We start from the raw sequence: 142,478 nt of genomic DNA, 5'->3' as shown, positions 1-142,478 counted from the left end.
TTAATTTAAATATATTTATATCCATTTCTAATCTTTACAATGCGAGTGTGACGTAAAATGTGTTGAGTATTTATTTATTTATTTTTATTTTTTTAAAGAAAACATTGGGGATACATAAATATCAGGTGCACATGGTATTGGAAGAGAAATGTGTTCTATGCCGTCCTATTCAGGCCCCTGAAGGATTGATTTGCTTTCTGTAGTGAGCATATTTCCATTTCTACAGACCAAGTTCTCAGGGTTGACTGGTTTACCATGTGTTACTTTCATGTCTTTAGAGAGGGGGAAGTGATTCAGCTGTGAGGAGATTCCTGTCACCACACGACTTGTTCCACATTTGCCTTGACTTGGTTTAGGTAAAGAGCTGAAGATGGAAAATTGTCATTTACATGTTTCAGAGTTTTATGTGGTGAACTCCTTTGGGGTTTCCAAAGAATTTGTGAATTGTTTCCTTCTTAGTCATTTCAAATAACTGCTGGTTTTTCTTTCTTAAGTGTTCCTTTGCTTTTTCAGCCATCCTTTTTTTTTTTTTTTTTTTTTTTTACTGAAAAACGAATCTTATTTGCGTTTAAGAAAAAAAGTTTGCTGCTTCAAATTAGACAGGTAGAGTTGCAGTTAGTAATCACACAAACAACACAACAACAGTGCATCTATTTATTGAAAATGCATGTACGATTACAGACACCATAGTAGCTCGTAATGTATACATATGTTTAAAACGTGCATGTCAAGTTAATTTTATTTTATTTTTTGTAAGCCCTTGCAGTAAGGCGGCTTTACCACAGGCAAAATAGACATTTAATGAAGGAATCAACCTCATAGTTCTCTTTTAAATTAGATTGTTCTCTGAAAAAAAAAAAAAAAAGAAATCCACTTTTATTCCTGCCTTCTCATTGAGTTGCCCTGAATGGAGACTAAATAGCACGTGTTACTGAGATCGAGTTTGCAGCCTCTGCAGTTCAGATCCAGACATCACATAATAACACTCATTAACAGCATTATCATTCCTGCGATGAAAACTTCTTAGTTCTACTCCGACCTGTGAAAAAAGAGAAATATTTCAATTGTATCATACCTTCATGCTGGGCACTGCATTAAACAACATGTGAGATGTGTGAGACGTGTTTGTAAGCAAGCCTCCACATGTACCTACGTGGGTGTGGGTGTATTAGATTATGGTGGTGTTTTTTAAGTGTGCTGTTCTTCTCTGCTGGATAAAACCTTTCACCTTTTTCGGGTTAAGGTGAAGACTCTACCAAAATCAATCAGTCCAGAAGCACCTTAGTCTGAGAATTATTTAAATTGTTGCTGTGCTCTCATGCTTGTGTAGAACACAATTCTTGTAATGTATTTCCTATTTAATTTAAATACATATTACATAAATAAAAACCTGGCTTAAAATTAAGTGACCTGAAATTATTTGTATTTCTAATATTTGTGATCATGATTTAAGGGGGGTTTGTTTGGTGCTGAAAACACCGAGGAGTTTACCTGTACTGTAATATATTAAAATAAATATTTGAGCAATGAAAAAAGAAAGACCTGACTGACTCAGATCTGCAGACATTAGAAGCGTAGTGCTCTGGGAACTTTTGCCCTTTGCTCCTTGTTCCCTGGTGCGACTTCCACCTTCGTTTTTAATAATCATTTAAAAAATGCTATACTTTTTTTTTTAGCTTTAAAGATAAGTGCAGCATTTATTGATATATTACAGTGTGGGTAATTATATCTGGGCAGAGTTGAGGATGGTTGATAACCATGTAGAGTGAAGGTGTTGGGTAAGGCTTTCTCTTTTGCACGATGGTGTAGTGATTCATGTTAAAAGTTAGGTGATTAGGTAATAATGAAACAAACAAACAAACAAAAAACGGTCATGACTTAAAAGAGGAATCATGAAGACAGCCTTCAAATTGCCACAATGTTGAAACTTTTAACTGACAGATTTGTTTCTTAAAATATTACAAACATTAATAGTGTTTTATTTACATCTGATTGGGAATTCTTCCTTCCTCCACTGAATAGGCTTTCTGTCTTTCTGTAGGTGGTGACATTCTAGATTTTTGAATGTAAGAATAAAGGAAAAATGTAAATTGTTATGATGTGAGTCTGATTAAGTTGAACAAATCAGATTCACATCATAACCTAATTAAAATTTTTTCCTTTATTCTCACTTTTTAATCTTTCTATCTTTGGAATTAAGATTTGTATTATTATTATAACGCGCATAAAAAGAACTAGAAGTATCATTTAATGTAATGAGTTGCTAAGTCCAGTGTATTTTGTATAACGTATTGACTCTCTCTTTTTTTTCTTCTGGTTTGCTAGGTTACTGAAAGATGGTGGATCGCTTGGCAAATAGCGAAGCTAACTCCAAGCGCATTGCAGTCGTGGAGGGCTGCTTTGGCACAGCTGGACAACCACTGGCCATCCCAGGCCGTGTGCTTATTGGCGAGGGCGTTCTCACCAAGCTGTGCCGCAAAAAGCCCAAGGCCCGCCAGTTTTTCCTCTTCAATGACATTTTGGTCTATGGCAACATCGTTATCCAGAAGAAGAAGTACAACAAGCAGCACATCATCCCACTGGAGAGCGTCACTATCGACACAGTGGCTGATGAGGGTGAGCTGCGTAATGGCTGGCTCATCAAAACACCAACCAAGTCTTTTGCGGTGTATGCCGCCACTGCCACGGAGAAATCTGAGTGGATGAATCACATCAACAAGTGTGTGTCGGACCTGCTGGAGAAGAGTGGCAAATCGCCCACGGGCGAGCATGCAGCAGTATGGGTGCCTGACTCAGAGGCGTCAGTGTGCATGAGATGCCAAAAGGTGAAGTTTACGCCAGTCAGCCGGCGCCACCACTGCAGAAAGTGCGGCTTTGTCGTATGTGGGCCTTGCTCTGAGAAAAAGTTCCTGTTGCCCAGCCAGTCATCCAAGCCTGTGCGTGTATGCGAGTTCTGCTATGAGCAGCTCTCTACAGGGGCGACTCTGCCACCACGTTCGAACTCGTACAGTCGCACCAGCAACATGTCTGAGGATGAGGATGAAGACGATAGCAGTGACTGAGGGAGGAGAACCTTTGCGTTTGCTATTTTAGGAATATCATCTTCAGTTCAGGTCCCAGTGCTTTAGTGTCTTGCGTTTTTTGAACCATCTGAAATGAGCAAAGATTCAGTGAGGGTTTTTGTTGATTAAATTTTTTTCAGAAAAATATAAAATTGCATAAATAAACTTACCCTGAAAGCATCGACACTATATGCAAATGAGAGAAATCCAGCATGAATCCTATGCTCTTGAATTCACAAAGATTACTTGCAGGATCACTAAGCCTTTTTTAAGATTCCATTTGGCAGAACTGTAGGAATTCTGAGCAATCCCATTTGCAAATAACATATCATTTTATTTTTTTCAGCAGTCCATAATATTTTCTAACGAATTTCCTTGTTAAATCTCCCCCCCAAAAAATATATAAGAAACCATTTAAATCACCCTGACACGGAATGGATGGTTGGCACCTATTTTACACCAGATGTTCCAACCCTCCTTCATCAAAAATGCTTCCAAGTTAATCACAGTCTTTGTTTCTTGAGTTTCATATCAGGTACACAAGAAAATAAAATGGTTCACTACTGTGACTTTTTCCTAAAACACACATCTCTAAATAAGTGTGTAAACATGTTAAGATTATTTGCTAATTTCAAGCTCTATGTACAGCTGAATTTATTTACTTATTTTTTTTCCAAATAATAATTAGTAATTTTTCTTTCTTTTTTTTTTACACAAATTACTATTTTGTTTACCAACGAATCATAGACTGCTATGGCACTGTTTTTTCCACAGTTCACTCAGCTGTTTCGGTGCTGATGATATTACTTTTCTAGCTGTACCCCTACCAGGACCTGTATTTATTACAGTGGGGAAAACAGAAGAAATATAGAAAGGATAAATATTTTTTTTTTTTTTAAGAGTTTATATGTAAAACTTTATCTCCCAGTTAGTTCATCCTTTATAATAATACTCTTTGCTAATGACAAATCAAAATTGTTTGAGTTAAATGTATATATTGTGATTTTATAGATAATAATAAGTCGTCGTCCCAAAATGTAACCCAACAAAGGCCTTTAATGCCACAGTGCCTTCTGAAATATTTTTCTGTGGAAATGATTGAACCTATAAAAGAAATGTTCTGGTCTATTAGCAATTAGACTTTATTCACTTGAAATCTGACTTTGTATTTAAACTCAAGTAAAGCTCAGAAGGAACATAGATGAGTGCAAAAGATACTTTAGACTCCAGTTTATAGTTTGCCAGTGCTGTCTGGAGAGTATTTAACAGAAGATCTTGTTGCCATCTTGTTAAGTTAGTGCTATAGTCCATCAGAACTGGGTGCTGAACTTCAATAGAGGTTGACGTCCTCCTCCCAGAAGTTCTCCCGGTGATTCTAGTTGGGCTACACTTCAATGACCCGTGTGGTCACACCCATGTTTCAAACAGGAATTGAGATGAAGAGCATTATAAGGAACATTGCCTTGCCTTGTTCTACATTTGGAATCACACACATGACTAAAAATGCACTAATACTTTGGGTGTAATGTAATCATTTCTAATATTGTAAGACTGTCATGATCTATCTTATGTGTAATTCAGAGCATGGACTTCAAGTAGAATTGCAGTTAAATATGCAAGATTATTCTGCGTTTGTTCATTTTGTTAGCTTTGTCTCTCAGTAAGGATTTGTCATATGACTTTCACAACTGACATTGAAAAGGGAAATTAAATGTTTTTTTGTTTTTTGGGCTGAGACTGTTTGAGATCTCTACATTTATATGCAATGAGAAAATGAATATCAGAAGGCAAACATTTGTTTCTTAGAAATTAGTTTGTATTATAATTTTACTTTTGAATCACTGCAGACCTGAGGAACTACTGTACAACGTCTGTCTAATCGTCACCTTTCAGTCCAACCTTTTTTGTATGTTGCATGTGTAGATATTTCGTTAATAATTTTCAGCTCCAGCCCAACAACTACCAGCAATTTCTTGTGTCAATTAATCAGACAACGTGCAAGGTCAGCACACACAGGAGTTGCAGTCGAGTAAAGTGAAGTATTGTGACTAATCTTCAAACAAGAGGATATGAACATCTGCTTGCACTAGTTGAATCCTGTACCACGTACCAAGTCAGTATGATGAAGATGGGGTTCTGCTATTGCATGGACCACCTGTCTGGATTTGAACTAACAACAAAACCAGTTCAAACTCATAATTTCATAGTGATGTGAGTTGCTTGGCTGCTTGATCTTTAATTCTTACAATATTTGCAAAAGTATGTGGTTTTGTTTTCAACAAGTGCAAATGGGAAGGAGTTGCAAGAGAATTTTCATTATTTATTTGGTAGTGTATTTTCCTCATTTCTTTCACCAGTCTGTCTCATCATTGAGAACTTTAAAAGGGCTCAGAGTTGAATGTAACCCATCATATAATTGTTAGATACTAATTTTTAGGAACAAATATACATGTATGTATGTATATATATATAAAAAAGAAATTGTTTACAATTTGTTTGGTTTGGTGTTGTGCACTACACACAGATGGATTACTACAGTTCGTGGATATCAACAAACAATCTTTCATGTTTCATTCATAATTGTGATCTGGAGATTAGCACAAACACACGGAACACAACACATGGATACAACCGTGTCATTTTGCATGGCTAGATTTACGACAAACTATATTATTCGGTACTAATCAGTTAGACCGCCATATTTAGAAATAATTATAAAAAAAAAAAAAAAACAGCGGACACTAGCCCAGCTAACAACCTAAATTTTAAATATTTTAAATGTTTACAAAGTTTACCATTATCACTATAGCTAGCTAGCTAGCTCAAATAAAACTAGCTAACAACTGCTAAGATAGTTCATCACTGATTTACTGCACACTTCTACTATTCATGTGATATATATGGTATTGTGCAATGGTTTTAGGCAGTTGTGAAAAAAATGCTGTATAGGGGGAATACTTTCAAAAATAAAAGCGATTTATTATTATCAACTAAAGAAATGAAAAGTAAACGAACAGAATTCCAAATCAATATTGGTGCGACTACCCTTTGGTTAACAAACTAAACCAAGCAGGTGCTAATGATCATCAATTTCATGTAGGCTGAAACACAGTAATGAACTGAAACAGAAACAGCTGTGTAGGAGACTTAAAACTGAATGATCAGCAAAACCTTGCTTCTAAGGTGAAGTGTCGCAGATTATACACTATGGCAAGACTGAGCACACAAAGATAGTTATACTGCATCAGCAAGGTCTCTCCCAGGCAAAGATTTTAAAGCGCACAAGTTGTGTTTAAGCTATTTCGAGAAGCACAAAGAAATGGGCTCTCTAGAGTACCAGTAGACCTTGGTCCACCAAGAAAACTTAATGCAGCGGATGAAAGAGCATCATGCTTATTTCTCATCAACCTCGAACGATGTCCAGCAGTCCAATCAGGCAGAAACCAGTGGGACAAAGGTACACACATGCTCTGTCTAGAGAAATAGACACAACAGAGCCCTTATCGTAACATCATACAGTCTGTCTTGGATTACATCAAGAGACAGATGGATTTGTCTACTGGATTTTCCATCAGTTAGATGTTTCAGAACATGTAAAAAAAAAAAAAAAAAAAAACAGGGCAGTGGTAGTGGAACCCCTGAGTTAGCGCACCTTCACACTAAACAGGTACGTAACCTGGAGACAAAACAATAAATGATAAAAAAAAAAAAAATCATTAAGACCAAATTAGCCATGGATACGCAACACATTTTCAGTGCTGAACTACGATATCTGGAAGAGGCGCCATCTTGGGCTAGAAGGTGAGGGAAATAAAACAGAATAAAGCGCCACCTGCTGTAAGGTTGGTGTTTGATTGTTTAGAACGGAGTTTTATGAACTAGTTTTTTACCCTGTCTGATAGGTCACTTAGATGAAATGGGTTAAATCGAAACGTCAAAAACAAGAGGTTTTTTCAGAGGAGATGTATGTCTCTATGTAACCAGAATAAACTCTACACAATTAGTATAAATACTGGTAAAGTGGGACGTTTAAGATCAAACCTCTGTATCTCTGAACCCTATGAGTTCAGTCCTGGAAAGTAACAACCAAAACCAAAAGGATTGTGAGAATAAATGTTAAATAAAATGGCAGCTATATTAGGCAAAACGTGTCGATGAAAAAAAAGTTTGTAAATGTAATTTACACGAACTTTATTAGGAAAATCTGTACATTCATATACACTTTGTGTGTGTATGTTGAATTTATACAAAAAAAAAGAATTCTTATCACTTTATTTAGTTTAGGGCATAAGGTATTTATGGTTTTCTTTTCTTTCTTTCTTTCTTTCTTTCTTTCTTTCTTTCTTTCTTTCTTTCTTTCTTTCTTTCTTTCTTTCTTTCTTTCTTTCGAAACAGACAGAGGAACCCTGTAATTCATTAAGTACTTTTGTTCTCCAATTGTTGTGATTTAGGATCTGCACTACAAACTACTGGATGGAGTAACTACTGGATGGACACCTGCCATCTGAAACCTTCAGATACATTTGTGCTTTTGTACAAAATACATAAAAATTAAAAATCCAAAAAATTGATTTTGACTGGAGTCAGTTTACTTTGCAATCATCTATTTCAATCATGCTTACTTACCTCAACACAATAATTCAAAGGAAAGTCACTGTATTGTCACTATCACTGTATTTCTTCAGTGCAAGGGAAAGTGAACGGAAACAAAAACTGCTACTGGATCTCATTTATTCTTTTTCTTCCAGCTACATCACAAAAACAACCCATGTTACACCCCTTAGCTTAGAGGTCAAAGGGGGAACATAACAGGACTGTATATCAATTGTGTATCATAAAGGATATGATCTTTTAAAATTGGAAACCTCATATATATATATATATATATATATATATATATATATATATATATATATATATATATATATATATATATATATGCACGTTGTTATTGATTTGTTTAAGACACTATACACATTCTTTAGTTCTAAGATTTTATGTAATTTAAAGATCTTTTTGTGTACAGTAACTAGAGCCAGGGCTCTAACCATGAGCAACAGCATTCATTTGACAGGGTAGAAAGTAGAAAAAGTTAAACAGCTTGGGTAAACTTTCTTAAACTAATACACATGACTTATAATAGCAATATATTTTGAATATATGTACAGTGGTAGACAAAGTAAACAAACCATGTACTTAAGATAAAGTAGAGATGCACTGGGTAAAATATATTTCGGTAGCAGTGCTCCCTTTTAAACTTTCACTTAAGTAAAAATACTAAAGTATGTGCCTTCAAATATACTTAAGTATTCAAAGTACTATGATTCATTTTGGCTATAATGTCCTATTATAATTTATGTCTCATGTCAACTCAGTTTATGTAAAAAAGGCTCTAACTCTTAGCACACCGATCTATTAATAGACTGATATTAATTAGTTAACCACAAATTGATATCTATTATAACGATAATCATGAGCCCAAAATGTTTTTAACTACTTAAAAAAAGAAAGAAAAATCATGCAAATAAAGCAACAGGTGTGTTAATAAAGCAAGAGGTGTTCAGGTTGTATATTTATAATTGTATACAATATGAAACCCTGAGCACTTTCTCTGTCAGGGCATGTGGATAACCCAGTATTTCTGGCTGTCTTTGGAAAGGCTGAATCAGTTTTCTGATTTAAATAAGTGTACATGACTGGCATTTCTCTACAGAAATTATTATTATTTTTCAGTTATATCACATACTATTAACAATTATTATTTAATACAATTAAAGGAATTACAAAAGACTGTCTCAAACAAGAGTGTAAACCATTGGCACTGTTTAGGGGTTTAAAATATATATATATGAATAAACAATCAAGGTATTAACATTGTCTAGGTCATCTGGTTGCAGTATTATTATCATTATTATTATTATTATTATTATTATTATTATTATTAATTAATTAATTAATTAATTAATTAATTTATTTATTTTTTTATTTTTTAAGTAACATGAACCCTACAACCAGACTGTGGTAAAGTCTTTGATGTCTTTGAACAGACAGACGGATAGACAGACAGAAAAACAGATCACCTTTTCATCCCTGAGAGTAAAGATGTAGAAGTTAACAAGAAAAGAAAAAGAGAGATATTTATTATATAATGAAGAATACAAGAATATAAAGAAGAAATAGATAAAGTTTATACAGATACAGTGAGTAACCCTTAGTGGCCCTGCCTATGAATTTCTTACACTTTTGTATGAGCACATATAGAGTGCTCCATTTTGCTCCATTAGAATCTGAAAATTATTTGGTCACCTTTAACAGCCATTTTAACTATTTAACATTTGATCTAACTCAGCATAGAGAAGAACAAGGAGTGCTGGAAGTAAAAGTTTTGGCCCCCACTGAGCCCTGATCTCAGCATCAACAAGTCAAAAGACTTGTTAACATGTAGATCTAGATCTGTGGTTAGTTCTTCAAGATGTTTGGAACAAAATACCTGTCCAGAATTTTTAAAAGTGTGTGCAAGTATACCTAGAAGAATTAATGCTGATTTGCAGAGAAAATGTGGTCACAACAAATGGTGAATTAATTTGGAATTCTCTTTTATTTATTCTCACTTTGCATCTTCTTGTCTTTTGATTGAATATATATAAATGTGTAAATACAGGGCAGTGGTAGTGGAACCCCTCAGATTTAAAGTGAACAGTGACGTTACCTGGAGACAAAACTGTACTCATACTGTTTCGGCATCAATATCAAATGTTGCCATGGATACGTGACTTCTTTTCACTGCTGGACAACGATATCTGGTGCATGCGTTATTTTGGGCAAGAAGGAAATAAAACCGAGAATAAAGCGCCATTTGCTGTAATGTTTCACAAAAAATGTAAGACGCTAAACACTACATAACATCCTTGTTTAAAACGGACTCAATGTCCAGTTCCTGACCGTAATGTTTCTGTCGATGGAAAGTTAAAAAGAAATGTATGCCCCATGTCACCAGAATAAACTCTACCCAATTAGTATAAATACTGGCAAAGTGGGAAACTTCAGTTCAAACCTCTGTATCTTAAAACTCACTGATAGAAATTTATTTCTGAGTTCAGTCTTGGAAAGTAAAAAGTCCAAGGAACCAGAACTAAGATTCTGAAAATAAACTGTAAACAAAATGGCAGCTACATTGGGCAAAACATATCAAGGTAAAAAAAAAAAAAAAGGGTTTGTAAATGTGATGTACACTTAATTTACAAGGAACACCTACATTAATTTACTCTGTGTGTGTGTTTGTGTGTGTTTGTGTTGCTGCATTATTACAACATTGTTTATGCAAAAAAATATAATTCTTATCACTTTCTTTATTTAGTTTTATACATCAACCATCACACTGGATGCTGGAACATAAAGGACAGGGCACATGATCAGCCCAAGTCATCATCTAGGGGCAAAAGGAAATCTGATGACCTGCCCAATGAATATGAGCCTCATCAGAAGAGACAGAAAACACAGATAACAGAAAAGAAAACTAAACTAGGTAAAAAAAAAATACATGCAAACTTGTCCAAGGGTTTGTGAATGTGATGTACCCTCACTGTCCCCTTTATTAGAAACACCTCTGTATTCATATACACTTTGTGTGTGTGTGTGTGTGTGTGTGTGTGTGTGTGTGTGTGTGTGTGTGTGTGTTGCTACATTAGCACTGCATTATAAAAAAAAAAAAAAAATTCTTATCACTTTATTTATTTAGTTTTATACATCAACCAGCACACTGGATGCTGTAAGATAAAAAAGAGGGCATACGATCAGCCCAAGTCATCATCTAGGGGCAAAAGAAATTCAACAAACTTGACAAATAAAAATTAGCCTCATCAGAAGAAACAAAAAACACAGATAATAGAAGAGAAAACTGACGTCTCCAACACAACTAAACTAGGTACAAAAAATCAATGCATCTTTAAGGGTTTGTGAAAGTGATGTACCCTCACTGTCTACTTTATTAGGAAAATCTGTACATTACTTTGTTTGTGTGTGTTGCTGCATTATTTCTACATTATTCATACAGAAAATAATTATTTGTTCTTTCTTTATTTAGTTTTATACATCAACCAGCACACTAGATGCTGGAGTATAAAGAAGAGGGCATACGATCAGCCAACAACAAGTGGCAAAAGGAAATCTACAAACTTGCCAACTGTAAATGAGCCTCAGCAGAAGAGACAGAAAACACAGACTATAGAAGAGAAAACTGAAGTCTCCAACACAACTAAACTACCTCCTAAACGTTTAGGGATTGGTAAGGCAAAAGAAAGGTGAAGTGAATGAACAGCAGTAGGATTGGTTATGTGAATTAGACACTCATCTTTGGATGTTTTTTCACAGCACATTTGTTGGAGGTGTATGAGAAGAGAGAACTGCTGGGCAAAGGAGGATTTGGCTCTGTGTATGCTGGTGTACGTAAAGCAGATGGATTGCCAGTAAGTCTTTTCTCTCTTGTTTTATTCTATTTTTCTGACTTCGTCATATGTCTAAATTTAATATACAAATTAGGGAAGGCCTGTTTTTAGTCATAATGCTGAATATTTAATCATGAGATCAGGAATGGCAGTGTTCACTGATACGTGATTGTGTCTTTTGAAAGAAGCTGATTGTTATAAGCATCATTGCTCAATGTAGGATTTTCAATAAAACTGCAGAAGTAATTACTACACTTTTATGATCAGCTAAAATTATATAACATCTAAGGACAAATAAAAGATAAGATCATTTTTAGATCATTTATGTGAATAATTTCAACTAATTACACAGAACACATTCGTATTTTCTCAGGTTGCAATCAAGTACATCTCCAAACGTAAAGCAACTGAAAAACTGGAAATCGTAAGTTTCTTCTACATGTCTTAATGTGCATAAAACAATAACCTATACCCTTACTATAATAGTAATAATAATAATAATAATAATAATAATAATAATAATAATAATAATAATAATAAAAATAATAATAATAATAATAATAACAATAATCACATTATTCAGAACACTTTTATAAGCAGTTTGGGGTTATAATATGTAGCACTCGTTCTTTTCTACAGCCTGGACATGGTTTCCTGCCCACTGAGGTAGCTTTGATGTCCATCGTAAATACAGAACCATACTGTTTAAACATCCTGCGGATTCTGGAGTGGTAAGAAGAGCCAAAGTGCTACTACATAGTTCTGGAACGACCCGAACCATGTGAAAACCTTCACCAGTTCTGCAGTAGGTATGGCAGCTGCTTGCCTGAGACTGTGGCTCGTTTAGTGATGGTTCAGCTGATAGATGCGCTGAAGCATTGCAAGAGCCGAGGAATTCTGCATCGTGACGTCAAGCCAGAAAACATCATGGTTCAGACGGACACCCTTAACGTTAAGCTGTTTGACTTCGGGTGTGGAGACTTGATCAAGGACACTTACAAAGAATTTACAGGTATATTATCTGAAAGCTCTGAAAACTTATCTGAGTTCTGCATGGCAATGAGATATATTGCTTCTTTTACTAACTGGAATGTCATTAACAGGCACACTCAGCTACGCTCCTCCTGAGTGTTTTGAAAAAAGAAAAAGTATTTGGCAGACCCAGCGACTGTCTTGTCTGTGGGTGTGACACTGTACAGACTGGTGTGTGGCTCTCTGCCGTTCAACACCCGGAAGGAAGTGAAACATGGTCATGTGTGTTTCTCCAGAAGGCATTCTGAAGGTAAGAAACTGCAAAGACTGAAAAGTTAGGGAATAAGTCAAAGCAGGCTGAAGTTTATATTGTACAAATACTTGAACAGAGAAAGAAGCATTTATTCGTTTCATCTTATAACAGCAATAAGTGTGAATAATTTATTATGCAATCAATTTTATTTATTTTAGAGTTTTCTATATTATACATAATTGTCTTTAAAAGGTTAAATATTATACAGCATGTTTTTTATTAGGTGAAGTTTCTGTTCTTTTCTCTATGTTTTACTGATTTCTGTATTTGTGTATTGTTTAACAGAATGCATGCATCTGATCCGTTGGTGTTTGTGCACCAAACCAGCAGGCCGTCCGAGCCTGGAGCAGATAGAGCATCACCCATGGTTTCACTTAAAAGGTATTTGTGCTGTTCTTTCTCTATTTATTTTAAAACAGACAGAGGAACCCTATAATTCATGAAGTACTTTTGTTCTCTAATTGTTTTTTGTGATTTAGGATCTGCACTACAAACTACTGGATAGACACCTGCCATCAAATACATCTGAAACCTACAAATATATTTGTGCTTTTGTACAAAATACATAAAATATTAAAATTAGATTGAAAATTGATTTTGACTGGAGTTAGTTTATATTGCAAACATTTTTTTTCATCATGCTTACTAAATAAAACAAAAAGGAAAAGAGGAGATAATCAGAGTAAAAGATGATTGTTTGGACCAATTCAAAGGAAAGTCACTGTATTGTCACTATCACTATATTTCTTCAGTGCACGGGAAGTAAACGAAACACCCCTTAGCTTAGAGGTCAAAGGGGGAACATAACAGGAATGTACATAAATTGTGCATCATAAAGGATATATTCTTTTTTTTTTTTATAAAATAAAATCACATTTTATTTGTCACATACACATACATACAGAGTACAACATGCAGTGAAATGCTTTGTACGATCGTCCAACATTTAAGCATAAAAAGGAATAGCATTTACCGATAAGTAAAAAAAAGAGTAGATTAATAATAATTATAATAATATTCACACTATTCAGAACACTTTTATAAGCAGTTTGGGGTTATAATATGTAGCACTCGTTCTTTTCTACAGCCTGGACATGGTTTCCTGCCCACTGAGGTAGCTTTGATGTCCATCGTAAATACAGAACCATACTGTTTAAACATCCTGCGGATTCTGGAGTGGTATGAAGAGCCAAGCTGCTACTACATAGTTCTGGAACGACCCGAACCATGTGAAAACCTCCACCAGTTCTGCAGTAGGTATGGCAGCTGCTTGCCTGAGACTGTGGCTCGTTTAGTGATGGTTCAGCTGATAGATGTGCTGAAGCATTGCAAGAGCCGAGGAATTCTGCATCGTGACGTCAAGCCAATAAAAACATCATGGTTCAGACGGACACCCCTTAACGTTAAGCTGATTGACTTTGTGTGTGGAGCCTTGATCAAGGACACTTACAAAGAATTTACAGGTATATTATCTGAAAGCTCTGAAAACTTATAAGTTTGTTATACCTCTGAAAAGAGGGATATAAAAAAAGCATGAACACGCTGAAGTTTCTCCACTGCAAACTTTATGTGAAATAATTTTTATAACAATTGCCATAACAATAAACTTTGCAAAACCTCATCAATTGTCTTCTCTTTTCATTTCACACATTTTTATATAAACGGTTAATTATATACTATTTATAGTTATTTATATATAACATTTAGTTATTTATAATCAATAATACATTAATTCAGCTTTTTAGAAATATCTGATAGACAATTTAAACTAGCATGTATGCTCTTGAAATAACTCGCATCTGAAAATACACATCTTAAATTCTGTAATCCACTTTTTACATTTATCAATATATTCACCTTTTTTCAGCAAATCAACCAATCAACACTAAACTAACAGAATGAAACATTGAATACAATGCAAATGTTAAACTCTCTCTCTCTCTCTCTCTCTCTCTCTCTCTCTCTCTCTCTCTCTCTCTCTCTCATATATATATATATATATATATATATATATATATATATATATATATATATATATATATATATATATATAGCCTTGCGCCATCTCACACCTGAGCTCGTGCATCTCCAAAATAATACACATTTAAACATCCTCAACAAAACACAATCGGCATCATTCTAACATTTACACACTCTTAAACATTGTATCATCATCACATACAAACATTATACCATTTTATCATTCAAACTAATACATGAAAAGAGGGACATTTTCCCCACAGCAAACTTTATGTGAAATGAAGAAACCCGCGAGTTCTCCCTCTAATGATCAAGCAGGCAAAAGCAATCGATCTAATTGTACCAAACTAATAGAACACAGATGAACTGAAATGACAAACAAATTACATTATTTACATTACAGATTTTATAAACAGTTGTAAACATTTACAACATTTATTAAATATTTTTACTGCTTCACAGATTTGTGAATTTTAATACCTATTTCAATCTGTCAAACACTTCCCTACAAAATAAATGTTGTCTCGACATTATCTTTCTCTTTTAACACAAGAGTCTTTTACTCAGTAGTGCAAGAGTTCTTTAAACGTTCTTTTCACAGTCCATGAATTGTCCCAAACTCACTCATTCACTTTCTGGAGCAAATAAATTTTTTTTTATCTGAAAGAACAGTCCCTCAATGTTTTAAAGTGCAAAACTGTAAAGAGGTAAGAAACAACAGTACATGTTTTCTTTGATTTCCAAGAGTTCAACAGCCTCTCAAGACTAGTCTATGAGGCAAACAGTCCAGTGCTTTCTCAAAATTTTAATTTCCCCAACACTGTTAGAGGCAATATTCCTTAGACAAAACAGTCCATACTTTTCAAACTTTAAAAGTTTGAAGAATATTCAAGGCAATATTCCTAAAACAAAACAGTCTATCAGTTCCAGGTGCCAGACTGTAACAGTTCGTAATGCAAATTGTTTAACAGTTCATAGTTTCCATGTAGTGGATTCCATACACAAAAGGCAACTGGTAACAGTAATGCTGAACAGGTGGCAACCATGTCGACAGACCATTAGCAGACACATACAGTAAGTTCTGTTGTTGTGTCTGCAAGATTTAGTTGCCTGACATTATAAGTCAGTGCTCCAAGTTCATCATAGGTAATTACTCTTGGTGGGTATCTTTGCCTTCTAGGTGGCTGGTAGGTTTCCTCTTTTTGACTCTCTTAGTCGCGTTCAGGGGATAACATGGAAACAGGAGCTTGTTCGTCAGCAGGTAAGTTAAACTCTTGATCTGCACTCTTGGTCCCCGCAGGTGGCTCTTGATCCTCTTGGTCACTCTTCACAGACGACATCAAAGCAGAAACTTGTTCCAGGAACCAACTTGGCTGCTCATCAGACTCTGTGGTAGGTAGAGTATCGAGACTTTCAGTTTCAGCAACATGGTTTGGTTGAGGTACTTGCAGTGGTACATATTGGAAATCGAATTCATCTTCACTCTCATCATCAAATTTCACATGGCTGACTTGAGGCTTTTCCAATGTACATTTGGGTCTGATCTTTGAAAGCGGAGCATTTTCAAGGGGTAGGTGATCACAAGGCATTAATAAGTTGAGATAAATGACTCTGGATCGTCCCTTTTCCTTTTCTGGCTTTACTTCATAAACTGGGAGCTCACCACCCATCTGTCTCACAACTACATGAATATTATCTCCCCAGAAATTACGAAGTTTTCCAGGGCCCCCCTAGTGGTGTTAGGTTCTTTACAAGAACACGATCACCTGGTTGCAGTGAGGTACTCCATACCTTACTGTCAAAGATCTTTTTGTTCCTGTCAGCAGATTTTTTCAGCACACACTCTAGCGATTTTATATGCCTCTTACATTCCGCGTTTCCATTTCTCCACATTTTCATATTTTTCATAGCAAGCTGTTCGAACAATTGATTCTGAAACTCTCCACCTTGATCATGATGGATGCGAGAAGGGAGGCCAAACCTCAGGGCAAAGTCATTAAAGATACGATCTGCAGCTGTTTTTCCTGATTTTGAGGTAGTGGCGTATGCTTGGGCAAATCGGGTGAAATGATCTACTACCACAAGAATATACTCAAAACCTCATTTGTAGGTTGTCCGGAGGGCTGGCCGCCCTTGAACGCGGATCGAAAAACCCCTGCAGCCAAGCATCAGGTCGGCCGCTTTAGTTTAGGACCAGAAGGAGCGGGGTTGGGGGGCGTCCTCGCCGCATCTTACCCCAGGGTCTAGCAGGGGGGGAGGAGCAAGCGTTAGGTGACCGCCCAGATGGCGTCTGGTGCTGCGCCGGCTTCCTAGGAAGACACAATTTAAAAGTTTTGTCCCCCTTCTTTTTATCATCGCAACGTTGCTGCATCAGCACCACGGCCGGGCCAAAAAGAGTTTGACCAGGTTCACCCGGCGCTCCTGCGATGCAACGTTTCTCACTATCAGGGAGACCGGATAGACCACTGATAAAGTCATAGAGCGCCCGCTCGCTTGGACAGCTTGACAAGCATTGCGGAGAACAAGGTCATTATCCGGCCTGAGTTTGGCCTGATAAGCGGACAAGAGCGAGGAGACATTGAGAGCTCGAATAGAAAGAGCTTTTATACAATGCCTGATAAATCGACGCGGAGAAGCGATCCATCTTACTCGTAATGACGGGCTTAGGTGGGGCGAGCAGCCCGCCCTGAGATGGGTTAAGGTGTCTGGCGATGGAAGGCTTAATAACGGGGGATTGCCCATGCCGAGACTCGCCTTATCCTTAACTTCAAGCCCTGCAAGACGAGCAAATCTCCCCAGCAATATTTCATGTGTTTCGCACATGCAGGGAGGACAGGAAGAAGCTGCTTTCTCGGGCCAGTAGGAGGTCCCAGAATCTTACCTTCATATACGTCTCTCTCTCCTGATCCGAAGCATTCATTTGATGCTGAGCCGCGTGGCAGCGCATTCACAAAGCTCCAGCAGTACCGATTGAGGTGGGGTGGAGGAAACCTAAGGTACAGCGGAAGACGGGGTGGCTTCCTCGTCATTCGAGCCGTCGAAAAGGTCCACCTCGACCTCATCCCGGGAACCTGTCGGTCCTTCGGGGAAACGGTTGTCTACCGGTAGCAAATCACAAGGGAAGGACACAGGTTGGCCCAGTCAGAGGAAGTTGCACCGCGGGAGGCCCCCGGAGAGCTCGAAATTGACACACTGTGAAGCGGCTGTTTTGAGCCTGCGACGCAGGAGCTTTTTCAGGTGCGCCAGGCAATGGTTACAGTTCTCCGGGAGGTCAATAGCTTCTTGCGCATGCTTGAGACCCACGCAGACAACGCAGAAGGGATGGGAATCCCTCGCGGCGATGAGTGCAACGCACGTGGCCGGGCATGCTCGCGATAAGTTGTCCACCGGTGTAGCCGGTGGCGCTTTAGAAAGCGGCATGAAAAAAAGGTAAAAGAAGCAGGCGTGCAGTCTGTAGAAAAAAAGGAGTGCGAGCGTGGGCGGCTCGCGAAGCTTACCTGGCTGAGGATGAGCACGTCCAGCGGAGGCTGATCAGACGATATGTCCTTCTGAAGACAAAAAAAGTGCAGTCCAAGAACCAGGGAGCTGTGAGGTAGGATAGCAGAGGTCGCGAGAAGCGAATGTTAACTGAGGAAAGGTAGCGTGTGCAGGTGCCTTATGCACTCGGGTAAGGGGCGTTACCCTACCTGCCATTGGGCACGCGCTCCTGTTTGTCAAGCCAGACTTGGTGCAATTGGATGCTTCTGCAGAGGTCAGGTACGGATGCCCTTCCCATAAGTGGATCTCAAACACGAAATTATGAAAGAGAACAGTATATATTGCTATCATTTTTGTAAATCATGCTTACTTAAAACAATAAGCCATAAAAGAGGAGATAATCAGAGTAAACGGAAAGTCGCTGTATTGTCACTATCACTATATTTCTTCAGTGCACGGGAAGTAAACAAAACACCCCTTATCTTAGAGGTCAAAGGGGGAACGTAACAGGAATGTATATAAATTGTGCATCATAAAGGATATACATTCTTTTTTCAAATAAAATAAAATCAAATTGTATTTGTCACATACACATACATACAGAGTACAACATGCAGTGAAATGCTTTGTACGACCGTCCAACATTTAGGCATAAAAAGGAAAAGAATTTATAATAAACTAGATAAATAAAAAGTATAAACTATAGAAAATATATGAAAATATATGTATATACATGAATAAGTATGGAAGATATTGACAGTACAAATTAAATTGAAAAAGTGTCCATGTGAAGTGTGGTGAGATATAAAGTGGCACTGTGCTGTTCAAGTCCAGAGTTAAGGTGTCATAATTGTGCAAAAAACTCTAAATGGTCTGCGGGAATAAGCTTTTTCTCGTTCTCTCTGAGTTTGCTTTCAAGGAGCGGAAGCGCTTCCCTGAACGCAACAAAGAAAATAATTCATTGTTGGGATGGCTGAGGTTCCTGAACACCAAGGTACCGGAAACTGTCCACTCTCTCTACTGGGGTCCCATCGATGTTTAGCGGTTGGTGTGACCGCTCCTGCTTCGTGCTGAAGTCCACTATTAACTCCTTAATCTAGCTGACGTTCAGGAGAAGATTGTTCTCCTGGCACCATCTCTCCGGGTTTTTAATCTCCAGTAGGTAGGCCGTCTTGTTGGAGATCAGGCCCACCACAACAGTGTTGTCAGCGAACTTGATGATGGTGGTGGAATTGGAAGAGGCCACACAGTCATATGTGTACAGTGAGTACAGCAGGGGGCTCAGAACACAACCCTGGGGAGCTCCAGTGCTGAGGGTGAGGGTGGATGAGGTGTATTTGCCCACCCGTATGGCTTGTAAATAAAATACTATGTCCCTTCTACAGAACCTGATTTGCCATAAAATACACCTTACATTGAAGTAGATCCATGTCACCATCCAGGTGACTTTTAACATTTACTGCAGCACTGCTGAATAATTAAAAAAAAAAATTGAAAAGATTTGAAATTATTTTATCTATTTTTTGCACTGTATATAATGTATTAAAGCCTGTGTTGCCTAAGATTGTAAGAAGCTCAAATCCAGTAGATAGTGTTACACCATAATAAACAGCATTCAGCAATTACATTACAATAAGATAAAGTGGATACTTTCTGTGTCCAGGCTCTAACCATGAGCAACAGCATTCATTCGACAGGGTAGAAAGTAGAACAAGTTAAACAGCTTGGGTAAACTTCCTTAATCTAATACACATGACTCATAATAGCAATATATTTTGAATATATGTACAGTGGTCCGATCATACCGATCCGGTATGAGTTTCTGATTCGTGATTTGGTAAACATCCGCATGTTTTATGCTGGATTTTTTTTTTACATCAGGACCGTTGATTAAATAAGCTTGAATTGCTTCATATAAAACAGTGTTTATCATCTGCAGCCTCATTGATCCCCTGCACTCATTAAGGACAATATGTTTGGAACTATGTAGTGTAGTAGTAGGTACTATATAGACTTAAAACCATGGAGCCAAAAAAGTACCATAAAGTACCAGTTGGGAGCTTCAGCGTTTCAGGAAGAAATTTGCTCCAACAGAACCTAAAAGTCAGAACAATGTGTCAGAACTTCACACACTCATGTAAGAGTAATTCCTGTTTGAAGACTAGATTAATAAAGAAATAGAGGCGTTCAGGTTTTTGACACAGTGTGTGACTCTCCATCATTAGTGTCCTAATAGTTGAAAACAAGTTACAACACTGGAAGTAAAGCAACAACAACAAAAAAAGAATAATTATAATTGTATACAATATGAAACCCTGAGCACTTTCTCTGACAGGGCATGTGGATAACTCAGTATTTCTGGCTGTCTTTGGAAAGGCTGAATCAGTTTTCTAATTTAAATAAGTGTACATAACTGGCATTTCTCTACAGAAATTATTGTTTTTCAGCTATATTACATGCTATTAAAAATCATTATGTAATACAATTTAAGGAATTCTATTTATCATATAAAGTAATATAAAATATATAAATAAATATAAATTACAAAAGACTGTCTCAAACAAAATACCTGTCCAGAATTTTTGAAAGTGTGTGCAAGTATACCTAGAAGAATTAATGCTGATATGCAGAGAAAATGTGGTCACACCAAATAGTGAATTAATTTGGAATTCTCTTTTAATTATTCTCACTTTGAAGCATTTTTTACACCTGCCTAAAACTTTTGCAGAGTACTGTATGTGTGTGTGTGTGTGTGTGTATATATATATATATATATATATTATATATATATATATATATATATATATATATATATATATATATATATATCACATTCTTCTTGTTCTTGATTGAATATATATAAATGTGTGGGCAGTGGTAGTGGAACCCCTCAGATTTAAACTGAACAGTGACGTTACTTGGAGACAAAACTGTACACAAACTGTTTCGGCATCAATATCAAATGTTGCCATGGATACGCGACGTCTTTTCACTGCTGGACAACGATATCTGCTGGATGCGTTATTTTGGGCAAGAAGGAAATAAAACCGAGAATAAAGCGCCATCTGCTGTAATGTTTCACAAAAAATGTAAGACGCTAAACACTACATAACATCCTTGTTTAAAACGGACTCAATGTCCAGTTCCTGACCGTAATGTTTCTGTCGATGGAAAGTTAAAAAGAAATGTATGCCCCATGTCACCAGAATAAACTCTACCCAATTAGTATAAATACTGGCAAAGTGGGAAACTTCAGTTCAAACCTCTGTATCTTAAAACTCACTGATATAAATTTATTTCTGAGTTCAGTCTTGGAAAGTAAAAAGGAACCAGATATAAGATTCTGAAAATGAACTGTAAACAAAATGGCAGCTACATTGGGCAAAACATATCAAGGTAAAAAAAAAAAGGGTTTGTAAATGTGATGTACACTTAATTTACTAGGAACACCTACATTAATTTACTGTGTGTGTGTGTGTGTGTGTGTGTGTGTGTGTGTGTGTGTGTGTGTGTGTGTGTGTGTGTGTGTGTGTTTGTGTTGCTGCATTATTACAACATTGTTTATGCAAAAAAAATAATTCTTATCACTTTCTTTATTTAGTTTTATACATCAACCATCACACTGGATGCTGGAACATAAAGGACAGGGCACATGATCAGCCCAAGTCATCATCTAGGGGCAAAAGGAAATCTGATGACCTGCCCAATGAATATGAGCCTCATCAGAAGAGACAGAAAACACAGATAACAGAAAAGAAAACTAAACTAGGTAAAAAAAAATAATAATAATACATGCAAACTTGTCCAAGGGTTTGTGAATGTGATGTACCCTCACTGTCCCCTTTATTAGAAACACCTCTGTATTCATATACACTTTGTGTGTGTGTGTGTGTGTGTGTGTGTGTGTGTGTGTTCATTATTACTGCATTATTTAAAAAAAAAATTAATTCTTATCACTTTTTTATTTAGTTTTATACATCAACCAGCACACTAGATGCTGGAATATAAAGCAGAGGGCATACGATCAGCCAACAACAAGTGGCAAAAGGAAATCTACAAACTTGCCAACTGTAAATGAGCCTCAGCAGAAGAGGCAGAAAACACAGACTATAGAAGAGAAAACTGACGTCTCCAACACAACTAAACTACCTTCTAAACGTTTAGGGATTGGTAAGGCAAAAGAAAGGTGAAGTGAATGAACAGCAGTAGGACTGGTTATGTGAATTAGACACTCATCTTTGGATGTTTTTTCACAGCACATTTGTTGGAGGTTTATGAGAAGAGAGAACTGCTGGGCAAAGGAGGATTTGGCTCTGTGTATGCTGGTGTACGTAAAGCAGATGGATTGCCAGTAAGTCTTTTCTCTCTTGTTTTATTCTATTTCTCTGACTTCATCATATGTCTTAATTTAATATACAAATTAGGGAAGGCCTGTTTTTAGTCATAATGCTGAATATTTAATCATGAGATCAGGAATGGCAGTGTTCACTGATACGTGATTGTGTCTTTTGAAAGAGGCTGATTGTTATAAGCATCATTGCTCAATGTAGGATTTTCAATAAAACTACAGAAGTAATTACTACACTTTTATGATCAGCTAAAATTATATAACATCTAAGGACAAATAAAAGATAAGATCATTTTTAGTACATTTATGTGAATAATTTCATCCAATTTCACAGAACACATTCGTATTTTCTCAGGTTGCAATCAAGTACATCTCCAAACGTAAAGCAACTGAAAAACTGGAAATCGTAAGTTTTTTCTGCATGTCTTAATGTGCATAAAACAATAACCTATAACCTATACTATAATAACAGTAATAAAAAAAATAATAATAATCACATTATTCAGAACACTTTTATAAGCAGTTTGGGGTTATAATATGTAGCACTCGTTCTTTTCTACAGCCTGGACATGGTTTCCTGCCCACTGAGGTAGCTTTGATGTCCATCGTAAATACAGAACCATACTGTTTGAACATCCTGCGGATTCTGGAGTGGTATGAAGAGCCAAGCTGCTACTACATAGTTCTGGAACGACCCGAACCATGTGAAAACCTCCACCAGTTCTGCAGTAGGTATGGCAGCTGCTTGCCTGAGACTGTGGCTCGTTTAGTGATGGTTCAGCTGATAGATGCGCTGAAGCATTGCAAGAGCCGAGGAATTCTGCATCGTGACGTTAAGCCAGAAAACATCATGGTTCAGACGGACACCCTTAACGTTAAGCTGATTGACTTTGGGTGTGGAGCCTTGATCAAGGACACTTACAAAGAATTTACAGGTATATTATCTGAAAGCTCTGAAAACTTATCTGAGTTCTGCATGGCAATGAGATATATTGCTTCTTTTACTAACTGGAATGTCATTAACAGGCACACTCAGCTACGCTCCTCCTGAGTGGTTTAAAAAGAAAAAGTATTTGGCAGACCCAGCGACTGTCTGGTCTGTGGGTGTGACACTGTACAGACTGGTGTGTGGCTCTCTGCCTTTCAACACCCGGAAGGAAGTGAAACATGGTCATGTGTGTTTCTCTAGAAGTCATTCTGAAGGTAAGAAACTGCAAAGACTGATAAGTTATGGAATAAGTCAAAGCAGGCTGAAGTTTATATTGTACATTTACTTTAACAGAGAAAGAAGCATTTATTTGTTTTATTTTATAACAGCTATAAGTGTGAATAATTTATTATGCAATCAATGATATTTATTTTAGAGTTTTCTATATTATACCTAACTGTCTTTAAAAAAAAGTAAAAAATTATACAGCATGATCTTTATTAGGTGAAGTTTTTTTTCTTTTCTTTATGTTTTACTAATTTCTGTATTTGTGTATTGTTTAACAGAATGCATGCATCTGATCCGTTGGTGTTTGTGCACCATACCAGCAGGCCGTCCGAGCCTGGAGCAGATAGAGCATCACCCATGGTTTCATTTAAAAGGTATTTGTACTGGTCTTTTCCTTATTTATTTTAAAACAGACAGAGGACTTTTGTTCTCTAATTGTTTTTTTGTGATTTAGGATCTGCACTACAAACTCCTGGATAGACACCTGCCATCAAATACATCTGAAACCTACAAATATATTTGTGCTTTTGTACAAAATACAATAAAAATTGATTTTGACTGGATTCAGTTTATGTTGCAATCATTTTTGTTAATCATGCTTACTTAATAAAACAATAAGCCATAAAAGCGGAGATAATCAGAGTAAAAGATGATTGTTTGGACCAATTCAAAGGAAAGTCACTGTATTGTCACTACCACTATATTTCTTCAGTGCACGGGAAGTAAACAAAACACCCCTTAGCTTAGAGGTCAAAGGGGGAACATAACAGGAATGTACATACATTGTGCATCATAAAGAATATAAATTCGTTTTTTTTAATTAATTTTTTTTTATAAAATAAAATCACATTTTATTTGTCACATACACACTGTCACGGTGCGAATGAAACGGAGTCTGAAGCTGAAGTACAGCTCGCTCGGGTTTCAATGACAAGAGTGAGGGAGAAAGAGAGCGCGCGCGCACACACACACACACACACACACACACACACACACACACACACGCGGCAGTCCTTGGGTTGTGAGAGTCCGAGGTGGGCTTGTGGAGAAGTGTAGCTCATCCGAGATGCGCTGAAAGAAAACGCGCAGCCAGTACAGGATATTGGAGTCCGGAAGAAACGGACCACATAGAGTCCTGCATGAAGCCATGAATACATACAATAACGAACAAGGGAGTGAGTGTGAGTGAGGGGTTTATGTAGAAGCGGGGTGGAGTGATGATGAGCCCCAGGTGAGCGTGATTAAGCCTGGAGACAGGTCCTGTGCGATGTGAACACCTAGGTACCGGAAACTGTCCTCTCTATATACTAGGGTCCCATTGATGTTAAGCGGTTGGTGTGACCGATCCTGCTTTGTGCTTAAATCCACTATCAACTCCTTAGTCTAGCTGACGTTCAGGAGAAGATTGTTCTCCTAGCACCATTTTTCCAGGTTTTTAATAGACTGTAGGTAGGCCGTCTCATCGTTGTTGGAGATCAGGCCCACCACAACAGTGTTGTCAGCAAACTTGATGGTGGTGGAGTTGGAAGTGTCCACACAGTCATATGTGTACAGTGAGTACAGCAGGGGCTCAGAACCCACCCATACGGCGTGTTATCTGTTTGTCAGGATGTTGGAGATCCATTGACACAGCGGCAATGGAAACCTCATATATATGCATGTTTTATTGATTTTTTTAAGACACTTTACACATAGTATAACTGGTTTTGTTGTGAAGCAAGGCTAATACTAAACTAGCCCAACTAGCTTTTGGTGTTTCCATAAAGATTGATTTTCAACAATGATGATTTTTCAGAAAGATTGGAGTAGGAATTGGCCACCGACCGGAAATAGACTCAACATGACAGGGACAGGACGGCATGCTGCTAACAAATAAAAAAAGGAATAATAGAAAAGTTGGATTCATTGTGTTCTGCACTATATGCTGCCAGGCAGAGGTGGGAGGTAACGAAGTACAAATACTTTGTTACCGTACTTAAGTAGATTTTTTTGGTATCAGTACATTACTCCACTATTTATTTCTCAGACAACTTTTTACTTTTACTCATAAAATTTTTACACAAATATCTGTACTTTTTACTTCTTACATTTTCAAAACAGCCTCGTTACTTTAGTTTTAATCCTTTGATTTGGAGAAATGTCAATATTTTTTATTTTCACTGTGTGCCGATTTCAGCCCAGCAACCAATTTCCTGTCATTGTGCGTCTTTTTCAATCCACTGCTGTATAAAGTCCTGTCTCTCACTCACCACAGACGTAGACTAGTTTACGAAGCTAAGAATTAGCAGGCAGAAAGCAACAAGAAGTAAAGCTAATTGGGGATAAGACAGAGGGAGTCAGTGATGTAAACATGACTGAGAACAGAGACATCCCTGATCCTCATCATTATTATCATCTTTTCTCTGCTTGTGTTCTATATGTGGATGTTCAGCCTGGACACATTCATTAGGTACCAACATTTTTTATTAGTTTTGTATTTATATATATATATATATATATATATATATATATATATATATATATATATATATATATATATATTTATTAACACTATCAATTCAGCACGCATTTCTGTTTATACCATTTTTATAAAAAAAAATATATAAATACATAAATAAATAAATATAAAGAGGCGAAATGAAAACCTTCAGCACAACATACAGTCATTCACAACGTCCTTTCTTTACTTAGATATGAAATAAAAAAAATAAACTCCACCGAAAAATATTTTTAATCAGTAAACATTTGTTTTATTTATGCGCCAAGTCTCAAATCAAACACCAAATACGCCATGATTCACACAATTAATCCTCTAGGTGGCGTTTTGTGAGTTTTTCCCTCATAATGGCGAAACGAACTTAAATTACTGTCTTTATTGATCATACAGATAAAAACAATACATCATTCAAATCTGTAAAATGTCCCTGATTATATATAAAAGCTGCTTAACTTGACTTGAAGAGGTGCAGTTTCTCCGGTATCAACTCATTAACTGTCGGTGCATGGGCATATATTTAATTTAACAGTTAATTTAACATATTAAATTTTTGAAGGGGACACAAATAATAGTCAACTTGTACTGATAAAGACACAGTGTCCCCACAGTGAAAAACTTTGCTTTTATCATTATTATTGTAGCATGGAGACTGCGTCTTATGGTTATTTCCAAAGTTTTTCTCAGGTTCAATGACAAAGCAAAACAAGGAATTAAAAAAAGGTTTAACATTTAATTTAAAATTAATGAAGACACTTAAGAACAGAATAGAAATTAATGATAAATTTTTTTTAAAATACAGTGGGGTCAGTTCAGACGTAGCACAGTGCTCATTTAGTAAATGCACAGATAAACAATATGCTAATTGTGGCTGTTAATGTTAACATTATCCCAAGTCGTCCCAAATAAAACACTACATGGTAAACGGTTTTGGTGTGTTAGTTACAGTCCACTATGCTACAAGCTCTTGTTAACAAGCTAACGTTCACTAGATAAGTCATATTTTAATAGCTAATATTGCAGATTCATGGAAAATTACATCAGTAATCAGCATTTTTGGCGCAACTAATTTATGAATGAGTCTACATCTACTACATTAAAGAGAATGACTTTATTAAAGTGAATAAAATACCCGAATTAATGGAACATAATTGAGTCCCAGCCACACACCTGACTCGTGTGAACACAGTAGGTGAAATGAACTGGGAAAGCAGGAAGTGGGTCAAACCACTGTGAGGAAGGGGAGGGGGAACTCAACTGTTTCTAAATGCATTTTTTGCGGGTTTTTTTCCTACTCACACAATTATTTAGGTACATACATATATTTTTCACAATAGAGAGTGCGATATTTTTTTATTAATTTTTTGGGGGGACAAACCTCGGATGCGGGGGACAACCCTCGGATGGGGGGGGACAACCCTCGGATGCTTGGTCTACTTTCTCGGATTTTCACAGCACATTTGTTGGAGGTGTATGAGAAGAGAGAACTGCTGGGCAAAGGAGGATTTGGGCTCTGTGTATGCTGGTGTACGTAAAGCAGATGGATTGCCAGTAAGTCTTTTCTCTCTTGTTTTATTCTATTTCTCTGACTTCATCATATGTCTTAATTTAATATACAAATTAGGGAAGGCCTGTTTTTAGTCATAATGCTGAATATTTAATCATGAGATCAGGAATGGCAGTGTTCACTGATACGTGATTGTGTCTTTTGAAAGAGGCTGATTGTTATAAGCATCATTGCTCAATGTAGGATTTTCAATAAAACTGCAGAAGTAATTACTACACTTTTATGATCAGCTAAAATAACATCTAAGGACAAATAAAAGATAAGATCATTTTTAGTACATTTATGTGAATAATTTCATCCAATTTCACAGAACACATTCGTATTTTCTCAGGTTGCAATCAAGTACATCTCCAAATGTAAAGCAACTGAAAAACTGGAAATCGTAAGTTTTTTCTGCATGTCTTAATGTGCATAAAACAATAACCTATAACCTATACTATAATAACAGTAATAATAAAAATAATAATAATCACATTATTCAGAACACTTTTATAAGCAGTTTGGGGTTATAATATGTAGCACTCGTTCTTTTCTACAGCCTGGACATGGTTTCCTGCCCACTGAGGTAGCTTTGATGTCCATTGTAAATACAGAACCATACTGTTTGAACATCCTGCAGATTCTGGAGTGGTATGAAGAGCCAAGCTGCTACTACATAGTTCTGGAACGACCCGAACCATGTGAAAACCTTCACCAGTTCTGCAATAGGTATGGCAGCTGCTTGCCTGAGACTGTGGCTCGTTTAGTGATGGTTCAGCTGATAGATGCGCTGAAGCATTGCAAGAGCCGAGGAATTCTGCATCGTGACGTCAAGCCAGAAAACATCATGGTTCAGACGGACACCCTTAACGTTAAGCTGTTTGACTTCAGACTTGATCAAGGACACTTACAAAGAATTTACAGGTATATTATCTGAGAGCTCTGAAAACTTACTTAGTTTGTTATACCTCTGGAAAGAGGGAGATGAAAAAGCACGAACACGCTGAAGTTTCTCCACTGCAAACTTTATGTAAAATAAAGAAACCCACGAGTTCTCCTTCTAATGATCAAGCAGGCAAAAGCAATCGACCTATTTCAATCTGTCACACACTCCCCTACAAAATAAATGTCGTCTCGAGTCTTTTTACTCAAAAAATGTTGTAGTGCAATGTTGTAGAACATAGAGTTCTTTAAACGTTTTTTTTTCCACAGTCCATGGATTGTCCCAAACTCACTTGTTCACTTTCTGGAGCAAATAAAATGTTTCTTTGAAAGAACAGTCCCTCAGTGTTTTAAAGAGTTCAACAGTCCAGTGGTTTCTCAAAATGTCAATTTCCCCAACACTGTTAGAGGCAATATTCCTAAAACAGAACAGTCCATCAGTTCCAGGTGCCAGACTGTAACAGTTCATAATGCAAATTGCAAGTTTACCAGTTCATAGTTCCCATTTAGTGGACTACATACACAAAAGGCAACTGGTAACAGTAATGCTGAACAGGTGGCAACCATGTCGACAGGCCATGAGCAGACACATACAGTAAGTTCTGTTGTGGTGTCTGCAAGATCCCATTTAGTTGCCTGACATTATAAGTCGGTGCTCCAAGTTCATCATAGGTAAGTACTCTTGGTGGGTATCTTTGCCTTCTAGGTGGCTGGTAGGTTTCCTCTTTTTGACTCTCTTAGTCACTTTCAGGGGATGACATGGGAGCAGGAGCTTGTTCGTCAGCAGGTAAGGTAAACTCTTGATCTGCACTCTCGGTAACTGCAGGTGGCTCTTGATCCTCTTGGTCACTCTCCACAGACAACATCGAAGCAGGAACTTGTTCCAGGAACCAACTTAGCTGCTTATCAGACTCTGTGGTAGGTATTGAGACTTTCAGGTTCAACAAGATGGTTTGGTTGAGGTACTTGCAGTGGTACATAATTTAAATCGAATTCATCTTCTCTCTCATCGTCAGATTCCACATGGCTGACTTGAGGCTTTTCCAATGTACTTTTGGGTCTGATCTTTATAAGCGGCGCATTTTCAAGGGTTAGGTGATCACAAGGCATTGCGATGGAGGACTCTGGATCGTCCCTTTCCCTTTTCTGTCTTTACTTTATAAACTGGGAGCTCACCACCCATCTGTCTTACAACTACATGAATATTATCTTCCCAGAAATTACAAAGTTTTCCAGGGCCCCCTCGTGGTGTTAGGTACTTTACAAGAACACGATCACCTGGCTGCAGTGTGGTACTCCTTACCTTACTGTCAAAGATCTTTTTGCTCCTGTCAGATTTTTAATCACACACTCTAGCGATTTAATATGCCTCTTCCATTCCGCGTTTCCATTTCTCCACATATTCTTTCTAATTACAGGTAGGCATTTCTGAATTCAAGCCAAACAACATGTCTACCGGCATGTCTTGGAGACCTTCCATATAATAGGTTAAAAGGAGAAAACCCTGTAAATTCTGAGCGGATACAATTATAAGCATACAGTAGCTTATTCAAGGAGTCTTTCCAGTTAGATGTTTGACTTTCTGTTTGCGTTCATAGCATTTGTAACAACGTCCTGTTAAAACGTTCAGCTTGGCCATTGCCTTGCGGACAATATGGGGTCATTCTGGAGCCTATGACGTTACAGTATTTTTGGAGCTGTTTGAACAATTGATTCTCAAACTCTCCACCTTGTTAATGATGGATGCGAGAAGGGAAGCCAAACTTCAAGGCAAAGTCATTAAAGATACGATCTGCACCTGTTTTACCTGATTTTGAGGTTGTGGCGTATGCTTGGGCGAATCGGTGGAATGATACTAGGGTTAGGGTTAGAATATTATACTCAAAACCTCCTTTGCAGTGGTTTAAGTGTAGAAAGTCAAGTGAGTTCAGTTCAAAGGGTTGAGTCGTAGCAATGTTTGTCAATGGGGCTCTTGTCTCATGATAGGGCTTCAGGCATCTGCATGTTTTTGTGACATGATGCTCAATGTCTGCCTGTATATATGGGCAAAAGAAACGTTTACGGATGAGTGAAAGAGTGCAATCGGTACCTTGGTGGCCCATTTCATCATAAAGTTCCCGCAAGACTGATCCTTTAAATTTTTCAGGGAGGACCAACTCTGTGCGTGTGAACGTGAATCGGCAGAGGATATCATCCTTATTAATGGTGAACTTTCTTCATTCACGAAACAGGCATTTTGTTTTGAGGCTGTATGTTTTGAGACGTTTTACTTGTGGTTTGGTTCCAGACAGTTTGCATTCATATACAGGACTAATATCCTGGTGGTTCATTTGAGCTTCTCTGATCTCATTCACTATAAATGGTGTTATCGTCGGTACTGCTGGACAGGCTTCAATAGATGCACAGTTGGATGAAACGGACCATGTGATGCTAGGACCTTCTTGAGCTTCTACAGCTTGAATTGTTGCACCTATTACATCAGATGACAACTCCTCAGAACACTCTTTCCTCATCATTCCTATGTCAAGGGGAAATCGGGACAGCGTGTCTGCATCAATATTTTCACGGCCTGGTCGATATCTGATTGTGAAGTGGAAAACTGCCAATTCTGCACCGCACCTGCAACCTGCAGCATTCAATTTGTCAGTTGACAGGACACATGTAAGGGGGTTGTTATCACTATATCACAACTTTTCATCACAATGAAAGTTGGCGCATAATACAAGTAATTACAGAATTTTTCGGTGATTGACCACTTTAAAGCGAGAAATTCAAGCTTGCCTGAGTGCAAGTGGTAGTTTTTTCTCAGCAGCTGATAGAGTACGGGATCTATAGGCAATCACACGAAGTTTCTCATTTTGTTTCTGGTATAATACTGCACCTAAGCCTTGACCTGATGCGTCCTTATGCAGTATATAAGGCTGTGAAAAGTCAGGTAAAGCTAATACAGGGGGTTGGAGCAAACAGTCAATTAGTTGATCAAGATTGCTCTGATGTAGTTCAGTCCAGGTAATGGGACTCGATGGGACACCAGTTTTCATGCATTTTGTCTTTGATCGTTTCTGGCTTTTTTCCCGGTGGGGATTATCTTCTGGAGTACTTTTTAACAGGTCATACAAAGGGCTATCAATGTGAGAGAAATCTTTAATGTACTGTCTGTAGTAGCTAAGTAGACCAAGCATTCGCCTCAGCTCACCAACATTCTTCGGATGTTTGTCTTTCATGGATCGGACAGCTTCTGCGTCTGCAGGATCAACTTTACTTTCCTCTGCAGAGACTATTCCACCCAGATAGCGGAATTCAGATTTAAAAAACTCACACTTACTTGGCTTAAGTTTGACGGCATGTTGCCTAAGCCGTTGCAGTACTTTTCTGACATCCTGGACATGGTTCTCAAAAGTCTTACTAAACACCAAGATGTCATCATGGTATGGGATGCAGATCTCATCTCGCAATCCTTCGAAACACTCTTCCATACATTGCTGAAAGGCTGTGGGACCATTCATTACCCCGAAAGGCATACGCACCCATTCATATAGGCCCCAGGGTGTCACGAAAGCCGTTAGGTGTTTACTCTCCTTTGACATGAACTCCTGGTGGTAGGCCTTTCCCTGATCTAATGACGAAAACAAAGAATTACCACCAAGGCTGTCCATAATGTCCTGCACCGTCGGAATTGACTGTCTATCTGGGTGAGTCTTTCTGAACTGTTCTGTACTGTCTTTCTGTACTGAAAAAAGATGGCGGCGCAGCAGTAGCTCGCAGCGGCCTCTCCGGATCCAAAAATGGTGCTTTCACCATATTTAGCACGACCCTTCACAATACATGGACACCAGAGTCAGCTGTGTTCATGTGTACGACCACCAGACACTACTACGGTACAGGCATCATGCAACCAACAATCTGCATGATGATCTTATCAACAACCTTCGCGACCTCGGCTTGCTGCGACCTCGGCCACAAAGACCAGGCCCCCAGACCTCGGTGTTACCTGATGGCCGGCTATCCCGTCCATTTTTCTTTCCAACGTCTGCTCCCTGGAAAATAAACTGGACTACATCCGACTCCAGCAAACCACACGGCGAGAGTTTAGAGACTGTTGCTTCTTTGTTTTCACGGAGACGTGGCTCAGCGACAGAGTTCCGGAAGCCGCCATCCAGCTAGACGGGCTAACCGTGTTTCGAGCTGACAGAAACGCAGCTCTGTGCGGTAAGACTCGCGGTGGTGGCGTGTGTGTTAATATCAACACGGAATGGTGTAAGAACTCTGTGCTCGTTTCATGCTACTGCTCATCGCTAGTGGAGTTTGTGACTGTTAGATGCAGACCATTTTATTTACCACGGGAATTCACCACAGTTCACATCGTCGGAGTGTACATTCCACCTAGTGCTAATGCTAAGGAGGCACTGAGTGAACTCTACGGCGCTATTAGCGACCTGCAGAATGCTCACCCCGACGGATTGTTTATTATCGCCGGAGATTTCAACCATGCGAATCTCAAGACTGTGCTTCCTAAACTCTATCAGCATGTGGACTTTGCAACGAAAGGAGCGAACACGCTGGATCTTGTTTACACAAACATCCCCGGCGCCTATCGTGCGAAGCCCCGCCCCCATCTCGGATACTCAGACCACTGCTCTGTTATGTTAATTCTAGCATACAGACCGCTCATCAGACAATCTAAACCGGTTCTGAAACAGGTGAAAACCTGGCCAGGTTTTGAGTGCACTGGCTGCAACCTACGGCGATTCCATCAACTTGGAGGAGTACACATCATCAGTGACCAGCTACAACAGCAAGTGCGTTGATGATGTGACCATCTCCAAGACCATCACTACACGCTCCAATCAGAAACCGTGGATGACTGCAAATGTGCGTGTGCTGCTGAAACAAAGAGACTCTGCCTTCAGATCAGGTGACAAGGCGGCCTTAAAAACAGCAAGGGCCAAACTGTCTCGTGCCATCAGAGAGGCGAAGCGCGCACACACAAAGAAAATCCACAACCACTTCCAGGACAGTGGAGACACCCGGCGCATGTGGCAGGGCATCCAGGCGATCACGAATTACAAGACCACATCACCTGCTTGTGGTGGCGAGGAAGACCATCCCTCCTCCCACTGACCAGGTGCTCTGTCTAACCACAGCTGAAGTGAGGAAAACTCTATGCAGAGTTAACCCACGGAAGTCTGCTGGACCAGACAACATTCCTGGCAGAGTGCTCAGGGATTGTGCAGAACAGCTAGCAGATGTCCTCACTGACATCTTCAACATCTTGTTCCCACGTGCCTCAAGACAACGACCATTGTTCCCGTGCCGAAGAAGTCTTCTGTCTCCTGCCTTAATGACTATCGTCCCGTCGCGCTCACACCCATCGTGATGAAGTGCTTCGAGAGGCTCGTCATGAGGCACATTAAGACACAGCTTTCACCCTCCCTGGACCCCATGCAGTTTGTGTATCGTCCAAACCGTTCCACGGACGATGCTATCTCCACAACCCTCCATCTGGCCCTCACCCACCTGGATAACAAGGACTCGTATGTACGAATGCTGTTCATTGACTTCAGCTCAGCATTCAACACAATCATTCCTCAGCACCTGATCGAGAAGTTGAACCTTCTGGGCCTGAACACCTCCCTCTGTAACTGGATCCTGGACTTCCTGACTGAGAGACCTCAGTCAGTCAGGATCAGGAACAGTATCTCCAGCACCACCACACTGAGCACTGGGGGCCCCCAGGGCTGTGTGCTCAGCCCACTGCTGTTCACTCTGCTGACTCACGACTGTGTAGCAATGCACAGCTCGAACCACATCATCAAGTTCGCTGATGACACGACCGTGGTGGGTCTAATCAGCAAGAACGACGAGTCAGCATATAGAAAAGAGGTGCAATGGCTAACTGCCTGGTGTGGAGCAAACAACCTGTCTCTGAACGTGGACAAAACGAAAGAGATGGTTGTGGACTTCACGAGAGCACAGAGCGACCAATCTCCACTGATTATTGATGGATCCTCAGTGGAGATCGTCAAGAGCACCAAATTCCTTGGTGTTCATCTGGCAGACAACCTCACCTGGTCACTTAACACCAGCTCCATCACCAAGAAAGCCCAGCAGCGTCTCTACTTTCTGAGAAGGCTGAGGAAAACCCACCTCCCTCCCCCCATCCTGTCCATGTTCTATAAAGGGGCCATTGAGAGCATCCTGAGAAGCTGCATCACTGCCTGGTTTGGGAACTGCACCGTCTCGGACCGCAAGTCCCTACAGAGGATAGTGAGGACAGCTGAGAAGATCATCGGAATCTCTCTCCCCTCTATCATGGACATTTACACTACACGCTGCATCCGCAAAGCACACAGCATTGTGGACGATCTCACACACCCGTCACACACACTTTTTACACTCCTACCATCAGGAAAACGGTTCCGAAGCATTCGGGCCGCCACAACAAGACTATGCAACAGTTTCTTTCCTCAAGCCATCAGGCTACTTAATACACAGAAATGAAACGGAACTCTCACACACACACACACGCGCACTCAAATGTGTGTAACGAACTGTAACATTTTTCCTGGACTTAACACTTAACACACACTCATCACTCATCTCAATCCATTCCACCACCATTCATTTATTTATTATTTATTATTCTCAACTGTACCACACTCATAACTGCTATTTTTTGCACATTTATCATTATCATTGTATTATACTGTTTACATGCTGTTTTTTTGCACCTTCGACTGCTGCTGTATTTTCTGCACTACATTGTACTGTTTATACTCACTTCTGGGATATAGTTTTTAGTTTGTATAGTTTTTACAGTCTTGTACAGTACTGTATAATCAAGTATACAGTAGGTTTACTGGTCGGCGCTATATAGGGTTTTGTGTCTTGTCTTGTGTCGTCTGTCTGCACTGTCTGTCTGCACTGTTTCCACCAGGTTGCACTTGATGCACTTTATGTAACTTGTGTTGTAGCTCTATGTTGTTTTGTTTGTTGTTGTTTAGTGTAGCACCAGGGTTCTGGAGAAACGTTGTCTCGTTTTTACTGTGTACTGTGTACCACTGTGTATAGTAGAAATGACAATAAAAGCCTCTTGACTTGACTTGACTTGTTTAGGTCCCGATAATCGATACATAAATGGAGGCTGCCATTCTTCTTTCTTACGCACACTATTTGTGTACGATCCAGCCTTGTGCAATAAGGTCATGTAAGTATTCTTTCATCTCACGATACAGCGGCTTTGGTTCAGACATGCTAGTACGATTGACTGGTTCATCATCTTTAAGGGAGATTCCCAATTGCAAACTTCTAATGCACCCAATGTCATTGTCTGACTTAGAAAATGAATGGCACTCTTCTCTTAACATTTTCTGTACTACCTGTCTCTGGTGTTTATTCAGGTGGCTGACATAAACGGGCGGAACCCATTCATGAGGACTGTTTTTATCATGACAGTTATCTGCAGTCTGGATGTGACATACCCCAACAGAGATAGGGTTTGCTGGCACCTCCAACATACTAGCAGGGAAAACATTCTTGACAAGCTGTAATGTACCGATCGGGGACTGGCCCATGAGAGTTACATCATGATCCGTGTCATTGTACACCTCAATCATTATATTTGTTGAAGCTCCATTTTTTAGCCTCACTAGACTGTCTGGAATTCAAGCCCATCTGGCCACTGGGGGTTCACATCAGGTTCAAAAATAAGTGTTCTGTCTTCTTTAACTGGCTGCATGTACACTCGGCATGAGAACTGCACAGTACTACGTTTGGGAAAGCTAACATGCACTTTAGTAGTTTTTACTATATATTCACACAAGCTCTCTGCACTCACTAGTTGGATAAATGTCCAACCTTTGCTCCTTTTTAAGCTGGAGAATGCAGTTTTCACAGTTCTCTCCAACATTTTGTTTACCGTGTTTGGTTGTGCTTGCTCAATGTTATGTACAATTTGTATCACATTGAAACCTATGATAGGGTGTGCGAGGTTCTGACCCCTCGCTACGAGCATAGGAATGACAAGTTCAGCTTGGTGCGATGTCTGTGATGATAATCTGAATGTCACTTCAACATATCCGATACAGGGCAGGTCAATGCCATTGGCAGCCACAAGGTTCAATGTATTTGGAGCCTCAAGGATATTGGAAACATCTCTCAATGAGACTTCTGGTAAGTATTCCTCTTTCCACAGTTCAACAATGACACATACCTGAGAGCCTGTGTACCACAGTGCTTGAAATTGTTGGCCGTGGTAACACTCAATGAGACATTGCCTCCCAACTAATGATGTCACAGGGGAATGCTGATTAACTTGGGTTCTGCCAGGGGCATGAACACTCATGGTTATGCAGGAATTTGACACTGAACTCTGAGTTAATACAAGTTCGCTGGTGTTCAGGCCAATGGTGAGTTTGGCAGTTTTTAGAACAATACAGTACCGTTATACATCGTGAACATTGCTTCATTTGGTTCCCTGTTCTTCCACAGGCTGAACATCTTTGGGACTGTTCAGTGGATCTGGTTACTCCCTGTCCCATGGAAGTAACCCCTCTCCATTTAAAGAACTCTCTCTTAAAGGCTTAATGCCACGGATTCTGCATCCTGCTTGGAAGTGCTCACTGCTGCCACATTTAACGCAATGCATGCAATGGTCCTCTGTTCTTTGCTGCTGACAATTAAAGCACTTTCTTGCTTGGGAGCGAGTAGTCGGTATATAATATTGTCGAGGTATATACTGGGGTGTTCAAATTGAGTGTTCACTTTTGTTTGGTTGGCACCCGGTGATGCCCAATATGGTTGCACTGGACACTAAACAATTTCTCGGTCAAAGGCTCTCGGTGTAGGAACTGGGCATTGGGGTGAGGCAAAGGCTGGTTGCTGCAATGATTCCCGAATGTAAGCTATTTCAGCACAGTGTTTTTAGTGATGCTACATCAGTTCTCAGTTCTTTAAGTTCTGACAGCACACTGGAAGATGGTTTTGGTGCACTTGAAGTCACACTGGGTTTCTTATCAGTGCTTTCATCACTAGACTTAACTGAATGGACAACAGTAGTTGTGTGCTGCACATTGGTTTTCTTTTTCCTTTGTCTTTCTGCCTCATTAGCACAAGCAATGTTTAATTTCTCCAACAGAACCTCATCTGTGGTTTTCGTTTCAAGGAGGGACTGCATGTCTACTTTAATGCTGTCACTTTGAAGACCAGTGAGTACAGTATGTAAGAAGATGCTCTGAACTAATGCTGGATCGTATTTGAGGCCTGATTCTGCTTCTTGAGATGCAAACAAGATTTTCTGATGCAGATCCAGAACACGCATTAGAAAACTCTGAGGTGTTTCTCTGTTCCCTTGGCATTCAGAGGAAAAGTTGCTTGTAAAGTTCGGTTGCACTTTTTCTTGGAAGTGAGAAGGCAGAATTAGTCTGAGTTAGGGCTGGGCGATAAATCGATTTTATCGATTAACTCGAATATGTAGTTTACATCGATCTGTTTTATTAAAAATCAGTTTCTCTTTAATGTCCCCCGACGCTCCGGTACACTTCCGGTATGGGTGGTGGGAGCGGGCAAAATACCTGTAAAGACGCTTCAGAATGGCGTTTCCGTTAAGAAACAGAAAAATCAGAGCATTTGAATCACCATATTCAAACACATACATTTTTTTTTTGAGGTTTGCTCAATTTTTCAAATAATTCTTATTTAGAATCTCCCTGTCTATTATATTCTTATTTATATAAAAAGTCATTTTACTGTGGAGTTTTTAAGAAAAGTAAAGGCAAAATCACTCCAAGGTTCACTGCATTTTTAACCATGTTCCACATTCAAACACTCATTAAACATTTTTCTTTATAGGTTTGCTCAATCTTTTAAATATTTCTTATTTACAGTGTCCCTGTCTATTACTCCCTTAATTTTCATGTCATTTTACTGTGGAGTTTTAGAGAAAAGTAAAGGCAAAATCACTCAAAACCTCAGGTGCATTTTCAATCATGTTCCACATTTAAACACTCATAAAACATTATTCTTTGTAGGTTTGTGGGTTATAATCCCAGAAGGGTAAATAAACTTTATTTAATAAAGTTACAACTTTTTTTTAACATTTTTTTCGTCATATGCAGATTGATTTTAAGCAGGGGGGGGAAAAATAAATTTTATTCGCAAATCGGATTTATTTTAAAAAAAATCGGGGAAGGCCATATTGCCCAGCACTAGTCTGAGTGTAGGTAGAGTCAGGTTGGGCTTTCCTTCTAAATAGCTTCGTAACTGTAAGCCAGGGGAAATGGCCTGAATGACTTCATCACAAATCTCACATTCAGGGTAGCCTCTGCTTAGACCGTTCTCAATCTGGTGTGCCAAACCTGAAAAGGTCAATTTCTCTTTTTGACCTGGCTCACCGATTTGTCCAGGAATTTTTTAAATCTTTGCGCCAAGGTGAGCTTGAATGTTGGACATTCACTAAGGGTGCAGCTATTTGTGGTTGAGGCTGGACAATGCTTTGTTTTTGTGCTCAAATTGTCCAACTGTTGCATTTCACTCAATTTTTGTTTCATTGCACACTTTAGTTCATCCAACTCCTTTTGCAATCTACCTTTTTCTGTGGGTTGGCTTTGTTTTGTTGACTCATTTTTAGTGACTGTACTCAGTTCTATTATTTTATCTCTCACGCTTAACAGCACAGACATGCCACCATCTTCTAGCTCTGCTATGTCCTCTTCAAGATGTTGAAGGATGCGAGAGATCAGAGACTTGCGTGATTTAGATGGGACTTTCTCTCGATCTGATATGTTCAGGAACTCACAAACACTGAGAAGTTGGTCTTTGGATAGGGGATTTAACATGCCGATGACCTCAACTTGCATTTCCTCTAGCACTGTTGTCATTTTAACACTAGAGTGGACCTTTTCACTGAGTAGTGGCTTACTTGAGACTGAGTGAACTTGTCTGTTTCACCTGATGATCTCTGTGGCATGAGGTTGATGGTTCTTTATCTCTTTCTTGCCTTTACTGCAGAAACTTTTTCCACTCCACTGTTGATCTGGGTTGTTTTAGGGGATGTACTGCATCAGAAGTTGTCTCCCAGGTAAGCAAAGACCACCCTCCGAAGAGTAAATCCCAGCGGTGCCTCCAAATGTTATACCTCTGAAAAGAGGGAGAGGAAAAAGCATGAACACGCTGAAGTTTCTCCACTGCAAACTTTGTGAAATCATTTTCATAACAATTGCCATAACAAACAATAAACTTTGCAAAACCTCATCAATTGTCTTCTCTTTTTAATTTCACACATTTTTACATAAACTGTTGATTATATACCATTTTTACTTACTTAATTATAAATAACTAAATATTATATATAACATTACATGAATTCATTAATATAGCTTTTTAGAAATATCTGATACATACAATTCAAAAGAACATGTAAATAATCCACTTTTCCCATTTCTCAATATATTCACCTTTTTTCAGCAAATCAACCAATCAACACTAAATTAACAGAATTAAATATTGAATACAATGCAAATGTTAAACTCTCTCTCTTTTTTTTCATATATCGCGCCATTGCACATCCGAGCTCGTGCATCTCCAAAATAATACACATTTAAACATCCTCAACAAAACACAATCGGTATCATTCTAACATTTACACACTCTTAAACATTGTATTATCATCACATACAAACATTATAATATTTTATCATTTAAACTAATACCTGAAAAGAGGGAGATAAAAAAGCATGAACACGCTGAAGTTTCTCCACTGCAAACTTTCAAGAAACCCGCGAGTTCTCCCTCTAATGTTTAAGCAGGCAAAAGCAATCGATCTAATTGTACCAAACTAATAGAACACAGATGAACTGAAATGACAAACAAATTACATTATTTACATTACAGATTTTTATAAACAGTTGTAAACATTTACAACATTTGTTAAATATTTGTACTGCTTCACAGATTTATGACTTTAAATACCATTTTCAATCTGTCACAAGTTCTGCATGGCAATAAAATGTGTGCTTCTTTTACTAACTGGAATGTCATTAACAGGCAGACCCAGCTAGATAGACACCTGCCATCAACTACATCTAAAACCTTCAAATATATTTGTGCTTTTGTACAAATTTAACATTTGATTGAAAATTGATTTTGACTGTAATCAGTTTAAATTTGCAATCATTTCTGTTAATCATGCTTACTTAATAAAACAATAAGTAATAAAAGGGGAGATAATCAGAGTTAAAGATGATTGTTTGGACCAATTCAAAGGAAAGTCAATGTATTGTCACTATCACTATATTTCTTCAGTGCACGGGAATAAAACAAAACACCCCTTAGCTTCAAGGTCAAGCGGCTTTTTATTGTCATTTATACTATACACAGTGGTACACAGTCCACAGTAAAAACGAGACAATGAGAGTCAAAGGTGCAAAAAACAGCATGTAAACAGTTTAATAGAGTCAAAGGTGCAAAAGACAGCATGTAAACAGTGAAGTACGGTAGAGTATAAATAATAATAAATAAATGATGGTGGAATGGGCTGAGATGAGTAATGAGTGTGTGTCAAGTGTTAAGTCCAGGTTATACAGTTCAGTAACACACATTGAATAAGTGTGTGTGTGTGTGTGTGTGTGTGTGTGTGTGTGTGTGTGTGTGTGTGTGTGTGTGTGAGAGAGAGAGAGAGTTTCCTTTCAGTTATGTGTATTGAGTAGCCTGATGGCTTGCGGGAAAAAACTGTTGCACAGTCTGGATGTGGCAGGCCGAATGCTTCGGAACCGTTTAACTGATAGCAGGAGAGTGAAAGTGTGTGTGACGGGTGTGTGTTGTCATCCACAATGCTGTTTGCTTTGCGGATGCAGTGTGTGGTGTAAATGTGCATAACAGAGGGGAGAGAGACTCTGATGATCTTCTCTGCTGTCCTCACTATCCTCTGTAGGGACTTGCGATCCGAGACGGTGCAGTTCCCAAACCAGGCAGTGATGCAGCAGCTCAAGATTGCTCTCAATAGTCCCTCTGTAGAACTTGGTCAGGATGGGGGGAGGGAGATGAGCTTTCCTCAGCCTTCTCAGGAAGTAGAGACGCTGCTGGGCTTTCTTGGTGATGGAGCTGGTGTTAAGTGACCAGGTGAGGTCGTCCGCCAGATGAACACCAAGGAATTTGGTGCTCTTGATGATCTCCACTGAGGATCCATCAATAATCAGTGGAGATTGGTCGCTCTGTGCTCTCCTGAAGTCACCATCTCTTTGGTTTTGTCAACGTTCAGAGACAGGTTGTTTGCTCCACACCAGGCAGTTAACCGTTGCACATCCTCTTTATATGCTGACTCGTCGTTCTTGCTGATTAGACGCACCACGGTCGTGTCATCAGCAAACTTGACGATGTGGTTCGAGCTGTGCATTGCTACACAGTTGTGAGTCAGCAGAGTGAACAGCAGTGGACTAAGCACACAGCCCTGATGTGCTCAGTGTGGTGGTGCTGGAGATACTGTTCCCGATCCGGACTGACTGAGGTCTCCCAGTCAGGAAGTCCAGGATCCAGTTGCAGAGGGAGGTGTTCAGGCCTAGTAGGCTCAACTTCTCGATCAGGTGCTGAGGAATAATTGTGTTGAATGCTTAGCAGAAGTCTATGAACAGCATTCATACATATGAGTCCTTGTTGTCCAAGTGGGTGAGAGCCAGTTGGAGGGTTGTGGAGATGGCATCGTCCGTGGAACTGTTTGGACGATACACAAACTGCATGGGGTCCAGGCAGGGTGGAAGCTGGGTCTTAATGTGCCTCATGACGAGCCTCTCAAAGCACTTCATCACGATGGGTGTGAGTGCGACGGGACGATAGTCATTGAGGCAGGAGACAGTAGATTTCTTCGGCACGGGAACAATGGTCGTTCTTCTGAGGCAGGTGGGAACAAAAACGCTGCTCAGGGAGATGTTGAAGATGTCAGTGAAGACATCTGCTTGAGTTTTCCTCACTTCAGCTGTGGTTAGACAGAGCACCTGGTCAGTGGGAGGAGGGATGGTCTTCCTCGCCTTCACGTTGTTCTGTATCTCAAACCGGGCGTAGAAGTCGTTCAGCACATAAGGGAGGGAGGCATCATGGTCACAAGCAGGTGATGTTGTCTTGTAGTTTAGTTCTCCACTGTCCTGGAAGTGGTCGTGGATTTTCTTTGCATGTGTGTGGGTCGCCTCTCTGATGGCATGGGACAGTTTGGCCCTTGCTGTTTTTAAGGCCGTCTTGTCCCCTGTTCTGAAGGCAGTCTCTTTGTTTCAACAGCACACGCATATTTGCAGTCATCTTCTGGTTTCTGGTTGGAGCGTGTAGTGATGGTCTTGGAGATGGTAACATCACCAACGCACTTGCTGATGTAGCTGGTCACTGTTAATGTGTACTCCTACAAGTTAATGGAATCGTTGGTTGCAGCCTCCCTAAACATGTCCCAGTCAGTGCAGTCCTGAAGAGCAGAAGTAGCTCCTTCTGGCCAGGTTTTCACCTGTTTCAGAACCGGTTTAGATCGTCTGATGAGCGTCTGTTAGCTGGAATTAACATAACAGAGCAATGGTCTGAGTAGCCGAGATGGGGGCGGGGCTCTGCACGATACGCGCCAGGGATGTTTGTGTAAACAAGATCCAGCGTGTTTGCTCCTCTCGTTGCAAAGTCCACATGCTGATGGAGTGGTTCACATGGTTGAAATCTCCGGTGATAAGCTTAGAGGTCAAAGGAGGAACGTAACAGGAATGTTGTAAATTGTGTATCATGAACGATATAAATTCTTTTATTAAAAATAAAATAAAATCAAAACAGTGAAATGCTTTGTACGACCGTCCAACATTTAAGCATAAAAAGCAATAGAATTTAATGATGAAAAAAATAATAAAGTAGATAAATAAAAAGTATAAACTATAAAAAATATATGAAAATATATGTATATACATGAATGAGTATGGAAGATATTTACAGTACAAATTAAATTGAAAAAGTGTCCATGTGCAGTGTGGTGAGATATAAAGTGGCACTGTGCTATTCAAGTCCAGAGTTGAAGTGACAGTCCAGAGTTAAGGTGTCTCAATAGTGCAAAAAAAGTTAAACTGCAAATGATCTGCAGGAAGAAGCTTTTCCTTGTTCTCTCTGAGTTTGCTTTCACGGAGCAGAAGTGCTTCCCTGAATGCAACAAATAAAAATAATTCATTGTTGGGATGGCTGAGGTCCTTCACAATCTTCCTGGCTCTGGTCCGGCACTGCGTGCTGTAGATGTCCTGCAGGTCAGGGAGCTCGGTGCAGATAGTACTTTCAGTTGAACACCACCATCTGAAGGGCTCGCCTGTCCTGCATGGTGCTGTTCCCGAAGTGATGCTACCCATCAGGACGCTCTCAATGTTGCAAATGTAAAAGGTCCTTAGCACCTAAAAGAGAGTAGTTTAAAGTCCCTTGCTGGGCCTTCTTCACCAGGGTGTTGATGTGACAGGACCAAGACAGGTCCTGTGTGATGTGAACACCTAGGTACCAGAAACTGTCCACTCTCTCCACTGGGTTCCCGTTGATTTTTAGCGGTTGGTGTGACCGCTCCTGCTTCGTGCTTAAGTAAACTATCAACTCCTTAGTCTAGCTGATATTCAGGAGAAGATTGTTCTCCTAGCACCATTTTTCCAGGTTTTTAATCGACAGTAGGTAGGCCGTCTCATCATTGTTGGAGATCAGGCCGCCCACAACAGTGTTGTCAGCAATCTTGATGATGGTGGTGGAGTTTAAATTGTCCACACAGTTACAGTGAGTACAGCAGGGGGCTCAGAACCCACCCGTACGTCTTGTGATCTGTTTGTCAGGACTTTGGAGATCCATTGACACAGCGGCAATAGACCTCATATATATGCATGTTTTATTGATTTCTTTATTAGCAAGGCTAATACCTAAATTATCCCAACTAGTTTTTGGTGTTTCCATAAAGATAGATTTTCAACAATGATGATTTTTCAGAAAGATTGGAGTAGGAATTGGCCACCGACCGGAAATAGACTCACCATGACAGGGACAGGACTGCATGCTGCTAACAAATTAAAAAAGGAATAATAGAAAAGTTGGATTCATTGTGTTCTGCACTATATGCTGCCAGGAAGAAGCTCTGTTGAAGTGTGCACCACTCAGGAGACAGAAAAAATACTATGTCTCTTCTACAGCACCTGATTTGCCATAAATAAAAAACACCTTACATGGAAATAGATCTATGTAAGGTAACTTTTAACTTTTACTGCAGCACTGCTGGATAATTAAACAAAAAATCTTAGAAAAAGGTGAAATGATTTTATCTATTTTTTGCACTGTATATAATGTATTAAAGCCTGGGTTGCTTAAGAAGCTCAAATCCAGTAGATGGTGTTACAGAAATATAAACAGCATTCATTATTCACATTACAAAGAGATAAAGTGGATACTTTCTGTGTCCAGGCTCTAACCATGAGCAACAGCATTTATTTGACATTGTAGAAAGTAGAAAAAGTTAAACAGCTTGGGTAAACTTTCTTAAACTAATACACATGACTCATAATAGCAATATATTTTGAATATATGTACAGTGTTAGACAAAGTAAACAAACCATGTACTTGAGATAAAGTAGAGATGCACTGGGTAAACTATATTTCAGTAGAAGTGCTCCCTTTTAAACTTTCACTTAAGTAAAAGTACTAAAGTATGTGCCTTGAAATATACTTAAGTATTCAAAGTACTATGATTTATTTTGTACACATCTACCTTTCTCCTCTTCATCATATCAGCTAACTTTCTTCCTTTACGAGTAATAGTACCAACATTTAAAGTACCCACCATAACCTCCACTCTCCTACACTCCTTTTCCTGCCGTCTCTGTAGACGTGTTCCTCCTCTCCTTCTCCTCTTTTGGCCAACAGCGTTTCTACCGTTACCCTGTGGGCTAACAATACCTGTGGCAGTCATTGGTAACCCGGGCATCGATAGATGAGTTTCTGTTTTACACTGGATTTTTTACATCAGGACCTTTGATTAAATAAGATCGAATTGCTTCATATAAAACAGTATTTATCATCTGCAGCCTCATTGACCCGCTGCACTCATTAAGGACAAGATGTTTGGATCTATGTAGTGTATTAGTAGGTACTATATAGACTTAAAACCATGGGGCCAAAAAGTACCATATTGGAAGCTCCAGAGTTTCAGGAAGAAATGTGCTCCATCAGAACCGAAAAGTCAGAACAATGTGTCAGAACTTCACACACTCATGTAAGAGTAATTCCTGTTTGAAGAATAGATTAATAAAAAAATAGAGGTGTTTAGGTTTTTGATACAGTATGTGACTCTCCATCATTAGTGCCCCAAAGTTACAACACTGGAAGTAAAGCAATAATAATAATAATAAAAACATTTAAAATGTTATACAATATGAAACCCTGAGCACTTTCTCTGACAGGGCATGTGGATAACTCAGTATTTCTGGCTGTCTTTGGAAAGGCTGAATCAGTTTTCTGATTTAAATAATAACTGGCATTTCTCTACAGAAATTATTATTATTTTTCAATTATATTACATGCTATTAACAATTATTATTTAATACAATTAAAGGAATCCTATTTATCATAAAAAGGAATATAAAACATCCTAAATTACAAAAGACTGTCTCAAACAGGAGTCTAAACCAGTGGCACTATCTGTATCTGTTCAGGGGTTAAAAAAAATAAATAAAAAAAATAAAAAAAATCAAGGTATTATCAGGTAATAAAGGTAATTTTTTTAAAAGTAACATGAACCCTACAACCAGACTGTGGTAAAATGAAAGCCACCCCAGTAATGTCTTTTGACAGACAGACGGATAGACAGACAGAAAAACAGATCACTTTATTTATCCCTGAGAGTAAAGATGTAGAAGTTAACAAGAAAAGAAAAAGAGAGATATATATTATATATTTAAAAATACAAGAATATAAAGAAGAACCATTAAGAACTAACTCAGCATAGAGAAGAATAAGAAGTGCTGGAAGTAAAAGTTTTGGCCCCCACAGAGCCCTGATCTCAGCATCATCAAGTCAAAAGACAGATGAATTTGAGGCAGTCTACATGTAGATCTAGATCTGTGGTTAGTTCTTCAAGATGTTTGGAACAAAATACCTGTCCAGAATTTTTAAAAGTGTGTGCAAGTATACCTAGAAGAATTAATGCTGATTTGCAGAGAAAATGTGCTCACAACAAATAGTGAATTCATTTGGACTTCTCTTTTATTTATTCTCACTTTGCAGCATTTTTTACACCTGCCTAAAACTTTTACAGAGTACTGTATATATAACTACATTCTTCTTGTCTCTTGATTGAATATATATAAATGTGTAAATACAGGGCAGTGGTAGTGGAACCCCTCAGATTTAAACTGAACAGTGACGTTACTTGGAGACAAAACTGTACTCATACTGTTTCGTCATCAATATCAAATGTTGCCATGGATACGAGACGTATTTTCACTGCTGTACAAAGATATCTGGTGCATGCGTTATTTTGGGCAAGAAGGAAATAAAACCGAGAATAAAGCGCCATCTGCTGTAATGTTTCAAAAAAAATGTAAGACGCTAAACACTACATAACATCTGTCGATGGAAAGTTAAAAAGAAATGTATGCCCCATGTCACCAGAATAAACTCTACCCAATTAGTATAAATACTGGCAAAGTGGGAAACTTCAGATCAAACCTCTGTATCTTAAAACTCACTGATATAAATTTTTTTCTGAGTTCAGTCTTGGAAAGTAAAAAGTCCAAGGAACCAAAACAAAGATTCTGAAAATAAACTGTAAACAAAATGGCAGCTGCATTGGGCAAAACATATCAAGGTAAAAAAAAAAAAAAAAAAAAAAAGAGTTTGTAAATCTGATGTACACTTAATTTACTAGGAACACCTACATTCATTTACTGTGTGTGTGTGTGTGTGTGTGTGTGTGTGTGTGTGTGTGTGTGTGTGTGTGTGTGTGTGTGTGTGTGTGTGTGTGTTGCTGCATTATTACCACATTATTTATGCAAAAATATAATTCTTATCACTTTCTTTATCTAGTTTTATACATCAACCATCACACTGGATGCTGGAACATAAAGGGCAGGGCAAATGATCAGCCCAAGTCATCATCTAGGGGCAAAAGTAAATCTGATGACCTGCCCAATGAAAATGAGTCTCATCAGAAGAGACAGAAAAAACAGATAATAGAAGAGAAAACGGACGTCTCCAACACAACTAAACTAGGTAAAAAAAAAAATACATGCAAACTTGTCCAAGGGTTTGTGAATGTGATGTACCCTCACTGTCCCCTTCATTAGAAGCAACTCTCTATTCATATACACTTTTTGTGTGTGTGTGTGTGTGTGTGTGTGTGTGTGTGTGTGTGTGTGTGTGTGTGTGTGTACGCTGCATTGTTACGCCATAAAAAAAAAAGAATTATCACTTTCTTTATTCAGTTTTATACATCAACCAGCACACTGGATGCTGGAACATAAAGAAGAGGGCATACGATCAGCCCAAGTCATCATCTAGGGGCAAAAGGAAATCTACAAACTTGACAAATGAAAATGAGCCTCATCAGAAGAGTCAGAAAACACAGATAACAGAAGAGAAAACTGACGTCTCCAACACAACTAAACTAGGTAAAAAAAAAATCTAAGCGTCTTTAAGGGTTTGTGAAAGTAATGTACCCTCACTGTCTACTTTATTAGGAAAATCTGTACATTACAGTGGAACCCAGTTATGTCGCCGGCCTAGGGGGTGCCAAAAAGCGTTGGGATAACCGATGATCGAGATAAACAAAAACCAATATGGCGGCACTATATTAACGTGCTTGAAATTTCTTTATGTACATGATGTGCGTTATTAAATGAGAATGTGCAGTCACGTGTTTTTGAAGGTTTTTTTACACAACAGCGTTGCTGCGATTTGTTTGTTTGGTCATGCGGTTCGAGATAAACTGTAATGCGGATAAGGAGGCGGAAGCCGAAGTAAACGCAAAAAGTTTATTGAGAACACTCAGGAGATAATCCACCAATACTTGTAGTGAAACAGTAATATCCAGTGGTGCGCTCCGGGAGTGCGGTCCACCAAGGTCTGTGAAAGCAGAGACAGTTCGTGTAGAGAATCCACGGATCCGCGCTATGGAAAGCGCAGCGCTGGGCAGCAATGGATAAACGTGGTGCAGACAGCGTGAACATGAAAAACAGCAGGATCGGGGTGCCGTTGAGAGAATGCGGAGTCCGAGAAGAAGGTTACGTAGCGGGATACGTATACGCGATTACACAGACCGCCATGAACCTACACAGACCGCCATGAACCAACACAGACCGCCATGAACCAACACAGACCGCCATGAACCTACACAGACCGCCATGAACCTACACAGACCGCCATGAACCAACACAGACCGCCATGAACCTACACAGACCGCCATGAACCAACACAGACCGCCATGAACCAACACAGACCGCCATGAACCAACACAGACCGCCATGAACCTACACAGACCGCCATGAACCAACACAGACCGCCATGAACCTACACAGACCGCCATGAACCTACACAGACCGCTATGAACCAACACATACGATCATGCACAAACAATAACGGACCGCGAGTGTGTGGAGGTGAGGGGCTTAAATAGGAGTGATTGAATGAGAGTCAGGTGTGTGTGATCAGCATGACTGCGACGAGCTCTGTGTGGGCGGGGCACGCACGGGAGAAGAAGCAGGGTGCTTCGGGGAATGCCGCCGCCGAAAGGGGCGTGGCAGGGGGATTCCTGACATAACCGAAGTGGCAAATTTGCCCCCACTTGTGCTCGAGATATTAGGGTTCGGCGACATAAAAAAAATCTACATAACCGATAAAAAATGCTTAGACAAAGCGAGAATTTGGCGGTTCCACTTCAAAAACGTCGACTTAATAGGGTTGGCGAGTTAACCGAGGTCGAGATAAGTGGGTTCGACTGTACTTTGTGTGTGTTGCTGCATTATTTCTGCATTATTCCTACAGAAAATAATTATGTGTTCTTTCTTTATTTAGTTTTATACATCAACCAGCACACTAGATGCTGGAGTATAAAGAAGAGGGCATACGATCAGCCAACAACAAGTGGCAAAAGGAAATCTACAAACTTGTCAACTGTAAATGAGCCTCAGCAGAAGAGACAGAAAACACAGACTATAGAAGAGAAAACTGACGTCTCCAACACAACTAAACTACCTTCTAAACGTTTGGGCATTGGTAAGGCAAAAGAAAGGTGAAGTGAATGAACAGCAGTAGGATTGGTTATGTGAATTAGACACTCATCTTTGGATGTTTTTTCACAGCACATTTGTTGGAGGTTTATGAGACGAGAGAACTGCTGGGCAAAGGAGGATTTGGCTCTGTGTATGCTGGTGTACGTAAAGCAGATGGATTGCCAGTAAGTCTTTTCTCTCTTGTTTTATTCTATTTCTCTGACTTCATTATATGTCTTAATTTAATATACAAATTAGGGAAGCATGTTTTTAGTCATAATGCTGAATATTTAATCATGAGATCAGGAATGGCAGTGTTTACTGATACGTGATTGTGTCTTTTGAAAGAGGCTGATTGTTATAAGCATCATGGTTTAATGTAGGATTTTCAATAAAACTGCAGAAGTAATTACTACACTTTTATGATCAGCTAAAATTATATAACATCTAAGGACAAATAAAAGATAAGATCCTTTTTAGATCATTTATGGGAATAATGTCATCTAATTTCACAGAACACATTCGTATTTTCTCAGGTTGCAATCAAGTACATCTCCAAACGTAAAGCAACTGAAAAACTGGAAATTGTAAGTTTTTTCTGCATGTTTTAATGTACATAAAACAATAAACTATAACCTATACTATAATAATAATAATAATAATAATAATAATAATAATAATAATAATAATAATAATAATAAAATAAAATAATAATAATAATAAAATAATAAAATAATAAATAATAATAATAATAATAATAATAATAATAATAACAATGATCACACTATTTAGAACACTTTTATAAGCAGTTTGGGGTTATATTATGTAGCACTCGTTCTTTTCTACAGCCTGGACATGGTTTCCTGCCAACTGAGGTAGCTTTGATGTCCATCGTAAATACAGAACCATACTGTTTAAACATCCTGCGGATTCTGGAGTGGTATGAAGAGCCAAGCTGCTACTACATAGTTCTGGAACGACCCGAACCATGTGAAAACCTCCACCAGTTCTGCAGTAGGTATGGCAGCTGCTTGCCTGAGACTGTGGCTCGTTTAGTGATGGTTCAGCTGATAGATGCGCTGAAGCATTGCAAGAGCCGAGGAATTCTGCATCGTGACGTCAAGCCAGAAAACATTATGGTTCAGACGGACACCCTTAACGTAAAGCTGTTTGACTTCGGGTGTGGAGACTTGATCAAGGACACTTACAAAGAATTTACAGGTATATTATCTGAAAGCTCTGAAAACTTTTTTCTGCATGGCAGTGGAGATATATTGCTTTTTTTTACTAACTGGAATGTCATTAACAGGCACACCCAGCTACGCTCCTCCTGAGTGGTTTAAAAAGAAAAAGTATTTGGCAGACCCAGCGACTGTCTGGTCTGTGGGTGTGACACTGTACAGACTGGTGTGTGGCTCTCTGCCTTTCAACACCCGGAAGGAATTAAAACATGGTCATGTGTGTTTCTCCAGAAGTCATTCTAAAGGTAAGAAACCGCAAAGACTGACAAGTTATGGAATAAGTCAAAGCAGGCTGAAGTTTATATTGTACATTTACTTGAATGTAATTGTTGATTTACGTGATATTTATTTCAGAGTTTTCTATATTTATATTATACATAACTGTTTTTAAGAGGTTAAATATTATACGGCATGTTTTTTATTAGGTAAAGTTTCTATTCTTTTTTCTATGTTTTACTAATTTCTGTATTTGTGTATTGTTTAACAGAATGCATGCATCTGATCCGTTGGTGTTTGTGCACCAAACCAGCAGGCCGTCCGAGCCTGGAGCAGATAGAGCATCACCCATGGTTTCACTTAAAAGGTATTTGTGCTGGTCTTTTCCCTATTTATTTTAAAACAGACAGAGGAACCCTATAATTCATTAAGTACTTTTGTTCTCTAATTGTTTTTTGTGATTTAGGATCTGCACTACAAACTACTGGATAGACACCTGCCATCAAATACATCTGAAACCTACAAATATATTTGTGCTTTTGTACAAAATACATAAAATATTACAAATTCGATTAAAAATTGATTTTGACTGAAGTTAGTTTATATTGCAATTATTTTTGTTAATCATGCTTACTTAATAAAACAATAAGCCATTAAAGGGGAGATAATCAGAGTAAAAGATGATTGTTTGGACCAATTAAAAGGAAAGTCACTGTATTGTCACTATCACTATATTACTTCAGTGCACAGAAAGTAAACAAAACAAAACTGCTACTGGATCTCATTTATTCTTTTTCTTCCAGCTACATCACAAAAACAATCCATGTTACACCCCTTAGCTTAGAGGTCAAAAGGGGTACGTAAAAGGACTGTATATTAATTGTGTCTTATAAAGGATATGATTTTTTAGCTTTAAAACCTCATATATATGCACATTTTATTGATTTCTAGACACTATAAATATTCTTTAGATCTAGATTTTATGTTATTTACAGATGTTCTAGTTTTCACTGTTGGCACTTTTTTGTGTTTTGTGTATCTGTCCCACACTGTGTTGTGTTGTCCAGATTCACAGAACACAAAAAAGAGCCGACCAGTAAACCTACTGTATAATATGTTATACAGTACAATGTGCAAAAAAGAACTATAAACAAGAGTGTATTTGTAAACATCAACAAATTTTTGTGCAATAACAGCAATCAAGAGGTGTGTAAAACAGCATGTAAACAGTATAATATGATAAAATATTATATGGGTGGTGCTGAAGACATGGATGTGTATAAAGTAAAGTAAAATCAGTATTGAATGTGTGTTTGAGTTCAGGTTGTGTGTGTGTGTGTGTGTGTGTGTGTGTGTGTGTGTGTGTGTGTGTGTGTGTGTGTGTGTGTGTGTGTGTGTGTGTGTGTGTGTGTGTGTGAGTTTTGTACAGTTCAGTTCTGTGTATTGAGGAACCTGATGGCTTGAGGGGAAAAAACTGTTGCACAGTTGTTTGTATGTGAGTCCTGGATGTTTTGGAACCTCTTTCCTGATGGTAGGAGAGTGAAGTGTGTGTGTGAGGGGTGTGTAGGCTCATCCACAATGCTGTTGGCTTTGCGGATGCAGCATGTCATGTAAATATCTGTGATAGAGGGGAGAGAGACTCTGATGATCTTCTCTGCTGTCATCACAATCCTCTGTAGGGTCTTGCAATCTGAAAGGGCGCAGTTTCCAAATCAGGCAGTGATGCAGCTGCTCAGGATGCTATCAATGCAATCCCTCTGTAGAAAATAATTAGGATGTGGGAGGGATATGAAGTTGAAGTGCAGTGAAAATGTGCAAAAAGCTGAATAGTCAAGTACGCTAAATATACTGTGTGTACATGTATATGTGAAATATTAGTCAGGACGTTCAGTATGTAAGGCATATATAGATACAGAATACATGATGTTCAGTATATAAGGTATATATAGATACAGTACACAGGATGTACAGTATGTAAGGTATATATAGATACAGTATACATGATGTTCAGTATGTGAGGTATGTATAAATACAGTACTCATGATGTTCAGTATGTAAGGGATGTATAAATACAGTACACAGGATGTACAGTGTGTAAGGTATATATAGATACAGTATACATGATATTCGGTATGTAAGGTATATATAGATACAGTACACATGATATTCGGTATGTAAGGTATATATAGATACAGTATACATGATATTCAGTATGTAAGGTATATTTAGATACAGTATACATGATGTTCGGTATGTAAGGTATATATAGATAAGGTACACATGATGTTCGGTATGTAAGGTGTATATAGATACAGTACACAGAATGTACAGTATGTAAGGTATATATAGATACAGTATACATGATATTCGGTATGTAAGGTATATATAGATACAGTATACATGATGTTCAGTATGTAAGGTATATATAAATACAGGATACAGGATGTTCAGTATTTAAGGTATATATAGTTACAGTATACATGATGTTCAGTATGTAAGGTATATATAGATACAGTATACATGATGTTCGGTATGTAAGGTATATATATATATATAGATACAGGATACAGGATGTTCAGTATGTAAGGTATATATAGATACAGTATACATGATGTTCAGTATGTAAGGTATATATAGATACAGGATACAGGATGTTCAGTATTTAAGGTATATATAGATACAGTATACATGATGTTCAGTATGTAAGGTATATATAGATACAGTATACATGATGTTCGGTATGTAAGGTATATATATAGATACAGGATACAGGATGTTCAGTATGTAAGGTATATATAGATACAGTATACAGGATGTTCGGTATGTAAGGTATATATAGATACAGTATACAGGATGTTCGGTATGTAAGGTATATATAGATACAGTATACATGATGTTCAGTATGTAAGGTATATATAGATACAGTATACATTATGTTCAGTATGTAAGGTATATATAGATACAGGATACAGGATGTTCAGTATGTAAGGTATATATAGATACAGTATACATGATGTTCAGTATGTAAGGTATATATAGATACAGGATACAGGATGTTCAGTATGTAAGGTATATATAGATACAGTATACATGATTTTCAGTATGTAAGGTATATATAGATACAGTATACAGGATGTTCAGTATGTAAGGTATATATAGATACAGTATACAGGATTTTCAGTATGTAAGGTATATATAGTATACAGAATGTACATTATGTAAGGTATATATAGATACAGTATACATAATTTTTAGTATGTAAGGTATATATAGATACAGTATACATTATGTTCAGTATGTCAAGACAAGTAAAGTCAAGTTTATTTCTATAGTGTTTTTCACAACAGACATTGTCTCAAAGCAGCTTTACGGAAATCAACAGTCAAGGTGAACGGTGTGCATTTATCCCTGATGAGCAAGCCATGGCGACTGTGGCAAGAAAAAACTCCCTTAGATGTTATGAGGAAGAAACCTTGAGAGGAACCAGACTCAAAAGGGGAACCCATCCTCATTTGGGTCACATCAAGATCATAAATCTTCAACAATACAGAACCCTGGAGAGTGAGAACTAACATGAGTACTGGAGTATGAGATTATAAGTAATGTTCTCTCTACAGTCTTATACAGTTTATATGGTTATAGAACTAGGAGCTACTGAGCTCAACATTTGTGATCATCACATATCCAGCATCAGCTTCTCCATGCCAGAGCCTTTAAACACTCCAGGAGGTCCAATGTCAAACTCCACACATGTAGTGGGATCCAATTAGCACTAGTACCACTCTAGATGGTTTGGGATGTTTGCAAATTCGGCATCTACTTCTTCAAAGGTCCATAATCTTCATTAGGTGGGACGTGACTTGAGCTGGCCAAACCTCAGGATGCCTCGGGATGGGGAGCGAAAGAGAAGCAGTGGAGAGAAATTAGCGTAGCTGCTGTTCATGATATTAACAGCACAAGTTGATAATGTGCATGTGATCAGATGTTCTGGAGCACAAGGTTATGATGTGAGACGTGTTATGTGTAGGCTTTGTAGGCATGTAGGCATATAAAAATATATGTTTTTAATCTGCACTTAAACTGGGAGAGTGTGTCTGAGCCACGAACACTGTCAGGAAGACTATTCCAGAGTTTAGGAGCTAAATGTGAGAATGATCTACCACCTTTAGTGGACTTTGCTATTCTAGGAACTACTAGAAGCCCAGAGTTTTGAGATCCCAGGGAACATGACAGATTGTGGCGAGGTAAATGACTGGAGAGATACATGGGAGCCAAACTATTTAGGGCTTTATAAGTAAGAAGTAATAGTTTTTAGTCTATTCGAAACTTATAGTATGTAAGGTATATATAGATACTGTGTACAGGAAGTTCTGTATGTAAGGTATATATAGATACAGAATACATGATGTTCAGTATGTATGGTGTATATAGATACAGTATACATGATGTTCAGTATGTAAGGTGTATATAGATACAGTATACATGATGTTCAGTATGTAAGGTATATATAGATACAGTATACATTATGTTCAGTATGAAAGGTATATATAGATACAGGATACAGGATGTTCAGTATGTAAGGTATATATAGATACAGTATACATGATGTTCAGTATGTAAGGTATATATAGATACAGCTTACATTATATAAAACAGTAGATCCAAAATGTCGCCAACTTGTTCATTTCATGCCTAGAAGAGTTGGTGCTTTTATTAAAAATAATGGAGGCAATACAAAGTAGTAGATGTAATAGTTTTTGTTGTGCGGTGTACTCATTTTTACATTTACACATCAATTATACTCTAATTTGAGTTAAATAAAAGGTTTTGTTCTTTAAGGTATATTATTAACCTTACTTTCATTTTATAACTTAACCAGATGTTATAGAAAACTTAGTCTTGTCAACATTTTGGAGACTGTTTTTCTGTTCATTGAGATACTTCTTAAAATTTGTACTTTTCAAACAGGGTATAGATAGATAGATAGATAGATAGATAGATAGATAGATAGATAGATAGATAGATAGATAGATAGATAGATAGATAGATAGATAGATAGATAGATAGATAGATAGATAGATAGATAGATAGATAGATAGATAGATAGATAGATAGATAGATGTCAGTTTCTAATAAATACAAGCTCAGCATTGATATATATTACTCAATAATCTAATGATTGGAAACATCAAGATTCATTACCTAAAATTCATCCATAGTGTCAGGATGTGACCATAATCTTTGATAAAATAATTGATTCATGAAAAACACTATTTATTATCTTCAGCCTCACTAACCCCTTGCATCAATTAAAGACAATATGTTGGGTACTGTGAAGCGTAGTAGGTGTTATATAACCTCAAGAACATAGGACCAAAAGTCCCACAATGGGATCTTCAGGGGGACAAGAGGAAATGTGTTTCAGCAGTACCTAAACCAGTGCTGTCACGCGGCGAACACGGAGGCGGAGGCAGAGGCAGAAGTAGAAGCCGGCGTCTTTATTAAATGAAGAAGGCAGAGCCAAAACAAAACACCCGCAGAGCGGGATAAAACCGGCAAAAGGCAGTTCCTTGTGTAATATTCGCGGTGAGGCATGGAGGAAGCGCAACGCGGAGGCAGCGACGGAGAGGCGTCGGAAATCCGAGGTGCGCTGGGGAAGAAAGCCGTCACCGTGGGCAAAGCGGGGAATCCGGGAACAGAAGGTGCGTAGCGGGAAAGGCTGACGCGGACAAACACCACCGGGAACCTGCACAGACACACACACGAGCATAACCACATACATGTACACATGTACACGTACATGTACAAACCGACAACCAGTGTGTGTGTGTGAGGGACTTTTATAGGTGGTGTGGAATTGATCCCAGGTGTTCGGGATGAGCCCGATTGCACTGAGCCTCGTGCGGGCGGGGCATGCACGAGAACCGGAGCGAGGTGCGGCCGGGAATCCCGGGTTATGACAGCCTCCGAAGGGGGCGTGGCAGGGGGATTCCTGACACCCCCCCCCCCCCCCCGAAGGGGCGGCACCGGACGCCCACAACCCATGGAATGCCCGGAGGGCCGGGGCACTCGGAGGAGGGCCTTCCCGATCGTCCAGGGCCTGAAGGGACCCGGCTGGAACCGCTCTGGAGCCGGGGAAAGCCGGGAAGGACCCGAGGCGGAGCACCCACCCCTGAGGAGAGCCGGAAGGGGAACACGGACACAGCAGGACCCAGGACCGGCGCAAAGACCAACGCGGTGATTGGGAATGGAGTGTAGCCCTTGGTGTCGACCGAAAGTGGGGAGACGTCACCCACGGATGCCAGGAGCCCAACTGAGCCCACGACGGAAGTCAGGAGCGGGACGAAGCCCTCAGTGGAGACCGGAGGCGGAGAGACCTCCTCAATGGAGACCGGAGGCGGAGTGACACTCTCAGCAGAGGCCGGAGGCGGAGCGATGCCTTCCGCGGAGACCGGATGGGGGAGGACGTCCACCACGGAGACCTTAGGCGGGCCGAAGACACCCAGGACGGCCGGGAACGGAGCCTTGTCCACCACGGAGACCTGGATGACGACCTCGGGGAGGACCGGAGGCTGAGCGACGACCACCCTGATGTCCTGGAACGGGACGACGTTACTCCGGATGGTCTGGTTAGGCGCTCTCTCTCCCACGGAGACCTGTAAGGGAGAGACAACCCTGGTGACTGCCGGAAGCGGGGTAGAGCAGTTTGCGGGGCTTACCGGAAACAGAGCCCCGTTCTTGTCGAAGGCTGGAGACTGAGTGAAGCCCCTGGCGGACCTCCGAGGCGGAGCCACCTCCACGGCGAGGAACTGGAACTGGACTGGGCCTTCGGTGCCGACTGGAGGTTGGAGGACGTCCCCGGCGGAGTCAGGAGGCCGAGCGACGCCCTTGGAGGCCCCTTGGAGTGCCATATCCTCTTCTGAGGAATCTGAAGGCCTGACGTCACCGTCCGAGGGACGGGGAGGACCGACGTCACCTCCAGCGAGTCTGTAGGGCGAGACGTCGCCGTGGGAGGAGCTCGGGAGCGGGACGTCGTCGTGTGAGGAGCTCGGGAGCGAGACGTCGTCCTGGGAGGAGCTCGGGAGCGAGATGTCGTCCGGAGAGGGACTCGGAGGAGTCACTTCGCCTTCTGCAGGACTGTGGGGCGAGCTGTAACCTTTATGGAGACTGTGGGGCGAGCCGTCGCCTTTGGTGGCACCCGGGGCAGCGGTTCGACGTCCCTTTCGCAGTCCTGGAGCCGGGGTGAGTGCACCGGGAAACCCCTGGTTGAAGGGGCGCTCCTTGGGACCCTTGGGAGCAAGTCGGAGCCTGCAGGGCGGCCTAGGAGTGGAGAGAAGCCCGCCTGGAGACCCATGAGCGGGGATCTAGCCGGGAGTCCTGGGAGTGGAGCTGAGCTCGCTTGGAGACCTTCGAGCGGAGGGAAGCGCCCACGGAGGTCCTGGCCATCAGTGGAGCTCTCCTCGGGACACTGGAGTGGAGAGGAGCTCTCGAGGTCGCTCGGAGGCGGAGAGGAGCTTTTGGGGTCGCTCGGAGGCGGAGAGGAGCTCTCGGGGTCGCTCGGAGGCGGAGAGGAGCTCTCGGGGTCGCTCGGAGGCGGAGAGGAGCTCTCGGGAGGAGCCTGGAGCGGAGACGAGCGATCTTGAGGGACCTGGAACTGGGCTGAGCGCTCTTGAGGGACCTGGAACTGGGCTGAGCGCTCTTGAGGGACCTGGAACTGGGCTGAGCGCTCTTGAGGGACCTGGAGCTGGGCGGAGCTCTCCGGCGGGACCTGGAGCTGGGCGGAGCTCTCCGGTGGGACTTGGGGCGGAGCCGAGCTTGCCGGCGGGACCTGGGGCGGAGCCGAGCTTTCCGGCGGGACCTGGGGCGGAGCCGAGCTTTCCGGCGGGACCTGGGGCGGAGCCGAGCTTTCCGGAGGGTCCTGGGGCGGAGCCGAGCTTTCCGGGAGGTCCTGGGGCGGAGCCGAGCTTTCCGGGAGGTCCTGGGGCAGAGCTGAGCTCTCTGGAAGGTCCTGGGACAGGACCGAGCTCTCCTGGAGGTCCTGGGACGGGACCGAGCTCTCCTGGAGGTCCTGGGATGGGACCGAGCTCTCCGGGAGGTCCTGGGACGGGACCGAGCTCTCCTGGCTGACCTGGAGCGTAGGGGAGATCCTTTGATAGACCTGAAATGGAGTGAAGCTCTCTGGAAGGGCCTGGGGCAGAGCCGAGCTCTCCTCTGGAGTCTGGAGCGGAAGTGAGCCAGCCCGGAGATTCTGGAGCAGGACGGAGAGCTCCTGGAGGTCCTCGGGCGGGATGGAGCCATCCTGGATGGCCTGGAGAACGGCGAAGACCCCTTGGAGGACCTGAGGTGTAGCAGAGCTTTCCTGGAGTGCCTGAAGCCGGGCGGTGACCTCCAGAAGATTCAGGTGCTGAACCGGGCTTTTGGAGGCGGGGGTGAGGAGATGAAGGTCGGCCGTGACTATCCCGAGTTCTCTGGTGAGAAGCTGGAGGAACCGGGTGCACGAGCCGAACTCACCACCATGTGCGTCCCACAGCTCTGCAGCGATTGAGAGCGATTTCCCCGTTAGAAGAGACGTGACCCACGCGACCCTGGCTCTCTCCGTCGGGAAACGGGACGGATTCGTCTCCATATATTTTCTCACGCTCCGTAAAAATTCGCCCCATTCATATCTGTTGCCCGAGAAGCGGTTTGGGAAATCCGTGACGTCATCGGAGAGGTGTGGCGCCGCCGAACATGACCGCGAGCCGGCCGCGAGCTTACGGGTTTTCCTGGAGGCGGGGCTTGGCTGCTTCGGAATCGCGGCCGAGCGAACCCGCCCACCGAGGTGCGATTCGTGCCGGGAACACGGCGTTAGTCCGATCATGTCCCTTCCTTCCTTCCTTGTTTCTCTTTCGTTTTATTCCTTTTCGTAGGTCGGTTATTCTGTCACGCGGCGAACATGGAGGCGGAGGCAGAAGTAGAAGCCGGCGTCTTTATTAAATGAAGAAGGCAGAGCCAAAACAAAACACCCGCAGAGCAGGATAAAACCGGCAAAAGGCAGTTCCTTGTGTAATATCCGCGGTGAGGCGTGGAGGAAGCGCAACGCGGAGGCAGCGACGGAGAGGCGTCGGAAATCCGAGGTGCGCTGGGGAAGAAAGCCGTCACCGTGGGGAAAGCGGGGAATCCGGAAACAGAAGGTGCGTAGCGGGAAAGGCTGACGCGGAGAAACACCACCGGGAACCTGCACAGACACACACACGAGCATAACCACGTACATGTAATAACCGACAACCAGTGTGTGTGTGTCAGGCTGCAGACGCGGAAGCCGATATAGTCCGATCATTGTCCTTTTATTTCAACAACCGTACAACACAAAAACACTCATAAGCCGTTGAAAACAACAAACAATGACATCCGCTCGATACGCGTTGTCCGCTATGAGTTCGAATGTCCCAAGCATAATCCATAAAGCCTTCGGCAATGAGTAATCCAAGTCGGAAGTGGAATTTGCATATACAGCCGGCGGTCGAGCAGCCACGCGATTGTCCAGCTTGACAATATATCGACCGACAGCCTGTGACTCAAGAACGTGAGTTTATGTAGTCTGATCTTTCATGAGCCACAGCTGTCGGTAATCTTGGGAAGCAGCGTGACTGCTATCGAGGGGGGCGTGGCAGGGTGAATCTCTGACAGCTACAGACGGGGGCGTGGCAGGGTGAATCCCTGACAGCTACAGAGGGGGGCGTGGCAGGGTGAATCCCTGACAGTACCCCCCCCTCCAGGGGCGACACCTGACGCCCCAAAACCCACCTATGCCAGGCGGGCCAGGGCACTCCGAGGAAGGCCTCCTTAGACGCCTGGGAGCAACGGAGGCCTGGTGAGCATTCTCTGCGGAGAGCCGGAATGGAACAACACCTTGCAGGAGGATCCGGAACGGAGCCACGCCCTCGGTGCTGATGGGAGGCTGAGTAAAGCCCCTGGCGGGGATTTGAGCCGGAGTGATCTCCATGGCGGGGAACCGGAACTGGACGCCAACCATGACAATGACCGGGGAGTGGAGGACGTCCCGGGCGGAGACTAGGAACGTCGTACCACCCTCTGAGGGACCTGGAGGACCGCCGTCGCCGTCAGAGGGACCTGGAGGACCGACGTCGCCGTCAGAGGGACCTGGAGGACCGACGTCGCCGTCAGAGGGACCTGGAGGACCGACGTCGCCGTCAGAGGGACCTGGAGGACCGACGTCGCCGTCAGAGGGACCTGGAGGACTGACGTCGCCATGCGGGGATCCTGTGGGCGATCCGTCGTCCTGAAGAGGACCTGGGGGCGAGACATCGCCCTCTGTGGAGCTTGGATGCGATCCTTCGCCCTGCGTGGAGCTTGGATGCGATCCTTCGCCCTGCATGGAGCCTGGATGCGATCCTTCGCCCTGAAGAGGACCCGGGGGCGAGACGTCGCCTTCTGTGGAGCCCGGGGGCGAGACGAGCTCTCGGGAGGAGCCTGGAGCGGAGACGAGCTCTTGGGAGGAGCCTGGAGCGGAGACGAGCTCTCGGGAGGAGCCTGGAGCGGAGTCGTGCCCTCTCGAGGAGCCAGGAGCTGGGCGGAGCGCTCTTGAGGGACCTGGAGCTGGGCGGAGCTCTCTGGAGGGACCTGGAGCTGGGCGGAGCTCTCTGGAGGGACCTGGAGCTGGGCGGAGCTCTCTGGAGGGACCTGGAGCTGGGTGGAGCTCTCTTGGAGGTCCTGGGGCAGAGCCGAGCTTTCCGTGGGCGAGATGTCACCTTGGAAGGGGCTCTGGGATGTGGCGTCGTCTGGAGAGGGACTCGGAGGAGTCACTTCGCCTTCTGTGACCGGAGGTGTCGGCGCGGCGCTCTCGTGACGACTCTGTGGCGGGAAAGCATGCTCCTGGAGACTCTATGGCGGGAAAGCATGCTCCTGGAGACTCTGTGGCGGCGCGGCGCTCTCGTGACGACTCTGTGGCGGGAAAGCATGCTCCTGGAGACTCTGTGGCGGCACGGCGCTCTCGTGACGACTCTGTGGCGGGAAAGCATGCTCCTGGAGACTCTGTGGCGGCGCGGCGCTCTCGTGACGACTCTGTGGCGGGAAAGCATGCTCGTGACAACTCTGTGGCGGGAAAGCATGCTCCTGGAGACTCTGTGGCGGCGCGGCGCTCTCGTGACGACTCTGTGGCGGGAAAGCATGCTCGTGAAGACCCTGTGGCGGGAAAGCATGCTCGTGAAGACCCTGTGGCGGCGCGGCGCTCTCGTGAAGACCCCGTGGCGGTGCGGCGCTCTCGTGAAGACCCCGTGGCGGCGCGGCGCTCTCGTGAAGACCCCGTGGCGGCGCGGCGCTCGCGTGAAGACCATGTGGCGGCGCGGCGCTCTCGTGAAAACCCCGTGGCGGCGCGGCGCTCTCGTGAAGACCCCGTGGCGGCGCGGCGCTTTCGTGAAGACCCTGTGGTGGGAAAGCATGCTCGTGAAGACCCTGTGGCGGCGCGGCGCTCTCGTGAAGACCCCGTGGCGGCGCGGCGCTCTCGTGAAGACTACGTGGCGGCGCGGCGCTCTCGTGAAGACTCTGTAGCGGGAAAGCACGCTGCTCGATACGCGTTGTCCGCTATGAGTTCGAATGTCCCAAGCATAATCCATAAAGCCATCGGCAATGAGTAATCCAAGTCGGAAGTGGAATTTGCATATACAGCCGGCGGTCGAGCAGCCACGCGATTGTCCAGCTTGACAATATATCGACCGACAGCCCGTGACTCAAGAACGTGAGTTTATGTAGTCTGATCTTTCATGAGCCACAGCTGTCGGTAATCTTGGGAAGCAGCGTGACTGCTATCGAGGGGGGCGTGGCAGGGTGAATCTCTGACAGCTACAGACGGGGGCGTGGCAGGGTGAATCCCTGACAGCTACAGAGAGGGGCGTGGCAGGGTGAATCGCTGACAGTGTGTGTGTGTGAGGGAGTTTTATAGGTGGTGTGGAATTTATCCCAGGTGTTCGGGATGAGCCCGATTGCACTGAGCCTCGTGCGGGCGGGGCATGCACGAGAACCGGAGCGAGGTGCGGCCGGGAATCCCGGGTTATGACAGCCTCCGAAGGGGGCGTGGCAGAGGGATTCCTGACAAGTGCCACTACCTGTATCTATTTAGCAGTTAAAAAACTTAATAAAAAACATTTCATTTAAAAAATCCATCCATCCATCCATCCATCTTCTCCCGCTTATCCGATGCCGGGTCGCGGGGGCAGCAGTCTAAGCAAAGATGCCCAGACTTCCCTCTCCCTAGACACTTCTTCCAGCTCTTCCGGGGGGACACCAAGGCGTTCCCAGGCCAGCCGGGAGACATAGTCTCTCCAGCGTGTCCTAGGTCTTCCCCGGGGTCTCCTCCCAGTGGGACGCGCCCGGAACACCTTCCCAGGAAGGCGTCCAGGAGGCATCCGGAACAGATGCCCGAGCCACCTCAGCTGACCCCTCTCGATGTGGAGGAGCAGCGGATCTACTCCGAGCTCCTCCCGAGTGACTAAGCTTCTCACCCTATCTCTAAGGGATCGCCCAGCCACCCTGCGGAGGAAGCACATTTCGGCCGCCTGTATCCGGGATCTTGTCCTTTCGGTCATGACCCAGAGCTCATGACCATAGGTGAGAGTAGGAACGTAGATTGACCGGTAAATCGAAAGTTTCGCCTTGCGGCTCAGCTCCTTCTTCACCACGACAGACCGGTACATCGACCGCATTACTGCAGAAGCTGCACCGATCCGTCTGTCAATCTCCCGTTCCACCCTTCCCTCACTCGTGAACAAAACCCCAAGATACTTAAACTCCTCCACTTGCGGCAGGAACTCCCCACCAACCTGAAGTGGGCAAGCCACCCTTTTCCGACTGAGGACCATGGCCTCGGATTTGGAGGTGCTGATTCTCATCCCAGCCGCTTCACACTCGGCTGCAAACCGTCCCAGTGCATGCTGAAGGTCCTGGTCTGATGAAGCCAACACGACAACATCATCTGCAAAGAGCAAAGACGAAATCGTGTCGTCACCAAACCGGACACCCTCCGACCCCTGGCTGCGCCTAGAAATTCTGTCCATAAAAATTATGAACAGAACCGGTGACAAAGGGCAGCCCTGCCGGAGTCCAACATGCACCGGGAACAAGTCTGACTTACTGCCGGCAATGCGAACCAAGCTCCTGCTTCGGTCATACAGGGACCGGACAGCCCTTAGTAAAGGGCCCCCGACCCCATACTCCCGGAGCACCCTCCACAGGCCGCCGCGAGGGACACAGTCGAATGCCTTTTCCAAATCCACAAAGCACATGTGGACTGGTTGGGCAAACTCCCATGAACCCTCCAGCACCCTGTAGAGGGTATAGAGCTGGTCCAGTGTTCCACGGCCTGGACGAAAACCACATTGTTCCTCCTGAATCCGAGGTTCTACTATCGGCCGTATTCTCCTCTCCAGTACCCTGGCATAGACTTTCCCAGGTAGGCTGAGAAGTGTGATCCCCCTATAGTTGGAACACACCCTCCGGTCCCCCTTCTTAAAAAGAGGGACCACCACCCCGGTCTGCCATTCCAGAGGCACTGTCCCCGACCGCCACGCGATGCTGCAGAGGCGTGTCAGCCAAGACAGCCCCACAACATCCAGAGACTTGAGGTACTCAGGGCGGATCTCATCCACCCCCGGTGCCCTGCCACCGAGGAGTTTCTTTACTACCTCGGTGACTTCAGCTTGGGTGATGGACGAGTCCGCCTCTGAGCCCTCAGCCTCTGCTTCCTCAATGGAAGACGTGACGGCGGGATTGAGGAGATCCTCGAAGTATTCCTTCCACCGTCCAACGACATCCCCAGTTGAGGTCAACAGCTCCCCACCTCTACTGTAAACAGCATTGGTGGGGCACTGCTTTCCCCTCCTGAGGCGCCGGACGGTTTGCCAGAATCTCTTCGAGGCCAGCCGATAGTCCTTCTCCATGGCCTCACCGAGCTCCTCCCAGGCCCGAGTTTTTGCCTCGATAACCACCCGGGCTGCAGTTCGCTTGGCCTGCCGGTACCCGTCAGCTGCCTCAGGAGTCCCACAAGCCAACCAGGCCAGGTAGGACTCCTTCTTCAGCTTGACGGCATCCCTTACTTCCGGTTTCCACCACCGGGTTCGGGGATTGCCGCCTCGACAGGCACCGGAGACCTTACTGCCACAGCTCCGAGCGGCCGCTTCGACAATGGAGGTGGAGAACATGGTCCACTCGGACTCAATATCTCCGGCCTCCCTCGGGATCTGGTCAAAGCTCTGCCGGAGGTGGGAGTTGAAGATCTCTCTGACAGGAGGCTCGGCCAAACGTTCCCAGCAGACCCTCACAGTACGCTTGGGTCTGCCGAGTCTGTCCAGCTTCCTCCCCCGCCATCGGATCCAACTCACCACCAGGTGGTGATCAGTTGACAGCTCCGCCCCTCTCTTTACCCGAGTGTCCAAGACATACGGCCGCAGGTCAGATGAAACGACCACAAAGTCGATCATCGACCTGCGGCCTAGGGTGTCCTGGTGCCACGTGTACTGATGGACACCCTTATGCTTGAACATGGTGTTCGTTATGGACAAACTGTAACTAGCACAGAAGTCCAATAACTGAACACCGCTCGGGTTCAGATCAGGGGGGCCGTTCCTCCCAATCACGCCCCTCCAGGTGTCACTGTCGCTGCCCACGTGTGCATTGAAGTCTCCTAGTAGAACGACGGAGTCCCCAGTCGGAGCACTGTCCAGCACCCCTCCCAGAGACCCCAAGAAGGCCGGGTACTCTATACTGCCGTTTGGCCCGTAGGCACACACGACAGTGAGAGACCTATCCCCGACCCGTAGGCGCAGGGAAACGACCCTCTCGTTCACCGGGGTAAACTCCAACACATGGCGGCTGAGCTGGGGGGCTATAAGCAAACCCACACCAGCCCGACGCCTTTCACCATGGGCAGCTCCAGAGTTGTAAAGAGTCCATCCTCTCTCGAGGAGTGTGGTTCCAGAGCCCAGGCCGTGCGTAGAGGTGATCCCGACTATCTCTAGTCGGAACCTCTCAACCTCACGCACAATCTCAGGCTCCTTCCCCGCCAGCGAGGTGACATTCCACGTCCCTAGAGCTAGCTTCCGTGTCCAGGGATCGGGTTGTCGAGGCCTCCACCTTCGACTGCTGCCCGATCCTCTTAGCACCGGCCCCTTACGGTCCCTCCTGCAGGTGGTAAGCCCACTGGAAGGCGGCCCCACGTCGCTCCTTCGTAAAAAATCCTTAAACTTTTTTTTATATGAATTTTATATTCATTGAAGTCTTGATCTATTTCCATTGTATGGGTTTTACCCACTAGAGGTTTATAAGAACCAGGATTTGAGTGAGTGAGTGAGCCGCCAAGTTGGCCACCAAGTGTACAGATGTAGTACTTGAAAAGCGCAGAATTATTTATCTGGCATAGAAATATCTTGTGCAACCAATTATGTACAGTGTGTTGTGTCGCACACTTTAGATCACAAAACATCAAAAGGCTTTTTATTAAAAATAATAAAATAAGGAATAAAACATTTAACCGAGCAAGAGAAGTCATTTTTTTATTTTCATACAATAGCACATTATGGAGTGATTGAAAAACACCACTTTTTCATTGAACAAAAATCATCTAATATTTTTTTTAGCAAATAATATGTATGCTTAATTATGTGGGATGCTACCTAAAATAAGTAAGTTTTTGTAAGGAAAAAAACAATACGCTTATATCATGTTGCAAATGACATGATGCTATCTATATCAGATAACATCAAATGTCTAAAGGTAGATCTAAAATTAAACTACAAAAAAATGGTTATAAAGAACCGTGCACCTTTTTCTTGGATAACTATGTACATTGTAAAGAATATAAAATTTCCCTTAGGGCAATGAACCATTTAGATATCCATCAGCAGAACTATGTATGTTCTTGACCCATGCATAATGCAAACGGGCTGCGTGGGTGTGTGTCTCAACGTTTTAACTTTATAGTAGAAACCACATTCTGCAAGTGTGCAAACAGTCTGAAGTTGCAGGGTCACACATGTGCAGATACTATTTGCACTAATATACAACAGACAAGGCTCTGGGGTTGTCAGAGCCAGTCTTTTAGCCAATCTACTATGAAATGGAATTTCTGTTGATGACGGTCTTCCTCCAAGCTTTGTGCATGCATCAAGGTAAAAAATGCTCTGACTTTTTGTGCATCAACTGTTTGTCATAGGTACAAAGTTTTGATATACATTTAAAGCTATTACAAAAAATAAATTGTTATGCTTGTGTTTCCTACAGTGATTATACGCATAGTTTCCTATTAACTTATTGAAGTAAAAATGGGATCAAATAAGAATCTATTAGGTGTAAATAATATTTGAATCTTTAAATATGACTTCATGCAATTTGCAAGTGCTTGAGTGAGTTAGAATAACTGAAATGAAAGTAATAGTTACAGTGTGTAATCAAGTTCAACATACTCTACTAAGAAGAAATATGATCATTATAAAAAAAATATTTAAACACTTTAAAATAAATTGTGTGCTTTACTTTACTATCCAATGTTATATCTACTACACATGCTTTGAATTGACTAAATATGTTTGTATTTGAAACTTCATTATACTTTCTTAATGCATTTTTAAAAAAGATAAGTCCTTATCAAAATCATTCTCTTTTACTATTAACATTAAATACATTTTAATGTTATACTTCTTGTATAATATTAACCTTACATCTTCTTTGGCGCATTCTTAAGTTTGAGTCTTTGTTAGAGATATTTATTAGAATTAATATAAGCGCGTATATGGCCATGTTCTGTTTATGTACAGTATGTGTCACAAATCATAAAAAAACATTTTCACAAAACCTAGATTATATAATGAGCTGTTTTAGTTAACGCATGGACAAAGGGGCCTTTCTTTTTTTATATGAACTTATCTCCAAAAAAAAAAAAAAATGTATATATATATATATATTCCTTTATTCTAATTATATTCTTTCTAATTATAGCTTTTAGACTGATTGTTTTCATTGACTTTTCTGACCTAATGAACCTGTATTAAAATGTATTAGGATGCCTGCTAAACAAACAAAATAAAAATTCTCTTTAGGCTCTCCCAAAACTTATGACGAATGTTTGTATATAAATAAAAATGCATTAAAATTTGTATATAATTAATTTTAAATATTATTAAGAAATATCCAGACATGACACGTAACACATATTTTACAACCAACAACCTCACTAGTTAAATGTATGTTTACGATGCAAGTTTTAAATATATGCACAATATATTTGTATTAGTTTCTCATATAAGTTAATATACTGAGATTTGCTGAAAGGAGGATTGATGTACTTGTAACAAGATCTTATAAATGGCTATGATGATTTCCAGGGTAATAAAAGGTTTGTAAAAAAAAAATTATAAATTGCAATGCTAAACATCCATATTTCATAAAAGATATTATATTCATTGAATTGTTTATGCATAGCCTACATTTTATACACACTAGAGTTACTGTCCAAAATACAAATTGTAAAGTTAATACGATAAAAAATACAATCAAAACTAAAAAACAAAGAAATGCTCATTTCTATGTAATGTGATTTTCATTCCTGCTTCAGTTTGCAATGTCTAAAATTAATATTATAAATATTTTTATAAAATTACCAAATTTAAGTTTATTCTGTGATTTAATGTTTGAACATTTAGTGGACTTTTAAAGTCTATTTCTGTATTAAATTAATCTTTATCGTTTTGCTTATGTTAAAAATGTATAATAATATATAACGCTGAAAGAAACGTAACATCGCATAATTTCTTTGTATATGTACCATTTATCTTTCAGCACTCAAAAATTACAGTGGTACATTAAATATACACCTCATCCATATTATTGAGAACACCCAGCACTTTTCGATAAATGTATTAATTATTATTAATTAATATATATATATATATATATATATATATATATATATATATATATATATATATATATATATATAAAAACAATAATTACTACTTGCTTTCAAAAATGTATGTCTATATTCATTTTATTTATTAATTTTTACACATATTTTTTTGTTTTAGGACTCCAGGGTGCAGCTATTTTTATATAATATAAATGTGACTGACAAAATTTATTAGCTTATGGAGAAACAGAGTATGTAGTATCGCTGCTAAAAAAAGAAAGTGTCTTTCTAAGTATTTTTTTATGTTTAAATATATATATATATATATATATATATATATATATATATATATATATATATATATATATATATATATATATATATATATAAAAACAATAATTACTACTTGCTTTCAAAAATGTATGTCTATATTCATTTTATTTATTAATTTTTACACATATTTTTTTGTTTTAGGACTCCAGGGTGCAGCTATTTTTATATAATATAAATGTGACTGACAAAATTTATTAGCTTATGGAGAAACAGAGTATGTAGTATCGCTGCTAAAAAAAAGAAAGTGTCTTTCTAAGTATTTTTTTATGTTTAAATTAAAAAAAAGAAACCCAGAATGATAAAAATAGCATATTAGTAAAATAATTGAAAATACACTATTGATTGCATTATGCAATTACCAACTGTATTATGCACTTAATTTGTAATTAACAATATGTCCATAAGATCACAAGATTTGAAACTAAAGAATGAGACATAATGACATAAGAAATTTTACTCTGCATGTAGAAGGACAATAATGGAGTCATTCACTGCTGTTAATCCAGGACTTTAAAGGGAATTTTCTCTACAAAATTTCACAAAAGAATAAACTTGATAAACTATATCATCCACATGCAAGAACAGCAATCATCTGACATTCAAGCTCTGCATCCAGCTAACTATTGTGCCCTGCTACCTTTTGTGAAACAAACTTGCTCTAAAAAAGGAAAGAGTAACTTTTCCCCAGTGTCCCCCATGCCACAGGTTGACATTTCCACAGGAAGTGACTCACGGGATGTGGCTCTGTTGCAGTTTATTTCTTGCAACACAGCATACACAACTCTATTGTATCAGCATCAACAAAAGCCTTTTGCTTTCTTTATTAGAAATGAAAGCAAGTGAAGTGCTCAGCCAGTAATCAAATAACATCCTTTTAACTTGCAGCAAACACACTTTTATCATATATTTATATATGATAAAAGTCAAAAGTTATGTATTATATTTATCTGGATTACCAGAATGGTATTGGTGTTGATTCTGCAATACACCACACTGAAACTATGTTAAAGTGTTTATGTTTATGTTTAACTGTTGACATACTCCTTTAGTTGTATTTTTAGCTGCATGGCCTGCAATAGAATATCCAAGCGATGTCCAAGTTCAGGTTTATTTCAATAGTGCTTTTCACAATATACATTGTCTCAAAGCAGCTTTATAGAACTAAAGAATTAAAGTGAATTATGTGTATTTATCCCTGATGAGCAAGCACTGGGCGACTGTGGCAGATTCAAAGTGTACTAATCTACAACAGTAGCTCAGTGTTTTCACGTGGAAGGAAATGTTAGCAATAATGTAATGCACCCGAACTCAGTGGAATTCAGTGGAATAATTAATGCAGGGAAATATACAATACTGGATTTAATATGTTACACTCTTGTGGAAATATGTTAGATTTTAAGGGAAAATGTGATTTCAGTACAACAACTAACCCTATTAACACTTCCATTAAAAAACTATCAGTCATTTTGCAATAAACTAAGAGAACGAGATTTGTAATTTATGTTGAACAGGTTTTAATGGCTATAATCTCCTAATATAACATCTGATTTGGTTAATCAAACCTGCTGGGTTAATAAAAGTCATTCAGAAAAGAAATCCAAAAAATTATTTGGTAAATTTGTTGTTCTGGGCAAATAAACACAGTAGTGTCTTAAAATAAATAAATAAATAAAAAATAAAAAACATGTTCTGTTTTATTTTTCCTAGCAGACTTAATATAACATTAAAATTGCCCCCTCAGACTATATTTTCCAATATTTAATCAACTAAAAAGACAATGTCTTGTTATCCTTTTATTTTATTTTTTATTATCCAAATAGGATCAGGTTTTTTAAAGTCATAACTGGATATTAACCAAACTTCTATAAATATTATGTTTTTTCAGAGTCTCTGGGCTGAGGTGAAAAGTACAGTATTATTTAGCCTAATTATATTTTGAGATAAATAAATTAAAAATAAATTTCAATATAAAACTGTATATAAAAACTGTAGCTTAACTACATTATATTTTCATCCAATATATCTGTTACAAACCACAAAGGTCATGATAAATTTTTTTCTTCTTTAAATATTAGGACTTTTCTGGCTCATACTGTTTGCTAAACTGTTAATAAAAAAAAGTTTAGTAATGTGAATTTATGACTTTATTTTATTTTAAAAAATTTTAAGGAGAATAATTAATTAAACAAAATATTTTAATAGGTGAACATGACTTCCATTTTTGCTGGAAGCAATATATATATATATATATTAGGGCTGCCTATCAATTTATTGCACATTTGCATCTGTTCTAAATGTTCCTTAAATTAATACTTTTCAAGTTTTTAATACTTAATCAACATGGGCATGGACAAATATGGATGCTTTTTACAAATGTATGTTTATTATTAATTAAACCAGACTCAACATAGAGCATGAAGACAAAATATTCTTGTAAATATTTTAAAGTAATTATGGTGTTTTAAATTATTCCAGATGTGTGCACCATCGTGGATTTTGTTGCTTGATTTGAGACTTGGCACATCAGTAAAACAAACGTTTAGTGATTGAAAAAAAAAAAAAGAGTTTATTTATTTTTATATCTGAGTAAAGAAAGGTGTTGCGTTGAAGATTTTAATTTTGTCTCATATAATTATTTATATTTGTAATAAAAAAAATGGTTAAACAGAAATGCACGCTGCATTAATCATGCATTAATAATTAGTGGCATTAAGATAAATTTGCATTAAAGCATTTTTTACTGTGTTAATTTTTATAAATATAAAACCTATATTTATATATATGTTGATGCCATATTATTTATATAAACTTGTTCCTTAAGGCCTTGAAGGTGGATTGCTGACACCCAGACTTGAGAACTGCTCTGGAACTCTGCTGGCTCTTCATCATGGCAGGTGGGTGGCTGTAAACAGCAGAGAGCAGAGAGATGACACAAGGAAAGACATGGCCCAACTCTGTAATGACCTTGGCTGTGAAGAAATATTTGCCGAAAATGCTACAGGATCTATGAATACCTGCCAGTCTGACTGCACCATTATAAACTCCAGTCTGTACAACTGTGCTAAAGCTGCTCCAGAAAACTGTTCCAGTGTAATAGAGATAGTTTGTGGTGAGTTTTACCATTATTATTAGAATTTTGCTTGTTGCTGTGGCAGATTGGTCTTTCTGACATTGGGTAACATCTCAACCTTCTCAGAGTGGCAGGCTGTGCAGTTGATTGGAGGCAAAGACAGATGTGCAGGTCGGGTGGAGCTGTTTGGCACTGGAGGCTGGGGCACAGTATGTGATGATGGATGGGACTTAAATGGAGGAAATGTGGTGTGTGCCCAGCTGGGCTGTGGGACTGCTTTAAGGGTAATGGGCGAAAATGGTGATTTTGATCCTGGTTCTGGGCCTATTCACATCAGCCATCTAAACTGCAGTGGAACAGAGAAAAATCTCTGGCAGTGCACTGGGCTACAAAAAGATAGAAACTACTGTGGCCACAAGGAGGATGCTGCAGTGGTGTGCTCAGGTACTGATTGAGGACACACTCAAAGAAACACAAATACATACATTCTTGTCTATATCTGTTTAGAGAAGTAGGAGGTAAACAGCAAAATAGACCAATGTGATGTCTGAGATTTACCCTCTGTTCACAATTTCAGTGCTTTAAAATAGTCTAAGTGGAAAGTGTACTGATTCCTAACTCTATTTAACTTCCAAGAACTGCAGAATAATCTTGGGTACAATTACTGTACTATTGATTGCTGACTGACAATGACCAAAAAATACTGTTCTCAATTAAGATGTACTCAAAACTAATCACATTTCCTATCACACAGGAAGTTCCTACACTCCGTTTACCACAATAAAAACATTCACAACAGATCTCACAAACTGGACAACAGGTGAAGCCTGCATTTTGTTCTTTTGAAACAACAATAATGCAATAAGATCTTTAATTCAACAATAACATGAATGTGAATTGCCAACTGCATATATACTGTATATATAGCTTGGATCCAGAGTTATACGGAGCTGTTATATGATTAGTGTAATGCTCTGTTTCTGTTTAGAGATTGTAACAGAGGCAGCCGCTGAGGATGAGAGTGGTGGGATTTCAGCACCAGTCCTGGGCTGCATTGTTCTCTCTGTCACTCTGTTTTTACTTCTGTTTTCAAATGCTGTTCAATGTGCATACTACAAAAGACAAAATGGCAAGTACATGCAATCTCCTTTAATCTATTCAGTGTTTTTTCTTTTTTTCTTCAAGATGTCACTGCTTAGTAGATGCATGTCTTTGTAGTGGAAGACTCAGAAATTTGGTTTGAAACCACATTTGTATTTATAATAACTTAAGGTGGCTCTCTTTAAAGCACATACACCTCATTTTAGTGGCAAAACTTTTCAAATTTGTATAAAAAATATATTTTTGCAGTATTCTGTTAAATCTTGGGTGAAGTGAAACAAAGTGAGAATGTTTATAAACAATTAAACACAACAGATATGCGCTGTTACTATACCAAAGCTTTATTCCAGATAACATGCCCCAAAAGATTTATTTCTCTGATTAGGACAACAATTTGGCAATTATGCCATTTATTTCCTTACAAATCTCATACTTTTCTCATACTATCTAGCTTAACATTGCACAATGTTTGTGAAATCATAATCTTTAGACAAAACAACCTTGGTTATGACAGTCTCTGTAATAAATTAAAAAAGGTTTGTGGACACCTGACATAATTTAATCTCACCCATATGTGGGTTCTACACAAACCGTTGCCAAAATTAGTGAGCACAAAACAAACTGTAGGTTAGACAAAATGTAAGTATTCTCATGCTTTTTGAAATTCCTGATTTTATTCAATATCTTATTTCATGCTTCATAGCGATATATATTCATTCAGCCATGCTAAAATGAGCACTAAGTTGTTCAAGTGTGAGTTTTTTCATATTTTCTCTGCAAAACAGAGCTTTGAAAGCCTATCGTCTTATGCAAAAGTTCTACTATGAGATTATGTAAATGCTGTGCTTTTCAGACCCCCATATATAACCTTAGAGCTTACAGCATGTGTGATTCACCAAATACTCTGACACCCACACAACCATAGTGTTCCAGACAAGAGAAGAAAAGAAAAGCTTCCATGCTGTGACTGCTGTGTATGGGCTGTAGCTCTGCATCAGTTTGGAACATAAATCTATGATTGTATAGTACTGACATTGTAGAGTTTGTGAAAAGAACACAAACGAATTGAGGAAGCTTCATTAAGCAAACACTTATTCTAGGCATTCTGTTGACCCATGTTGTAATTCTGTTGAAATTATTTTGGTGTTAGACAGTGATGAACAACAGTGATGGTTTTTAAATAGTAATACCAGATACAGCAATAGCAAAGTGCCTTAGTTTGTGCAAACACACTAATAAATGATCAGATTTTGGTGTTACATAATTTATAAATACAAGGTATATACTGTATGATGCTTACAATATGCACTGTTCAAAATCCCACAGGCGGAACTGAAATCAGGAGAGCATCACAAGTTTCACAGCAAGGCAATTCTCACACTTCAAACAACTCAAATTATGAACGTTACTACAACCCCGACTCCCCTCCACCTGCTACTGCGAATAACTGTGAATACAGTAAGATTCAACTTATCCTGAATAACAGATTAATTAAAAATATCAAATATTAGCAAAACATTATTATTTTTTTTATCACAAAGATGTAAATTCAAATATCTAGTGCAAGACTGTTTTTGCACTTTATCCAGCAGACTGTTTTTGGCAGACTAACATTTCTACACATTGAAAAGAGTACAATTTTGCAAGTGATATTCTAAGGTTTCCAGGATGCAATCAAGTACTAAGAAGATTCAGTGAAGAAAAACAAAATGCTGTGCAAACTAAGCCATGTTTTAAGACTAAAAGTATTTACTAAAGTATCACCATTGCAGTGCCAATTCTTGTGTTTGTGCTATACACTTCAGATAATTGTGTTTGAGATGCATCAGATTAGATCTGAATTTTAGCTTTTATTATTTAGCTTATAAAATAAAATAGAACATAAAACTTTTTGTGGCAGACCACCAAATTTTTAGGTAAGCAAAAGTATAGGAACAGTTGGTCTTAAAGTAAAGAACACTTACTATTTGGTAGCATATCTTTTGCATGGTATAACTAACTGCAACAAGTGGGGGACCCACTGACCTCATCAAACTGTTGCATTATTTTTTGTACTACACTTTCTTTTTTGTTTGAAGGGTTTTCTCCTTTTAGTCTTCTCTTTAAGGCATGAAATGCATGCCCAAATTAGTTAAGGTCTGGTGAAGGTCTGGTCTAAAACTATCCACTATTTCCTTGATGAAGTCCTTTCTTTGTGTTAACTTCCAGTTGCTGTCTAGTTAATGTCCTTCCAATTAGCATGCATTTCTATATAAATTTACAGTATATTCCTTGAGACATCTGAATTCATTCTGATATACCATTATGAGTTTTATCATAAATAAATATTAGCAAGCCCAGTCTAGAAGTGTCCATGCAATCAAAAGCTATGACATTACATCCCACTGTGCTTAACTGACGAGCTTGTATGCTTTGGCAAATTCTTTCATCCTCTATACTTCAGATTTCAACACAATCTGACCTTCTAATTCATACTGTTGATATGTGATTTGCATCTTGTGGTATGACCTCTATATATTTTAGTCTCTCCAAGTCTTTTATAGTAGACTGTAATACCTTCACCACTGCCTGAAGAGGTTGTTCTTTGCAGTTCTCACAATGTTTTCTCAACATTTGCAGTAGTTTTACTTGGCTAACCTGTTCAATGTCTGCTTGATAGTTTCTTTCTTTTCAGGATTGTCCAAACATTTGTACTGACAATGCTTGTGCACTGGCTTTGAACAATTTTCCCTATTTTCCAAGCTTCAAAAATGCTTGCTTTTCTCCCATAGACATCTGTCTGTTGTTCATGCTGGTTTATGCTTTTTGTTTTGTAACAATAAATGCAGTCTTAACAGGAGTATCATCATCAAAAGTTAACATTTAGAGTTAGTACTTAATAGTAAATAATCAATCTGACAATCACATAACAATATTTAGATTTTGGACAGGGGTTTGGGTAAATGTTCTACATTGATTTATTATCTAGATATACAAATGATTACAAATTCAAAAATTAAATTCTGGTCTGCCATCAATTTTACTATATGGAATCATTTCTTTCATTGTTTTTAGCTCCTGCCCATGATTCAGGGAGCACATCCTCAGGGGAATGTTATGAAAATACCGAAACTGAGAACCTTTTGAATCCAGGTCTGTTGGTAAAACTGTCTTTTTTTACGATCCATTTAGCACCTAGGTTTTTGTATATTGTTATTGTTGTTGTTTTTTTGTTTTTTTTTAAGTGGTTGCACAATTTCATCCTGAGTACTGCATAAAGATGACACCTTTTAACAATACCAGTGAAGCAGCTAAAAAGTACTGTAAGTGAATGTGTTGATTTAATGATGAAATCCATTTGAAATTCATTATAGAAGTGAAGTAACATTTTCAACACTTTCTGTAGCAGAAGACTTGTTTGATTCAGACAGCACATCCTCTGGGGAATGTTATGAAAACACAGGACCTTGTCTTTATACATGTGAGCGCAAAATTGATTTAAATGAAAACTAAAATCAGCCTTACAGTACATGATATTTTTAGTTAACTGATGTATGATAAAACAAAGTCCCAACTTATACCTTCACACATCTCTTGTTTCTGAAGTGGAGGGTGACCCATCACTTCCTGAGCAGCCCTCACTGAGTTACCCCAAACCCCAAATGGAAGGAAATAGCAGTGTTTCCCAGCCATATTATCCAGATCAAGGTATGTTTCCCATATGCAGTATCATCTCTGCTTAAATTTCTGTATTTTTGTCTCGATTGCTTACTTTGGAGCACAGTAATACTCTTATTACTAGGTTATAGTTTTTGTCTTGAATTATGTTGCTTATATGGTAGTTATATAACAGTAAAGGTGGAAAAAAGATAATTTGTTTTGGTTTCCAAAAAATGAGCAATTTAACAGGTAGATATGTGGATACTTTAGATGTCTGTGGCTAAAGAGTCAGGTACTCAGCTTATCCTGGATTCCAGGACAAAAGAAGTTTGATGTTCAGTCTCACAACTACATTGAACAAGCATTTAACTGGCCTTAATGAATAAAAATATCTGGCTCTGAGACAATTGTGGATATTGGTGCAAATATGGATCACATACTATACTGTAATAATAGACAGTCTACATGAATCCATCAATAATGTGAAACTGGCATTTTGTTCTCTATAAAGATTTAGCTCTACTTATCATTATCTACATTGAAAATTAGAATAGTTTAAATTCAAATTAAGAACATTGCCTGGACTGGACACCCTGGAACAGACAATGTAGATGCAAGAATATACAAAATCAGTATAGGAGTTGACATTTAAAACTAGAGACATTTAAATCTATAGGTACTGCAAAAAAAATCTGTTCTGGTGTTCAAATGTTGACATGGAACCACATTTGTATTTAAAGCAATTAAATGTATAGCACAAAAGACAATCTTCGAGCCTGGCCAACAGGTGCCTGTCCCTTTCATGCACATACAAGCTGAAACTGAGAAACTTTTGTGTTCAGGTCTGGTGAGAAAACTCTCTTCTACTCTCCCTTTAGCACCTGTAGCAGCAGACTCATTTGATTCCGAGAGCACATCATCTGAGGAATGCTATGAAAATATAGGAACGGATGCTGAAACTTGTCTCCAGACATGTGAGCTCAAAATTTATTGAGCATTAAAAATCAGCTACAGGCTACATTATATCTTCTGGTAACTGTTGATTGCTAGAAAAATAATCAAATTTTATAACTTCTCTGTCTTGAAGTGGAGGGAGACGTATCATTTCCTGAGCAGCCCCCACTGAGTCACACCCAACCTAACCCTAACCCTAACCCAGAAAACAGCAGTGTTCCCCAGACATACACTCCTGATCAAGGTATTTCTCCCATCTGTATTTTTTTTTCCTGATTGACTCAGTCAGGGATACTGGCTCATGCATAAATCTGTCAAAAACAATTATTACTGACCACATACGATTTACTGAACAAATACAGTATTTCACAAGGTAGAATTCAACAACCCAAAGCATTAAATCATGCAGATACAGGCTGGGATTTGTATACACAACAGTCACAAGGTGGTGTAAAAACATCACTAAGGCTTGTGCAACCCTAATGGCTGGGGTTGGTTCCCTGACCGGGTATCGAACCCGGGCCGCAGCAGTGAGAGTGCTGCATCCTAACCACTAGACCACCAGGCAACCTAGTCACTTTTTCAACCATAGTTACCAGAAAAGGCACCACAGATATGATGAACTTTCAAGTAGACGAGCTACAAAAGACTGCATTTCAATTCTGCCAACTCAGCCGAGAACAGGAATATGAGACTACAGTGGGTACAGACTCACTCAAACTGGACAGCTAAATATAGGAAAACCCAATCTGAGTGACCCAGGTTCTGTGAGGATTCTTTAATGGTATTTTGGACATTATTTCCTTCCCCTTTAACATGAGCAAGATATTTTCAACCTGTAGAAATGTTCTCAGTGGAAAAATTACATTATTACATTATACAATTAACATTATTAAAAAGAGACGGTTGCCCACAGAAGTCCTGTGTTGACCAGCCTTCTGAAGTACACAACTCAGCCCATCTTAGACCAGAAGTGTATTGTACATTTGTGTTTTTTGTATGGACTGATGCAGTTACCTTTTGTTTGTCTGTAGATGACAGCAGCACATCGTCTGAGGATGCATATGAAAATGTTGCAGAAATAGAGGAGAATTGCTTTGCTGGAAGTGAACGAACAGCTCACTCATCTTCAGACAGCGACTATGATGATGTCTGCAACTGGTGAATGCTGAAGCAGTCATTGACAATCCCAGAAAACAGTTCTCCCAGAAATGTTTGCTACCATATTTAAGGTTTAGTTTTTATTTATTTATTTATTTATATATATATATATATATATATATATATATATATATATATATATATATATATATATATATATATATATATATATATATGAAAATAAAGTCTTATAGATTTTCTATGTACATGTTTCTTTGGACTCCTCTACACAAAAATTATAAATTATATATATATCAACCAATTTCAATCAACCAAATCAATTTCTTATCCTCCGTAGGCATAAAAAAAGTCTAACTCATATGTATTAATGTGTGCAGCCTGCAACAGATGTGTTTTGCTAGTAGAACTTGGCTGTAACAGTTTCCCTCTGACCAACCAATCAGAGGACGCTAAAATGCTGGCGCTATTCTGGGCCAGCTAGCTTGCTCTGATTGGGTAAAGAAACAGCTATTTTTTAAGGAGACTATGGTACATCAGCCAGCAATACTGACTTTGCAGGCTCTGGGCAGATTAGATTGACATGGCAGCAAATAGAGGCTGAAATCTGATTGGGAAAAAAAATCTAACATCCACATCCACTTACCGGAAGCAGTGCAGCCAAAAGAAACGCTACAAAATTAAGAGAAAAAACTGTTGGAAATAAATGAATACAATTTCATGGAACAAATATTATAATTAAGATTATAAATGTAGATCAGTGCTTCTAATAGTGTTTTTTTTACTGTTGAATATGTAACTATAAATGTCTATTATATAAATAAAATGTATAATTACATATTCAACAGTTAAAATAAATATGGAAAAGTTTGGAAACACCTTGTCTATAATTTTTGAGAGACGTGCATTTTTTTTGTTTTTTATTCCCGACAAACTTTCCACAAAGTCCATAAAGATTTAAGACCAAATTTAACTAACTAAAGATTTACAGTTTCAGGCATAACATTATGACCACCTGACTAATATTGTGTTGATCCTTTTGCTGCTAAAACCGTTTTGACCTGTCGAGCATTAACTTCTTCAGCAATTTAAGCTACAGGAGCTCGTCTGTTGGATCGAACCACTCGGACCAGCCTTTGCTTCCTACATGCATCAGTAATCATTGACTGCCCATGTCCCTGTTGGAACCACACCTAACAGGTGTCATGATGAATAGATAATCGTTTATTCACGTCACTGGTCATAATGTTACAATGGCATAATGTAATACCTGCTCAGTGTATATGAACAAATATATAAATACACACCTTGGTACAAAAACATAGTAGTTAGAGTTAAACTTTATTTTCATTAAAAAATTCCATCTTGGCTCCAGGCAGTTAGTCTCTCCAAACATTAGGCTGAAATACTTTGTCATGCTTCTTGTAAAACTTGCCAAAGGTACCCTTAGATTTCTTTCTGACCTTGCAATTCAGTTCATCCCAGAGCAGTTCAATAGGATTTGGGTGAGGTGACTGACCAGTTTACTCTCTAAATGACTACATGCTTCAGGTCATGTTGTATATTGAAGTTGTTCCAATAAACTACAGTCCAGATGGAATTGCATGGTGTTGAATTATTGTATGCTAGTTATGCAAGTTCAGTATTCTTTTTACTTGAAATAAATCTCCAACCTTCCTTGCACCTCCATTGTTTGACTGTAGGTGCAGAACAGCTGGGTAACAAATCATCTCTTCTGTTCTCTGTCTTACAAAAGTACTTCTGTTATAGCCAAAAACGACAAACTTGAATCATTCACTGTCTAATTATTGTATGTTTTCGACTTTTACATAGTCTGTTGCACATAAACAAAGTTTATAAACTTGACAGGCACTGCATGTTTAAGAAATTAAAGTTTTTATAGTCAAAACACCATTTCCAGTCAAAATAATTGTGACAACTGATGGGGAAACACTGATTTGCCATGTAGGTTTCATTTATTTAACTTAAATTGAGCATAATTTATAAAAATGCATTTTTAGTTGTTACACAGGTTTGACTAACTAAGCGATTACTAGTCTGTAGAGAACTACTTAGACATTATTTATGTAGTGCAAAAAAATATTACAAGATCCATAACAACTGATTTTCGCAGTAATTATCCATGTCAAAATAAAATCACACGTTATAATTATTTAACTATTTTAATTTTATAAAAGAATGAATTCAGTTCACTGTTCACCACTTTACTCATAAACTGCAATGCATCTATAACAAACATAAATTGCTTTAATAAGACAATAAACACCTGATGTTTCCAGTGATCATCTGGAAAAATATTATAGAAAATATCCAGCATCTTCTTTTCAGTGGAGAGCACATCAGTTTTTTATGCCTTTCAATCACTGAATTTGGTGCTCAAGTAAAAAAAATCAGCAAGCTGTGTGTTTGCCACAAACCCACTTGAGGTTAGGTATATGTCCGAGTTCAAACAGAATGACGGCAGTGTGCCAGCTACACTGGCACGCATACGCCCGTGCGCCTCGTCTCCTCTTTAGCTTCACTTGCAGCTTGTTACAGTCCGGCATGTTGTTTCTACAAGACACAACATATGTTGCAAACATGTTATGTTACAAAGCGTTTCACTACATGTCGTACTCTGAATGTGTACGTGACAAATACAATTTGAATTGGAAATATGCGTACAGACACACACACAAACATTTCTGCAAATCTTTGAAATTTCAGAATGAATGCAGAAATAATTAAGCCTGAAAAGCAATAACAAGCATATCCAAAGTGGTAAAACAAAATCTGTGTGCACAGTTTACAAAGCATTGTGTCTTGTAAAGGTGCACCTGCTAATAAGTTAAGCATTTAACTATTGGCATCATAGTTATCACTAGTGGTTAACTGTAACAAGTTTTCTACATCTCGCCCTCATTCACTTCTTGTACTTGTTGCGTTCCACATGGAAATTGTTTCCTGGTATAACCAGGATGATTTATTCTGATAAGTATTAAACATCTAGTGACATTTCAAACCCACACAGTAAAGTACTGTTTCAATTCTACTTGTGTAGACTATAAACAAACGGTTTTTGCACACAAACTACACTCTAACAGCATTTTGTCTGGTTAAATACACCGGAAACAAACTCACATTTGGCCCCATCTTTTACAACTCACTCTTGCTTAATTGTGTCACTGCATGAAGTCAATAATGGAATAATTGCAGCTGTAATCATATCAAAGAAATACTAAAAATAAACCTGTTAAACATTAAGTAAAATAGAACAACCAGACAAAGCCTGCGGTAAGAAAATGCTGCAGTAACGTGGAAAATGTATTTATCAGATAGTCTGCATTTTCATGTTTCCACATCAGTGGCGTTCTTACTTCACACTCTCTTAATGTACTACGGCATACTTATTTTCTGTCTCGTTTTTAATTTGTGCAATGACACAGATGCCATTACAGTATCCAATATTGATAGAAATTTATGTTTTAAATTGAACAAGATAAATGCAGATAATGCAGTTTGTGCATAGGCACATCAACTAATACTGCCCTCTCCTGGCTAAAGAGCATTACCCAAATAATACACCACCATACCTGAAAAACAGATAGTCACAGGAAGAGTCCCACTCCTGATCGTCAAACATAACGACACGAAAGTCACAAGATGTACATCTTAATCGGTCACAAACCCTATGAAAGTAGATAAAGTGAATTATATTGTATTTGTTTCCTGTCTAATTATACACAGATAGTGATAGAAAGTTATACACATTCTAAGACAACCAATTTTGCAACAAATCCTTTCTGAATTTCCAGAAACATGAGCAATTAATAACAGGAGTAATATTGGGAGACAGACAGTCGTCTCAGCATAAATGGCAGAAATGTTATTAATTACAATTAAACACCAGCATATAAGAAACACAGAGAGAGGTCATCACAGAATAAAGGTCATAGTCGATCTCTTATAAGCAGGTTCATGCTGCAGACCTGAAATACGTTACGATAACACTCACTTTTGCGTAACACTTGTTCCCACACCCCTCGCTATAGCGCTTCCACCCAAACACACAGGGGAACACCTGTTACAAACACACAAAACAAATGCTTTAAGACTACATGAAAGAGCCAATCAGAAATTATATTCTAGACCTCAATTTCACTTTGATTAATGCTCTAGTTTCCCCTGTTTTTTTTTTTTTATATAAACAATTTATAGACAGTAACTGATTAAGTCTCTGGATCACCACACACCCTTGCTGACTGCCCAGGAATTCGAAGTATAAAAAACACAACAATCTACTTACGTTTTTAAAGCGGTTTGAGAACAAGACTCCACAGAGCAGGTTTTAGATAAAACAGGTCTCTGTTAATATATGGAGAAAGAAAGAGTTAAACACTGTGCACAGGAATCGATGACGTTCCCAAATTATCCGGCATGCAGTAAAAAAAAAACATTTACATACTCACGTGTGAACTGGAAGCCGGATAATCATCATCAAGTATTTCTTGAAGCACAGCTTCGATGTCATCAACTCCTTCAACTTTATATGTATCTGAAATGCTGGCAATAAATGAGCACCTTAGTTTAGTGTTCTACAAAAAAAATACAAAATAAATTCTCATGTGGCCAGAAACTGACCCAGACAAATGCAAGTCCACGACCCAGACACATAGACGGAGAGAGACAGACAACTTTATTTATCCCAGGGGTAAATTATAATTTTACATAGCCAGTTCAAAGACATACAACAAAGTAGACGAAAAAAGATGTAAAAGGAAATTAAGCATGGGTACATGAAAAGATCACAATGAGAAAGCAGGTAGATTTATTATTTAAATCAAAAGCAATGATACACTGTTTACAATAGTGCTGTCAGGTGAAAATCTGAGAACTGCCCATTAAGGTGCATTAACGATGTAAAACTTGATTGTACATATAGGTGGGAACTTTGCAAGTTGTAACATTAATAAAGAGAGCGAATAAAAGCACATGATCATATTAGTGCCATCATATGGACTACCAAAGAGACTGTAGATTAGGGGCATTGATGGTAACAGAGAAATTGCTGGGTTGCAGTTGCTCACAGTACAATTAAAGTTAATTAATAAAATAAAATAAAATCTACTACCAACCCCAAGCACTCCAGGGGAGTTCCCAATATTGACCTAGCCTTCTTGAGTTTGTTGATTTGTCCCTGCAGAAAGCAGGAAAAAGAAAGCAGAAAATTCGTCCTACACACTTCACATTTTTGGTACAGATCACACTTCCCTGCTTTAACACACGCACACCCACACTGCAACCAAGATAATGATTGCAATGGATTTGCTGTAGGTTAGACACATGATGCTTCTCCACCTTCCGCTAAAGGGTGTCCCCCAGGTGCTCAATAGGGTTCAGGTCTGGATACATACTTGGCCACATTGTTTGGGGTCGTTGTTATGTTGAAAAAATAGGGTTCGGCCCAGTTTCTAAAGGGAGGGCATCGTTTTCAGCTTCAGAATGTCATAGTACATGTTGAAATCCATGTTTCCCTCAATGAACTACAGCTCTCCAGTACCAGCAGCTCTCATGCAGCCCCAGACCATGATGCTACCACCACCATGCTTGACTCCAAGGCAAGACACAAATATCTTGGTTCCCCTCACCAGGACGTCGCCACACATGCTGGACACCATCTGAGCCAAACAAGTTTATGTTAATGTCATCAGACCACAGGATGGTTACAGTAAGTTATGCTCTTGGACAGGTTGTCTGCAGCAAACTGTTTGTGGGCTTTCTTGTGAGCCAGCTCCATAAGAGGCTCCTTCTGGGATGATGACCATGCAAATCGACTTGTTGCAGTGTGCAGCGTGTGGCCTGAGCACTTACAAGCGGACCTTCTGCTTCTGCAACCTCTAAAGTAATGCTGGCAGCACTCATGAGTCTGTTTTTTGAAGCATGTTTCTGCAGCTGATGCACAGAATGAGGACTCAACTTCTTTGATCGACTATTGCGAGGCCTTTTCCGAGTGGAACTCATCTTGGAAAAAACTCTGTATGACCCTGGTCACTGTACTGTAACTCAGTTTCAGGGTCTGATCTTCTTATAGACGTGTTAGAAGAAGGAAAAACGGGCAAGCGTAAGAAAATGAGCGATTTTGACAAATTGTGATGACGAGACGACTGGGTCAAAACATCTCCAAAACTGCAGTTCTTGTGGGATGTTCTCGGTCTGCAGTGGTCAGTATCTATCAAAGTGGTCCAAGAAAGGTACAGTGGTGAAACGGTGACAGGGTCATGAGCAGCCAAGGCTCATTGACGCATAGGGAAGTGAAAGCTGGTCTGTAACTGCTGAAGATGTTAATGCTGGTATTGCTTGAAGGACTGTTTTGGTAGCAAAAGGGGGACCAACACAATATTATACAGGTGGTCATAATGTTATGGCTGGTCGGTCATAACAGACAACAGTCTGTAACTGTAAGTTCACTTAATGTTATGTGAAATGAAAATCAATGGGTGCAAATACAAGGTAGAATAATGTTACCTGGCTGCAGGGCGAGCTAACCAATTATGGCTACATAATTAAAAGACTGTATTATCTAGGTATCGTGATGTGCACAGCAATTTAAGAACAAATCAAGAAAGATGTCCACAATCCATTATAAGATGCGATAGGGACATAAGCAGGTTGCAGTTAGACATGTGGTAATGTGTGTACCTGTGCACGAAGTCTTTACTTCTTTGTTGTCCATGGTTGTCTTGTTCTGCTTTTACAGTGCATGATGAAGCTCGATGCGACACAGAAATCTCTCGACAAAACTTTGCTTCCACCTCGTCTAACAGCGCGTCCAAACTGTCCGCCATCTTTGGGTTGTGTTCCAATCCCTCAGTGTGCTCCCTTCTAGGAGATTTAGGGATTTCCGCCAATTCACAAGTCCATCGAATCCGTAATTCGGAGTCTATGCAGTGTTAAAGTTGATGGGTTGATTATTGTCTCGTCTAATAATTTGACTCCATAAAAAGCTGTTTCCGACCTCTATTGACGTTAAAGCGCCCAATCAAATTGCACCATGCGGGATGAATCGGAAATAATGGTATAAGAACGCTGTAAATAAGGGGTGTCCAAACTTTTTCCTGACAGTGTACAAAAAAATACACTAAGGACCAGGACACTCACAAGACGTGATGTATACTGCCTCACTTTTAATGCACTAATATTGGTAAAAATCAATCAAATGCAGGTAAATTACGTTTAGTAATTAAATATGTTTGAAGAAAGGGGAAAAAAGCCTCCATTACAGCTCTCCATTAGTAGATTTTTATTAAATTTTTTACAAAAAGGTTGGCAGGTAATTCTTTAATTAACAGACTGGCTCGTCTCTTTCGTTCCGCCATTTCTGGTGACCCTGAGCAAATTTTTTTCTTTGCTTGCTTGCGTTGTGGAGGCGCTGCCTTGTTCAAGACAGTAGCTCCACCTAGTGTTAAAACCCATAAGTACAATACATTACGCGCAAATATTATGTGAGGGCATTAGACCATTATATGTTAAGACTTTAATATAAGCCAAATAAAAATGGATGGCGGCCATAGTTTGGACATCCCTGCTGTAACGGCTCCCACAATACTCCAAGTGTCGTTCGTTTATTTGTGCTTTATCTATAGTAGCATATTTTGGAAAATCACTACGAAAGTGTCTATTTGCTGTTGTGTTGAGGAACATTTATATAAGAACGTGTGTCTGGCGCCGCCTAGTGGAAACTGAAATAAGCAGGACAGCCTCTTTGTGGCTGCTATTTTACTAGTTATGTAAGCAGCTTTACCGCACGGATAGTGTTTTGTTTGGAGGTCTTGCTTTTACTTGGTGCAGCGTGTAGAGGGGCTGGTAGTACTTGAGTGGACAATGTATTTTGGGGGAACAAAAAGCAAATAAAAGACGACGTTGTCGGCAGGATTCGAACCTGCGCGGGGAGACCCCAATGGATTTCTAGTCCATCGCCTTAACCACTCGGCCACGACAACATGGAGGCAATGTCTACAAAGACAACTTTTAAAGAAATGGTAGAGTGTGGCATGTTTCTATATAAATATTTCATACATTCTTATTATTTGATAATTGATATTTGTATAGTAAATATATCGGTCTGGTCAGGATGGCGGTAGATAAAGTTTATGCCGGGAACACAGGACGAAACGGGAATACACAGAGATGACGTAGGACTTTAAGTGCTAAACATTAAAATACAATGTTGAAATAATAATAAGTATTAATGATGAGAAAATGATAAGTACTTAGACATAATAAGATATTACACTCACTACAAAAAAGATCAGTTCCCTGACCGGGAATCGAACCCGGGCCGCGGCGGTGAGAGCGCCGAATCCTAACCACTAGACCACCAGGGACATACAAAGCGTTCATTTTATATATATATATATATATACACACACACACACACACACACACACACACACACACACACACACACACACACACACACACACATACACATATATATATATATATATATACACATACATACATACATACATACATACACACACACACACACACACACATTTTATAAACATGCAAGCTCTTCCTGAAGAGGCAGCATGTCCCCGGTAGATGGCGTCATTTGTTGAGTATGGATCAACAACACTGCTGAATCTGGTCTATTATATTTGTATATTAAATTGGTCCCCTGGTGGTCTAGTGGTTAAGATGCAGCGCTGCGACCCGGGTTCGATTCCCGGTCAGGGAACCATCCCCAGCCACTCTTAGTGCCGGTCCCAAGCCCGGATAAATTGGGGAGGGTTGCGTTAGGAAGGGCATCCAGCGTAAAACATGTGCCAAATCAAACGTGCGGAGGATCCGCTGTGGCGACCCCTAACGGGCGAAAAGAAAGTTTATATTTGTATATTAAATTATAAACTATTCTGTAGTGAGAGAGCAAATTGCACCCCTCCAAACACTCTCTGACCATCACTCTACATCAACAGCACTTATGCTGCTATCGGACACTTTTTTTTTTTTGCAAATATCCACAATCAGCAATACACAAACAATAATTTATAAGTGGTCATTGTCTATAAAAATGAGTTAAAACTCAAACTGTATGACAAAAGTATTACTCTTTGTTTTTTTTTTCTGTAGATTCATTGTACAGACTGTCTCACTGATTTTAATCATGCCATAGCCAACATACATTTAAATGCATCCTCAAAGATGACTGTTCAGGCAGTTCAGCATAAGACAACATGCAAATTCTGTTATCACTTATGCAACAAAAATAATTAAATAGTTTTTAGATAAGATATTGCTTCCGAAGAGCTGTAATGTTTTTTCTGATTACTAACTTGGAAAACGGTAAGACATGAACATGCTCAGTATTCAGTAAGGAAGATGGTATTACTGCACAAGGCGATGGAATACAGCCATGCAATAAAACTAAAACGAATATAAAAAGAATATTTCTTATTACTGAAATAAAAGTTTGTTTTTATTTATTTACATGACAAAACCTGTTGACACTTATGACGTGTTTAATATAAGTCCTTAAACCACACATTACATGAAAGTTAATCCAATTCTTTACTGCTATTTAAAAAAAAGGCTATTAAAAAAAACTAAGTATTCATCCTGATGTAGTGGGCTAACACTTTTCATATTTAACAGACCACCAGTTTGTCTTGGTGCTGGTTATTCACATGTCCAGGTTCACATCTCTTAATCTGACAATAAACCGCTTCTGTATTAACTCTATTTAAACAAAACCAGGCTGTATTGTATTTTTAAGCTACCAAAAAAAAAAAGTAAAGAATAGATGTGTGTAAGGTTAGATTATAGAAATATTACAGCAAACCAAAAAAAATAGAAATAATTGCCATGGTACGTAAAGTATAATGTGTATAAAAAGTCAATCAATCAATCAATCAAACTTTATTTATAAAGCGCATTACAACCACCAACAGAAGCACAAGGCGCTTTCCAGTAAAGCAAAAAATAAATATTAAAAATAAAGTAAAAATTTAATTAAAAGTAATATATAAAAAAATAAATAAATACTTAAAAAATAAGATACAATGAACATAAAATAGCAGTTGATTCAGGGCTACGTGTTAAAAGCTTGTCTGAATAAATGAGTTTTCAACTGCGATTTAAAAATACTCAGATCAGTGATGCATTGTATGTGTGCTGGAAGTGCATTCCACAGCGTTGGTCCCTGGACAGCAAATGATCGGCCTCCAAACTTTTTATACTTGCATTTTGGAACAACCAGAGAGGTAAGTCCTGAGGAGCGGAGAGTTCTGGCTGGTTGGTAGACCTTTAATAATTCGGCAAGGTATGTCAGGGCCAGATCATTGATTGCCTTGAACACAAACAGCAGGACCTTATACTCCACCCTAAACCGCACCGGAAGCCAATGAAGCGAGCGGAGGACAGGGGTGATGTGGGAGCACTTGGAGGTGTTGGTGAGAAGAGGAGCTGCCGCGTTTTGTACCATTTGGAGCCGACTTAAAAGTGATTGGTTAAGTCCAGTATAAAGGGCATTACAATAGTCAATCCTCGAGCTGATGAAGGCATGTATAGCTTTTTCAAGGTCAGCTTTGGACAAGAATGATTTGACCTTGCTGAGGAGCATTAGCTGAAAAAAGCTCGCCTTCACTACTGCACTGATCTGCTTATCAAAGTGCATACTTTGGTCAAAAATAACACCCAGGTTACGCACGGTAGGTGCAGACTGAGGTGTAAGAGGACCAAAACTCAGTGAACTGCTGGGTAAGTCCGAGCTAAACAGGATGTACTCAGTCTTTTCTTCATTTAGATGAAGGAAGTTCTGGGAAAGCCACTGTTTAACATCCTGAAGGCATCTATGGAGAGGGTCCAATGCACCCAATGGGTCCAAAAAGTTTATATATTTATAGTTAATTAAAATGTATTCATGATTTGTCATTATGCTTTTTTTGTTGTTATATTAGGCAGATATTAAATATAAAAATAAGATATGTGAGAGCACACAAGTTTTACATTTTCTGTGATATTCAGAACTCTGAAAATTACAGATTTTCATGAACCAAAAATTCGTTTTGGTCTTGCATGTACAACAACCACAATAATTTTTAATTGAATTTATCTATTTATTAATTTATTCTGCAAATTTACCCAGACTGCCACATGTAGTGTAAATGCAATAACAAAAAAAATAAACAATGACAGTAGAATCAACAACAATAATGTGCAAGTAAGCATATAAAAAAATAGAATTAATATTAGTATTGTCATTGTCGTCATTATTATTATTTTATTATTAATACAATCAATTTAGTAATTAGTGCAAAAATAGCCCTTTACCTTAAAATGGGCCAAAAGGTATAAAAATTACTGCATAATTTAAAAACAAGAAATATTCTACTGACAGGTTAATTCAACACCCATCGCACAGGCCTTATACAGACAATTATAACACCAAGACATAAAAAGAAAATATAGTGTGTACTAACACCTGCCCAGCTTTTCTCCTCTAATCATCCTGGCAAATTTCCACTATACACACAATTGTGGTGCCAGGGCTAGAAGTTAGAATCCTTTCGCCATTTTGAAAATGCTTTTGGTACCAGATTTGCACATTTTATATTCATCATCCAAGTTTTGCCTTTTCTGTATAACTGTGCAAAATTTAAGTTGAAATGTTTAGCTTAAATAAATTAAAGCAATGATGCATAGTACAATTCAGCAGGATAACTCCACCTCAGTCTTCTCCGCAATCTCCTCCTCCTCAGTACCTCTGGAAGGAACACCATACATGTCCAAAATGCACTTTTACTTCTGAACTATATCTGCTCATTAGATAATGTCCACATAGCACCATTTTTCATACATTCACGTGTTCATACATTCATTAATCACTTCTCCTTCCTCTTCTGTGACTGGATGAGACCATGATGATTTTGTCACACATATTGCTGCGGTAAAATGCTGCATACAATTCCTTTGGATTCCATTTTAATGATTGAGTGTTTCATTTGATGTATTTTTTTCGATGTTTCTTTTGAGAACTTGCTTTTGTGTTTTAATAATGTGTTCTTCAGTGTTTTCTGAAGAAAAAGAAAACATTAAAATAAATAATTTGGAAGTATATTGACATTGGCATGTTTAATAACATATTTTGCATATTGCACGGATATTTACTTCCTGGTCTTTTAAAAGACTGTATTTGTTTGCTTGGTTTCAATTATTCTACAAACCAGAGCAAAAAAAAAAGGCAAAAAAAAGTGTTACTTACATAACTTACATACAGCATCAGCAAGGCCACTATAAGTAAAGAAATGGCCAGTATTTCATAAAATGTATCCTGGTAATTTGATGTTCCAATATCATTATTGTAACCATCTAAGGAGGACAAAACAAAGGTTTAGTTACAATCAACATTGCACTTCTGGCAGAAACACATAAGCATGGTTGAATTCAGGTGTCCCCATGATGACCCATACCCCTAATATGCAGAACTCTATAGCAGAGTATCTGCTGCCAAAAGTATTAACATTTAAATAGGTGAAAAAGCCTTCATTATCTCAGAACAAAAAATAAATGAAAATAATAATAAGTCAAGAACCATTTTTGAAGAGTGCCAAAGGTTTTCAGTAATAAGTATGGTTCGTTGAATAATGAATGGTTCATAGCTTGCAAAAGGGTTCTATTTACCCAATTTACCTAGGTCGAAGAAAGGTTTCTCCAAAGTGTAAAATTTGTAAAAGGTTTTTACTTTTTTATGTAAGTCTACAGGCTACATGTTTTTATTCCAGTCAGTATATGATAAGAGCTTCAGATTTCAATTTGTCACTTGAAACCATGTGTCATGTCTTTACACTTACCATAGACCATGAGATCAATCTCTCCCTCCTGATGCTGATGACCAACAGGAGCAGACAATAAGCACAGATATCTCCCAGAATCCTGAAGCGTCACATTAGGCAAAACAAGGCTGTGTGAATCCGCTAACAGCATTACATCTTGCTGCACGCCTTTGTATCTATGAACAGTGTTGTTATGATGGGAAAGCTTCTTCAGCACTAGCCCAGTTAACAGGCGAGAGGGAGCATCACTGACCTGAGAAATAAAATGCATTGAATGAAATTAATTTATTGATCAGGTCAATTGACCTACTTAATAACAAGCAAAAGAACACTGATGACACCTTCTCTTTTATTTGGAAACAACTGAACACCCAGGATATGTCTCACCATGTTGAACCCAGAGTAAAAACTTAACTTTCCAAACATAACAAATTCAACAAATATATACGAATTAGTCGAGAAATTAATATACATTTATTCTCACTGATGCCAATGCGAGTTCAATTTACACTCTTTGGCCACTACGTTAGGTAAAACTAGCTTGTGCTAACACTCATTGCCCCTGTTATCAAGTTAAAGTAGGGAAGAACAGACAGCAGCGCTAATTCACATTTACCGTATTTAAAAGACAGGTGATGTCATGGAAGTGTAATGATGTTCACAAATGACGGGAATAAACATTTTATTTTGTGACTATTGGCATTTTTTTTATTTTTTTTTATTTTTTTTTTTATAAGATCTATTGTGGCTTATTCATTTCATTCATTCAATTCATTCATTTATTAATGTAAATTATCAAACTATAGTCAGAACATCAGAGAGACCTGAAACTAACTACAGATTTAGGGATATTAGGACAGGGAAAAAAGTCGACTATGGAAACAGAATGTTCAATCAGAAATAGGCATAGAAACATGTTTATCCTCCATGTGTTCAGAGATCTTATATTTTTACTAATTGACTTTTAATGGTTGAATATCTCAGTATATATGTGATACAGTATAACAGACAGAAAAAGTCAGTAATTGTAGAACCACCACTAAGTGTACATCGGTCCAAAGTGTACAAAGGTTAAAATGAGTGTAGCTCAAGGTGGTCCAAACCTTTTGTCTAAGAACAACCCCACATCCCATATGAAACCAAGACACACATACAAAGCATAACGAATGACATTACTGAGGTCAAACTGGAATTAAGATTCTGGGAGTGCATGTCCAGGTAAGCTTACCCTGTACCAGATGACTGACTTGTACTGGACTCCAGGCTTGGACTTGGCCAAGCAGTGCAGAAGTGCATCTTCACCACAGATAGATTGGGTCACACGATTCATCCTGCTATCATCACTTCTGACTCCTACACCTGTGTACATTTAGGACAAAAATTCATCAAAAAATCACAAAAAAATCACATTCGTGGCCAAAACACCACCAACAACAACAACGTCTAAAGAAATATATCAAAACTAGTGAAAGATTAGTCATGCTTACCAAATGTGAGGAGCAGGATTAAGGACAAAGCATTATTATTTCCCATGGCTGTGGCAGTGAGACAGACAGAAGTGCACTTTACTACTCTCCCTTTTAATACTCGACCAAAAAATGAAACCAAGATATGGGGGAATCCCAAACAGAAAAAAAAAAAAGCAAATAGGTGGCGTCACCGAGCACTTCTCTGAGGTTGCTTATAATGACAGCACGGATTCTGTTTACTGTAGCGATTTGTGGTAAGTAATAACCCTTAAGATCTTTATTTAAAAAAATCTTCGAAACGTCGATAAAAGACAGCGAACGCGACCTATGTCGCTCTTTCTCATCCGTAATCTTTATAAAAACGCACCGATTCCGCATTTTTGCCTCCTAACCACGTTACGTCAGTGTCATTTTCGTCATGGAGCGACGACAAGGCCATTTTAAGGAACTTGCTTTTGTAGAACTCAATTTTAACGTTATTTCGACAGCGCTTTAGGCGTGAAGTTAGTAAATAAACCACTTGTTTAATAGGTCGAGAATATCACGTGTAGCACGTGACCAACTCAGACCTGTCTGCTTTACCTACTGTATATTTGGCAGACATTTAGCTTTTAATGTGTATTAAAAGTATTTAAACACTGGTTTAAATACAGGCTTTTGTTTGTAAACAAATTTCACCTTTGCGTATAGATATTCTGAATATTGAATTACCCAACGCTGGGGAAATCCTCCTGGAAACCCCCCGAAGCACAGGGATTTTACCTCACACTCTAGAGTTCTGACACACCGAGAGTCCTCAAGCGGTTATTTACATGTTCACCACGTGGGTAGCAGCAGCAGGGGGAGGAAAAATAATAGTACTCTCCTGGGCAAAAAAACCCCTCCAAATTATAAACTTTAATAGTCTTTTAAAAAAGATATTGGTCAAAAAGTTCACGAGAATTAAAATAAAAATCCACCCCTGACCATTCCTGTATCATCTTTTACTTATTAAAGTTTGGTGAAAAGACAAAAACAGCCCTGAAGACAAACAAGACAACACATTACAGCAAATCAATGACTTCCAAAACACATATGGCAACAATTCAACTATCAAAGCCATTACCAATTGGTTTCCATTATGTGGGGTGCTTGTGTACATCAGTAAATCATTATCATCAAACCAAAAACACAAAAACTTTGATCTCATTGTCAAAATGGTGGGAACAAGATGTGAAAAACAAGTTGCCCAATGGTTTTACTGATCCTTATTGGTATTCACTATCAGAACATGTCCCTAATAAAAGGCAACAAATCACCAGTAGAGTGATTACAGTTTTTAATTCAAAGCAGCACAATTCCCATTATAACCATTAAATGTCTGGGTGTAAAAATAGCACACAACACTAAAAGATGTCTAAATGTACAAACCTTTTCAAATAATTTTTTTTTATTTAAAGATTAGTCATTGTTTTTGTTGCCGGCAAAACCAAAATGAAACCTGGATTAATAGAGAAATATTTAGCCAATGAAAACAAATAATGCTAAATATTAATAAAAATTCTTAATATCCTAACCCTACATTTCAAGTGACATTACATAAAAGCTTAATCTTTTGCCATCTCATCCCAAAGAGTAGTACTAGTATTTTACCAACTACAGCCAAAAACATAGACATAAATCTGTAATGTTTGAGCCCAGAAAAAAAAAAATAGGTAAGAGTTTCTTCTTACATCCTAAGACAAATGGAGAAATAAGGGAGAATATATAGGATTTTTTTATTTTATTTTAATAAAAATGAAACTATTATTTTGTTTTACAACCAGGTGTGAAAATGAGCTCACAAGGTTTAATTAGCTTTTCCAGATGTCTAAGCTTTGGCTTGCACTCTACAATATGACAATGGAGAAATGACATTGGATGGTGAAATATTGTACGTTTTCTGTTTTATTTTCTTTCTAGCTGTATCTGCCTCAGTGCCAGAAACCACTGAGATGTATTCCTGTCAAGAAAGTTCACAAACACTTAAGTCGGAGTCCGCAAGCAGAGACACAAATTGTGAACAAAACTGGAATGCTGAACACATTGTGAGGCACATATGCTATGATTTTAATGATCATATATATTGTTTTCACATCACTGATGAATTAGCTTCAGATAATATTTGACCAATGCCTGAAAGCCATAGCTTATGTGATGTATTTTTCTTAGCCCATAGGAACATTCGTTACTGGAAGTGTTGAGTGCCACAGCCCATGCATTAACTTGAAAGCTGGTGAAATGATCATTAGTGGTTGTGTCAATGCCAGTCTGACTGTTATATGTTATCAAGTAAGTCCACATTTGTCTCAATGGTCAGATTATTTTATTTATTTATTTAGAAGACATCACTTTTTAAATTCAATTTTACAGCCACATGTGACCGAATATCGAATACATTTTGTAGGTACGTATAATTTTTTTAATATTTCACTATATTAAGGTATGACAGCAAATATGTCATTGATTATTCTCTTTTTATTTACTTCAGTATTATTTTTGAATTTTAGGTCTTCAGATCAAACTTTCACCAAAAAAAGATTTTCCAGGAAGAGCACGCCATGGTAATGTATAAATACATCTAGAGTCTATATCTTGATATAATGTTACGTTTGCGGCATTTAGCAGACGTCCTTGTCCAGAGCGACAAACAAAAGTGCTTGAAATGAACACTTTTAACACAAATCACAACCTGTTTTTTTTTATTGTGGCATGTGTTTATATGTGGACAACTAACATATCTGCTCTTCACCAGGCATCTGTGCAAGTCTCCTACTGCTGCTGTTAATAGTTGTAGGACTCACCATCCATATTTTAAATGTTTTACCATAACACCATCAATTTTATGTATATATTATATGTGTATAAAAGAAAAGTGTGTATATGTTTATAAAGTTAATGTGAATAAATAATAAAAAAATTTAACTAAAGTTTTTTTTTTTTTTTAAGGTTGCATTAAAATTTACATTTTTTTCCATAATTAACATTCATAATTATTTTTCTTTCATAATTTACAGTTGCATCTGAAATGTTTAAAGCCATAGACTAAATGTTCTGTATTTAACCTAAATAAATCTTTCTATATATATATTTTTTAATTTACAGATCAATTCAATTAAAAATGGAAAAATAAATCTTACCTTACTTTTCTTTGATGAGTTCTTTAAGTCTTCTTATTTCTCACATTCACAAGGCTACTAAATAAGTCAGGACTAAATTTTGAAAAAGTCACATGTTTATCTCAGACAAAGATTTTTATGAAAACAGTCCATGTGCGTAAGATGAATTACAATATTATTTACATGTCTTCTTTATTTGTAGTGGAACCACAGCAACTCTGTTCATGAATGCATCATCAGACTAATCCCACACTTCACAAAGCACATGCTATTTTTACCTTTGAGTTTATACACTTTAATGCATTTATTCAGTTGTGAGTCTGTCTTTTCTTTAAAGTTAGGTTGTTAAAACGGAAATGGTAAAGTTCAAGAGATTTGGCTCAGCTTTTCCTTCTGCTGTCATGTCTTCCAAAATGTGCACTTGACCGCTGCTTGTTTATGTTTCTCTTGCTGAGCAGGCGGAATAATAATCATCCTTGCTTGTGCTTACATCCCAGAACTTTGAGGGCCTTTTACAAGTCCTTGCTCTTTACGCACAACAGGGGCATAAATGCTACAGTCCCGTGCCTCACACAATCCTGGCACACCTGGACTACCAGCCATACCTAGCTGACCCACTGGACCCGGGAAACCACGAGGTCCTTGAGGTCCCTCAAGTCCATTCCTAGGCACTCCTGGATGACCTGGGAGCCCTTTTTGGGAGAAAGAGTTAAGTTTCTTAAGATCAGCCTAAAGTGTTTTTGTCAGACTTTCACTATGGTGTCTTGTCTGTTGTGATGTTCTGTATATGTATGGTATATAAGGAATTGTCTATATGGACAATGAATTGATGCTTAAAGTGCAGTAGGGTACATTTTTACCTCTGGGGCCTTGGTGGCCATCTTGCCCTGGAAGACCTTGGCCAGGGTCACCCTGCAGTCCTTTTTGACCTTTATTTCCTTTAGGATAAACATTGAGATAAAAAAATATTTTTGAGTTATAGAGTTCATTTTATTTTCATATTTATCATTCTTTAATTAAAAAAATGCATATTGTACCTCTGTCACCCTGTGCTCCCTTCTGTCCTTCTACACCAATTATACCTCGTGGCCCCCTGGCTCCTTTAGCTCCAACTTTGCCCGGTTTTCCCTGAACAAATCATACCCAAAAAAAGCAAAATACACATATACAATCTGAAATGCAACATGTCAGTAAGCCACAACTTTATAGCCCTTGAGCAAAGCTTATATGCTTTTTAAAAACAAACTGGCCTTCATAACTACCATCTTAGCTCTGCTTATACTCACAGATTTGCCTCGACTCCCAGGAAGCCCTTGTGTTCCTGGCGGTCCAATTAGGGTGCGGTTGTTGATAGGACATCCTTGTGTACACTTAGCTCGAATAGAAGAGGCATACTGGGAGATTTGGGCAGTCACTACTCCTCGACACAGCTGCAAAACTTGCTCATCTGTTAGACTAGGACCCTGCAATGTGCACAGTGTAACAGAACTCTCAGGTATTTCGAGCTTGCTAATAACACTGAGATTTACAATTCTTTTTTATTTTCTTCTGTGATCTCTGTAGAGCTGCTTTGTGCAAATAACTAATAAAAAAGAGCCACATTAATAAAATTATCCAGCATGTAAGATAGATAGGTAGATGTTTGCAATTTCATATTAAATTGAATAAATACAAAGCTTTGTAAACAGATTACTTAAATGTTTCATACGTACTGGTTCACCTGGATTTCCTTTTGGCCCACTGCTTCCTTTCACTCCAATGTCCCCAATGGGACCATTGTCACCTCTGGGGCCGGGGATACCTGGTGGTCCCATACGACCTACAGGGCCAACAGGTCCAATATAGCCTTTCTCTCCTTGCTGCACAAATGCGTAATGTGTGACACATATTATATAATTTTCCTGTTAATATGTATGTAGGTTTTGTTAAAAGTTTTTATATAAAGTATACTCAGAAAGCTTTTAAGTATATTCAGAGCCAGGTCATTAAAATAAAATTACTGCTCACATTGCTCTTTATTTTTTTTAATTTTCGCTCATTTTAAAATGGGCTGAAGCTTAGCAGGTGTACTATTCTGTTACAAATGCCTTAAAATTTTAATAAACCAAAAATAAGTGCATAAACAACAAACCTGCCCCTTGTCACCACGGGAGCCTGAACTTCCCTGTGTTCAAATGTTGAAAAAAGGAAGTACTGGTTAAAAAAAAAAAACTATGAGTGTAACGGAAAAAGAGAAGAGAAATGACGCAAATTTACACGGATTAATTTAAACGTAAACCTGTTCACCTTTTCTCCTTTAACACCCTTCTGGCCTTTTCTCCCCTCATCACCCTATAGAAGTAAAACAATACATTATAATTGATAATGTTAATTCATAACATCATTTGATAATTAATGTCATTTGAAAAATGCTGTTTGGTATAAAAACTTAATTTTAAACTTAAAATGTTAAAATATTTCATCCTGGTCACACAATTACTTTTAATAAATAGTGACTATTTATTGAGTGGCCAGTACACTTTCAAATCATGACTGTACATACTGTATATGTATTCTAAAATTCATGTGGGTTGAATAAAATCTAACGATTCTCAGAGAGTTTGTTACCTTAATGCCCTCTGCTCCAGTTTCCCCTTTGGCACCCTAGAAAGTAGAGACTCTGACTGTTAGCTTAATATAATAAACCATAAAAATGGTAAATTATATTACCCTTTTGGATGAAATGTTTAAACAGAGACATTTATTTTAAGTTAATTATTTTCATTATGACATGTTGGGCAAGATCCTTACAGTTGGGCCTTTCAGGCCTTTTGGACCTGGCTTTCCAGGAATCCCTGAATCGCCACTTTCCCCTTGTGGGCCCTGAGGCATAAGATTTTTATAAACATACATATATGAGGATTACTGTTTTTCAGTGCAAAGTCATATAGTATATAATACATCAGGTTTTACAACACCACACTTAATCCTAACATTTTTCTGTTTGTAATATATTTACATACAATATTCTGAATTATTTAAAAGCAGATAAAAAAAAAAAAATAACTATTTACTATTTTCTATATATTATGCAAACTAAGGGCAAATGTCAAGCCAAAAAAAGCAATGAAATGAAGGCGTATAAAAACAGAGAATACTAGTAGTTTCACTTTCAGTAATGGTTTCACTTCCACTGTAAATTCCCTTTCACTATAATTAGGGAAAGTACCAAGAGTACCGTGTCTGGTGCCTAAAATGAGGCATAACACCCACGTAAATGTCACACGAATAAGCATGTGGCACGAAATGTATGACTAAAATAAACTTCCTTTTTCCTATTTCCTAATAGACCAAAATGATTGCCAAAATATAGGCAACTACTGACAACACATCAAAATATAAAAGGAAAAAGAAAAATGTAAGAAATTGTACTGTTAAATGTGATAACTTCTCTCGTCAAATTCTGTTTTGAATACAGGATGGATCACCTACCCTAGCCCCCATTCTCCCGGGACGGCCCCTCTGTCCACGTTCCCCTTTAAAACCCTGAGGGAAGAAAAACAGAGAAATTAATCTGTTCTGTGAAATGTCTCATATTTAACTAAATGTATGCTATGCTCTGGTTCAGATAACTGTCTAAAACAATTCACAGTAATCAGAAGTTCACATTAAGTCAGAATTTAATTACAAACTTTTTACATTAAAATTTTTACCTTTGCACCGAATGACCCCGGTGGCCCTTCAATTCCCAGAACTCCTTGCTGACCCTGTGAAGAAAATAAATCATAGCAGCTATGCTTTGTATATTAAAAAAAATAAATATAAAATCCCCAGGTACAAGAAGCTGTATCTTACATCCTCTCCAGACTCTCCATCACTTCCTGGCAAGCCACTGATTCCTTCTTCACCCTGATCAGAGAAGAAAAGTAAAATAAAAAAGTACTGCAACCCAAAAATGTGACTGTGTTTACATGGCTAGTAATTAAAAAGAATTTAGATTATTGACTTCCATTTCAGAGATTGGATGTGAATAACAAAAATATACACATGCATATTAGACTATAGTGAACATAGTCTCAGACAATAATTAAATTACCTAATTAAACCATCCTAACTCTACATTATAATAACTGAGACTTACCTTCGGCCCTGGCACTCCCCTGTCTCCAGTTATTCCAGGATAACCCTGCAAATACATACATAAGGTATGCAATTAGCAATAAACTGTATTTAGTATAATTGTGCAGAGATTACATGAAAAGACATGAATCTTACAGTGTAACCCTGTTCCCCAACATCCCCAGGAAATCCAGGTGCTCCAGTCTGACCCTGTGAGCAAAAAAAGACGTATGTTAATAGTCTGAAAATAGAATTTATACCTATTTCATTAGATACATAAAATCAAGTTTTTTTCCTCTGTGTGCTTACCTTCGGTCCCGATCGTCCCTGAGGCCCCTGCTTCCCAGGTTTTCCAGCTGATCCCTAATAAACATTAAGAGAAATCTCATAATGCTGATGAGTATTTCTAATTCAGTTTTTGACATTCACTATGTGGCAATACAAAGGTGGGGTTTTATACATAAAAACATCAGTATGTATTTAATGTGACACTGGTTTACCTTAATACCTTTACTTTCCACAATTCCTGGTTGTCCAATTGGGCCTACTAGGCCCTAAAACAAACAAACAAACAAACAAATAACAAAAAGAACTAAGTCTGAGCTTTTATATGTATGATACAAATAACTACATGACAAATCTGAGATCCATATTTCTGTCAAGTAGTTTCTGTAGGATGCATCACTGTCTATTTTCTAATATAAGAATTTAAACATTATGATTGTTTCACAAATAAAAATAGAGACTGTGATAGTGGTGCTGTGATGGGTTCTTTTGAGTGTGAGTAGAAACAAAAAGTTACAAGTATTGAACCAAAAAACTAAAACAAATGTAGGGCCCAGGCTTATAAGGAATGAGCAATAGTGCTAGTAGAATAAACAAAGTTTGTTTACACACATTCTCGATGAGACTTTCAAAGCATTCTTTAGCCAACAAAAGTTTACTTACACTCTCTCCTGGAGGCCCTACTCCTCCACGAGGACCTTCCATCCCAACATCTCCCTGAAAACAGAGCAACATCACAGGTACATATAAACTCAATATTTATTTGCTTTATACACTAACTATTTACTATTAAGCCTATACAATTCTTACTTTTAATCAACATTAAAAAGCCCTTACCTTTAATCCAGGGTTTCCCCTCACACCTGGGTCTCCTGGAAGTCCAGGCAAACCCTAAAGAATATGAATTAAAACATGCCTAAAGGTCATTCAAGGGTAGTCATGCAGTATAGGTGAAACTCATCTTCCACTCACCAGTGCACCAGAGAAACCAGATTCACCATCCTCTCCATCAAGCCCAGGATCACCCTATGAAATAAGAAAAGGCAGAAAGTGCAGGAGTTCATTTAAGCAGAAGAGTGAGGGGTTTAAATGATTTAGATATGATTTTGATGTTAGGTAATAATTTGAGCTTACATCAGGGCCTGGATCACCTCCTTGTCCTCGAACTCCTTTGGTTCCTTTGTAACCCTGACAATAATAATAATAATATATATATATATATATATATATATATATATATATATATATAATCATTTTTTTTAGAAACAGTGATATCCAGAACACACTGTTGAACTCTCTAAACACACTCTAAACATCTTACCTCCCTGCCTTGAGCCCCTGGGAATCCCTGTTTTCCTTGTGGCCCTACAGATCCCTGATTACAATTAGAAATTAGAAAAATAAATCAAAAGAACAGCATAGATGACAAATTTTGCTAAATGACTGAAGAGGTACCTTGGGACCAGGAAAGCCAGCAAATCCAGGCTCGCCTGGTTCACAATCACACTCAGTGGGTCCCTCCTCCCCCATTTCTGCACTCCCTCCATATGGGACCTGCGTGGTTAAAGTGGTCATCTCTTTGGCATAGTCATATGATTCGGTGGTACTGGCATACGGGTAGGTCTCCTCTGTGATCATGGTGACCTCTGGTGAAGCAGGATAGTAGAGGTCATATGCAGACACAGTCTGTTCATCCTCATAGCTCTGTGTAAGCTTGGGATAATAATCCACTTAAATTTGCATTGAAAAGTACCTGTGAGAAACTGCTAGAATTAAAAAAGAAACTTGTGTGTGTGTGTGTGTTGCCAAAGAATAATATGAGCAGTAATGAGTAATACATGAGTGGGAATAAAGGGAGTTTCAAAATGCTATTTAAATCCATATTTACAATACTATTTAGAAGCACTTGATAAATGGTTAAATATCCCAATTTTGCTAATGGTACTTGCACATTCAAATTTTAGATTAAGTGATCATACCAGTTTGTGGATCTCGAGACTCTCTTTCATATCCATTTATTAGCGAACCCTCATATGTATGGTCTTCACCTAATTAATAATAAAAAATAAATAAATATGTTAAATGAAGATGTTGAAGAATTAAGCTGTTGTAGACTAAAAACACTACTGTGGCAGCCTGGAAAAACCCTACCACATTTACAGTTCTGAAATAACTACAGGATTTTCCTGACCTCAACTAAAGTGCAAAAACAAAAACAAAAACAAAACCTTGCTAAACCGAAAGCTAAAAATTGCATGTAAGATTGCATATTGAATGCGGCGCACAGGAATTACAGAAACTTACAAAAAATAGAAGATTTGAAAATAATTACAATTTAAAAAAATATATTTGTTCATTTAACTATTCTATGAAAGGAAAATAAATTAACTAGCAAGGTTTTAAACAACTTTCATAAGACTGTTTTCATGTTTATTAAAGCAGCTTAGGTAAATGCATTGATAACATTTTAAACTTGAGGTATGCTCTATATAGAATTTTGCCTAAATTCTTTTTCCCTTTTTGACAGAATCAGACAGTAAATTGTCTCCAGGAGGTTTTTCCAGACAGTCACACACTTGTTTTTGAAAGTCTTTTTAACCTGACCTGAATTGTTACCAGAGTAGTCTTCCTGTGCATTGGAGTGGAGCACACACAACAAGAGCACAAAGCCTAGAGACACAGATTCCACCTAATACAAATAACAAAACAGATAAACCAGGACACAATTAATACTTGGCTTTCCAAACTGTGGTCTATTACTCAAGAAATTCCAAAAAAAAGCTACACAGGGAATCAGTAATACAAGCTAACAAGTACAAAGATCTATTTATTTTAAGTTTCTCAACCTGGATGTTCAGCTTAAATTAAAAAGCTTAAAGCTTTATTACTTGTACTCTGTATATTTTGTATGATTTTTTTTGGATTGGTAAAATGTAAAATTTTAACCCATTAATGGAACACAGCAGTTCTCAGCCTGCTCCTACATTCCAGACCTGTCTGTGGATTCAGTTTCTACTCATTAACTCATACACAAACAATTTTCTTCCCAGCATGTAATAGTCAGAATTTGTTTACATCAGAATAATGTCTGTGTATTTCACATTAATACTCTTATTCAAATCAAAATCTGCATAACTCATTCTAAACATTATGCATAATGTAACCTATGTAGTAAAACCATTTGTAAAGCTTTTTTATAAAATACACTCACCACCACACCTTTTCAGATAAAAATTGTTACATTTATCGTTCCTTTGTAGCTGCATGCATTGTCCAGAGTATTTTTTTGCCCTGTGTATCTACAGCACTCAATTCACATTTCACTTATGTCTTGTGTTTGTAGACTATGTACTATTATGCTATGACCATTGTCCTGGCCAAAGGAATTTTTATTTCAATGTAGTGTTAATTATATATAGAAATAACAATAATAAAAACACCAATTGTTTAAAAAAAAATAAAATTAAAATTTTATAATTTGTCAAAGCCAAACCTTTATTAACTGCATGACATTTCAATGGCAAAATATATTCTTGCTATTGAAATATAATGCACGTTTTGCCCTTCCCATCTGACAGAATTAAGAAGTTAACAATAAATTAGGAATAATGGTTGAAGCTTATGGATGCCTCTCAACCCAAAAGGTTCTCTGGGACAGAAAGGTGTAGCATAGGGTATTGACCAGATCAAGCCATCTCTCTGATCTAACAATTTTTTTTTATCACATTGTATTAAAGGCTTGTTAGCATCACACCAAGTCATACAGGAACCTGAAAGAACACTTGCACTTTAAGTATTTTAAAATAAAAATAACAGTAAAATAAAAATAATTTATTTTTTAAAACCAGAGCAAACCAATCATTAAATGTTGATCATAAACTCTACAGAACTAGACACACCCAGTTGAAATTAATAACTAAAAACTGAAGAGTTACAAATTTAAACTATCAATAAAAGCATTTATATAATTATTAGTCATATGAAGATCTTACTGCTCACCTTCCCCTTGGAGCCTCCCATGGCCAATGGGCCTTCTTGCTCTAGATACAATCTGGAGTGTAATTCCCACTAAAACCAGCCTCTTACTGCACACAGGCTTGAGCTGTGCAAGAACAAAGAGTGTATGTCTGACTTCTTCACAGCATTCTCCAAACTTATGAAAAGCGCTGGACCTGCAGTGCTGAGAGAGCCATTGAGTGCTACTGAGCCCAGATCAGGCTCCTCCACCATCCATCCTTTCCTCAGCTGGGTGACAAATACCTGAACCTTCCCCAAACACACAAAGCAAGATGCTGGATAACTGTTGGCCAAAAGGTGCAGAAAATAAGAACAAACATATTTAAGTCTTTCAAACATAACACACATCAAAATCACAACACAAGTAATTTAAAACAATTCTTTTTTTTAAATAATATAATTATTCAAAACAAATGTTTGTTATATCGCTTAAAATTTAGGTATTTAACATAATCAACATATGGTTTGTTAACTGGCAATATTTCAGTGTTTATACTTCAAGATTTGTTCAGTCAGTTATCAACATAATATCACTGCTAATTCTTTATTTTTTAGTATCACATTACAGATAACACTCCCCCCCCCCTTCCCTGTTATAACTCTTCTGGGAAGTCCTCAATCTACTTTTTTTTTTTTTTTACATGGCTGTGGGGATTTGGTGCTCACACTAAATAAAAAAAATAAAAAATCTAACGAAAAAAAAACCAATCCTCTTTTCCAATCAAATTAGCAGAATGAAATGAACTGTTGTATAATGCTGCTTTCACAAGTTAAATGTTAACAATGAAACCATTTCCTTAGGAGTTCAAGTAAAGTTGGATGAACAATACTTGATCATAATTTTAAGTACACTGATAGGACATAAGAAAAGGATGAATGTGTCAATTAATTTTGAATGTATGATGAATGTATGAATTTTGATCAGGAAGGCCAGCTCAGTCCTGGGGATTCCTCTGAACACTGTACAGGAGGTGGGAGAAAGGAGGATGGTAGCAGAACTAATCATCATTGCTGGAGAACAACCCTCACCCCCTGTATGAAACAGCTCCTTTAGTGACAGACTGTTACATCCTAAGTGTCTAAAGGAGCGATACAGAAGGTCTTTTCTCCCTGCTGCTATTAAATTTACAATCAAAACTGCTCCCAGTGAACCAGTTACCATAACACACTGCTATTACTGTCTAACTATGCAATAATAATAAAGTATCTTAAAAACACATGCAATATCAAATTTTACAAACCATGCAATATTACCTATGTGCAATATGTCCGTTAGCATAACTAATTACTAGGTCTAATTTTCTTATTTGTATTTATACATTGTGTATATACTGTATACTATAGTAGGTCTCATATTTGCATTTATTTTTTCTTTGCTGCTGTAACAGAGAAATTTCCCCACGGTGGGACGAATAAAAGGTATATCTTATGGTTGTAAATGTAACTAAACTGTGACTTTGGTTCCGTTTGTAGACATGGCAAACTAAATACAGGTCTTCAAACAGAGACACTTGAATTTCACAAATGCTGAATAAAAAAAAAAAAAAAAAAACCCACCATTTTAAGGCTTTATGAAAAGAACTTTACAACAGCTACTTAAGATTCACATATCCTTTTATTCAATTGTACATGCTGAAATTCCACATCGAACAAAGTGATAGAACAAAATCTTGTAATCTAAAAATCTAACAGTACACTATAGGGCTACATCTGCCTAATGTTTTCACTTGCTTGAAACCATTACAATGGTCAGTTCTGACCTGCTAAGTCCCAACCCAACAGAACTAGTCATGACTTGTGCTTTTTCTTCTTTTTCTTGTGATGTCTGTGTTCAGGAGAGTGGGAATCCCTGCACAAACAAAAAGAGGAAAGCAATTTAAGTGGTGGGGATGAAGTGGGGAGAAAAAAAAAAAAAATCCAAAATTGGTTAAATTAAGATTCAAATCTGCTAAGAATAAGAACCGATACATAAGCATACTGTACAATTAAGCAAGAAAAAAAATATTAAAATAGGCAAAAATGATACTCGAGAGTAAGACAATAGTAATACATATATTCCTCAAAAAATAGTGACCGTTTCAGTGCTTTACCTCGTTCTTCTCCTTTTGTTGCCCCGCTCTTGACTGTGCTCACAGCTGTGTTTTTGGGGATGTTTGTGGTGAGAGTTGGTCTCTTCCCTAGAACTCATGTGAGATTCGCGTGACTCAACAGAGGCAGAGCGGACTTCATCTGGTGGCCTCCTGGATCCCACAAGCACAGTGAATACAAAAAAAAACAAAACAAATCAATCTAAACCAGAAACACAGCACATGTAAATGAGACACATATTGTATGTGCCTATACAGGACTGGCAAATATGCTATATGGCCAACGCTTGGTTTGTGACCCCTGGCAATGCGGTTCTCCCTCAAACTGGTGGCACAATGATAAAAGCACACAACTGTACAGAATGTCTATTATGTAACAATTACTATTTTCTATTCAATGAAACTAAAAGGAATAAACATGTTTCAGTATGATGATACTTGTGTGCAAAGAAAGGACAATAAAAACCTGAAACTGGTTAAACTGGGAAAATTATTTTTGAATGTGGACCTCAACCCCACCGAACACCTTTGGGAGGAACTAGAACTGTAACTCACTGCATCTCCAGTCTCCTCACCTTAACTCACCCATTTTCTTGTTGCTGAACAGCACAAATCCTTACGGTCACATTGTAAAGTTTATTAAAAGACTCAGAAATTTATTTTTTCATTTTTTTATAATAGGAAATTGAGAAATAACTCTGCAATAAGGTGCTAAAAAAGCTCGGATGGGCCTTAAAGATTTTTTCCTTTTCATAGGTCCAAGACACATGGACCTGAGGATAATTAAAATGTTAAAAACACCTAATAAACTAACTATCTTCAACCAAGCATGCCATAAGGATTACAACACCATCTGACATGGAGAGGAAAGCAATCAGTCAATAACACTACTTTCATGTGCTTATTCATCTAGAACTGCAATTTTCCCTATCCACTGTACTTCAAGTACTTTCAAAAAAAAAAAAAAAAAAAAAGTATGAGTTTCATATAATATTGCAAAACATTCCCAAAATAAATAGATAGGTAGTTCCCCTTACGTTTTAATAGCTATACTGTTATTCCCTCACCAGATTCCCCTTTTCAATGGTTTAGAAATTATTAAGAGAGAAAAGGAGGAGGGGGAAATTTTTTTTTAATGTTACCAAGAAATAAGATAGAAAATGAGAGTATTGTTTAGGCACATTTTAGAACAGTCACCCTTGACTTTTGACAAGCAAGACTTCTTTAGAGACCTGCTGTGAATATGGGCAACAATCAGATGCATCACATTTCAACGTTATACACCATTATTTCCTATATGCTGCAACAATACAAAACAATGAGCTCACTTGATGTTCACTTTATATTATTGTAAAGCTTCGTTGGGAAACCCCTGTAAATCAGTGCTATGACCATTTTGAATTTTCTGAAGTCGTCATGTGATGTGTCAATCTTCTATGCGTCTTCAAATGATATGATTTTACAAGTCAGAGTTCACACAAAGTGAAGATTCAGAATGCAGATAAAATGTGAAGCTTCTTTGCATTAAAAAGGTGTATCTCTCTGACCTCCAGCATTCATATGCATAATAAAAGAAATCAATAAAATTAAAAGTGTAATGATACCCCTTTAGTCAAAAATGGTTTATACCTGTGGGAGTGTTGTGAAATTTTGGTCTCCTCCTCTTCTTTCTCCTCCTGCCACAGCTTAGCCAGCTCCCCCGAGTGGACATCAATCACTTCACGAATGATCTTGACGATACAGTACCACACACATTACAAAACATCCCAAACAAAAATATTGGTGTTTCTCTGTCATTTATGCCCTCAAGAGGACAAAAAAAAATTGTCAACACTGACCTCTGTGTAAGATTTCTTAGTAATGTGAACATTTTTTGCTCTGTATGATTGGCGCCTTCTCCTGTAGTCTCTCATCTCAGCCAAGACCTCGAGGTGAGACTTTGGACCACTTTTCTCCTCATCTTTGGTTAAAAAAATATATATTTTTTTATTTACAACCTGAGGCTCCAGCAAACTATTAAGACAGATTCAAGGTAATATCCTTTCAAAGCAGTATTTAGTAAAACACTACCATCAATCTGCATGGATCTCAACGGCAAGGAACTGTATACTCACCTTTGTTAAGTTTGGACACAAGATCCACATAAAGATCCTCATTGTTGGATGCATTCACTCTTTGCTGTTTGGCCTCCAGTATCACGTGATCATACAAAGCCAATCGGTCAGCCATTGTGAGGTCGCATATAGCTCGCTTGTGGTTCTGTGGCACATCTGCAGGCTCGGTGAAGTAATCTTCTAAACACAAAACCAGGGTATGTGTTACACACTGGATTCAGGGTAGGGTTCATGAAATTACATTTTCTAAAACCAAACTACCAATTAAGAAGTAATAACATTTTCTAAACGCAAGCAGACACTCCCAACATGTACTTATAAAGTACTTATGTAGCAAGACATTCATAATCATGTTGAAAACATAACATCGAGGTGGATTCTCTTACTACTGTGCCATTGGCTTAATGACAAGTTTTTATATACTGACACCTGGTGGCTGAACTCAGGTCGTTAACACATACATACATGTATATAGGATTTTTTTTTTTTTTTTTTATCTCAAATTGGTTTAATCTACAAAAATAAGTTGCAAAATTTAGTGCTGTGCTTGTCAAGCTGCAGAAAGTGTAGGATGGTGTGCAGTGTGCATGTATTCTTCCTCACCATGCAGCCTTACACCTTCATTAAATTGACTTCCACCAGGGAAATTTTATGTTCATTACTAACCTCGGATTTAACTAAAACTGTGAACTGCTAAAACAGTTTCATAATTCATTAGACTGAAGTAAAATGGATTCATTCTGATACTATTGTTTTCCTCCCAGAATCATCCTCTTTCCTGACAGATTATCATCATAATGCTATATTTAAAAAAAAAACAACATTTCTGTAATTCTTTTTACATCTATTAACCTGATAAGTGGACAACCAAACTTTCTCATTAGTCTGAGATAAGAGATCGTTTTAAAATGTGCTTTCTCTGCGGTCAAGTGTTTGAGAGAAAAATGCACTTATTAAAACAGTGAGAATTATTTATATTACAGGCAAAGCAAGAAAACTGCATTGTCTTGTACAATTACTTTATTTTACTATTCCCCACTCCAATTTGGTTAATGTGATTCTGGAGATAATTCTTAAAATGGCCAAAAATCAGTTAAGATCGGGAGGCGGGATAAACTATTCATAGGCATTAATTTGCATGTATTCCTAGTTTCTTTCCTTACACAGCTAGATCATTTATTACGCAAAAAAAAGACCATATAAAGGATATTTCAAAAGGATACATCAAGCATGAGCAGAAAAATGCCTTGAGCAGACAGCCTCTAATACTCACCCCTGTTACTAGGAAAGAAAAAATAAAATACAGAAAATAAATAAATAATGACAATGCAAAATGTTTTGCAGTGGCCAAGTGCTTGTTCATAAGACAATGTTAATAGATTAGTATATAAACATACTATGAATTATGAATCCACAGATGAATATAAAGAGTAAATACTAGAACTGACAGAGGATGCACAGTTGTTGAACACAAACTGTGTACCTAGAGATTAAGGGGAAAAATTATTATTATTATTTTTTTGAAGACTTACTTTGGCAGTAGATTCCAGTTGACTGAACAGGAAGAGGGTTTGCCCGGGCCTGCACAATTACCTGATGTTGTGCATGTTTATCTGTATTAAAAATACAATACAAAGCGTTAAATCTCCAACAGAAAATGACAGGTATACATATGCAATAAATACTTTAGTACAAATATTCAAGTGGGCTCACCCAGTTTAATGGTGGGAATGTTGGCCTTCTCATAGCAAAATGATGGATCATACATCTCAGCCTAAAAACACCCAAGATTAACCAAAACATTTTAGTAGTGCATACACCACACTACCAAGGATTTAGATAGACTTAATTCTCATGAATCTCTTCAAACCTGTTCTTCTTTGGAGTATCCAAATTGGTTGAGCAGACAAGATGTTTTGTGGCTCTCAATGCTCTTATGCGGAACTGTGTGATTGGGGTCATAGGGGCACACGTCCATTTTATCCTGCTGCACAACACAAGACTTTTCAGATTGTTAGCGGATTTTAAAACGAAAATCCGAAATCATTAGAGGCGTTTCAGAATGCTAACTCTTACACATTTTCATGCACCATGATGAAAATGAACCACCATGAACTAACATAAGACAGCTGAACGACTCATTTGTGTGAATCACCATCTGCTAGCAAGCCACTTGCGAGCGCGCGCGCGCACACACACACACACACACATGCATGCATACATAATACATATAGGGTAAATTACGGTCCATTGTATATTCTACAGTTAAATCAAACACATTATTGTTGTCATTACTGTTACCTGAGATGAATAATTGTCCCAGCTCCATCCCAGCACCTCGAGTAACTCGGTCAGTTGTGTGCGACAATTTTGGGTAAACTCGGTCAGTTGATGCAGAGCCTCTAACCGGTCTTGCAGCACCTCGGATGAATCAACTACACTCATTTTCATATAAAGAAAACAGAAATCTCTCCTATAATATTAGTTTAAGGTATGCTTTACAATTCCATCCTGCATCGCAAACACGCATCTCATCACCAACTAGCCGTACTTTTATCCACTTCGCGTTTAACGAATGCGGCATGACCCGGAAACAGAGCGCTTCCTTATTCCGGTTAGTTCAACAGATCTAGGATCAGTTTTGATGAAGGGTCAGCGAATGCTGTGCGCAGGTTTGGGCATTAGACTGACCTCAAATCAGCTTGCTTGGCAAACATTATGTCTGGTCAACAACAAGCAGCAAGTCGTAGTTTTAGCGAAATTAGCTGCTTTATTGCGGTTAGATGCACCTCCTTTTGTTATTAACGATTAGATGGCAATGGAGCAGTCTAACTAAATGTTAGATCGTAGATTGTTGTTGTTAAAACAGCTCCGACATCACGGGAATCAATTTGCGTACTGGGAACTGAAAGCAGGTAAACAACATGCAGTGTGGGTAAAAATGATATCGATGTATGTACTTCGTTTAGAGAACAGCAGTACAAATTTTGGCATTGAATTGCTTTGTTATCATGTAGGCGTAATTTGTGTGAGTTTGTATTTTGTATGTGAGGCATAACATTACCTACAGATAAATACGGTTAGTCATGATTCTACTCTCAGCACTATAGAGTTCAGCACTCATCATTACTTTGATGTCAGCAGCTTTGATCTGTCAGTTTGACAGCTTCTCTTTACCTAACATCAGATAAGACTGTTGTTGTTTTTGGCTCTTCTTTATCTTTCTTTTAATAATATTTTGTCATCTTTAGAACAGGATCCATCTTTTGGAAGAATTTTACTAACACCTTGGGAAAACTATGGGAAATCAGCTGGCAGGAATTGCTCCTTCACAGATATTGTCTGTCGAAAGCTATTTCTCAGACATCCACGAATACGAATATGACAAAAGTCTTGGCAGCACCAGATTTTTCAAGGTGGCCAGGGCGAAGCACAGAGAGGGTTTAGTGGTGGTAAAGGTATTTGCCATTCAGGATCCCTCACTGCCATTAACCAGCTACAAGCAGGAGCTGGAGGAATTGAAGATCCGTCTCCACTCCTGCCAGAATTGTCTACCCTTTCAGAAGGCCACACTCTCTGAGAAAGCAGCCATTCTTTTCCGGCAGTATGTTCGGGACAACTTGTACGATCGTATCAGTACACGGCCTTTCCTCAATAATGTGGAGAAGAAATGGATTGCATTTCAGATCTTAAATGCTGTGGACCAGGCTCATAAATCTGGGGTTCGTCATGGTGACATTAAGACTGAGAATATTATGGTGACGAGCTGGAACTGGGTGCTGCTTACAGACTTTGCAAGTTTTAAACCCACGTATTTGCCTGAAGACAACCCTGCAGATTTCAACTATTTCTTTGATACATCTCGAAGGAGAACCTGCTACATTGCACCAGAAAGGTTTGTGGATGGCAGTTTGTTTGCCACAGAGAGTGACCAGACTACTCCTCTTGTGGATCTCAGCAACAACAGCCAGAGGTCCAGAGGAGAGCTCAAACAACCAATGGATATTTTCTCAGCTGGTAATAATATATATATATATATATATATATATATATATATATATATATATATATATATATATATATATATATATGTATATGTGTGTGTGTGTGTGTGTGTGTGTGTATTGAAAGTGATATAAAGCACATCATACAATAGTGCACATTTACATGCTTCATTTGTTTCTCAGGTTGTGTAATTGCAGAACTGTTCACGGAAGGAGTCCCACTCTTTGACCTCTCGCAGTTGCTAGCTTATCGTAAAGGGCAGTTTCAAACTGAACATGTTTTGATGAAAATTGAAGACAAGAGTATCCGAGTGCTGGTATGTGAAGTTTTTTATTTTTTCACATATTGAACAATTCAGCAATAGTTACTAGTGTCATATATTTCAGCACTCTCAATATGGCATATCTTCACTGTGCATGTGTATATATTGGTCACAGGTGGCTCAGATGATACAGCGAGAACCCGAGAAGCGTTTGACAGCAGAGGAGTACTTAAAACAGCAACGAGGCAAAGCCTTTCCTGACATTTTTTACAATTTTCTTCAACCTTATATGGCCCAGTTTGCAAAAGAGACCTTCCAGTCTGCAGATGAACGAGTGTTGGTGATTCGAAAAGACCTGGAGAACATTCTTCATAACCTGTGTGGTGGTGGGCAGGCAGGAAAGTCCGAGATGCAAGAGAAGGTTTCTCAGGAGCTTGCATCAAGCAAAGAACATGGCCTAGTTGTTCTGGTGTCTGTAATCACCTCTTGTCTGCAGACCCTGCGTTTTTGTGATTCAAAGCTTGCGGCACTAGATTTAGTGTTTCATCTTGCCAGCAGGTTAAGTGTGGAAATCCTGCTAGATCGAATTACTCCTTATTTACTTCACTTCTGCAATGACTCTGTGCCTCGGGTCAGGGCAGAAGCTGTGCGCACTCTAGCTAAAGTGCTGGCACTGGTCAAAGAGGTGCCTCGGAATGATGTCAACATTTACCCAGAGTACATTCTGCCCGGTATTGCACATTTGGCGCAGGATGAAGCCACGATTGTCAGACTTGCTTATGCAGGTAAGAGTGAATGTGATGTGTACACTTACAAGGTCGACCAAACACCTTCATAATGTTTTAACTGAACTTTTTTATTTATTTATTTTTTATTAGAGAACATTGCACACCTTGCTGAAACAGCACTGCGATTTTTAGAATTAGTGCAGGAAAACAACCTCAATTGTGAACAGGATGTTAATGGCGATGATGCTGAAGAAACTCTTCATCCCAATGAAAACTATGATTCAGGTACATGTCTATATATACATCCAGCACTATGAAAATGTCAGGATTTCATGGCTATCTGCAAGAGTGAAAGGGAAAGTTTATAGGACTGTGGTAAAACCTGCAATGTTGTATGGTTTAGAGGCCATGGTTTATTGAGTAAAAGACAGGAGGGAAGACATGCAGGTAGTTGGTTTGAAAGAGGCAGATGTAGAGGACAGAGAGGTATGGGGATGGATGATCCGCTATAGCGACCCCTAATGAGAGAAGCCGTAAAAAGAAGGATAATTCAAAGTGTTATGTACAGAAGCACGTTGCATTCACAAAGAGGGGAAAATATATATATATATATATATACAGTGAGGAAAATAAGTATTTGAACACGCTGCTATTTTGCAAGTTCTCCCACTTAGAAATCATGGAGGGGTCTGAAATTGTCATCGTAGGTGCATGTCCACTGTGAGAGACATAATCTAAAAAGAAAAATCCAGAAATCACAATATATGATTTTTAAACTATTTATTTGTATGATACAGCTGCAAATAAGTATTTGAACACCTGTCTATCAGCTAGAATTCTGACCCTCAAAGACCTGTTAGTCTGCCTTTAAAATGTCCACCTCCACTACATTTATTATCCTAAATTAGATGCACCTGTTTGAGGTCGTTAGCTGCATAAAGACACCTGTCCACTCCATACAATTAGTAAGAATCCAACTACTAACATGGCCAAGACCAAAGAGCTGTCCAAAGACACTAGAGACAAAATTGTACACCTCCACAAGGCTGGAAAGGGCTACGGGGAAATTGCCAAGCAGCTTGGTGAAAAAAGGTCCACTGTTGGAGCAATCATTAGAAAATGGAAGAAGCTAAATATGACTGTCAATCTCTCTCGGACTGGGGCTCCATGCAAGAACTCACCTCGTGGGGTCTCAATGATCCTAAGGAAGGTGAGAAATCAGCCCAGAACTACACAGGAGGAGCTGGTCAATGACCTGAAAAGAGCTGGGACCACCGTTTCCAAGGTTACTGTTGGTAATACACTAAGACGTCATGGTTTGAAATCATGCATGGCGCGGAAGGTTCCCCTGCTTAAACCGGCGCATGTCCAGGCACGTCTTAAGTTTGCCAATGACCATTTGGATGATCCAGAGGAGTCATGGGAGAAAGTCATGTGGTCAGATGAGACCAAAATAGAACTTTCGGGTCATAATTCCACTAAACGTGTTTGGAGGAAGAAGATTGATGAGTACCGTCCCAAGAACACCATCCCTACTGTGAAGCATGGGGGTGGTAGCATCATGCTTTGGGGGTGTTTTTTTGCACATGGGACAGGGCGACTGCACTTTATTAAGGAGAGGATGACCGGGGCCATGTATTGCGAGATTTTGGCGAACAACCTCCTTCCCTCATTTAGAGCATTGAAGATGGGTCGAGGCTGGGTCTTCCAACATGACAATGACCCGAAGCACACAGCCAAGATAACCAAGGAGTCGCTCTGTAAGAAGCATATCAAGGTTCTGGCGTGGCCTAGCCAGTCTCCAGACCTAAACCCAATAGAGAATCTTTGGAGGGAGCTCAAACTCCGTGTTTCTCAGCGACAGGCCAGAAACCTGACTGATCTAGAGAAGATCTGTGTGGAGAAGTGGGCCAAAATCCCTCCTGCAGTGTGTGCAAACCTGGTGAAAAACTACAGGAAACATTTGACCTCTGTAATTGCAAACAAAGGCTCCTGTACCAAATATTAACATTGACTTTCTCAGGTGTTCAAATACTTATTTGCAGCTGTATCATACAAATAAATAGTTTAATAATCATACATTGTGATTTCTGGATTTTTTTTTTTAGATTATGTCTCTCACAGTGGACATGCACCTACGATGACAATTTCAGACCCCTCCATGATTTCTAAGGGGGAGAAATTGCAAAATAGCAGGGAGTTCAAATACTTATTTTCCTCACTGTATATATATATATATTATATATAATAATTATGACTTATTATCTCATAATTATGACTTAATATCTCATAGTTATGAGATAAGTTGGGGCAGTCTTTGGCAAGGAGCATTTTAGCGCATAACACCGGATCTGACGTTACTGCATTCTTTGCTCGGAAGCGCCTCATTGCACAACCATGGAGATGTAGCAGCTATCATATGGTTTAGCTTGATGACTGTATATTAGTTTAATTAGCTACTGGACGTTTTCTCACTGACCTGCCCCTCCTGCTAATTCATTTAGTTACGGTAAGTCTTACATCAGTTAATAGATATGGGGCATTAACTATTATTATTATTATTATTATTATTATTATTATTATTATTATTATTATTACTATTGTTGTTATTATTATAATAATTATTATTATATTTTAACATCTGAGGATTTTATCATTATTATTATTATTATTATTATTATTATTATTATTATATTTTAACATTGAATACTAATATATGTTACACATTCTGATAATCAAGTGGACAGTCAAAATGTGTAACATATATTAGTATTCAATGTTAAAATATAATAATAATAATTATAAGGATTAAATCCTCAGATGTTAAAATTTAATAAAAATAATAATAATAATACTAATAATAATAATAATAGTTAATGCTTCGTATCTGTTAACTGAAGCAAGATTATCATAACTACATTCATTAGCAGGGGGGCAGTCAGCGAGGAAACGCCCAGTAGCTAATTTAATTAGTATACTGTTAATATTTGTATCATGTCCAAACAAAACTTCATTCTTGGAGAGGTTTTCCATGCGATCTACGATGACCAAGGTGCCTTTTCTGATCAGGGAAGAACCACACAGCACAAAGCATGGCACATATATTCTTGTTTAGTTTAAAGCAGATAACAGACAAGTATATATACACACACACAGGAAAACCTGAGCTAAAACTGTTCCTGATTGGGTAAGAAGACATAATACCCGATGATGTGTGAGCCCAGATAAAGACATCCTGTATACCTTACATACTCACATCTTAAAGACCCTATAGACACTGAACAGATAACAGGAATGTGTTTAGAGAATCAGTGTGAGAACCATCTTAACACTAACATATACAGTCATCAAACTAAACCATATGAGAGCTTCTACATCTTCATTGTTGTGCAATGAGGTGCTTCCAAGCAAAAAATGCAGTAACGTCAGATCTGGTGTCATGCGCTAAAATGCTCCCCTGCCACAGACTGCCCCAACTTATCTCATAATTATGAGATAACAAGTCATAATTATGAGATTCTTTCTGTGATTTCTTTTTTTCTCTTAGTGAATGCAATGCGCTTCCCTAGTTATGTAATATACAGTTATTTTATTTAATGATATAAAAGTGACTAACATAAAGAAGATGTTATCTTTTTTTGTGTTTAAGTAAGGAATGAGAAATGTTTATTATTTTATTAATAAATAATTGGTCTTCTCATACAGAGCTGCAGGCATTGCATGAAATGGTTCAGCAGAAAGTGGTGACTCTCCTTAGTGACCCGGAGAACATCGTCAAGCAGACATTGATGGAAAATGGCATCACGCGCCTCTGTGTGTTTTTTGGTAGACAGAAAGCCAATGATGTACTTCTTTCCCACATGATCACTTTTCTAAATGACAAGAATGACTGGCACCTCCGTGGAGCTTTCTTCGACAGTATTGTGGGTGAGTTATATATAGTTATATACATATATATATATATATATATATATATATATATATATATATATATATATATATATTTTTTTTTTTATTATTATTTATTTATTTTTTTCTGCCAGCAATTTTGAAATTTATTCACCAGTTATTCTAAAGAAAAAAACTAAATAGTCATAGTTGCTTTATGATCTTGACCATTTAAAAAAAAAATGTGGGCACATACCTAACACCTTTCTCTACCTTCGGCAGGTGTAGCAGCTTATGTAGGATGGCAAAGCTCATCCATTCTAAAACCGCTGCTACAGCAAGGCCTGAGTGATGTGGAGGAGTTCGTCATCTATAAAGCTTTGAATGCTTTGACCTGCATGTGCCAGCTGGGACTTCTACAGAAAACGCATATCTATGAGTTTGTCAGTGACATTGGTAAGAGAATGTTCATATCAAAGCGTACACTGGAGATACAGTATGTACATGTATAAAATATGCAACATAGTAGTGTAGTTAATAAAACGAGTTTTAAAGACATTAGTCAGACATGAGTTTGTTTTGCCAGTGCAGCAACATTGTTTGCATGTCTATTGTTTTGCCAGCTCCTTTCCTCTGCCATCCCAATCTATGGATCCGTTATGGGGCCGTTGGATTCATTACAGTGGTCGCACAGCATCTAAATATTGCTGATGTATATTGCAAGCTAATGCCTCACCTTAACCCCTTTATCACCCAGCCTATTATACAGGTAAGCTTGAAAGTCAAATAAAAAATTCCTGTCCTCAAAAGCAACACTTCGGGTTTTTATTTCACTTTTTTTTTTTTTTTTTTTTTTTTTTTGACAGATTGATAAGGAGATAGTGCTTCTCAGTGTACTCAAAGAACCCGTTAGCCGCTCCATCTTTGACTATGCGCTCCGCTCCAAAGACATTAGCAGCCTCTTCAGACACCTTCTACTTCGTCAGAAGAAACGTAATGGCTCAATCCCCGAATGCCCTGTTCCTGAAGATCCTACTATTGCACAACTACTGAAGAAGCTGCTATCACAGGTCAGATACCAAGACTATGTAGCTTTCTTTGAAGTGGAAATATTTAATATGACAATGGTTCTCATACAGGAAAATAATATTGTGGTATACTGCGAAACTAGCTATGTACTGGACAATAGAGAGAAATGACCAATTGTGTAAACTGACCTATTATCATCATTATTATCTAAACAGTTAGTTCTGAAGTCAGATTCTACATCTTCAGGTACATCACAAATTCCAAAAAAAGTTGGGTAAATGTGTAAAATATAAATAAAAACAGAATTCAATGTTTTGCAAATCTCGCAAATTTATATTACAACAAAACAAAAAACCTCAAATGTTTAAACTGAGTATATATATACAAATTTTATGGAAAAAAATTTGATAGTTGCAAAAGGTCTGCAAAAAGCTGGGACAGGGCCATATTTTTAACACTGTGTAGCATCACGTCTTCTGTCCATATACATCTAGCTGCATCACTTCTTCTGTCCGTATACATTCTGTCTGTATACATCCGCATTCATCTGTGGGAATTAGAGAGAGAGAGAGGAAAATAAAGTTAGGGACAGTTTTAACAATTTGTAATACTATTGTCGTTTTGTGTTTCCACTAAATACATTCTACCCAACTAGCCTGGTGTGATACTGTTAGCCTGGTGTAAATGCATATACCTTGGACAGTGTGTTCACTGAAGGTAACATTGAGGAAGTGCGAAGGTATAGGTACAGACGATCTCAGAAATACACACTAGTGATGCAGGTTTTCACAGTACTAAAGGTCTGTTTCTAGTGAGGGTGGTAAAAAGTGGATGTGACCATTGTTCACTGTTCCTCTTAATTTTAAAAGATGAACAGTGAATGATCTCAACACTGCCTCGACTTTTGTTTTAGGAGAGAAGATTCTTTTACATAGCATCATATTCTATGGTCTAAAACCCCACTTTGATAAGCATTTTTATCCACATGATTCTTCATGGACAAGCAGCTTCATCGCATGTCTCATGCTAGATTTTTTCTTTTAGGGAATGACCGAGGCTGAGGAGGATAAACTGCTGGCACTAAAAGACTTCATGCTGAAGTCCAGCAAGGCCAAGGCCAACATTGTAGACCAAACCCACATGAGTGATGGGGCACAGAGTGGAGTTATTGACCTAGGCTTGCTAGGTATTACTGGGCGCCAGGTTGACCTGATCAAACCTAAGCAGGAGTCTGAGGACAAGAGAGGTAAAAAACCATATAAAACATTACTAATCATGCTGTTGTACAGCTTCATAACTTGTTTATAGCACCTTGTGCTCGGAATGTTTTAATTTCCTCCCATTCTTGTGCAGAATTCATCCCTACTGTTTCTTTTATATATTTTTCAGCTTTTAATAACAATGGCTTTTTGCTGTTGTGTAGGAGAACTGTCTAAACCTGGCCATCTTTAGTTTATTTTGGCCATGCGCATAGTGATATAAGCCACATTTTGTTCTACTGCAGCTCAGCAGTATGCTGGCTAAAAACAATAAACATTATTTTCTGGTTACAGCTGGTATGTTGCAATAATGCATGCATTGGTTTTTAAACACTGAATTTCAATCAAGAATGAACTTATTTTATTTTCAAATTATAGTATTGGCATTTAATTGCAATAATTGTGTCGGAATGTGTAGGAATTCAAATCACTGTGTTTTTTGTCTTTCTTTTATCAGCCCGTAAGCACACAAAGCAGGATTTAAATCTAAATGAGGAGTGGAAGAGTATGTTCTGTTCTCTGGATCCTCCAAGCTCTGCACCAGCTCTACCGACGGTACCTACTGTTCTACTTGCAAGCGGTGGTGGGGAAGCCAACGGGACTCTGGCAGGAGGGCGTCTGCGATCAGAGAGTTCCTCCCAGACTCTTAACCTCCCTCATGTTTCATCCTCAGCTCAGGTCGACTGCTAAGCCGACTACACACTATCTCTCATTGCCTCCCTCTTTTCCACGTTGCATCCCCTCATCTCTGTTTGTTTTCTATTATTAATCCCAATTTCAGTTTCTCCCCATTTTCCATAGACATGTGCTTCTCTTGACTCATAACCTTAAAACATGTGCCCTGAACATTGGCCATTTGAAAGCTTTACAAGCAACAGTACTAAAGTCTTTTTTTTATCTGTGTTTCTATGCCAGATTACTGAAGGTGGAGGCACTCAGGGCAAGAAAGCCACAGTGTCCCCTGCAGTTCAGGTAGTGCAGTCGACGAGTGGAGTGTCCACCTACCAGCGGCGTGTGACTACATGCAAAGTGGAGCTGCAGCAGCTAGTACAGCAAAAGAGGGAGCAGTGCAATGCAGAGCGCATGGCCAAGCAAATGATGGAAAGTGCAGAGTGGGAGAGCAGACCTCCATTGCCAGGTTAACAGCTGGAACAAATTTTACACTTCTTCCAGGCCAATACAGCATTAGGGATTCTTAAGTTGCAATATGTCATGCAAGTCAGCCACATAAATTAATAAAGAAGAATGAATGAAACATTAAATAGGCAGCAGATGATTTCTCAGGAAGCATAACGTTTTCTGATATCCAGATTTATTATGTGATTTGATGCTTTGAAAAATTTGCTTTTTACACTTATGTCTGCAATAAAATACAGTATATTATTTCTGCAGGATGGCATCCCAAAGGCCTGTTGGTAGCCCATCTCCATGAACACAAGTCAGCTGTAAACCGAATTAGAGTATCTGATGAGCATTCTATCTTTGCCACATGTTCTAATGATGGAACTGTAAAGATATGGGACAGTCAAAAAATGGAAGGCAAGACAACAACCACAAGGTAGATTTCCATTATATACATCACCTTGGACTAATAAGCTAAACAGGATATTGTGGGGTTTTTTTTTTTCCTGATTTGTGCTATTGTGTATATTGTTCACCAGCTTTTAAAAAATTATTAAACAGGTAGTGTTAGCACATTAGCTAAAACCTATCTAAGAGAATAAAAAAGAGACAGATCAATTGATTTTGAAGTCCAAAAACTAAGGAGAAACTTGCAAGCGTCTTGTTATTTTGAGGTCAGTTATACAAACTCCACATTAGGAATAAATGCGCTACGGTATTTTTTGGACTATAAGCCGCTACTTTTCCCCCCCGTTTTGAACCCCTGCTTAAACAACGAAGTGGCTTATTTATGTATTTTTCCTGGGTTTTTCCCGGTTTCACAAACTTCATGCCAAAAAACTGAGTGACATAACATTAGACCAATGAAATTTCCGGACGGAAACGAAAAAAGGCACCTCACCCGTGTTCTGACCTGCACGGCATCGGGAGAAAAAAAAGTTTTTTTTAAACGCACGACGATGCCAAAAGATAAACTCCAGAGAGAAATAGTTGTGAAAGGAAGGAGGAAGACAGTGAACAATGACTTTCTTGATAGGCTAATGTTTAGATACAAGCCGTTGTAACGCGTTGAGTCTGGGTGAAGGGAGACTTCGCTAACTCCAGTTGCAACAGAAATCATATAAGCACAGACAGGTTTCCAAACTCGTGCTTTTTTATTTTTCTTGGCAACAGCATTACGGGTTAGTCAAAGAAACTTAGAAATGAGCATCAGAAAATAATAAGGGTATATTCCTCGGTCTTGCACACATGCAGTAATACTGGAAAAATGCGGCGGCCGGCTATTCCCAAAATGCCGCTCTGCTCTTAAAGGAGCCACAACATATTTCACCCGTTACACCGTGTAACAGACACTGTCTTTCATTAAAGCCTGTGTAAAGTTCATTAGTTTCAGTGTAGACGGCTTATTTATGTTCAAAATAAAAATCTTTGTCAGATTCAGTGGGCTTATATATGGGTGCGCTTTATAGTCTGGAAATTACGGTAATTTGCTGCCAAAAATTGATGCCAAATTTTATCTGAAATCCCAGAAATGGCTTTGACTTTTACAGTATCTCACAAAAGTAAGTACACCTCTCACATTTCAGCAACTATTTTAGTATATCTTCTCAAGGGACAATAAAATAGAAATTAACTTGGATGTATTTTAAAGTAGCCAATGTGCAGCTTATATAGCAATGCAGATTTACTGTCCTCTAAAAATAACTCAGCATACAGCCATTATTGTCTAAATAACTGCCCAAGCCACTTGTCCTATTTATTATCTTCATATGTTTGTCTTCTGGACAGGACCATACATATTTGTCTATCTTGTATTAAAAAAATTTGGTGCTTTGAGTACTGTTCTCTCACCCTGACCACTGGATGTTTAATATGGCACCTAATGGCAAAGACTCTCTGAGGATTTGAGAATTAGAATTGTTACTCTCTACAAAGATGAGTTACAGTACCAGGGTCATATGGAGATTTTCAAAAACAGGTTCCAGGTGCAGAAGGTGGTTTCAATAAAAACGTTAGTGCTGCCAGCATTGATTTAGAGGTTGCAGAAGTAGGAGGTCCGTTTGTTAGTGCTCAGACAATACGCCACACACTGCAGCAAGTCGGTTTGCATGGTCATCGTCCCAGAAGGAAGCCTTTTCTAAAGCTGGCTCACAAGAAAGCCTGCTAACAGTTTGCTGAAACAATCTGTCCAATAGCATGAATTACAGGAACCATGTCCTGTTGTCTGATGAGACTAAGATAAACTTGTTTGGCTCAGATGGTGTCCAGCATGTGTGGAAATTACCTGGTTTGGAGAACCAGAAACAAATTGTGTCTTGCCTACAGTCAAGCAAGGTGGTGGTAGCATCATGGGTTGAGACTGCATGAGAGCTGCGTGTACTGGGGGCACTGCGGTTTATTGCGGGATACATGTATTCCACTTAGGGTGTACTCTTGTTTGTTGCCAGCTATTTTGATAATAATGTATGTATGTTGAGATACAGGACAGTAAATCTGTACTGCTATACAAGCTGCACACTGACTAATCTAAAATATATCCAAGTTTTATTTCTATAGTCTTAGAAGATATACTCAAGTAGTTGCTGAAATGTGAGGGGTGTACTCACTTTTGTGAGATGCAACAATCATTAATCAAAAATCCTAAAAAAATATGTTTACTCTTACAGAAACTCTTCTATGTAATGTGCATTATTCATAAGAAAGAGATTTTTTTTCTCCAGTAACTGTTGTTAAGTATAAAAATTTGGCTGGCTTAATTACTGTTCTAAGGAGATGTATGTCTGATAGAATTTGGTAAATTTTTTCTTTTAGGTCAGTGCTCACGTATTCCCGTATTGGTGGCCATGTGAAAACCTTGACCTTTTGTCAGGGGTCACATTACCTTGCTGTCGCTTCAGATAATGGCTCTATTCAGCTTCTTGCGGTCGAGGCCCACAAGCCACCCAAATCGCCCAAGGTGCAGCAGTGTCAGACCAGGTAAGTTCCATAAAATGTAATAGTAATATAATATTTGACTAAGGTGACTAACATAAGAGAAGGATCCTCCAGAATCCTTGATTAATCTGACTTACCCCACCTTGAATGAATCTGTCTACCATGTCTAATGCTGTATGCAGGTTCCTGGACTTGAAGGAGGATGGCTGTGTGGTGGATATGCATCATTTTAATTCTGGCACTCAGTCCGTGTTGGCCTATGCTACAGTAAACGGATCGCTAGTGGGATGGGATATGCGCAGCAACACCAATGCTTGGACCCTCCGCCATGATCTGCGCCTCGGCCTCATCACCTCCTTTGCTGTGGACATGCATCAGTGCTGGCTGTGTGTGGGTAAGTCCTGCTAAGTGCATACTTTTTTCTTTCTATTGTTATACATAGTTTCTTCTGTTGAATTTCACTAAAGTCCACGTGTACCTGTTTATTTAACAAAGGTACAAGCAATGGAACAATGGCATGTTGGGATATGCGATTTCAGCTGCCAATCTCCAATCACTCCCATCCAGCCCGAGCTCGAATCAGACGTCTGCTCATGCATCCCCTTTATCAGTCCTCAGTCATAACAGGTTAGTTATGTAATAGTTTTGTATTTTAAAATGCACCAGATTTAAATTTTATTATAAAATACCAGACAATGATTTAAACCAGAAAACTCTTAGGAATAATGACATAACTATGGAAAATTGGCAATTCAAAATGTGCTCATGCTTTACTTTGCCAGAAATGAAAGTAAACGCAGTGGGTTTACAAAGCAGACATCTGGGTGTTGATCAGTACCAGAGAAAAAGACAAAGAAAGTATAATAGGGTATAAAGAAAATGGAACACACGAATGGACCAGATGCGACAGATACACAGACACCAATCAAGATGGATGTTGCAAAAAATATTTTAGGCACAGCAGAAAATAAAAAACAAACAAATAAAAAATTAAAATGTCTGCGAACAGACTGAACAAATTAATTGGCTTTAAAGAACACTTGACTAGGCAGTTTTCCACCAAGAACTCATTTGTTTAAAAATGCATTAAAAAAAATTAGTTTTTTGTAGAATAGAAAAGTTCTTTTGCTCTACTAATTTCCTTTGTTTGTCCATCGCCTATGAGAATAATTATTATAGGCTAATAGTAATACTTTGTGTTGCTCAGCTGTCCAAGGAAACAACGAGGTGTCAATGTGGGACATGGAGACCGGAGACAGGAAGTTCACTCTGTGGGCCAGCTCTGTTCCACCTCTCTCAGAGTTGCAGGCATGTATCATCATTTCATACTTACAATTTCTCCATGATGTTAGCCATTTGCCAGATTATTTAGTAAATGCTGGCCCTCTTCTGGCATTAAAAATACAAGCCTGATTCCAAAAAAGTTTGGACACTGTACAAATCATGAATAAAAAAGGAATGCAATAATTTACAAATATCATTAACTTATATTTTATTCACAATAGAATATAGATAACATATCAAATGTTGAAAGTGAGACATTTTGAAATGTCATGCCAAATATTGGCTCATTTCAGATTTCATGAGAGCTACACATGTCAAAAACAGTTTGGACAAGTAGCAATTAAAAAGCCGGAAAAGTTAAATGTACATATAAGAAACAGCTGGAGGACCAATTTGCATCTTATTAGGTCAATTGACAACATAATTGGGTATAAAAAGGCCTCTAAGAGTGGCAGTGTCTCTCAGAAGTCAAGATGGGCAGAGAGATCACCAATTCCCCTAATGCTGCGCCGAAAAAATAGTGGAGCAATTTCAGAAAGAGTTTCTCAGAGAAAAATTGCAAAGAGTTTGAAATTATCATCATCTACAGTGCATATCATCCAAAGATTTAGAGAATCTAGAACAATCTCTGTGCGTAAGGCCGGAAAACCATACTGGATGCCTGTGATCTTCAGGCCCTTAGATGGCACTGCATCACAAACAGGAATGCTACTGTAATGGAAATCACAACATGGGCTCAGAAATACTTGGAGAAAACATTGTCGGTGAACACAATCCACTGTGCCATTCGCTGTTGCCGGCTTAAACTCTATATGTCAAAAAAGCCATATCTAAACATTATCCAGGAGCGCAGGCGTATTCTCTGGGCCAAGGCTCATTTAAAAAGGACTGTGGCAAAGTGGAAAACTGTTCTGTGGTTAGACGAATCAAAATGTAAAGTTCTTTTTGGAAAAATGGGACGCCATGTCATCCTGACTAAAGAGCACAAGAACAACCCAAGTTGTTATCAGCGCTCAGTTCAGAAGCCTGCATCTCTGATGGTATGGGGTTGCATGAGTGCGTGTGGCATGGGCAGCTTACACATCTGGAAAGGCACCCTCAATGCTGAAAGGTATATCCAAGTTCTAGAACAACATGTGCTTCCATCCAGATGTCGTCTCTTTCAGGGAAGACCTCGCATTTTCCAACATGATGCCAGACCACATACTGCATCAATTACAACATCATGGCTGCGTAGAAGAAGGATCCGGGTACTGAAATGGCCAGCCTGCAGTCCAGATCTTTTACCCATAGAAAACATTTGGCCAGTGTTGGGCTTTAACTAGTAACGCGTTACTGTAACGCAGTTACTTTTGACAGTAACTAATACTGTAACGCATTACTTTTTAAATAAAGTAACATTTTTACTGTTACCGTATGATGCGTTGTCCGTTACTTTCTTTATATAATTAATTTTGGCCGAAGTGCAGCCTACAGTCTAACCTGTTTACAGCAGAGACGCATTGTAGGATTGGTGGATGAACCACTTTAAACACGAAGAAGACACACTGTGGGCGTGTTTCTATATATTTAAGTATGTGCAGCAGTAAGGCAAGTCGAGGCGAAAGCAAAACGAGTCTCTCAAAGTGGAAATATGCTCATTATATTACTTTAGTTGAGCATAAAGACAAAAACTTTTTAGTCATATGTAATCTGTGTTACCAAAAACTCCATGCCTTGATAGCTTGTTAGCTAGAAGCTAACCCTTTGTGTTGTACATTGTTGATAGTTTTTATACTTAAGCTGTGAAAGAAACATTTTAGTAGCCACTTTAGTTTTTGATTCTGAATATATTATTCAGCTTGTTTTGTTATTTACTTCAGAAATCCTTGTGATATATTCCGTTTGTGCTGGTCTGACTTAGACTTGAAAATAGTGTTTAAAAATTACTTTGTGTTTAAGTCAGTTTTGTGTTTGTATAGATCATAATGCATAAAAGGGCATTAATGGGAACGTTAAAGAACGTTCTTTAAAAAAGTAACTAAAAAGGTTACTTTTAACAGTAACGCATTACTTTTTGGTGAAAGTAATCAACGAAGTAATTAAGTTAATTTTTTAATGAAGTAACTAGTAACTGTAACTAGTTACTATTTCTAAGTAACTAGCACAACACTGCATTTGGCGCATCATAAAAAGGAAGATGCAACAAAGAAGACCTAAGACAGTTGAGCAACTAGAAGCCTGTATTAGACAACATTCCGTTTCCTAAACTTGAGCAACTTGTCTCCTCAGTCCACAGACGTTTCAGGGGATGCCAGACAGTTTTAAACATGGCCTTGTTCCAACTTTTTTAAAACGTGTTAAAGCCATGAAATTTCAAATCAACTTATTTTTCCCTTAAAATGATACATTTTCTCAGTTTGAACATTTGATATGTCATCTATGTTGTATTCTGAATAAAATATTGAAATTAGAAACTTCCACATCATTGCATTTTGTTTTTATTCACAATTTGTACAGTGTCCTAACTTCTCGGGTTTGTAGTATTATTCAGCTAGGCTTGAGGACTGCACAACGCTAGATGTTTATGTTGGAAGAATGTTGTACCATGTGAATATGATTGTTTCTGCATAGATGACCATTTATTGAGAATGAGAATGTCTCAGAGGCCCTAATGTGTGCCAAGAAAACATTCCTTACACCATCTTACTGCCACCAGCCTTTACTGTTCATGACAAACAGGATATCTCCTACACTGGATTTGCCTTTTTAGCTTATTACAGAAAAAGTCAATTTAATGGTAAGCTTTGACATAATTCGGTATACCCAATTTGCAAGTGGATTGCCCAGTTGTGGCTTGTGTGTTTGCTTGTATGATTTTTGCAATGCTTGTTTGATATTGCCCAGTGGGGATATTTTGATCGTTATTTCCAGTGTTCTTAATTACTGGATAGTTTCTCTTTTTTTAATACTACTCTTCATAAAAACTTGAAACAATTCTGCATGAATCGGTGAGGATGACAATGTCTGGGAGAGGCTTTTCTGTTTTTATCATTCAAACTCTCAATTAACTGTTACTGTCTCCTGAACGATGATTTAACACATGATTTTAACCATTTACCACAGTCACATTGCAAAATGTATCTGACCCGTGACTTGTCTTAGGGTGGCAAACTTTTGAACTTGCAACCTGGTGTAATAAAAGATATGATTTAATGTTAGCCATATTAGACTTTTTCTTTTAAACCTGTGCTTCATGTCTTAGCCATCTCCACACAGTGTACATGGAATTTACTGCAGTCCTGCTGATGGCAACCCTCTTCTACTCACTGCTGGATCAGACATGAGAATAAGGTATGTATACTCATAATATTAAGTTCTTTATTATTGGAAAAATAATAAACCTAAATAAAAATCCAATACAAAAAAATTAAAGTTATTAAAATCAGTTTGAAGGTACGTCATCTCACTATGAAACAAATTTTTTTTATATTAAGGCATTGTTTATAGGGACACTGATTTTATCAGATATTGGTCTCTTTCTTGATGATTATTTTATGAGCCACACATTAGAAAGCAGTGCTTTTCTGGCAAGGTTACATGCTGTTTGAGATTATTACATCATGTTTTCAATGTTTCTATTAGATTCTGGGACCTTGCATACCCAGAAAGGTCTTACATTGTTGCTGGTGGTGCCAATGACTCCCTACACTGCCCTTCTGTGTTTTACAACCGCAAGATTATTGAGGGGACTGAAGTAGTACAGGTTTGACTTTTTTCCACAGTTGTTTTTATCCTTTATTTATTGTTTCTTTTATTAAATATATAAACAATACCCCCTTTTTTACCACCAGGAGATTCACAGTAAGCAAAAGAGTGGTGCCACAGAGGATGCCCCTCGCCGAGGTCCAGAGTCTTTGCCTGTGGGCCACCATGACATTATTACTGACATTGCCACCTTCCAGACAACCCAAGGTTTCATAGTCACTTCCTCTAGAGATGGCATTGTGAAAGTCTGGAAGTGAGAACACTCATTAATACCTCTCTATGTGGAAGTCTAAACAAAATGGTAATGTGCAATGGATGTCAATGTCACCATGGATGTCACAATGTGACCTATTCGGGTCTATTATTTAACATGATAACTTTCAATTGTACTACGTGTTTTCTTGTCATAAGTATATGCAAATTGTAAATGTGATTATCTTGCATTTTACCTGAACACAGTCAGCCAAACTGTGATTATATATCTATATAAATTGTATTAGTGCAAATCCAAGAGAAATTGATTTTGGCCATCAGTATTATGCAATAAAGATTTAGGATAAATGTGTTTTTTAATTATTATTTTTTATTGTAAGTTATAATTCCTACAACTTAAATCATAAAATTATAAAACATTATGAAACTACAAATACCTGGTGATTAAAAACTGAAAACTATCACTTTGCTATGAGATCGTAGACACATTATTTGGCTGAAGATCAACACCAAAAAAAAAACCCCATCATATTTAATTTTAAGTGGTAGTTTTTGGACTATGAGAGCAAAGCATTTGTTTTAAAATGTGTCCCAGGCATTGTTGATCCATGTGACACTTGTGGTTCAACTCAACCTTAGGATGAAAAAACTTTACAGAATAAAATATAAACCCCTGAAACATCTTTTAACTAAATTAAAATGTCAGAGTGGGAGATGATTTGTTGTTAAATGATTTGTTTTTAGTTTCTGACTGATGGAAAATAGCCAGTGGTCTTGGTTCTCTAACACAGAAAATCCCAATCTGGATAAAATTATAATACTTCTACAACTTTCATAAAGTTACACATCAATAATTGTAGAACAAAAGGCTGTGCTCCAAACTGTAATCAATTTGCTGTTGACACTATTTAACACACTTAATTTCTTTGAAGTGTGTTTATTTAAACAGGGCACCCTTAAATTTTAACAAATGTAATAAAAAATACCAATCATTTCCCTGAATGGCCTGATTAAATATAAATGACATGCAAAATATGTCTTTACAATAGGGTGACAGAGTGGCTACCATTTTATATACAGTTAGACTCACGCTGATAATTATGTGCCCTTTGATGTTGAAATATCGTTCACAGTGATAGAAATAACGCTACATTGCAAGAAGGGCGGATGTGCCTTGAATAGATTTTTTCATTTATCGAGGTACCTAAGCCTGTGCTCTTCAAGTAATCAAGTTCATATCCTGACTTATCAAGCCGCCAAAAAAAAAAAAAAACAATGTATCTTGAAAATACCTTTTGAGCTGAAAAGATTGATTTCTGTATTAAAAAATGAAAGTCAATAGGAGTAAGACAGAGTACATGTGTGTGAATGAGAGGGAGGGCAGTGAAGTTGTGCGGTTGCAGGGAGCAGAGGTGGAGAAGGTGGAGGAGTTCAGGTACCTGAGGTCAACAGTGCAAAGTAATAATAAGTGTTTTAGAGAAGTGAAGAAAAAAGTGAAGGCAGGGTGGAGTGCTTTGTGATAGAAGAGTATCTCTTTAAGAGTGAACGTTTATAGGACTGTGGTGAGACCTGCGATGTTGTATGGTTTAGAGACCGTGGCATTGAGTAAAAGACAGGAGGTGGAGCTGGAGGTAGCAGAGCTGAAGATGTTGAGGTTTTCGCTGGAAGATGCGGATGGACAGGATTAGAAATGAGTTTATTAGTGGGACAGCACATTTAGGACGTTTTGGAGACAAGGTGAGGGAGGGAGATGAGATGGTTTGGACGTGTGCAGAGGAGGGACATGGGGTATATCGGTAGGAGAATGATGAGGATGGATTTACCAGGAAGGAAGAAAAGAGGAAGACCAAGGAGGAGGTTTATGGATGTGGTGAGGGAAGACATGCAGGTAGTTGGTTTGAAAGAGACAGATGTAGAGGGCAGGGGGGTATGAAGACGGATGAGCCGCTGTGGCGACCCCTAATAGGAGAAGCCGAAAGAAGAAGAAGAAGAAGAAGCAATTAGTCCAGGTATTATTAAGTATTGTCAATAAAAACTAATTTACCAAGCCTGTGCAAGTTAAGTATCAAATGTAAAAAAGTTGCAGGATGCATGATTTTTTTCTCCTATTCCTTATTATGGTGTGTACATAGTCCTTCCATCCAGTTTCCCACTCTGTTTTATTTTCTATTCAAACCTCCTGAAACACCCTTTGTTTCTCTTTGTGTTTGCAAAATTAATAAATTTAATAAATTTAATAAATTTAGCATTTCCTTTGTTTTTGCGACTTATTCTTGGTTTTCCTGTAAATGGGAACTTGTTGTCCTGCACTGCTTTTGTCTGCCAGTGTTTTCAATACATTCATAGCAAATAGAATGCTAAAAATTGTTCTATATTATGGTCATTCTTTTTATTTTTTATTTTTTTTATAATTCTGTATTTCCCCAAAAAGATAAATCAAAGAAGTAAAAAAAAAAAAGATGTTAAATGTACAGTGAGGAAAATAAGTATTTGAACACCCTGCTATTTTGCAAGTTCTCCCACTTAGAAATCATGGAGGGGTCTGAAATTGTCATCGTAGGTGCATGTCCACTGTGAGAGACATAATCTAAAAAAAAATAATCCAGAAATCACAATATATGATTTTTTAACCATTTACTTGTATGATACAGCTGCAAATAAGTATTTAAACACCTGAGAAAGTCAATGTTAATATTTGGTACAGTAGTCTTTGTTTGCAATAACAGAGGTCAAACTTTTCCTGTAGTTTTTCACCAGGTTTGCACACACTGCAGGAGGGATTTTGGCCCACTTCTCCACACAGATCTTCTCTAGATCAGTCAGGTTTCTGGCCTGTCGCTGAGAAACACGGAGTTTGGGCTCCCTCCAAAGATTCTCTATTGGGTTTAGGTCTGGAGACTGGCTAGGCCATGCCAGAACCTTGATATGCTTCTTACAGAGCCACTCCTTGGTTATCCTGGCTGTGTGTTTCGGGTCATTGTCATGTTGGAAGACCCAGCCTCGACCCATCTTCAATGCTCTAACTGAGGGAAGGAGGTTGTCCCCCAAAATCTCGCAATACATGGCCCCAGTCATCCTCTCCTTAATACAGTGCAGTTGCCCTGTCCCATGTGCCCTGTCCCATGCTACCACCCCTATGCTTCACAGTAGGGATGGTGTTCTTGGGATGGTCCTAATCATTCTTCTTCCTCCAAACACGTTTAGTGGAATAATGACCCAAAAGTTCTATTTTGGTCTCATCTGACCACATGACTTTCTCCCATGACTCCTCTGAATCATCCAAATGGTCATTGGCAAACTTAAGACGTGCCTGGACATGTGCTGGTTTAAGCAGGGGAACCTTCCGTGCCATGCATGATTTCAAACCATGACGTCTTAGTGTATTACCAACAGTAACCTTGGAAACGGTGGTCCCAGCTCTCTTTAGGTCATTGACCAGCTCCTCCCGTGTAGTTCTGGGCTGATTTCTCACCTTCCTTAGGATCATTGAGACCCCACGAGGTGAGCTCTTGCATGGAGCCCTTTCCAGCCTTGTGGAGGTGTACAATTTTGTCTCTAGTGTCTTTGGACAGCTCTTTGGTCTGGGCCATGTTAGTAGTTGATTCAGAGTCAGATTCTTACTGATTGTATGGGGTGGACAGGTGTCTTTATGCAGCTAACGACCTCAAACATGTGCATCCTATTTAGGATAATAAATGTAGTGGAGGTGGACATTTGAAAGGCAGACTAACAGGTCTTTGAAGGTCAGAATTCTAGCTGATAGACAGGTGTTCAAATACTTATTTGCAGCTGTATCATACAAATAAATAGTTAAAAAATTATATATTGTGATTTCTGGATTTTTTTTTTTTAGATTATGTCTCTCACAGTGGACATGCACCTACGATGACACTCCATGATTTCTAAGCGGGAGAACTTGCAAAATAGCAGGGTGTTCAAATACTTATTTTCCTCACTGTACCTGCTTTACTTTGCCAAACAAACCAAAAGCTGAAAAACATATGGGACTAATTAACTTGCATCCTAAAAAGAAACACAAAACAGGAAGCATGCTGTCAGAGCACAGTGAAGCAACTTTATTTGTAATATATGTTTTTCAACACTAATGCCTGTAGTATACTATTTGGTCTTTTAACAGATCTAATATGAAATTTGTATGAACATAAAAATTAAACATGTGTGGCTTTTTCTGGCTGTGTTCTAAGACTGTGTTGCAATCAATGTGATTACAACATTGGTTCACTCTATGGGCTCTGCTCCATTCAAGAGTCTCAGGCATGCAAACACTTTTGTTTCACATATGCTCACAAGTCTGAAGCATAGCCAAAGTATGCAGGAATGTTAAACCACATGAAAACAATTTGGACCACATGACAGCAGTTTATTAGAAAGTAAATATCTGCATAGCTTTGATGCTTGATAGCATTGAGGCCTGAGAACTGTACCTACTACTGAAGCATTAAAAAGTTTCATGTCCCTGAACTATCCAGATGTATGTTGATCATAATCAGAGACTTATATTTGTACCAGAAAGACACCCTCTTAAATCATTAAAAGCATGTGCTAATTTCAATGGCTACAGACACCATTATTGTTTAAGCCGCAAATCATCCTCCCACACACTTTAAACACACACAGAAAACAATTTGCAAGAATGCAGTAATTGTATTTTTAATAATAAATTTCATTATTTGAACATAAAACTCCATAAAAACAATTCCCTATAAGTTTTCTGGTCTATCGTGCTACCTGCAAAAGAGAATGGGAAAATCGACAAAACAAATTAGTTATGTGGCAAATGCAATTCTGCGATAAAGGGCATAAGATCTGAACCACATTAAAGTGAGTGATTACTATATAGCAGTGGTGGGAGGTCAGGGCCAGAAAAGCCTTCTCTGCTGGCCTAAACACTATCAGAAGCACTGACCTACATTTACAACCTAAATTCTAATATTTGTTCCATGAAATTGTATTAATTTATTCCCAAAAGTTTATTCTCTTTATTTCGTAGCGTTTATTTTGGGTGCACTGCTTCCAGTACGTGTATGTGGATGTTAAATTTTTTGTACAATCAGATTTCAGCCTTTATATGTTGCTATGTCAATCTTATCTGCCCAGGGCCTGCAAAGATAGTTCTGCTGGTACTATTACTGCTGGTCTCTTTTAGCAACAGGTCTGTTTCTCTAACTAATTAGATTTTATATTCACCTTACAGGACCAGCTAGATGGCCCTAAATAGCATCAGCAATTTTCCGTAATCTGATTGGTTGGTTAGAGGGAAACTGTTACAGCCAAGTTCGACTGGCAAAACACGTCTGTAGCAATCTGTACACATGTATACATCAGAGTTATACTTTTTATGTTTAGAAGAGAAATTGATTTGGTCTCAGACATAATTAAAAATACATTTTCAAGAAGAGCTAGACATTGTGAGGAGAGGTCGGTCAACCCTGAAGCTAGCTAGCTTGTCTTAGCCAGGGAAATGGTTTGTTCACCACTTCCAGACCAGTGAATATGAGTCGTACCACTGGCTTACAGCATCTGAGGAGCAGTGCAAATTATAAGTCTGCGTTTCTGGTGAGTAGGTTGTATTTTATAAAATTTTTCATGTTTTTGTCATGTTAATCCAGCCATTAGGGTTGCACAAGCCAGTGCACTCTTAGGGTTGCGTTAGGGAGGGCATCCAGCTTAAAACATGTGCCAAATCAAATATGCGGATCACGAATAACAATTTCATACTGGATCGGTTGAGGCCTGGGGTACCATCCGGCTGGAAATAGTATAGCACTTCATTAAACTATACTACTTTCACATGAAGAGGATTATACAGTTTTTGCTTACCGTGCTGATGTTTCGCCTTTATCCATTACACCAGTGTTTTTCTACAGTAGATCTGTTGTGTAGGACTTGATGTTGATATCCCTTGATACATACTTGAGGCACCGATAAAACTCTTTGGGATGGTCTATTCAGTGGTGGCACCCTCTGCCACACTACTCCTCAGTCCTTCCTTCTCCTGAGGTGGCTCCTTCTCGACTCAAATCAAATCAAATCAAATCAAATTTTATTCATCACATACACATACATACAGGGTACGACATGTAGTGAAATGTTTTGTACGATGGTCCGGCATGAGGGAATAGGATGGGGGAAAGAAAAGGAGGCAGATAAATAACTATAAGGTATAAGAAAAAAAATAAATAATAATAAAATAAAATAAAATAAATAAATAAAATAAAGTAAAAGAATATAAGGTATAAAGATATATAGATATATAGATATATAAAAGGATAATGTGTGAGCAAATATACATATAAACAGTAAACAATGTGTAGTGAAAAATGTAAACAAAATAAACATTTAAACAATAGGCAGTTTGTGGTGGGTTGTCCATAAAGTGTCCGTGTGCGGTATGGTGTGGTGTAAAGGTCCGTAAAGTGTCCATGTGCAATATGGTCCATGTGGTATGAATAAAATAAAAAGCGCACTGTGCTGTGCAAGTCCAAAGTTTAAAGTGTCGTGGTGCGAACGGTGAGGTATGTTTAAAGTGACGTGGTGCGAAGGTGAATATATGTACAGAGAAGTGTGATGATGATGGTGGAGAGAGTGGGCCAGTTCTAGATCCTGGGTGTTTCCTGGTTTAAACACCGGATGGCCTGCGGGAAGAAGCTCCTCCTCATTCTCTCTGTGTTCGGTTTCAGGGAGCGGAAGCGTTTTCCTGAACGCAACAGAGAAAAGAGTCCATTGTTGGGATGGCTGAGGTCCTTCAAAATCTTCCTGGCTCTGGTCCTGCACCACGTGCTATAGATGTCCTGCAGGTTAGGGAGCTCAGTGTGGATGGTACGTTCAGCTGAACGCACCACCCTCTGGAGGGCTCGTCTGTCCTGCATGGTGCTGTTCCCGAACCAGGAAGTGATGCTGCCCGTCAGGACGCTCTCAATGGTGCAAGTGTAGAAAGTCTTAAGCACCTGAGAGGGTAGTTTAAAGTCCCTTAAGCGTCTCAGATGGTACAGACGTTGCCGGGCCTTCTTCACCAGGGTGTTGGTGTGACAGGACCAAGACAGATCCTGTGTGATGTTAACACCAAGGTACCGGAAACTGTCCACTCTCTCCACTGGGGTCCCGCTGATGTTAATAGGTTGGTATGCCCGCTCCCGCTTTGTGCTGAAGTCCACGATCAACTCCTTAGTCTTGCTGACATTCAGGAGAAGGTTGTTCTCCTGGCACCATCTCTCCAGGTTTTTAACCTCCTGTAGGTAGGCCGTCTCGTCGTTGTTGGAGATCAGACCCACCACAACAGTGTCGTCAGCAAACTTGATGATGGTGGTGGAGTTGGATGTGGCCACACAGTCATGTGTGTACATTGAGTAAAGCAGGGGGCTCAGAACACAACCCTGGGGGGCGCCAGTGCTGAGGGTGAGGGTGGATGAGGTGTGTTTTCCCACCCGTACGGCTTGTGGTCTGTCTGTCAGGAAGTTAGAGATCCATTGACACAGCGGCTGGCTGAGTCCCAGGACCTCCAACTTAGAGGTGAGTGTGGAGGGAATTATGGTGTTAAACGCTGAACTGTAGTCCACGAACAACATCTTTGCATAATTCCCATTTCTTTGGTCCAGGTGGCTCATCGTGGTGTGGAGAAGATGAGCAATGGCGTCCTCAGTAGAGCGGGTCTGACGGTACACAAACTGTAGTGGGACAAGTGTGTCTGGTAGTGATGCAGTGATGAAGTCTCTGACCAGTCTCTCAAAGCACTTTATCACTACTGAGGTCAAGGCTACAGGGCGATAGTCGTTGAGGCAGGCGGGCTGGGGTTTCTTCGGGACAGGAACAATGGTGGACTGTTTAAAACATGAGGGGACAACAGACTGTTCCAGTGAGAGGTTGAATATCTCAGTGAACACCAGTGCTAGCTGGTCAGCGCAGGCTTTCAGAACCCGGCCTGTGATGCCATCTGGTCCTGCTGCCTTCCTGGTATTCACTCTCTAGAAGATGGTGTTTTATAGTCCGTTATTGTTCTTAGTCCCTGCCACAGGTTCCTAGAGCCACCATGTTGAAATGGTGACTCTAGTTTCCTCCCGTAGCGCCGCTTTGCTTCCTTTACCGCTCTGCGAACACTGTAAGACGCAGCCTTGTACTCGTCCATGTCCCCGGTGGCGAGCCCCGTGTTGTAGGCAGCGGAGCGGGATCTCAGAGCGTCGCGGATAGTTTTATCCACCCACGGCTTCTGGTTGGGAAACGTTCTGATAGTGGTTTTCTGCACTGTATCATCAGCTAGTTTCCCAATGAATCCCACAACCGCTTCCGTAAACATGTTGACGTCATCAGAGCTGCGCCGGAACATGTCCAAGTCTGCGTCATCCAAAGCGTCCTGCAGAGCGGCCACCGATTGGTCAGTCCAGCGCGCGACCTCCCTCTGAACCGGAGCTTCCTGTTTCAGCCTTTGTTTGTAAACAGGCATGAGGAAGATGGCGGCATATTCCGATTTCCCAAACGGTGGACGTGATTGTGCCTTGTAGCTGTTCTTGAATGGCGTGTAACAGTGGTCCAGTGTTCTTTCGCCCCTGGTAGGGCAGGTGATGTGCTGATGAAAGTTCGGTAGTGCGCGCTTGAGGTTGGCACTGTTGAAATCTCCGACCACAATGAGCGCAGCGTCCTGATGCTGTGTTTGGTGAAGAGTTATTGTCTCGTGTAAATCCCATACTGCAGTGTCCGTGTCCGCATGAGGTGGAATATAAACGGCACTGACAATGACCGAACTGAATTCCCGAGGTAGATAGAAGGGCCGACATTTGATGGTCAGTAGTTCCAGATTTGGTGTGCAGGAGCGTGAAAGAGGAACGATGCTCGCGCTGTCGCACCAGTGGTTGTTCACCATCAGACACACTCCACCTCCTCTTGACTTCCCCGACTCCAGTGTTCTGTCCATGCGGTAAACCGAGAAGAACTCGGCCGGCTGGATGGCGTGGTCCGGTATTGCTGGGTTCAGCCATGTCTCGGTGAAGCAGAGAAGGTTGCAGTCCCGAATGTCTCTCTGGAACTTGACCCTTGCCCTGAGGTCGTCGAGCTTGTTCTCTAATACTCAGTATACTGAGGCACCGCTAAGACTCTGTGGAAAGGTCCACTGAGTGATGGCACCCTTTGGGTTGTCAAGTGGGCGCCCTCCTTCCTGGGTGTTTCGCTGATAAGCCCACGACACCTCCAGAGGGTTCAGCAGTGAATCCCAGCGTCCCAGGTTCACTCCCTAGATGCCATCAACTCGCTTAAAGACCCAGGTGGAGTCTTTTCTTTTCACCCACAGCCACTGGCTTCCCTTTTCTGCAGCTGCAGAGAGGTCTTTGACCGCCTGCTGGTGGACCTTTCCTTGTACTCCCATCTCCCTGAGTAGCCTGGATGTTGTGGTGGCTACGAACCCTCTGCAACCTACTTTCACTGGGCGTACCTTTACATTCCAGCCTTGTTGTTGTGCATCGGCTGCAAGTTCAGCGTACCTCAGCCATTTCCGTTCATAGGCCTTCTCCACTGCACCCTCCCAGGGAACGGTGAGCTCGATGATGTAGACAAGTTTGAGCGAGGCTGACCACAGAACAAGGTCTGGTCGCAGGTTGGTGGCTGCAATTTCAGCTGGGAAGCATAGTTTCTTATTCAAGTCTGCCAGCAGCTTCCAGTCCCGTGCTCTACCCAGCTGACCATAGTCTGATCTTATGGTGGTGAGGTTGGCTTGACCCTCACCCTCTCGAACAAATGGTGTTGGCTGCCACTGGGATGAGGGGGAGGAAGGGTATTCACATTTGTCCGTTGATTTTCCAAAACTGCAGCAAGACACTTCAGCACCTGGTTGTGCCGCCAGGTGTAACGCCCTTGGGTGAGGCTAGTCTTGCATCCCACTAAGATGTGCTTCAGTGTTGCTAGACTTGGGCATAGAGGGCACGTGGGGTCCTCAGCATACCATTGGCTTAGGTTTGCGGGAGAAGGCAGGACATCATAGGCAGCCCGGATGGTAAAGCTTGCCCTAAATGTCTCCATTTCCCACAGCTCTTTCCAGGAGATCTTCCTCTTCTCCACTCCTTCCCATGCCATCCACTGCCCTTTCTTTGCCTGTGCCACTGCCTGGGCGCACCTTCTTGCTTCCTCCTCCCGCCGTACCTCCTGGATCACCATCTTGCGTCTCTGAGATGAAGAGGCCTTGCGCCACACTGGTGTACTGGCCCCAAGTCCAAGACCACTTCTTCCCTCCTGCACTCGGCCCACGATGTCCTTGTGTCTGAGTGCTGCCTTTGCCTGCTCAGTTGCAACCATCGGGGTCCACTTCCTTCCAGTGGCCAAGATGGGGGCCGCTTGGACTACAAATGGATCACTCGAATCCAGTAGCATCATCTCCAGTCTGACTTTGGCACACTTGTACTCCTCTACTAGACTGGAAATGGGCAGGTGTAGTATCCCTTTGCCATAAAGTCCAGTACTGCTGAGGCACCTGGGAAGGCCAAGCCACTTCCTTACGTATGAGCCGACCAGTCTCTCCAGCTTTTTCACCTTTGAGAGTGGGACTTCGTAGAGGGTTAGTGGCCATAGGAGATGTGGAAGTAGTCCATACTGCATGCACCAGAGCTTTAGCTTGCCAGGAAGCAGGGTTCTGTTGATGTTCTCCAGGCCACTGGCTACCTCCTTCCTAAGCTGCTCTACTTGCTCTTTGTCTTTAAGGGAGGCATCATACCACTGACCTAGACTCTTCACTGGCTTCTCTGAGACAGTTGGGATAGGTTCCTTGCCGATGTGGAACTGGTGGTCTGACAGCTTTCCCTTGATGATGGAAATGCTTCTGGACTTGCTCGGGCTTGATCTTCATGCGAGCCCGCTCGATGTTGCCCTGGAGCTTAGTAGCCGTACAGTGCAAACCTTGGTTGTGGTCAGAGTTGTGAGGTCATCCATGTAAGCTCTGACTGGTGGCAGCCTCAGCCCAGGTCTTATTTGCTGTCCGCCAACTGTCCATCTAGAGGCCCGAATGATGACCTCCATTGCCAGGGTGAAGGCCAGTGGGGAGATAGTGCTCTTACAACCGGCAACCGGCCATAATTCCCACTTCCAGGTGTTGCCAAGCTGTTGTGTACTCTGCTGTTGTCACACAGAGTTGGACGTCCTTAAAGTAGGCCTTGACAAGGGTTGTAAGAGCTGCTGGAACTCTAAAGTAGTCAAAGGCTGTCCAGAGGAGGCTGTAAGGGACTAAGCCAAAGGCATTTGCAAGATCCGGGAACACCACGTGAAGATCTGTTCCCTCCTTTTTGGCGACCTGGATCTGATGCCAGATGACACTAGCATGTTCTACACAACCGGAGAAGCCTAAGATGCCTGCTTTCTGAATTGACGTGTCGATCAAGTTGTTTCTTTGCAGGTATCCTTCCAGCCTGTGAGCGACAACGCTGAAGAAGATTTTCCCCTCCACATTTAGAAGACTGATCTTCCGAAACTGCCCGATCTCTGCCAAGTCCTTTTCCTTTGGCTCTTCGCCAGGATGTTGGTATCTCCTTCTTCTGCCACACAACTTTCATCAGTTTCCAGAGGAATCGCAGGACAGCTGGAGCATTTTTGTAGAGCTTGTATGGAACTCCATTGGGGCCTGGAGATGATGCGGCCCTTGCTCTACGCACGGTTTGTTCTACCTCACTCCACTGGGTGGACTGATATCCAGCTCATGCTCTGGTTGGTTGACTGGTGGCATGTCATGTGGGAGTGTAACTTCTTCCTGATGTCTGTCATCTGTGCAGGAGTTTTTCAAATGTTCTTCCAGGTCGGCTTTTGACACTGAGAGACTTCCGCTCTTCTGCGTGTATGTGAAATCAGATATTGAACACCCATTTTTATCCAAAATGACACAATCCTCATTTTGCAACACTTCTGTGAAGATTCGACTGTGAGATGGGTGGTAGAATCAGGCTCCTCCAATCAAAGCATCAATTCTGCTAATATAGTATATAGATTTTAATTCACCAATTGAAATAAATCCATGTAAATAATATAGAAAATACATTTGTAGAGATATATTTTTCTAAAGGGGCATTTTGTTCACATTCACTCACTGCACATTCATACAGTTATGTAATCAGTCAATCATGAGACAACAGCATAATGCTAAATATCCTGCAGATAGAGCTTCAGTTAATGTTTACATCTAACGAAAGATTGGGTAAAATGTGAACACTGTGGCTTTAACAGTGACATACTTGTACCAGATAGGCTTGTTTGTTTCTTAAGAAAGGTTATTGACTCTAAACAGGCAAATGTATTGTATGGTATGTCTGCCTTTGCTCTCAATACCTTTTAAAATGAATTAGCCCCTGTATGGGTGAACGTTTTTTTAAATAAGGTTTATTGAGTCACTC

The 142,478-nt window shown here is 39.4% G+C and overlaps 11 protein-coding genes and 2 long non-coding RNA genes across 25 annotated transcripts in view; 8 read left to right on the top strand and 5 right to left on the bottom strand.

The window, feature by feature from the left end:
- plekhf2 (pleckstrin homology domain containing, family F (with FYVE domain) member 2) overlaps window positions 1-5,553 on the top strand; it is a 29,119-nt gene extending 23,566 nt beyond the window's left edge. For both annotated transcript variants that reach the window (XM_083549077.1, XM_083549078.1), the window contains one exon: window positions 2,326-5,553. In XM_083549077.1, the coding sequence (XP_083405203.1) occupies window positions 2,337-3,062 (726 nt within the window). In that variant the 5' untranslated portion in view covers window positions 2,326-2,336 and the 3' untranslated portion in view covers window positions 3,063-5,553. The remainder of the gene's footprint in view (window positions 1-2,325) is intronic.
- Window positions 5,554-6,068: 515 nt separating this feature from the next.
- On the top strand, window positions 6,069-7,633 carry LOC310730743. Its single transcript, XR_014534942.1, has 3 exons — window positions 6,069-6,314; window positions 6,349-6,863; window positions 7,514-7,633. It is a non-coding gene; the product is annotated as an uncharacterized lncRNA (long non-coding RNA).
- A 2,591-nt stretch (window positions 7,634-10,224) lies between these two features.
- LOC310735197 (serine/threonine-protein kinase pim-1-like) lies at window positions 10,225-13,091 on the top strand (the record flags this gene model as incomplete). Its single annotated transcript, XM_083557803.1, has 8 exons — window positions 10,225-10,255; window positions 11,146-11,346; window positions 11,433-11,527; window positions 11,880-11,930; window positions 12,146-12,237; window positions 12,301-12,518; window positions 12,775-12,788; window positions 13,077-13,091. 8 exons carry the CDS (start codon window positions 10,225-10,227, stop codon window positions 13,089-13,091), a joined length of 717 nt encoding a protein of 238 aa, XP_083413929.1.
- An 8,522-nt stretch (window positions 13,092-21,613) lies between these two features.
- LOC310735190 (serine/threonine-protein kinase pim-1-like) lies at window positions 21,614-24,292 on the top strand (the record flags this gene model as incomplete). Its single annotated transcript, XM_083557793.1, has 8 exons — window positions 21,614-21,644; window positions 22,218-22,418; window positions 22,505-22,599; window positions 22,952-23,002; window positions 23,159-23,531; window positions 23,623-23,799; window positions 24,091-24,186; window positions 24,267-24,292. The coding sequence occupies 8 exons, from the start codon at window positions 21,614-21,616 to the stop codon at window positions 24,290-24,292; spliced, it is 1,050 nt and encodes a 349-aa protein (XP_083413919.1).
- Window positions 24,293-51,750: 27,458 nt separating this feature from the next.
- On the top strand, window positions 51,751-52,064 carry LOC310735229. The gene is made up of 2 exons (XR_014536247.1): window positions 51,751-51,848; window positions 51,948-52,064. It is a non-coding gene; the product is annotated as an uncharacterized lncRNA (long non-coding RNA).
- Window positions 52,065-67,404: 15,340 nt separating this feature from the next.
- On the top strand, window positions 67,405-79,710 carry LOC310726805 (uncharacterized protein). Of its 2 annotated transcripts, none has more exons than XM_083542739.1 (12): window positions 67,405-67,641; window positions 72,529-72,816; window positions 72,904-73,221; window positions 73,532-73,597; window positions 73,766-73,906; window positions 76,933-77,010; window positions 77,103-77,180; window positions 77,264-77,338; window positions 77,464-77,565; window positions 78,360-78,491; window positions 78,605-78,715; window positions 79,506-79,710. In XM_083542739.1, exons 1-12 carry the CDS (start codon window positions 67,590-67,592, stop codon window positions 79,634-79,636), a joined length of 1,572 nt encoding a protein of 523 aa, XP_083398865.1. In that variant the 5' UTR covers window positions 67,405-67,589; the 3' UTR covers window positions 79,637-79,710. The 2 variants fall into 2 exon arrangements, with proteins under 2 accessions (XP_083398865.1, XP_083398866.1); XM_083542740.1 differs by having other exon boundaries at window positions 67,416-67,641; window positions 78,396-78,491.
- A 1,837-nt stretch (window positions 79,711-81,547) lies between these two features.
- On the bottom strand, window positions 81,548-87,005 carry cfap418 (cilia and flagella associated protein 418). 2 transcript variants are annotated; one of them, XM_083542665.1, is made up of 6 exons: window positions 86,290-86,999; window positions 84,060-84,153; window positions 83,897-83,955; window positions 83,606-83,671; window positions 83,184-83,279; window positions 81,548-82,164 (listed from the first exon to the last, which is right to left on the bottom strand). In XM_083542665.1, the coding sequence occupies exons 1-6, from the start codon at window positions 86,433-86,435 to the stop codon at window positions 82,002-82,004; spliced, it is 624 nt and encodes a 207-aa protein (XP_083398791.1). In that variant the 5' UTR covers window positions 86,436-86,999; the 3' UTR covers window positions 81,548-82,001. The 2 variants fall into 2 exon arrangements, with proteins under 2 accessions (XP_083398791.1, XP_083398792.1); XM_083542666.1 differs by lacking the exon at window positions 83,184-83,279 and having other exon boundaries at window positions 86,290-87,005.
- A 3,684-nt stretch (window positions 87,006-90,689) lies between these two features.
- On the bottom strand, window positions 90,690-94,049 carry cd83 (CD83 molecule). Its single transcript, XM_083554896.1, has 5 exons — window positions 93,914-94,049; window positions 93,655-93,785; window positions 92,445-92,679; window positions 91,856-91,962; window positions 90,690-91,667 (listed from the first exon to the last, which is right to left on the bottom strand). Exons 1-5 carry the CDS (start codon window positions 93,957-93,959, stop codon window positions 91,524-91,526), a joined length of 663 nt encoding a protein of 220 aa, XP_083411022.1. The 5' UTR covers window positions 93,960-94,049; the 3' UTR covers window positions 90,690-91,523.
- Window positions 94,008-97,066, top strand: LOC310733561 (uncharacterized protein). 2 transcript variants are annotated; one of them, XM_083554906.1, is made up of 6 exons: window positions 94,008-94,149; window positions 95,837-95,961; window positions 96,086-96,205; window positions 96,287-96,320; window positions 96,424-96,477; window positions 96,669-97,066. In XM_083554906.1, exons 1-6 carry the CDS (start codon window positions 94,113-94,115, stop codon window positions 96,743-96,745), a joined length of 447 nt encoding a protein of 148 aa, XP_083411032.1. In that variant the 5' UTR covers window positions 94,008-94,112; the 3' UTR covers window positions 96,746-97,066. The 2 variants fall into 2 exon arrangements, with proteins under 2 accessions (XP_083411032.1, XP_083411033.1); XM_083554907.1 differs by lacking the exon at window positions 96,287-96,320.
- Window positions 97,067-97,195: 129 nt separating this feature from the next.
- Window positions 97,196-105,977, bottom strand: LOC310733548 (uncharacterized protein). Its single transcript, XM_083554884.1, has 25 exons — window positions 105,415-105,977; window positions 104,020-104,104; window positions 103,395-103,463; window positions 102,871-103,061; window positions 102,737-102,790; window positions 102,550-102,603; window positions 102,388-102,441; window positions 102,253-102,306; window positions 102,079-102,132; window positions 101,631-101,684; window positions 101,440-101,493; window positions 101,287-101,340; window positions 101,153-101,197; window positions 100,867-100,920; window positions 100,725-100,778; window positions 100,504-100,557; window positions 99,823-99,894; window positions 99,640-99,675; window positions 99,319-99,363; window positions 99,164-99,196; window positions 98,745-98,891; window positions 98,319-98,495; window positions 98,070-98,160; window positions 97,893-97,970; window positions 97,196-97,724 (listed from the first exon to the last, which is right to left on the bottom strand). Exons 1-25 carry the CDS (start codon window positions 105,433-105,435, stop codon window positions 97,519-97,521), a joined length of 1,890 nt encoding a protein of 629 aa, XP_083411010.1. The 5' UTR covers window positions 105,436-105,977; the 3' UTR covers window positions 97,196-97,518.
- A 1,051-nt stretch (window positions 105,978-107,028) lies between these two features.
- snrnp48 (small nuclear ribonucleoprotein 48 (U11/U12)) lies at window positions 107,029-112,245 on the bottom strand. Of its 6 annotated transcripts, none has more exons than XM_083548208.1 (9): window positions 111,935-112,245; window positions 111,504-111,620; window positions 111,347-111,407; window positions 111,166-111,246; window positions 109,634-109,813; window positions 109,358-109,479; window positions 109,149-109,249; window positions 107,523-107,672; window positions 107,029-107,281 (listed from the first exon to the last, which is right to left on the bottom strand). In XM_083548208.1, exons 1-9 carry the CDS (start codon window positions 112,082-112,084, stop codon window positions 107,221-107,223), a joined length of 1,023 nt encoding a protein of 340 aa, XP_083404334.1. In that variant the 5' UTR covers window positions 112,085-112,245; the 3' UTR covers window positions 107,029-107,220. The 6 variants fall into 6 exon arrangements, with proteins under 6 accessions (XP_083404334.1, XP_083404336.1, XP_083404332.1 ...); XM_083548210.1 differs by having other exon boundaries at window positions 109,634-109,810; XM_083548206.1 differs by having other exon boundaries at window positions 111,504-111,635; window positions 111,935-112,218.
- Window positions 112,246-112,275: 30 nt separating this feature from the next.
- On the top strand, window positions 112,276-130,452 carry pik3r4 (phosphoinositide-3-kinase, regulatory subunit 4). 4 transcript variants are annotated; one of them, XM_083544162.1, is made up of 20 exons: window positions 112,276-112,548; window positions 112,885-113,650; window positions 113,821-113,954; window positions 114,076-114,685; window positions 114,779-114,913; window positions 118,334-118,555; window positions 118,799-118,972; window positions 119,140-119,285; window positions 119,383-119,586; window positions 120,590-120,791; window positions 121,262-121,482; window positions 121,720-121,942; window positions 122,197-122,362; window positions 124,738-124,902; window positions 125,043-125,254; window positions 125,356-125,487; window positions 126,068-126,168; window positions 129,389-129,477; window positions 129,769-129,889; window positions 129,978-130,452. In XM_083544162.1, the coding sequence occupies exons 2-20, from the start codon at window positions 112,933-112,935 to the stop codon at window positions 130,146-130,148; spliced, it is 4,146 nt and encodes a 1,381-aa protein (XP_083400288.1). In that variant the 5' UTR covers window positions 112,276-112,548; window positions 112,885-112,932; the 3' UTR covers window positions 130,149-130,452. The 4 variants fall into 4 exon arrangements, with proteins under 4 accessions (XP_083400288.1, XP_083400290.1, XP_083400291.1 ...); XM_083544164.1 differs by having other exon boundaries at window positions 112,323-112,548; window positions 121,262-121,359; XM_083544165.1 differs by having other exon boundaries at window positions 112,350-112,548; window positions 112,890-113,650; window positions 121,262-121,359.
- A 5,544-nt stretch (window positions 130,453-135,996) lies between these two features.
- Window positions 135,997-141,537, bottom strand: LOC310729735 (uncharacterized protein). Its single transcript, XM_083548205.1, has 3 exons — window positions 141,059-141,537; window positions 139,227-140,817; window positions 135,997-136,140 (listed from the first exon to the last, which is right to left on the bottom strand). Exons 1-2 carry the CDS (start codon window positions 141,089-141,091, stop codon window positions 139,804-139,806), a joined length of 1,047 nt encoding a protein of 348 aa, XP_083404331.1. The 5' UTR covers window positions 141,092-141,537; the 3' UTR covers window positions 135,997-136,140; window positions 139,227-139,803.
- Between the last annotated feature and the right edge of the window lie 941 nt (window positions 141,538-142,478).

The sequence above is a fragment of the Silurus aristotelis genome (genome assembly GCF_946808225.1).
Source record: "Silurus aristotelis genome assembly, chromosome: 1".
NCBI classification, from domain to species: Eukaryota; Metazoa; Chordata; class Actinopteri; order Siluriformes; family Siluridae; genus Silurus; species Silurus aristotelis.
Note: the sequence above shows the minus strand (reverse complement) of the source record. Positions and strands in the feature narration are given on the sequence as shown.

Excerpts from the sequence above, each read along its gene's own strand:
- LOC310726805 (XM_083542739.1), top strand. The coding sequence starts at position 67,590 with ATGGAATTTCTGTTGATGACGGTCTTCCTCCAAGCTTTGTGCATGCAT. Across the intron at positions 73,222-73,531 it reads TGCTGCAGTGGTGTGCTCAG|GAAGTTCCTACACTCCGTTT; the intron begins GTACTGATTGAG and ends CCTATCACACAG. Across the intron at positions 73,598-73,765 it reads TCTCACAAACTGGACAACAG|AGATTGTAACAGAGGCAGCC; the intron begins GTGAAGCCTGCA and ends GTTTCTGTTTAG.
- cfap418 (XM_083542665.1), bottom strand. The coding sequence starts at position 86,435 with ATGGCGGACAGTTTGGACGCGCTGTTAGACGAGGTGGAAGCAAAGTTT. Across the intron at positions 84,154-86,289 it reads AGTAAAGACTTCGTGCACAG|CATTTCAGATACATATAAAG; the intron begins GTACACACATTA and ends ATTTATTGCCAG. Across the intron at positions 82,165-83,183 it reads TGTGACTATCTGTTTTTCAG|AAACAACATGCCGGACTGTA; the intron begins GTATGGTGGTGT and ends TGTGTCTTGTAG.
- cd83 (XM_083554896.1), bottom strand. The coding sequence starts at position 93,959 with ATGGGAAATAATAATGCTTTGTCCTTAATCCTGCTCCTCACATTTG. Across the intron at positions 92,680-93,654 it reads AGTCAGTCATCTGGTACAGG|GTCAGTGATGCTCCCTCTCG; the intron begins GTAAGCTTACCT and ends TTTATTTCTCAG. Across the intron at positions 91,668-91,855 it reads TGATGCTGTATGTAAGTTAT|AAAACACTGAAGAACACATT; the intron begins GTAAGTAACACT and ends CTTTTTCTTCAG.
- LOC310733561 (XM_083554906.1), top strand. The coding sequence starts at position 94,113 with ATGACAGCACGGATTCTGTTTACTGTAGCGATTTGTG. Across the intron at positions 96,206-96,286 it reads TGACTGTTATATGTTATCAA|CCACATGTGACCGAATATCG; the intron begins GTAAGTCCACAT and ends TCAATTTTACAG. Across the intron at positions 96,321-96,423 it reads ATATCGAATACATTTTGTAG|GTCTTCAGATCAAACTTTCA; the intron begins GTACGTATAATT and ends TTTGAATTTTAG.
- LOC310733548 (XM_083554884.1), bottom strand. The coding sequence starts at position 105,435 with ATGGGAGGCTCCAAGGGGAAG. Across the intron at positions 101,494-101,630 it reads TGGAAAGTAAAGGTATTAAG|GGATCAGCTGGAAAACCTGG; the intron begins GTAAACCAGTGT and ends AATGTTTATTAG. Across the intron at positions 99,197-99,318 it reads AGGGTGTTAAAGGAGAAAAG|GGAAGTTCAGGCTCCCGTGG; the intron begins GTGAACAGGTTT and ends ATTTGAACACAG.
- snrnp48 (XM_083548206.1), bottom strand. The coding sequence starts at position 112,084 with ATGAAAATGAGTGTAGTTGATTCATCCGAGGTGCTGCAAGACCGGTTA. Across the intron at positions 111,247-111,346 it reads CATTCCCACCATTAAACTGG|ATAAACATGCACAACATCAG; the intron begins GTGAGCCCACTT and ends TTTTTAATACAG. Across the intron at positions 109,814-111,165 it reads AACTGGAATCTACTGCCAAA|AAGATTACTTCACCGAGCCT; the intron begins GTAAGTCTTCAA and ends TTTTGTGTTTAG.
- pik3r4 (XM_083544162.1), top strand. The coding sequence starts at position 112,933 with ATGGGAAATCAGCTGGCAGGAATTGCTCCTTCACAGATATTGTCTGTC. Across the intron at positions 113,651-113,820 it reads AATGGATATTTTCTCAGCTG|GTTGTGTAATTGCAGAACTG; the intron begins GTAATAATATAT and ends TTTGTTTCTCAG. Across the intron at positions 114,686-114,778 it reads TGTCAGACTTGCTTATGCAG|AGAACATTGCACACCTTGCT; the intron begins GTAAGAGTGAAT and ends ATTTTTTATTAG.
- LOC310729735 (XM_083548205.1), bottom strand. The coding sequence starts at position 141,091 with ATGGACAGTTGGCGGACAGCAAATAAGACCTGG. Across the intron at positions 140,818-141,058 it reads GGACAGCAAATAAGACCTGG|TGGTATGATGCCTCCCTTAA; the intron begins GCTGAGGCTGCC and ends AGTCTAGGTCAG.